We start from the raw sequence: 132,132 nt of genomic DNA, 5'->3' as shown, positions 1-132,132 counted from the left end.
AATTAAGAATAAATAAAATTAAAGTAAACTTATTTACAAAATTACTAATTTAAAATATTTTATATCTTTTGGAAAAAAAATTATATACAAGAATTTTAGTAGTTGAGTTTTTTTTTTAATTTTCTTTATCACAAATCAAAAGTTTTAAACTTAACTTACTTTTCACTTGTGAAACTATGTATAATTGATCATGAGAAAATATTGATCTCTCCCTAAGTACAACACATGATTATTAGCATATTAAATTATTAGGGTAGTCAACACCCTGTAAGACAAGATGCACAAATTAGAAATTAAAGTTACATTGCCAATAAATATATATATATATATATATATATATATATATATATATATGAATGGTCAAGCAAAGATTTCTGAATATTTGAACATCAAGTCCGGTAATACTCTCTTGAAACTGACATGATTAAATTCTATCTCTGCCTTGACTTTTTCCAATGTCAATCCAGAGTCATCACTTGGGTCTATTTGTGACTTTCAATCAAGAATAGCAAATACAGAAGCTTCAGCACATTTTGAATTAGCTGAATCAGGGACAAAGTGCCAGATTGAGAGATTCCCATAGCTGCTATGCTGAGAGCCAAAAAGACCATGAAATCAAATATCATTAATACAAGAAAAAAAGTGAAACCTTGTGCACAGGGCCACCTTATATATCTCAACGAATAATAGCTCAGCAATAACTATGACAATGAGAAAAAGATACAACGTTTAGTCCAGGAGTTGAAAAAGGATGAAGGGAAAAAGAAGTAGAAAAAGATCCTAGACTCAAATTCTTCCGATTGATATTTCTAATAAAACTAACAAATTAATATTTACCGATAAAAAAAATATGACAATAAGAAAGGAAAGTGGTGGAAATTTTAATTTGGAAGTTGAGTAACTTACACGGAAAACATCTGAAATTGTTTTGTTTTCCATGCATATATAAGAACTGCATAGCATGAGCATGAAGAATGATACACCATAACAACTAATTCCACCAATAATAATCCCATGCATAGATAATTTTATCACCTTCAGCACAGAAAGAAGCAAGTGTTCTTATACTCCCTACAGCTATCATTCGCCACTTGACTTGCTTCCTCATACTAGTTTCTGTCAGGTAATTTGCCTACAGGTGTGGATACATGCTCGATTCATGATAGACATATGCAATTCGTCAATTTTTATACAAGACTTACTTTAAAGTGAATCTAACATTTAGTATATGTGGGGTTTGTCTCCAATTACTAAATAAGACACATTTAGTGTGTGGTAGTGAATTCAATAGAGGTTTAGTAGGATCATCGAGTGCAAGATAAGAGATGAGAAAATTGATTTTAAAATAATATGATTTATGTTTTGATATTTTATTATAAAATTAAGTTATAGAACTAAAATTTAGTATAAATTTTCTTATAACATAAAAGTTATTTAAAGTTATTTCTACTCAAAATCAATATGTTATGTGAAATCAAACATATGAAAATTTATTGAAAATCAATTTAAACTCAGAATCAATTTTCCAACTTAAAACTAAATACACATTCAAAAAGAGTTATGTGGCAAATTGATCAAATTAGGTTTTTTTTACAAACTATTTTCTAATAAGGGTTGGTTTTGAAACAAATTCATGAGGGGTCTGTTTTGATAAACATTTCGTCATTATTATAAGCGAATCCATCCATGTGGCATCAAGAAGTGCATTTCGCCATTGCTATTGGCAAAACAGAGATAGCATGGCATGCATTTTGCCATTTAGGTTAGCTAAACAGGGACCATGGCATTTCGCCATTGCTGTTGGCGAGACCGGGACAGCAGTACCCTCGTCCACGTAGCACGGATATCGCCAATAGAGGCTATGAAACCAGCATGGATTTCGCCAATAGAGCCTGCAAAACCAGCATGGAATTGACCAGCTTTCATGTGAACCTTGCTGCATGCAGGCTGCAGGCTACGTTCATAACGTTTAGGATGTAGGCTTTGAGAGGTTCTGAAGCATGATGTGGGAGGGAAATTAATCCAAGCTCCGCCTCTCCCCCTTTATATAATACCCTTTCCTCCTTTATATAACACACTGCATTTCAAAATTATTCTATTTTTTCTGTTTTTGGCGAATTTTTGTAGTGGTGGTTCTGCTTGTGGTGGTGGCGGCAAAACGCTTCTACTAGGTAAAATATTAATATAGATATGTATGTGTATTATAAGAGTATTTGTATCACAGATGTGAATTTTTTTGTTGAATATTTGCAACAAGAAAATGAGAATATATATTTCAATTTTCGTTAAAAGATAATTAAAAAATATTTTTTTATTTTGTTCGATATGGGCATATTTAGGTTTTTTTCAGGCCTGGCTAGTGATAGAGTAGTTACATTATTATAACATGAATTATGTATGGCATGGTATATAATTATTTTTTGTTTCTTATTTGTTTGTCTTTTAGTATGATTGAAAGTTTAAAAAGATGGGTAACTTACTGTATTAGAATATTTAATAAAATTAGTTGATTTAATCAATAAAGTAAAAATGATAATATATTAATATATTTTTCTATAATTTTATTTCGTAGATAAAAATATTTTTTTAGGCAATTATAATTTAAAGTTGATTAGTTAATTTTTACTTTTTACTGTTTTTAAATTCTTATAATTTTTAAAGATAAAATATTTTATTATTTAAAATGGTGTACAACTATAAATCATATTCAAGTATTATAAACTATAAATTTTAAGAGGTAACGAAGAAAATTTATTTGAGTATTGAGGGTATTTTAAAAATAATAATAAATTGTAAGTTATAAATTAAAACATGAGAAATGCTTAGAACATTAAGTAACATCCGAAAAAAAAACATAATTTAGTAAGATATGTTTATTTATCAAGTACATCTATTTTGGACGGCTAAATCATAATTTAGTAAGATATGCTTAAAATATTTTTTATTTCTAGGAAAATGAAATTCTCGTGTTTGTAATGAATTTATATTGATTGATTTTATTTACATAAAATAAGGATGAGAGTATGATTTTTTTTATTCAATACTAAGAATATGAATTTGTTATAATATGATAGAAATTATATTTATTGTATAAAAATATTATAAAAATATGTTAATATTTATTGTATAAAAATATTATAATGTGATAGAAATTATATATAAATAAACTAAGAATATTTGGTATTATTTTATTATTAATATGTTAATACTATAAAAATATTTATGCTAAGTTATTAGTTTTTATATATATATATATATATATATATATATATATATATATATATATATATATATATTCTGTTATTTTTTTATTAATTTTGTGTATATATTGAATTTAGCTTTTATAATGTTTATTGTGTTATTATTTGTTTAGTTTCTTTGCATGTATTTTAATTTATTTTGTATAATATATTTATTGTATCGCTAATATTTTTTATATATATTTAATTTAATTTTTATAAATATACTTAATTTTATTATATTATGTACAAAAATTTTAGAAATATTTTTGTCACTTATTATATTATATTGTATTTTGCAGTATTAATGACATCTTCTTCATCATATTCATCAAATATAAAAATTAAATCTCGTCAAGTTGATGGAGATGTGTTATGGATGCAAGATAAACATGTTTAAGAACATATTTGGAATGGGGAAGAAGATAGAAAATTACACATTAGACGAGTTGTCCCCACATATCAAGGTCAAGAACAAATACCAAAAGAAATTATTCCTCAAATTCGAAAATTTGGTCTTTACTAGATTATGAAAATGAGATATTTTAAAAATAAATGTTGCATTAATTAGCGCCTTAATAGAAAGATGGAGGCCGAAAATACATACTTTTCACATGAGATGCGGAGAGTGCACTATTACTCTTCAAGATGTATCCGCTTTATCAGGTCTCCGTGTGGATGGGTCACCATTAATTGGTCCAACAAACCTTAATTAGGCTGATTTATGTGGAGAATTGTCAGGGGTCAGACCGAAAGAAGGTGAACTTCAAGGTAGCTGGCTCAACATTTTTCATACGTAAATAACCATGACGGCAACTTATAACAAGTAGAAAGGCTTACACTTGCATGGATCCTAAGATTCATTGGAGGTGTCTTATTTATTAACAAAGGCAGTAGCAAAGTTTCGCTAAGGTACTTGTGATTTTTACGGGACTTTAGAGAGTGCAGCACGTATTCATGGGGAGCTGCCGTACTTACTTATTTATACAGAGAAATGTGCAACGTCACCGATTATAAAATACCAATCAGAGGTAGTGCATCTTAATACAAATGTGGACATGGGAGCGATGTATAACTTTGGCTCCAAAGAGGACTCCTCCGCTAATAGAAAATAAACCAGTTGGACACAGGTTAGTCGTTTATCCTTTCAATATTTTATTTCAAATTAAGTAATAACGTAAGTTATATTAATTTATAATTTTTTTTAGGTGACTGCGACGAGAAAATCAATATATCGGCAATGATGATTTGAGACTTTTTCATCACAAATTAGATATTATGAAACGACATGAGGTAATAACATTTAAATGTATTGATTAAATAATAAATAATATGTCATATTTCACTTACAATAAACAACAACAACAACAACGCCTTATCCCACTAGGTGGGGTCGGCTACATGGATCAACTTCCGCCGTAATGTTCTATCAAGTACCATACTTCTATCCAAATCATTAAGTTCGAGATCCTTTTTTATAACCTCTCTTATAGTCTTTTTGGGTCTTCCTCTGTCTCGAATTGTTTGCCTTCTCTCCATCTGGTCTACTCTCCTCACCACAGAGTCTACCGGTCTTCTCTCTACATGCCCAAACCACCTAAGTCTATTTTCCACCATCTTCTCTACAATAGGCGCTACTCCAACCCTCTCTCTAATAGCTTCGTTTCTAATTTTATCCTGTCGAGTCTTACCACACATCCACCACAACATCCTCATCTCCGCTACACCTACTTTATTCTCATGTTGGCTCTTGACCGCCCAACATTCTGTTCCGTACAAAATCGCCGGTCTTACCGCAGTCCGATAAAACTTTCCCTTTAGCTTGATCGGTACCTTTGCATCACATAACACCCCCGATGCTTTTCTCCATTTCATCCATCCTGCTTGAATGCGATGATTCACATCCCCTTCAATTTCTCCATCATCCTGTATTACAGACCCAAGATATTTAAACCGTGTGACTTGAGGGATAATATGGTCTCCTATTTTCACCTCTGAGTTAGAAACCCTCCTTCTTTTGTTGAACTTACATTCCATATACTCCGATTTGCTTCTGCTTAGGCGAAAGCCATGTGTTTCTAGAGCTCGTCTCCAAGTTTCCAACCTCTCATTCAACTCCTCCCTCGACTCTCCAAGGAGGACTATGTCATCTGCAAAAAGCATGCATCTCGGCGCTATCTCTTGGATTTGTTCCGTGAGGACATCCAGAATTAAGGTAAAAAGGTAGGGGCTAAGGGTTGACCCTTGATGCAAACCAATTGTGATGGGAAAATCGTCTGACTCTCCACCCTGTGTCCTAACACTAGTCGATACCCTATCATACATATCTTGGATAGCTCGAATATATGCAACCCTAACCCCTTTCTTCTCTAGAGCTTTCCACAAAATCTCTCTAGGCACTCTATCATACGCTTTCTCCAAATCAATAAAAATCAAGTGCGAGTCTTGTTGGTCCATGCGATATTGCTCCATCACCCACCGTAATAAATAAATCGCTTCCATGGTCAACCTTCCCGGCATGAAACCAAATTGATTCTCAGTAACTTGAGTCTCCTTTCTTAATCTCCGTTCGATCACTCTTTCCCATAATTTCATGGTATGACTCATGAGCTTGATTCCCTTATAATTTGCACAATTTTGTATATCCCCCTTGTTCTTATAGATTGGCACTAACGTGCTTCTCCTCCATTCCTCCGGCATGCGTTTTGACCTCATAATTTCATTAAAGAGTTTGGTGAGCCACTCAAGACCTCTATCTCCAAGAGTTTTCCACACTTCAATAGGTATGTTGTCTGGCCCCACCGCCTTACCGTTACTCATTCTTTTCAACGCTTCCTTTACTTCCTGTTTCTGAACCCGATGATAGTACTTATAGTTCCGGTCCTCTTCTCTTGTGTCTAGACTGCTAGAGTCATATCCATATCCATCATTAAATAAGTTGTGGAAATACGCCTTCCACCTTTCCTTGATATCTTTTTCATGCACTAAGACTTTGCCTTCTTCATCCTTAACACACTTTACTTGATCCAGATCTCTAGTCTTCCTCTCTCTACCCTTAGCAAGCCTATATATAGATCTTTCTCCGTCCCTGGTTCCTAGAGCTTGGTATAGTCCGTCAAAAGCTTGGGCTCTTGCCTCACTCACCGCCTTTTTGGTTTCATTTCTAGCTATCTTATACTTATCCCAAGTTTCAGAATTTCTACACCTAGACCACTCCTTGAAACACTCCTTTTTTACTCTAACTTTGCTCTGAACACTTTCATTCCACCACCACGATTCTTTACCCCTAGGTCCAAAACCTCTAGATTCACCCAACGTCTCTTTAGCCACTTTAATAATCTCTTGGGACATCTTGTTCCACAGATCATTTGCACTTCCTTGTGATTGTCCACACCATCCCTCCCATATCTTTTGTTGGAAGATTCCTTGTTTCTCACCCTTCAAGTGCCACCATTTGATCCTTGGTGCTACCATAGGACTTCTTCTCTTTGCCCTATCTCTAATTCTTACATCCATAACCAAAACTCTATGTTGGGTAGTCAAGCTCTCTCCCGGGATAACTTTACAGTTCAAGCAATACTTCCTATCAGACTTCCTGATAAGGAAGAAATCTATCTGAGAACATGTCCCTCCACTTTTGTAAGTGATAAGATGTTCCTCTCTTTTCTTAAACCATGTATTGGCTATAGAAAGATCCAAAGCCTCTGAAAATTCCAATATGGATTTACCCTCCCCATTCATCTTCCCTAGGCCAAAACCCCCATGCACCCCCTCAAAATCTCTAGCCACGCTACCTACATGTCCATTGAGATCCCCTCCTAGGAAAACTTTCTCTCCTTGGGGTATATCCTGAAGTACCCCTTCTAGATCCTCTCAAAATTTTACCTTAAAGTGTTCTGCTAACCCAACCTGAGGTGCGTACCCACTAATAACATTAAAGGTGTCCTGTCCCACAACCAATTTTAAGGCTATGATACGATCTCCTACTCTTCTTACATCCACGACATCCTTCTTCCACTCCTTGTCCACAATAATCCCTACCCCATTTCTTGATCTGATTTTTCCCGTATACCACAGCTTAAATCCCGAGTTGTCTAATTCTTTCGCTTTTTCACCTGTCCACTTAGTTTCTTGTAGGCACATAAAATTGATCTTCCTCCTCACCATAACATCCACTATTTCCATAGATTTTCCAGTAATTGGAATTATATGCAGTTTAGGTGGGAATCTTACACAGCAAATGTTATGTCAGTGTTGCCTCCAATTTGTTTAGTTGGAAATGTAGCGTGGTGCGTGGTGGTGCCACTAATTTGTTTCCAAGTTATTGAGTGATACCAACCTGATAGAGTGTTGAGACAATTTGGAATGCAACAACCAATTCTGCAATGTCCTTCGCAATCCTTTAATATTCATGTCATAACATTGAAAGGAAAACATGATGAAAATTGGGGGCAACTGTTAGCTCCATTGATCAATCAATGAAACAATCGGATTGATTTTAGGGTCGACGTTTATCCTTGACAAGAAGGCATATTGAGTTTTAACTCCGACTATATGGTGTGGTATAGGCGAAAAATAAAGATGTTAGTCCATTGGTATTTTTATTTTTTTGGAATATTAACGTTCAAATTATTTATGAAATATTAGTATTTTAATATTTTCTAACAATAATTACAGGCTGAAATTGCAGAGATATTATAGTACATGGTGTCTCCACAAGGGAGAAACACATGGACAGTGGATGATCTAGTGTCGAATGTGGAGAAAATAAACATTTTATCTGAAGAGCAAGAGAGAATCACTAAACCTGTGTTACATGGTCCAGCAATAGAACATGAGTTTGCATCGTAAGACTTTAATATTCTCCAATCAAGTGTTGAAACTCAAGGCATAGCCAGACGAAGGGAGGTTGTTGAAGCATAATCATATTTGTACCCACAGATGATAGAGCGTGCCCATGGAATGTATTATACACCACTAACATTTTCTTTGTACCCAACACAGATGTATCAGTATCCATTCGAATGTCATCAAAGTGATACTTCTGCAACCGAACATTCATTAGGTGGTGTTGCGGAGACATATCACAATTTTTTATGGCCTACAATGACTCATTCACAGCAACCTGATACACAAATTCCAACACCTAATGTCCCATTAGGTACTTAATGGAATGTACTCGGAGCAATACCTGATGTGAATAAATTATTAGGTGTTGATTTATGTCACCAATTTTCTACTGAGGTTGACCAAGTTGAAGAAGGGAAAAATTATGCCAGAAGAAATCCTGATAAACAAGCACGAAGATGGGAATACTCATGCATCACATCTTCACGTCATCGTGGACATTGAAGATTACTATTCAAATTGCTATTTAAATTGCTTATTGTATGTTTTGAATTTAAATTGTAGACTTGTACTATCATTTCATTGATGAATATTTAGTAATGGATAGCTACCATTTAATTGGAGTAGACAAACAAAATACATAAATCAATTAATTTAACAACTTCAACATTCAGATTACATTGGACATCGACGCCTGTTGTGTCCTTCTCTTTCACATCTACTACATTTGTATCGGTGTTGAGATGGTTCAAGTCAATCCATCTTATTCCTTATCCTTGTTGATTTTGGCCAACATTTCGCACGAATTGTAGTTGGATCAGGTATAAGTGTCCATGAGTCATCAAAAGGAGGAATTGTCGCTTCATTCCCAAGGGGCCACCATTGTGCGGAGTACGCTTTTAAGATGTACTTATTTGTGTAAACAACATCTACATATTGGAAGTAGTTGATCCTGACGTAACCACAAGCAGTAATAATGTGTGAACATGGATAGTGAAGTGCAGAATATTTTCCACATTGACAATAATGGTCATTCAAGTTAACTGCCCACTTTTATCCGTCATGTTGCGTTATAGAATTGAAGGTCTCCTCTTCTTCAAATCTTATGGAGTGGATATCATAGATGCGGACGATGTGCGAACAAGCTTGTTCTTCATTTTTTTCGAAGTTCTTTAACAACCCTAGAACAATATAGTTGTCTTGCATTTAATTGTCTTTGCGCTTTGCGACCACGATCAACAAAGTACTTTCGGCACCTACTATATGTTGATTTCACCAAAGATGTTATCGGTATGTTGCGACAATCCTTTAATACCTTATTTACACATTCTGAGAGGTTGGTTGTCATGTGACCATATCAATGTCCTTCTTTATCATAAGTCATGGTCCATTTTTCCTTTGAAATACGATCAATCCATGTTGCTATGGCTGGACTCAATTGACGAAATTTTTCTAAATTTTGATCAAATGTATGCTTGCAAGGAGTGTAGCCTGCATAAAATTAGTTAGCAACAACAATTTTAAGTATTTCTGATACTTAAATTAACATCATATTATAAATTAAATCTTACCCAATTTCTTCAACATTTCTTTTTGTTTGACATTGTTGAATATGCGATTGAAATTGTTTGCTATGTGTCGACGCAGTAAACATGATAAGCATGGGGAGGTTGCCAACCAAGTGTTTCGTTAGCAACAACAGACTTTATACTCGCATGATGATCAGATATAAGACAAATATCATTTTTATATGTCATGTGTTCACGCAAATGTGCCAAAAACCATGACCACGCTGTTAACGTTTCACCTTCGACTACGGCGAATGCTAGAGGAAGAACACCACCATTTCCATCTTGTGATGTGACCATTAACAGGGTCCCACAGTATTTCCCGTATAAATGTGTGTCGTCAACTTGTATGATTGGCTTACAATAATTAAAAGTCTCTTTACATTGACCGGAAGTTCAAAATACTCTATGAAATTGATGGTGTTCACGACTCACCTTATTCCCAACAATAAAATCATCATGCAGTATTTGAAAATATGATCCAGGAGAATTATTTTGCATGTGTTTTAGCCACGATGAAAGTTTGGCATATGACTCTTCCCAATCGCCATATTCAATTGAAATAGCTTTCTGCTTCGTCATCCATGCTTTTTTGTACGAAACCTTATAGCCAAATGCATTGTTTATCCTTTCTTGAATCAATGAAACTTTTATTGATGGATCTTCTCTAACCATGTCTATTAATAAAATAAAAAAATTAAATAACAAAAAATGCAAAACTACGATAATATGAACATTAAAAACATACCTACTACACAAGTGGCAATTAAATATGAATCAAACTTGTCATGATCTTGTGTCACACTCATATTCAGACATGTGTGTGCTCCACCCCATTGTGTCACTTTCCATGAATCAGTTTTTTAGATAAAATTGCCCTCATATAAAAAGGGCAAGGACACTCTATACTTTTATTCGGGCAATAAACGATATATTTCTAAGATTTGGTTTCAAGAACTTTAAAACTTTGATATATCTTCATAACATATTGTTTCACTGCATTTTTTACCGCATCTTTACTATCAAAATCCATACCAACGTATAATTCTTGTCCAACATTAAAACTCGATAGCATCTCCAAACCGCAAACGTCCTCCTTATCAGGATAACTCCAGTTGATATTATTATAATGTAAAGCATCATTCCAAAATGGATTCTGAATTCCTTCTACACCTAGTAGTTAAAAAAATAAAATTCAACTCAATATGACAAAAATATTTATTTACCATTAAACAAAATTGTTATAAAATAATTAACGTATTCAACTATTTTTTTATTTAATTAAATATATTTTCTCTTGGTTGAACAATTGTAAGTGGTTCAATCATGTGGGTGAGTTTATCATCTGTATCATATATATCATCAACACTATCATCTTCATCTAAAGACTCTTCAACGTATGAATTAGACACAAGATAATCATCATCTTCTTCATCTTCATCATCAGCTAAATTGCTTACATTTCATGGCGGTTCTGACTCATTATTAGATAAATTATTTCCACATGATCTAACAAAATTTGCAGAATGAAACGTAGAACCACCAGCAACATCCTTTTCTATGTACAATTTTATAACTAACACTTGTTCTTGTTGGTGAAAACTTTCGATCATAATTTCAACATCTTTGTCATCACAAATTTGCAACGCAACATATCTTCTTGAAACTAAAAATCTACAAGTTATACAAGAAATAATTTTATTATTTTCTAACTTTATCTTATCTCCAATTTTTTTTCAAAGCATTATAACTTACTCCACGTTCAATATGAACCGATTTTTTACTGCCTTCAAATATTACAACATCATTATCTTCATATACCCTTCAATTGAAATAGAAGACTATTATAACCGAATTCATCATATACCAAAATATACTTACAAAAAAATATTATAAATAATTAATCATAACAACAAAAACTTCAAAATATAAAAAACTAATTATAAAAAATACTACTGTAGTTAAACTTCAAATTAAAACTTGGTTCTAAAAAAAACATTACTTCAAACAAAATCTGTGAATTGATGCGAGGATTCAAAGGGAGACATACGATCTAAAATGAGAGACACATATAGAGAAAGAAAACTTAACTGAAAGTGGTGTGTCTCTTCTGGACTTCTTTTGGAGTGCGAAGCAATTTTCGGTAGAGCCAGCTAACATATTTTTTTTACTATATACCCAACCATTTTGTCGTTAAGGATGGCGGAATTTGTTTTAATTATAAGTATTTCGCCAATACGGATGGCGAAATACAATGAACCCAAAAAAAGTTGAGCACGTGTGAAAGCTGTGCATGTTGCACGTCACTAGGCATGGCAACGGGGCGGGTCAGGGTCGGGTTTTGTTTACCCCACCCCCGCCCCTGACTCCCCATTTCCCTCCCCGCCCCCGCCCCCGAAATCGACGGGGGTGTATATTTACATCCCATCCCCGTCCCCGACGGGGATCGAGTTTTCCCCGCCCCGTCCCGTCCCCGACATTTTTATAAAATTTAATTAAAAAATATAATTTTTCATAAAATAAAAAATATAATTTTAAATAAAACATAAAATTCAATTCAATATTAACATAAAATTTAATCTAATAGTTTCATATTTCAATGTGTTATATATATTAATAATTAGCGGGGCGGGTTCGGGTACGGGTTCGGGGCGGGTATTGAGAATCTCATCCCCGACCCCGACCCCGGTCAACTCGGATTTTCCCCGTCAAAATCGGGGCGGGTCCGAGGCAGGCCCCATGGGTTCAGGCCCCGTTGTCATGCCTACACGTCATGTCAAAGCTGCAAGCCCTTTTTTCGCCAACAGCAGTGGCGAAATGCAATGCTCCCTGTTTTGCCCACAGCAATGGCGAAATGCATGTCATGTTGTCCCTGTTTCACCAACCTAAATGGCGAAATGCACTTCTTGATGCCACGTGGATGATTCGCTGGATTTGCTTATAGTGATGGTAAAATGCTTATCAAAATGGACCCCCTCAAGAATTTGTTTCAAAACCAACCTTTATTAAGAAATAGTTTGTAAAAGAAATCCAGTTTGATTAATTTGCCGAGTTATGTTATTATGGAGAGAGAATGGAATATAGTTCTAATTACACGCTATCAATATAAGTAGAAGTTCCAATCAATATTAAAAAAAGTATACTTTATGACGTGCATTTAAAGTTGGTTATCACAAAATCGTTATTAGTTGAAAGATGATGATAATTTTATAAATATTATGAACATTTCAAAAAGAATGTTTAAAAAATAGTCCTTAAATAATATAAAATGAAGATAATTTTGGTGAAATTGTTTTTGTTTTACCCTATTTAAAAGACGGTTGCGCGAACCATCTTTGAATTTGAATAATTTTAAAGGTCGATCCTCTCCTTTCACTCGCATCACGCTGTCCTCTTCCCGATGTCGCGTGTCTCTCCTCTTCCCAATGCCTTCTCTCCACTTCCCAAGGCTCTGGAGATGGACGAGGAAAGTGTACCTCCCACCGCCCTACACGAGGTGTCTCTCCCAATCCATCTATGAAACACACCGTTTAAATAAAGGAAAGAGAAAGAAAATAATAATATAATAAAACCCATTTCTGAAAAACTTCTTTTCTTTTTCTTCTTGCAGCAACCACACCTCTCTAACCCTATCCCTTCTACCCCAAAAATTTAATCTTTTGATTTTTCACTCATCTCCTCCCATGGTTCCGAAATTTGCAAGCTTTTTACATCTTTGGGTGTTTCCAAGCACGAGAAGGTGACGGGAAAAAGGGGAAAATACTATGCGTTTTCTAGGTTTTTTTGTTTGATCTCTTTAAGGTTTTGTGGAAAATATAGCGGTTGACCCTCCTAACATCGGTAGAAGTCAGTGATTGCGTTATTTAGGCGAGTAGCTAATATACTTAGCGAGTTTCTTAAAGTTCATTTATGGAGAAGCAGGTATACTTTCGAACATATATGTTTTTGGTAAGCTTTGAAATTTATTTTGAGATCTTGATAATTTATAAGGATGAATGTTGAACTGTTTGTTTAACTTTATTTATGTTGAGTTCATGAATGATATATGTCGTTTGCTACAACGAAGAGATAATGTAGCCTATGAGTTGATCCCTCATAGTATAATGATAAATGTCATTTGCTACAACGAAGAGATAATGTAGTCTATGGGATAATTTCTCATAGTATAATGATAAATGTCATTTGCTACAACGAAGAGATAATGTAGTCTATGAGATAATTTCTCATAGTATAATGATAAATGACGAAGAGATAATGTAGCCTATGGGATAATTTCTCATAGTATAATGATAAATGTCGTTTGCTACAACGAAGAGATAATGTAGTCTATGGGATAATTTCTCAGAGTATAATGATATTTCCGTTTGTTACAACGAAGAGATAATATAGTCTATGAGTTAAATTCTCATAGTATATTTATATGTTCTGTTCGCTACAACGAAGAGATAATGCAGCCTACGAGCTAAATGCTGTAGTTATATAATTACCGTTCACCACAACAAAGAGATAATGTGGTCTATGTGCACATAGTAGAATAAATGCTTGATTATTTAAAGTAATTATGTTGAATACTAGATTATGAGAAGTTCTGAAATGTATATTCTTTGCGTAAAGCAAGCCTATTTTTGTTCATTGCTTTCAAGAATGTTATTTTTATATCTTTTGGGAAATGGAAAGATTCATGTTAAATGGTGTTCTCTTTCATGTCTGCTTAGTATATTATGCTCTCACTAAGTCCTTGTGACTTACCCCTTATTTTACTTCTTTTCTCAGATACCCAGTAGTGGAGTAACCGATTTCCTGAGATTCGCTGACACACCCAGGAACTTGATCATCTTTCTGGTAGGTCCCTATTGTGTCGGATGGATATTTTGGTTGTAACTCCAGTATAATGCAGCTATAGGGACCAGGATAGTACTAGATTTAGAGGGGACTCCTTTATTTTGGAAATGTAAATGACTCTCCTTTATAGATATGAGGATGATGCACTTGAGATGTTTTGAGACACTTGATGATTAGTGGTTATAATCCACTTTGTTATTAAATGGATGAGATGAGATACCAGTACATGAAATTGTCTCTATATATATATATATATATATATATATATATATATATATATATATATATATATATATATATATATATATACATATTGTGTTTTTTTTATAGGTTATGTTCTATAGGATAGGCTGGCCAGACTAAGGAAGACATAGTCTGTGCGCCGGTCATGGCCAAGAGTGGGTCGTGACAATCTATATCGTCCACCTCCTCTCCGTCGAACACCCTGTAATGGTCGTCGTGGGAAGCCAGGCCTTCATCAAGCACCATGCCCACATTCATCCGCCGGAAGATCTCGGACTCAGCGAGCTTCTCGGCATCGTCATGGCCGTCGATCTCCTCGTCTGGGGCAAAGGCCAGGTTGAGCGAGCGGCGGGGGCAGAAGTTTCGGGCCTTGAGGCAGCGGAGGGCCCACTTGGAGTGCTCTGATGGGACCACGTTGGTGTGGGAGTAGAGGAAGATGGAGGCGAGGTTCCCATTTCAAAAGGACAAGAATAGTGGGCGCAGAGGTGTTCATTGTTGGGTCTATTATGGAAGGGCAAGAAGGTGAGACTTCTCCATCTCATCATCTGGATAAGAATATGGTGAACGAAGATGAAATACTAGAGAATGCCGACAGCAATGTGCCTCCGCTGCAAATTCACTCAAGTTTGAGCTCGTTACGGCTGTTTCGAAGCACTGATAGAAGAGAACTAGTAGAATCAATATAGGAGGATAATTGGGAAGAAACCAAAACAGAATTTGAGGATGAAGAAGCAAAAGCAGAAGTTGCTGCAATTGCTGGGGAAAACAAAAGTTGATAGAACCAGTTGACGAAAATTCCTCTGCTATGAGTTTGTACAGAAAAGAAAATACAGCTATGCCTGTGGCGGTTGGTAGAAGTGGGAAAACATTGGAGGGTATAGGTAAAGAGCTGGATGATCATTTCCTGAAAGCATCTGGATGTATAAAGGAAATTGTTGTTCTTATAGATATCAGTGGAGGAGATACACTTCTACGGCAGAATTCTGGGCATCTTGATAGTAAGGCTTCATACTGTGTACACTTGATTATGTGTTGTTATTGCCTTATTGGTTGGCCCTTACCTTTTGGCTCCTGTCTTTTCGTTTTGGTACTTTGTGGTTTGATTTGATATTCATATTTTTAATAATGCATCTTATAATACTTTGGAAGTTCTTAGATTACTAGAACAATTGATAAGGGTGCAGTTTTTATAAATAGTAACTTAGAAGGTTATCACATTTTAAGTGATTGCAGAATATGTGGGTCAACTTGTGTGTCAGTTGACTTAACATGTCCCATAACCACTGTTGCCTGTGAATAATTGATTGACTAACATGGAAACTATGCTTACTTTTTTTCTTGATTTTTCTGAATTACATCCATCAAATAACTATCAAACTTCCACATTTTGATTTTCATGATATACCATGTTTTGTGGCTGGTTTATTGTACTTAACATTTGTTTTAGACATCATTCATTCCCTATGTGGTGTCGGTGGTGACATATTTTTTACTGTGGCTATGTTATTTGTAGAGAAGAGAGGCGATTCTGCAAAGGTCTTCAGTGTACTATCATGGAGTAGGTATTCAAAATCACCCCCATCCACCAAAGATGGTGCTGAATTTTCTGGTCGTAGGGAACCATGCAAGCCTAGAGCTCATTGTGCCACACTTAAAAAATTATATGCGGCAGAGAAGAAACTTTTCAAGGCATTAAAGGTAAGCTAATAAATCTAGCTATCTGACTTTATAGACATGAAATTAGAATTTTAGTGTGGCCCATGTATTATGAGTCTGTATAAGGGACAGACAGCCAATTAATGCAAAAGTATATATACTGAAAGAAAGATCAGGAATAGAACTAAAAGGTATATACAGGGGAAGGTATTAATGGAAGGTATTGAGTATTGCTAGTTAGGATGAGGGAATTAATTAGAGTCAGTCTTTAGTTAGAATTAGTCATACTGACATCCATGGATTCTTTTGTGGCTTAGTAATCAAGAGGAAGGATATAAATGCAGAAAATGAAACTATAGTCTTTGCCTATAGTTAAACTGCCATATATTGCACCAAATTATAAAATTTATTTCAAATTTATCTTGATCATTATATTTTTTTTTCTTTTATCTGAAAGGAAATCTTTGATTTTGGATTTCAAATCTTTTTGCCTGAATGTCCTTCATTTCTCATTGTTCAAATGTCATATAATGTAGGAGGAGGAGGGAGTTGTTGCATTGGAGTTCGACAGGAAGTCCATGTTATTGCGTAAACAAGAGGATGAGAATCTTTACATGGCCAAGATTGACAAAATGCGATCAAGTGTTGATAAGTTGGAGTCCGATTTAATAAGCCTAAGGCAATGCATCAGTGACACAACTTCATCAATTTTGGAAATGATACATGAGGAGCTTTTACCCCAGCTGGTTGCATTAACTGTAGGGTATATTTCTCAGAATTGAATGAAATAGACATTTTCCAACTTAATGATTGTGCTAATATCAATCTAAGTTTCACAATAATGTTTTCTCTTATCTTAGTAAGATGTTTGAAGAAATATATTCCCTCTGTCTCATTTATTTTGTCACTTTTTGAATATTTTTGTCTCAAATTATTTGTCACTTTAGAATACCAAACACTTAAGTGGTGCATTGCATGCATAATACCACCAACTTTGATTTTGTGTCTGATAGGGTTATATTCTGTTTTTGTTATATTTTTTTGGAGTGAATTGGTTTTAATGTGTGTTGTATGCCTTTTCGTTCCTAATTTTTTCAAATGGGGCCTCTATTATATCAAAAACAATGGTGGAGGAGGAAGAGAATTTAATTGAAGCTAGGATGAAGGAAGAGGAGGTGCAGTGTGAGGAGGCACCTGACCTTAATGGCACACAGTTTAACAAATTGGATGAGCTTTTGACTCAAACCAAACTGTACTGAGTTTCTGCTGGAGAAAATGGACGACATCACACTTGTAATTTATAACCCTCTTTTGCTTCTTTTTTTTCTGTGATAACTTTTTATGCGTGTTGATTTGTTGTTCTAGGATAGCTGTGGGGTTAACTTGAGCATGCATAGATGAATGAGAGTGGTGAGTGAGTCCCTTTATTATAAAGTATTTAGTTTCTAAGTTTGGTTAACTCTAACATGAAAGGTCTAATTTGTCAGACATATGATAAAGTGGGGATTAAATTATAAACATGTACAGTTTTAGATACTAAAGCAAGTTGCCACTATGGAAACGAAATTACATGTTTACTCTTTTTTGTATGACCAAAAGCTATGTCTTAACTCATAATTAAGAGATTAATAGTTTTATCTTTTCTGATAAAGATCTTTTCATATAAAGACAAAGAATCGAGCTTTTAACAAATTCAATCATCTACTAATTATATCAAATTTTGTTAATAAATTTGTAATTAGCTTGACAATCAATTATTAGTATATATATTTAATATTTTCTTTGGCAAAACAGTACTAACAGCGAGGTTTGTACTTATCTAAAGTCTAACTCTTCCCCACTAGACCACTAGTAGAATTCTAATTAAAGTTATTCTCCTACCATTGTGATTTATAAGTCAAACTGATCATAAATTGTATTAAAGCCCGGAAAACATGGAAGCGCTAAACCACAGGAATTTGAATCTAAGACAAGGGAGTAGATTACAGATCATACTTAATTGGCCTAAACATTTATTTATGGTCGAACAGTAACATATTAATGAGTGAAATGAAAAGTGAAAATTCATATCCTCCTCCCCCATTTGTCACTTTCCTGGTTTCACTTACTCTGTCTCAGTCACTCACTCACTCACTCTGTCATGTCGCCGTCGCGGCCAGGCCTCCGTCACGGCCATATTTTAGCATCCTCTGTTGAGCCCACATACAGGTATCCATTGTTCTAACTCTTTTTCTCTTTTTCTGTCTTTTGTTTTGAGGAGAGACGAAAGAAGGGGGAAAAACAAACTAAAATGGCGCTGCCAGGAATCGCATCCGACGGTGGCGAACAGTTGCCGTAGAGAAAATTGACTGAATCTAATGCAGAGGGTCATGTTATTGCTTATTAAGATGATACCGTACTTGTTTTATGATAGTAATGGCAGGTTTTTGTGTTCTGTCTACAGTAGTTTATTTGAATCATGTTCCTTAAAATGAAAATTGGGGGCAAGGTAGTTGTTGTTCAGTGCTACAGTTAAGACTGGAGTGCATCAAGTCTTGCAGAGTATTAGAGCTGTGTGCTTTTATTTTAAAATAATTTCATATTATTGATATTTACTAATTACCAGTATCTAACAGTGGAAATATTTGTTAGATTGTAAGAACATATATGGTGTTTGCTGCTGTACTAAGAACATGGTGTTGTACCTTTGTTACTGCTTTCATGACCCCACACACACGTGTGGATAAGTTTAATGGAGGAAAATTCATTATTTTTATTTTAATCTCTTACTAGTTTGTTTGAGATGTGAAACTGGATTAAAATTGTCTATAAAATGACTACAAGATTATCGTATGGGTATCACTTTATAAACTTAGAGAGCATAAGCCACTGTGCTATATTTTCGATATAGAAGACCGATGAATTTGCAACATTAAATAAGTTGTCCTTCAATTCCTACCTCTTCAATTGTGAAACATTATATTAATATCAATATCAACAAGACAATGACTAATCAGATGACTAAGACAATGATCTGTATAGACACTCTCTTGATCGTGAAATATTGATTACTTGTTGAATTCTGTGAATTGCATGAAAGTATGATACTTCAAATTCGGGAGTATAAGAGTTTTATAAAACTCTCTTGATGGAAAAAAATATCAATAAAAAATCTCGCTGAATTGAATTGAGTCCATAAATATAAGAAATAGCGTGAATTCGAATCAATATTTTGATTATTAATTTAGCAACACAAGATTACTATTGATATATTACACATTGTTCTTTCTTTTAGATTTATTTTTAATTTAACTGAATGATTTATTTTACTATTTATTTAGGATTTATGAATTTATGTATTTCATTAATTGCATGTATGTGTGATTTAAAATTTTGATGTTAAATAATATAAACGCAAAAAATAATTTTTAAATTATCGATGTAAAATAATAAAAATGAAATAAATAATTCTTCATAAAATAAAATTACATATGGATAGTAAAAATTTCTCGGTTAAAATTTCCTACAATTATTTTTTGACAGACTTTTTGTCAAAAATTTTAAATTATCGACGAATTTTTGGAATTACCGATGAATTTCAGCCATAAAAAATACCCTCTTTTTTTTGTAGCGACCAATCAAGGGCCCTCTTTTTTTTTGAAGCGACGAATCAAGGGAATCAATAGACATCATTTATATACTATCATGTGGGAAAATGAGTAATAAGATCAGCTTGGTGATAAAAGGAATAGGAAGGAAGTAAAAGATAGTAGGTTTAACTCTCTCCGCTAACAATTAACAACTAACTTTTATAAATTAAAAAAATGTTATTTGGGAAGTATTACCCTAATTAAAATGGAGCCATATAGCCATATTTTTTTTATGTTGAAAATGTAGCCATATAAATAAGCCTAACAAATACTTATTAGACTCTTCCAAATAATAACTTGGTGTCGAAATCATTACAGATGATCACAATGAAAATTGAAATTTTACTCACGTATATCCTTCAAAGATTTCAAATTTCCAATTGAATATCCTATTAATTGAACTTCGCAATTGGGTCCTACTTGTGCACTTTTTCTTCTGTATGGGTCCATATTGTGGCCATGACTGCAAGCCTACAATATCTTTGATACTATAAGTATTTATGACTCATATATGAGGCGACTATCAATCTTTTTTTCAGTATTTTTAGTATATTTTAATCAATTAATCAATAAGTATTTAACATATTTTTAAGAACAGGTGTTAAACAATATTACAAGATTATAATTTAATTTTAATATGAGAAAACACTGGAAACATTTTTTTATTGCAAAAGTCTTTAAGAGTAAAACACAATTTTTATAATTATTTGAAAAATAAAAAGTGAAAACAGAAAATGTTTTCTTAAATTAAATTGATCCTAAAAAATTTGTTAAAATAATTTAAATGAATAAAAATTGTTTCATTTTTTTTACATCGTTATTTTTTTCGCCGAATTCAATAATAATTAAATCTATATTATTTGATAAGGTCATGATAATAAGGCTTGAATGTATGTCTCATTATGTACTATGTAGTCCTTAATGGATCTACCTAATGTGTTTTCCTTTTCTGGTTACAATACCATATAATGAGTCTAATAATATACATTAAAGTAAAAAAAGAAAGTTGATATATTATAAATGTAAAAAAATTATATTGTTGATTAATTATAAATTATGATAAATATAACATCATAAAAATTAATAATCTTACTGTATGACCATATACAATTCGATAATATCTAATATTAAAAACTTTTACAATACTCTCAATATAGTATAAGTAAATATTAAAAATATAATATATAATAAATAATTAATTAAGAGATTAATTTGAGTATTTTATTAACGTAAATATTTTTATATTATTTACATTCAAAATTATTCTAAATAATTTAAAATAATTATTATAAAAATCAATAACTATAGTAATTTATAATTAGCCTATAGTGTAAGAATTTTAATATGATATTGATATTGAGTATTGGCTTTTGTTAATGACTAATTAACATTGAGAAACTTGTCAATTATTTTTAGTATCATCTTTTTTTTTAATTATTTTTTCTTCAATTCAATTCTAAGATTTTGCTTTAGAAGATTAAGATTAGTTTCACTCATACATATTAATTCGAGAATTTAATGTTTATACATTATTAAAAAATATATACTATTAATTAATAAAAATCATTATTTATATAACTTTTAATATTATACTTATTATAAAAATTCGCAAACTTAACATTATACTTATAATTAAATGAGAATGTGTTAAAAACAACATTTTCCACTATAACTCTATAATAAGTGCACACTCTATTGAGCCTAATGCCAATGTAAGAAATCTTTAGCATATATGTCCATAGCTTTAAAAAAACTAATAGTGGGTGAATTGTTTAAGGCAGAACACCCAGCCAACAAATAGTGGTTAGACAACACAACAGCACAATCAAATAATTAATTAAGCGAATGCAATAAACTAATAGTGGAGTACTAAATTATGTTTATATGCTTTGGGCTCCATAATGGGTCCTACTACTCATCATATCCACTTTTTTCTCCCAACATAGGCGCATCTCTCGCCGGTGGTTGCAAAACCCTACAACTAGCGAGCGTAGCTATTAGTAATATATGGTGGCCTTCGCTTATTTGCGTGGTTGGTGCTTTTAGGTTTTATAAACAAATGACAAGTAGCAAGAAAACCGAGTTAAAGGGCTTTGATATTGTGTGATTATATTTATATATACGTGAAGTTGAAGTTTGATCCCAAGATCAAGTACGTAGCTCCAAAACACTTAATGTGACTTGAGGCTTTTTGTTTGGATAATTGAGACTCTGGTCTCTGATCACGAGGAATCATATATACTTTAAATGTAATCATCAGTTCATACTCTTATTAATTTATTAACAAGAAAAGAAATTGTCATTTAGCTAAATAGAGTGCATACAAATTTAAAATATTCAACATGCGTTTATTCAATTGATGACAAGGACAATCACTTTCATTGTGAGACATTTTATTCACGTTATCAACAACAATGTACTCATATATATATATATATATATATATATATATATATATATATATATATATATAACGTGAGCCATTCTAACTTCAAAGGTAGTAAACTTTATTTTACTTCTCTAAAAAAAACTTTATTTTACTCAAAACATTTTTCAAATCCTTCCTCTGTCTTATATTATGCTTTAAAGACAATAATTTTTTTGAAAAAAATTGTTATTTACACAAATTATTATGATAAAATGGGACAATTTGTTTAAAAAAACATTTTTTATTTGTATTAGTAATTATAAAAATCTCATCTTATTTTTATTTTATTTCCTTTTTCCAAAAGTTTATTCATAAAATAGTGTAAAACAACTTTTTATTACTTTATTTTTCATTGTTTATACAAACTTCCAAAAAAAATAGAAAATAGAAAATCGTTTCTCAAACGAAATGGCTCTTAGTTACCTTTTTTAAACTCTCTTTATTAAAAAAGTTAGAATGCAATTATAAATTCATTTAATTATACAAGTGTTTAGATAACATCCTAATAAATGAAGATGTTATTGAAAAAACTTAAAACTTTCTTAACCAACCAATATACATATTTTATAAGACAAATTAAAAGCTTCAAAAGTTATATATGATATGAGACTGAAGAAATTTGGTCAAAAAAAATGAGACTGAAGAAATACTAAGGAAACTTTGGAAACATTTAATTCGATTATTTGGTGTTTCAAACTAAAATTGAGATTTCTCTGGAAAAGAAACTAAAACTGAGATCATATCACGAATCAAAATCTTTTAGCATATTAATTATGTCAACAAGTGTAAACTCTCTCTCTCTAGTTGTTTTTCTTTGAATTTTTAGTTTAGTTTTTTTAACAGGAATTTTTAGTATAGTTGTTGATAGAAAATTTAAATATAATTTAACTTAACTTTTTTATTTTGTATTATATAAAAAAACAGATTTTCAAACATAATTCACGTGTCTTATTTTAAATTTATCTAAAAGCCCGTATATTATATGAATCTGAATAAATACTTATACCAACAAAAATCTCATAATACGGCCATAGCATAATTCTATAGAAAGTCTCTCTCTCCCTATCCTTACTTTTATTTTTCTCTACTTATTATAAATACATTTTTTTTTCTTTTAAAACATTAATATGGACCAAAAAGAATCATAATATTTAGTTTTGTATCCACGATCGCATTCAATAATAATCGAATATATTTCGAACGAATATAGAAGAATTTATTGAATCAATCAATCAAATATTTGTGCAAATTGCTATTTTATATACACTTAATCTATTATATATATAGAGCATATCAGACAAGAGTAATGTTTTATTAACAGAGATGAAAAGATTAAATAATATCTATTAGATCAAAACAAAAGGTTCACAGATTTAATTGTTAATTGAAACTACATTTACATTTCTAAAAGTGAGAGAGTCAATATTAAATGCAGTATTATTCTCACTCTTAAAAATACACATAAAATTTTAGTTAACAATTAAATTTAAACCTTTTATTTTGATCTAAAAATTATTTAATCTTTCTATCATTCATAATAAAACACTTCATTTACCTATATACCTCTATATATATTATATATATTTGTCACAATGATTATGCGGTTAATTTACTACTGTATCGCTAAAATGATATATTTTGATTATTGTCTATGCAGGTGATTCCCACAAATGAAAAAAAGTAACATTATTGATTTACATTTCCAAGAAAGTGGGTGCGATCAGAACAATTTTATATATTCAAATATACTTGCCATTTGCTTTTGTTGAAAGAAAGGGACGGTGATGAAGATAGTTTCTTTATATAGAAAATTATCTACCCATTGGCCATGTTCCTCCTGTCTCTAAAAGACAATCCCATCATGTGATAGTGGGAAATTTTCTATGAACTTAGGAACTCTCCACACTGGCCAATTTATAAAGTCTATGGCCAAACAAAAACAAACAATGCAGTGGTTAGAACAGATTAGAAGTAATGCAAATCAAACATACATCACGTTGCCAATGAAGTCAATGCATTGCTCACATTGACGAAACAAACCTACTGTTTATGGTAATTGATTAGATAATCTAATTGTCAATTTCTATTAGTTTTATGCTGATTGGTGTTTGTTTCGGATTGGATGACCACTTTAATTTCCTATTTAGTTTAATGCCAAAATGAACAATTGTACTCGGTTTGCAAAATTGCAAGTACATTGAGTCAAGTACATTACATTAGACATGATTTCCCGCGAAGACCCCATTGTCTCTAAACACGCTTATATATTTTGGAATAAATCTTTGAATTAAAAGATTATATCTACTAGCCACTTTAATTTCCAACATTTGAAAGAAAAAAATTATTAATATTCAATTTATAAAATAGTATCTATTATAGTTTTTTAAGTATAAAATGGTAACAATAAATAACATAAAAGTATAAATACTATTAATTTTCCATTTATGAAAACATATATTGAGGTGATTCACTCTAGATACCATGCTATTAATCATATATTTTTTTGGTGGAATACTAATCAAGCATATTATCTTAGGATACCCTTCATTTCAAATTATATTTCACTTTAATAAACATGACTCGTTTTTAAAATATTTAACACTTTAAAAAATTAAAAATATATTAGTTTATCAAAAATATTATTATTTATTTCATCTCATATAAATGTTTAATTAATTTACAACTAAATTTTCACACTTTTTAAATTAGTATAGACCACAAATATATCTTTTAATAGAGATTTTCTTACTAGAACCAAATAGGATCACTCTGGACAGTGAAATTTTCTTTTTGATATTTAATATAATTATATACTCAAAATTACTAATTAAGTTAAAATAATTTTATATTGATTGTATATCTTAATTCTTTTAATAAGCCCCTAAAAAAAACTCTTTTAATAAGGATACTTCAGTTTTAAAAAAAAACTATTTTATCATGATAATTAGTCTCATTAGTATTTTTCTAAAAATATGTATTAGATAATTTGAAACGATGAAATATATATTTTAAGCATTCAATTACATGCAGTAAAAACACACACACAAGTATATGCGTTAAGATATTATTTTTGCTACAAGCACGATAAATTTCTTGACTCGTTCAAGTGCATCTGTATGACGGAACTATATGCTTTAATCAATTTTTAAATTATCTTTAAATTTATTAACTTTATATTTAGTAGGTGTATTTATATTAAAATATGTAATAAATATAATTTTATATTCATAAAAATAACTTTAGATTAGAAAGTGAAAAATTTTATGATAAAAATACATTAATGGTCAGTTATTTAAAATGTGACTTTTAATCATTTTTTGAATAAGTGGGCTTTTAATCATTGGAGATAGATAATTAATTAAAATTACAATTCTTTATGTAGTACATATGTACGAACTATTTATATATTATTAATGTAAAGTCTATATATAAAATTTAAATTTGACTTATGCTATAATTATTTAACTAAATAAATGATTCCGGTAAGCATTTAAAAATTAATAAACCCAAATAATTTATAAATGGCTGAAGTTATTTAATTCCTGGTCCTCAACTCAAATATATAGAGGATAAGAAAAACTTGGTTGATTCATATTGGGTCACATCAGCGATTTAGTTAGTTTTTTGTTGCAAAATATTGTTCAATTGATTCATCATGGGTCACACCAACAATTTGGTTGAAATTTTGATTGCAAAATATTGGCCAATTTTCACTTTGCACGTAAAAGTATGTCACGGCTGCTTAGCATATTCCAAGCATTTGGACACAAGTCTTTGGTCACATGCATGCTATCATATTATTTTTTTCATAAGGCACGTGGTTGATCAATATTTCTTTTGGCATGTATGATTTCGAGTGTATCCATTTTAGTTTTGGATTTCATTTTAGGTTGGCATGATCGGTATGACGTATATAACATTCATAATTTATACATCAATAACGTACTGATTTTTATTTTTTTTATAGATAATCTCCACAAACTTGTAAATATAAATCAAGAGGCTTTGCCATACTTTTTCAAATTAATGTTCACATCTCAGCATAATCCATTTGTTAATGTTCAAATTTGTAGGTTAATTTATTTGAAATAATATTATTACAGACTAGGACAATCCCAAACCATATATATAATGACTCTCCCGGACTCAAACACTCAGATTGAGGTCAACATCAATAATAAGAAAATTGACCTACACTTATGAAAAATATGAAACATATGTTGACTAAGAGTAAAATTATTCTACTGCTACATAGAGGTTATGTTTGGTAAAAAAATTAAAGAGGTTATAAGTTTTTTTTCCACTAATTTACAATTTTTTATATTAAAATAAACTTGTTTGATATATAAATTTATTTTAATAATTTATTTTTCATTAAGTAATTTATTTTGATAAGTTAGTTAAAGTAATTTATGGAAAATAAGCTAGCTTAATTATAATCTATTAACTTCTTTTTCTTAATTTTATTCTTACTATTTTATTTAAAATTATATTTTATTATTTATTTAATTTAAAAAATCTGATATCCTTTTTGTTCATTGTCTGAAATTTGAACAAGATGAACAATACATGCCTTATTTTAAGCTAAGTAAAATTATAAAGAAAAAATACTTTTTTATTTTTTGTTTTTAGATCATATTATTAATAAAGTATTTAAAATGTTAAAAAAATATTTTAAACAATATAATTCTAATTAATTTAATTTAATTTTGATTTTCCTAAAATAAATAAATAAAATTAATTTTATCATTTTTTATAATACAAAATTAAAAATATTATCATCCTATTTTTAAGATGATAAGTTATTAAAAATCAAATTCAAATAATAAAAATATTAAATATGTGTTTTTATGTTATTTGACATTTATCAATTAATTTAGTGGTTTTATCAAATACTTTTAATTAAATCAATTAGATTTTAATTTTTTAACTCCTACCTTATAATTAATAAGTTTCCTGATAGTTTATTAATTTTTATCAAACATAATTTAAAATTACTATTGACTTACATGTCAAAATGTCTTTTGTAATTATATGTTCTCACTCATTTTGTCATATCATCTCATTTATATTAAAGCACTAGTTAACTTTAGAAAAACTTTTCCTTCCAAAAGAAAAAGTTTAAAAAAACTTTTAAAAACTCCAAGAATATCGATTATTTATACACATCAATAGTTTACTTCAGACATAGTCTTCACATATATATTTCACAGTAAATTTAAAGACGCTTGAAAGCCGTCCTAAAAAATTATAAAAAACTATCTTTAAAAATAATTTTTGTAGTAATGTATCCATTTCATAAAAATAAATTATATTCTTATAATTCCTTCTTACATGCATGTATACTTCATGATATCAAAACATAAATAAAAAAAATGGAAAAACCAATTCTAAAGAAAACTACTTATATCATTTTATATTCATGAAAACTTGCAAATATAATGAATATAAAATAACTAAGAGATATTGAGGAGGACAATGAAGAGCTTTTATAACACATGTATGAAAGGGAAAATGAATAAATAAAAGAAAAAAAAAACACAAAATATGTCAAAATAGGAATAAAGACCTTTATTTTACAAACATACCATTGGCATTTATTATGTTCTCTTCTTATCACTTCTTATTAGATTTTTAATTTTATTTTCCTCACACTTTCTATCTGTGTATTAAATAATATGGAGTGATCCACACAACATTTTTCTATTCTATAATAAATTACGATGTTCGGATCAGGGTTTCTAATTTTAACAGTCAAACTTAACCCAAAGATACTACAACAATGCAACAAACTGTACATAAAGGGAAAGAAAATCTAAGCACGAGCAAGTATAGTTGTTTAACCAAAAACCATTTAGATTAAGTGGATGGGTTCACGCAAACCAAGTGAATAAAGGACTCGAAAGAACAAAATCAATAAAAATTTAAAGTCAAAAATAGTAACCGAAGTAGCCTTTACAGCACATACGCACACCATACATTGATCCAATCCAACCATCAATATCACAGTCGTAGACTCATAGTCATAGCTTCCCAAAAGTGATTAGACTCGTCACATGCCGTTATTAGTGTACCAAAAATAATGTTGAATAACAGTTAACTGAAATTATATAATAATAATAATAATAAATGAATCACTTATAATTTTATATATTTTATTAATATTTTTATTTATTTTATACATTTTTTATTATATTGTAAATTTTATCATGATAATATTTGATAAGATGTTTTAATTAATTTTTAATTTTTTTAGAAGTTGAAAAATTGTGTCTTTTTTAAGGTAACATTTTTAACATCCTAACTTTTAGCTTCTGATTTATTTATTTATTTTTATTATTGATATATTTATTTATTTATTTTGTTATTATTTTAAATAAATTATAATTTTATTATTTTTCTGTTATTTTATCTATTTTAACTATTTCAATAATTAATTTTATCAAATAATACTAATTTAATAAATTAATTTTTTAATTTTTAACTACAAAATAATTTTGTCAAACATAACTTATCTTTATATATGTTTTTTCTTTTTCTTTTTTCTCTTCCGTGGATAACATATTGGATATATATGGGACAACGAGAGTCATACCACAACAATATTAGTTTCTGATATAGTGAAATGGTGTAATTTGTGGTTAACCCAGGAAAAAAAAACCGTACATGACATTATCGTCATTGCATAATACACAAGTGAGTATATCCCTTGTTTTTATTCTTATTTTTTTGTACAGAATATCCCTTGACTCGAGCTGCGTAACTATTATTTATTAAAATGTTATCACAACATAATATTTTATACATGTTTTTAATAACTCTGCTTATTTTTTTGGGTACAGAATATGTCCCTTGACTCGAGCTGCGCGACTATTTTCTGTTTTTTTTTTTTTTTTTATTTCTCTTTTACTTTCTACAGAAGGACTCTTTTTAGGAAACAGAAGGAAAATATTAATTGAGACCATTTAATAGAACTTTCTAGTTTATCAATAATTATGAAAATGTTATTTTCCTTTTAAATATGTATAAAAAGCATGATAAAATAGTAAAAATATGATATTTATAATCATGTGACATATAACTTTCTATAATTATTAATTTAAACCATACACAACTTTGTTTCACATGTTTATATCATTTAAATATAAATAGGTAAAACCTGTAATTAAATCAAGTTAAACCATTAAAGGATAGGTTTAATTTCAGAAAATTTTGACTATTTAAGTATGATTCATTTATTTAAACAAAATAAATTTAAATGGCTCGATTATTTTTATATTAAATTTCACTTTAAAACACTTATAAAAATTATTAATATAATTTCAGTAAAAAAGTTATTAATGTAATATTTTCATTTTTATTAATCATATTAATAAACATCACTTAAGAATAAACATTAAAATTAATTTTGATTATAAAAAACGGTAGAATATTAATAAACAATACTTAATCTTTTTAAATTATTCTTAGAATAACTTCATCCTTCCTCCTATCAAAAGTATAACCCTTAAAAATTAAAGCTAATAAAAATAAATATGAGACAAAATAACTAAAACCACATTAACTTTAGCACTTTATGTATTACACACATATAAAAACTATTAATAAGTTATTAATGTAATTTTAGTTTGACTTAATATCTTATTTAATAAGTATGATTTAAATTGATTTTTTATTTAATCGAATAAAAAACTGAACTATACATTTAATGAGTTAAATTAGAATAATTTATGTTACTCAATTTTGTGAATCCATAAATAATTGTGTATGGGTTGTTGTACTTAAGCTTTTAAAATAATTATTGCTTTATATATTTATTATTTTAAAAATAAAAATAATATCGTAAAAATATAATAAGGATTTATAATACAATTACAGCAATTAATCTTTTCACTATAAAATCTAAGGATAATTATAGGGGAAGTAAGGTCATGTAGTACTCTTTGTCCTTAAAAAAAGAAAAAAGAAAACCTCAGCTTCTTACTGCAATACCTTGCGCGCAGGTTCGCACTTGGTGGCTCTAGTTTATGTGTCGCGAACCCATTGGCCAGGGATTTACGTGTCACGACATGACGAAGGGTGCGCTCTACATCTCGAAGCGTACGTTAGCACTGACTCGACACTTTTTGGATTCCCCATCCCTTTGCAGCATTCCATGAACTAGCATGGCAACCCTTTCTTTTCTTCTGCATAAAATACATTACAACGTCGTCACAACATACCTTGCACCAAATCTCTTCATTCTCTCTCTCTCTCTCTCTCTCTAACACTTTCCACCGCCTCCGAAACTAAATTAGCTTCTTCTTAAGCTTATTATTAAAATAACACTTCCACAAACTCACGCTGCCTCCACGGTCCCTCCAGGGGTCAAAATCGATCGTCATCGAGTTTGGACCAACGTTCATTCAATCTGCAACTCTCGGTAGTACTACAGTGCTATATAGAAGAAACGAAACGAAACTCTATGGTGCTTAATAGTGTTGTTTGAGTTTTTAGGTTGAGAAAGAAAGAAAGACACGGCGACGAAGACGGAGAACAGTGGTGGTTCTTCTTCGCACGTGCGAGCGTGCTTCACCATCGTCTGTGCCTGCAGGTGTAGGTTCGTGTGGGTTGGTGGTTGAAAAAAAAGAGGTGGTTAAGATCACGGTTTTTGAGTGAAGGAACAGTGAGATTTTTTGTTTTTTATTTTTTTGAAAAATGCCTCACAGAGCAACTTACTTTTTCCCGAGGCAGTTTCCGGAAAGAGGATTGGATGAATCTTCGAAGCAGAGATTACATCACGAGAAGAGGAAAATCGTCAACTCCATCAAATCACCGGATACTACGACTTTTGCCGCCTTCGAAAGCGACGCGCCGAAAAAGCAAACAGCACCACCACAGAGTCAGAGTCAGAGTCAGAGTCACACACATGATGAGAAAAACGACGTTGTTTTCTCGTCCACTAAGCAAAACGCCGTCTCCGATTTATTCACCGACGGCGACAAGTTCCGAACCCAGCAGAAGCAAATCGCCGCCTTCTGCGACTGGTTGATCGATAAAAAGAAGGATGGCAACCGTCCTAGTCGTCACCATTTCAAACCTTATCCGAAGGAGGAGGAGGATGAACGTGAGCCTCTTCTTCCGCCGGCGGCGGCGCAGGCTGTGAAGGATGCCGTCGACCAGAGCTTCGACCGGCAGGTTTCGCTGCCGCGGCTGTCCAGCGGGAGCAGCCACGCCGGAAGCTTGTTCACGCTGGACGGCACCGCCACATTCTCCAGCGACGTCACCAAAGACGAAACGTCGTCGTTTTGTCAAGTCTTCGCCGAAGAAGACGCAACGAAGAAACAGCAAGAAGAGGAAGAAAAAGAAAAACGCAACACAGCGCAGAAGTACAAAGAAGGCTACTACCTGCAACTCGCGTTTACGAAGAGGCTATCTTGCTTGGCAAGTCTCGGGTCCGAACCGGTTCTCGCTCTCGACGCTGGCACCGAAACCTGGGACGCTGAATCCGTTTCGTATCGTCTATGGGTAATAGTAACAACTTAACAGAGCAAAACGATACTTGCTATATCTGTAGTTTATCGATTAGTAATTTTGTGCTTGGCTTTTTTTTTTTTTCTTTCAGGTGAGTGGGTGCTTATCGTACACGGATAAGATATCGGATGGTTTTTACAACATATTGGGGATGAATCCTTACCTGTGGGTGATGTGCAACGATGTGGAGGAAGAAGGGAAGCGGTTACCGACTCTGATGGCGCTTAAGGCGGTTGAACCCAGCGACACTTCCATAGAGGTGGTTCTTTTCGATCGGCACGAAGATTATCGGCTTAAGGAGCTTCAGGATAAAGCTCAAGAGTTGTATTCTGCTTCGGAGAACGCGTTGGTGCTAGTGGAGAAGCTCGGAAAACTCGTTGCCATATGCATGGGGTAAGATACTAAGATAAGAATATGATACTTCATGCTGGTCACTTTGTTTATTACGTCCTTCTTTGGATATTATTGTTTGTTTATTTTATCTAGTTCATTTGGTGTTGAGTTTTGTGTGTTTGTGTGTGAAGGGGTACATTCCCGGTGGAGCAAGGAGATCTACACAAGAGGTGGAAGTTGGTGAGTAAGAGATTGAGGAACTTTCACCAATGTGTTGTGCTTCCTGTTGGTAGCTTATCTAGTGGACTCTGTAGGCATCGCGCGATTCTCTTCAAGGTGAAGAACATGTTTCTTACTTCCTTAGTTATTTGTATATCTAATGTATGCGTTAAGAGGAGACGGTGTGTTAGTGTTGCTGATCTATTATTGGTTTTCGTAATCTCAGATTAGTTATTTACTTATTTGAAGTAATTTGATTTTATTTTGGTTTTGCGGATGCAGAGATTGGCGGATTACATAGGTTTGCCATGTCGAATTGCTCGAGGTTGTCGGTACTGTGCTTCAGATCATAGATCGTCTTGCCTTGTCAAGATTAAAGATGACAGACAGCTCTCAAGGTTAGCTCAATGGTCGTGTTTTGCTTTGTTGTTCTGAGTTTTGATACTTATGCTAAACAAAATATGTCTCTGCCCACTATACTTAAACGATAATCATAGTGGATAGCTTCTTATACAAATTTATGGATTGTTGAGTTGTATGAATTGTATCGTTGCACCTTTTGGTTTAGATTGCCCGTGCTAGAATTTTGGCATGCTACTGATGATTTATTGAGATTGTAGAGCATTCAATTAATTATTATAGTCTTCAGATCAGCTTATCAAGAACCTGAAATTTGTTTCATGTTTCCTCAGATTCCTTGATATATGCTAATTATATTTTAACAGGGAATATGTAGTTGACCTGGTTGGGGAACCTGGAAATATCCATGGGCCGGATTCATCTATTAATGGAGCATATGTGTCTTCAATACCTTCTCCTTTTCAAATTTCTCATTTGAAAGAATGCCAATCGCCATATGTGGATGTTGCAGCATGTTCTCAATCTCTTGGTAACACTTATTTAGGTGTGTTGTGCTTTATATATACCTGGAAATTTGGTCTTCCTATTGTATTGAACTATTCCTATTTCAAGTTCAGAATCTATGTAGCATTGAATCTTGACATATTCATGGTCACCCAGTTGCATATCATTTGAATCTTATTTATAATGGAGCTAAAATAATTTCACCAGGTGGGTACCTTTGGTATGAATTATACTCCATAAAATTTGTCCATTGATTTTGCAAATGATGCAGATGCACACATACATCATGCGTGCTTGTATTAATTGAACCATGAGCTATTTACATCATCAATCAAGTTTGAACCACGTGTTTCATTTTTCATTCCCTAAAAAATTTCAGTATGCCTAGTTCAAGGACTTCAATCTTTACTTTGTACTTTTCCTCTTGTCCAAGTCGTAATTTTTTTTAACAGATGCCTTGGAAATTTCCCTCCCTATCTTGTCGAACATGGTTGACTCTGAAAATTAAGATTGACACCTGCTGAGGACAGAAAATCCCTTGCATGCATAGTGCTGTAACAAATCTTAAGTTGCAGAGATCATTCCTATTCTGAAGTTTGACTTGTTGCTACTCAATCTGTTACAGGCAGTGTAAGGGAAGATCAACAAGCTGAAGAAATTGATCTGCAGAAAAATAATAATGGCTCTATTTATCCTGCAATAGATCAAACTCATGGAGGTGCAGAACCACCTCTAATTCCTTTTGGCTTGAAAGGGAATGACAAGGAATGTGCGATCCTAGGTTTATTAAATTTTCCTCCAGTATATGAAGGTGTTTCTAAGGATCTTCACCCAGCCACTAAAGCGTCATTACATGAATACCCCAGGCTCAGTAAAGATTCAGTTGTAGTACTAGAAGCTTCCAACAAAGAGATAGAGATCATTGTAAAAGGAAGTTCTGGGGTAAAAAGTAACTATAGGCAATCCACACTGAGCTCATCCAGTCAATCAAAACAGGAACAAGAGCAAGTAAAAATTAAAGTTGAAAATCAGGGTGCTAGTAATATTCCAAGATACTTGAATCTTGAACCATCACTTGCAATGGATTGGCTTGAGATACCATGGGATGATTTACGAATCAAAGAGCGTGTTGGTGCTGGTAAATTCTCTGCTTCTTCTGTTTCCTTTTTAAAGAACATGACTGATATGGTGATTCCAAATCTTAATACTCTTCTCTATGTGTAGGATCCTTTGGGACAGTGTATCGTGCTGAATGGCATGGATCAGTAAGTTTTGAATTAGTACTTGTTTGCTGCATTCTATGCACATACAAGTTCATGAATATTGCTTTGTATTGTCTTTCACTGTTCCTAGTTTCTTAAGTCTGAATCTAATTGACTATGATTGGTTGAATGAATGACATTTAGCTGCCAAGATGACTTTATCATATTGAACCATGGACATATCTTGTATTGTCTCCTTGAATAAATATTTTTAATACAGACTATTATTTTTCTATTCTAATATTCACTCATCATTATGGTGCATTTTACTGTTGTTTTAACTTGCAGGATGTTGCTATCAAGGTTTTAACAGTTCAGGATTTCCAAGATGATCAATTGAAAGAGTTTCTAAGAGAGGTTAGTCTTCTGAAAATGGATTAAACAAATGTAATGTGATCCCTATATATTGCAATTCTTTAGGATCTGTATTATTTTGATTTATTGGTGTCTGTGGTTCAGAGCTTAAAATTATATCCTTTTATGCGTCCTTAGTTTGAGTATAATAATGTTGGGATTTCATTTTACAGAACTCACTTCTGTTCCCTTCTCTAAAGGGGTAAATGAAGCATGTTAAAATTCAAGTCGTTATTTTCATTGCTGTAGGTTGCAATAATGAAACGAGTACGTCATCCAAATGTGGTGTTGTTCATGGGTGCAGTTACTAAACGTCCCCATCTATCTATAGTAACAGAATATTTGCCTAGGTAAGCCATCCAACTATTTTTGTTGTTAACTATATTATTGAATTTTCTTTCATAAAGGTTTGAGTGTCTCACTGATGTTTCCTGGTGCATTTATGACAGGGGCAGTTTATTTCGCCTAATACATAAGCCAGCATCTGGTGAGATTCTAGATCCAAGGAGAAGATTACGGATGGCTTTAGATGTGGTTTGTGCCAGATATTATTACTTTTGTCTAATCAATAAATTAATTTGTAGATTATATATGATATATGATTTGTGTAATTGTAGGCTAAAGGGATCAATTATCTCCACTGTCTAAAGCCTCCAATTGTGCACTGGGATCTCAAAACCCCAAATCTGTTGGTGGACAGAAATTGGACTGTAAAGGTATAATGGAACTGAACGAGCACTAGAGTTTCTCATTGAATTTTTTAAAATATTGTGCTCAGTATATGATATATTTTTGTCATTTCTTGCTCAGGTCTGTGATTTTGGATTGTCCAGATTTAAGGCAAACACTTTCTTATCATCAAAATCCGTTGCTGGAACAGTAAGTTTCTCGTTCTCAGATTATGTGCATAAGCATGATGATAAGAAAAAAAAATTATGCACATTAGGATTGAAAATTATTGAGTAGCAATTTCAGGTTTGAAGTAAGGAGAGTTCATAACTAATGTTGCTCTACATGAGTGCTCCTTGATTCAAATAGACAACAGTGCTCTACATGAGTGCTCCTTGAGTCGGTGCTAAGATCAATGATAAAATAATGATTTAGATAGATGATTGATACCAGTAGGGTTGGATGTATGACTGAAAATTGTTTGATGACAGTTTGGGGTGGGAAGGATGTGCTTTTTCAGGAGTGTTTTAAGGGAGCAATTTGTGTCCAGTAAATCATCTGCCTTAGTAGGTTTTGCATCTTGGTGTACATAAAGGAAAATGTCTTTCAACAAAAGTGGTCATTCTATTAATATTTTGCAGGTTGAACTTTCACTTCACGGTGCCACATCTTCAATAAGTGTGTAACTCTCTTAATTTTATTTTCAGCCTGAGTGGATGGCTCCAGAAATTCTTCGAGGAGAACCTTCAAATGAGAAGTCTGATGTTTACAGTTTTGGGATTATCCTGTGGGAACTTGTGACTCTGCAACAACCATGGAATGGACTTAATCATGCCCAGGTAAATATGTTGGGCATTTAGGGTCTGAACTACTGATGCTTGAAGTTTGATCATTTTTGCTTAATCTTTCCATTTATATATATATATGGTAACAAGGAGGATCACTACAAGAGATTACAAATTTTAAACTAAAAAGAAACTATAAAACTGAAAGAGGCATAAATGCGAACTTGCATATTTCAAATAGCAGGTTGGCAAAATGAAACCAGCAAAGTTTATTGATGAAATTTGTAAACTCATCTTTATGTGTACATTCAGGTGGTTGGAGCTGTCGCTTTCCAGAACAGGAGACTTGCTATCCCTCCAAACATCTCCCCAGCATTGGCCTCCCTCATGGAATCTTGTTGGGCCGAGTAAGTGTTATTTATGTCATGTTTTCTGGTAATGCACAATATGCAACAATTGTACTGTTCCTGGCAAAAAGGCAATAATTTAGGCCTCCATATGTATAAATCTTGATATTTCTAGTGAATAAATGTGGCCGGATCAATTAGAATTTCTGAACAACCCATGCCTTATTTACATGACGATTGTTAGGCTTTCATGTGTTTTATATTTAAGTAGTTGATTGACCGAATTCCATTTTGGAATTGTTGATTATTGGATAGTATAATTGAAGCCAAAAATTAAAGAAGCGGGCTAACTTCCAGTCTGTTATGCTTCGTTGCAACTCATTAAGAGTTTAAGATCTTCTGATGTGTCTTTACTCTTACCAAATTCCACCTTCTATGTAAAGAACTTCTACTTTTAGGGAAAAAATGATTATAATTGGTGTTTTATTGCCTTGTTAACTGCATCCATTTTGTACCATTTTATTTCTTTCTAACACTTGCTAATTTTTTTCTGCAGTAACCCTGCTGATCGTCCATCTTTTGGTAGCATAGTTGAATCGTTAAAGAAGCTACTGAAGTCACCAGCAGATGCAATAAAAATGGGTGGGGCAGTAACATAAGGAGTATTCTGCCCGTGGCTGGGGCTTTTGGTTGCAGAAATTTATTCAATTAACCTGACCCTCGTTGGTCATATCATATACTCCTATTTGATGATGGCATGAAGCCCTTTGGACTTTGGTTGTTGCAATTGTATATCGATCGGTTGATTCATGCTAACCCATTTCGTAAGGGCACTTAAAGCATTCTAAGTTCTCTAGCTAGCTGGCCCTTTGGACTCTTCTGCTAAAATGATGACCTCAAGCTCTTTTATCTATAGCTTTGAGATCAATAAAAAAAAATTCTGACTTGCTCCCCCCAAGCTATAAATTATTTGGAGCTTGCTATTGTTTTTCAGATGGTATATATGTAATAAATTATTTGACAATATGTATCTCATATCTCGTCTAGAACCCTGTTCTTAAGTTTCTGATTGTGGTGCAAATTACCCACTCCATTCTAAGAAGGCAATTGTGTGTGTCGTTATGGAAATTTCATTACTGTTTTTTACGTACCCCAGCGCCTGAAATGTCTTTGATTTTATAAAATTAGTTTTAGTTAGGAAAATTGAAACGAAGTGATGTATGCTTAAATTTTTTGTATCTAGAGACTAGAGAAGTATTTTATTTCATTTTAAAGTTTGAAATGAAGTAACGTTTTTTATTTACGTCACTTGAACCTTATTATTTTCAATTGGTATTTGACCGATTATTTTCCTTCAAATTCTTTCAGATGTTTGTTAGGTTTTTGATGAAGAACTTTCTTATTTGACCTTACAGATAAACTTTGCGAGAAGTCGATATTAAGAGTTTTTTTTTTTTACTTCATATAGTTAGATATAACTTGAATTAGTTAATATAAAAAATAATAGTAAGACGATAAATAATGTAAGTTTGTATAGCCAATCATGTCTACCTAATATTCTAAAAAAATTAATTGTTATATAACCCTATTAAAAACTATATTTATGATGATTTTTAATTAATTAATAATAGATCAACTAACAAAATTATTTTTAGTTTAATTTACATGAGAGTGTATTTATGGTCTATTCAAAATAAAATTAAAATTTTATTATGCTTAAAATAACACATAATTTAGCATAAGATTTCATGAGAAAATGTAGATGATCCTATATTAAATCAAATTTATTTCAATCAGAGTTATTCTTATTATAACACTTTTTTTATTGAGTAAAATAATAGGAAATGCATGTTGAAAGAGAGATGTTAATACATAAAAGAAAAGGTAAATGTTAAATTTTTTTTTATCAATTATCTTGTTAAAAAGTACTACATTAATTGGTATTTTTTTTAATTTTTTCTTCTAACTTAAATGGATCCTCACACAAAGTAGTAAATGCAATTTGAAGTAGTTTTTTTTAATGTGTCCTTGAATTCAATCAATTGTTAATTATAGGTCAAATTAAATGTGTGTTTGGAATTACTTTTGTGGTCAAACATTGAAAATTCAATTGACCGTGATGTTTGACTTCTTTGCTAGAGCGATTCACTTCACCATAATCGATTTTGAAGCAAAGTAGGATCGGGGTAGCTTCCACGTACATGTAAAATTGATTTTTGCTTATGGGTCTTTGATTTCTTTTATTTTCCCTTCACCCAAATCTAATCTCTATCACCCAACAAGTTTTACATCTAGGTCTTTGATTTTCTTCAAATTAAACTATCCACCCACCAATTAATGTTTATGGGCATTTGATGTTATGTGTTTATGTTTTGCCGTCATTGTACACCTGTTTATCTGATGGACATTCAATTTTCTAATTTAGTTGCTTTTGTTTTGAATAGTGTTGGGCAAACTTGTTGTATTTAATGTTGATAATTTCTTTTGTAATATGGATTGCAATCACATCTTAACTAGTGCAACCTTTTTTTCTTTACATTTGGGAGAGAAAAAGGACTTCGCTATTTTGTTCCAGGTGATTTGAATCAAACTAGATTATTTTTGCTGTAATTAATGGGTTATCAACTACCATTTGCTTAGACTCTATTTAATTTGCCTATGTTCATTTATCTCACAAAAGAATGTCATCCTCTTTTGTCTCTCTGGTAGGTCTTTGCTACTTTCAATTTTATTTTCTTGTGTTTTTATAATTTGTGTCTCATTTTAATGCATAACTTTCAAAAACTTGGTGCAGAGGCTGATGAATGAGTTTATTGAAGGAGATTGTTGAAGTTAAGAAAAAAAAGATGATATAAAAACTATTACAATGTGAGTTTCTTTTGACAAATATATATTGTTTATGTTTTGTGTTTTGACAAGTGTTCAACCCTTTATCTGATAGTATACACTAATTTGCAAAAGAATTATAATCATTACTTAAACCTTTGAGCCATTACCAAGCATCAATTTTAGCTTTATACAAAATATGAGATTGTTCTAGTTTGGTCTTGCATCTCTATCTGTTTTTTCTTTCTTTCACAAAATCTCCAAACAAGTTTTGTATTACCACTAACTAAATATGAGATTATTAAGTGGTAATATGTGGATCCATTTATCCGCCTATTACATTATTTGATATACGGAAGAAAGAATGTAAATAACTTGCTTTTTAATTTGAATAGGACAAACTGAACATAGCATTACCGATAAAAATTATAGATATCATTCCACTTTTGGGAGATAACAACAACAATAAAGGATATGGCACATTTGATGAGAGATATAATAACTTCTAGGAACCCAAACAAATTTAAGGTTTAGATTTTGATCTTATGTTCCTTATTCGGGTACTATTTCAAGGTTCTTAAACTCCACACAAAATCAATTTTGAGTGTTAGCTAGATTTTAATACTCTTTTTTTGTGTCTTTACTCAATTCATCTAAACAAACATGGTAGAAGGAGACCTAGACATTTTACAATCATCTAGTTTTAGATGATATCTTTCCAACCTAATTGGTCCCATAATTTTTAAAATCTCATAGAATATGTTATGAATACTTTCGTAAAGCATGTCAAAACTGTCAAGGCGTTGGACAAATTTGTGTATAAACAATGTTTGCATTAATTTGAGTTAGGTAATGTTTGAACCGTGACTTGAGAGCGTTCCCCTTGTTATTATACACCTTAGAGGTACATAAAATCAACCTTCCCCAAGTCTCTAACCTTTTCTAACACCTTCTAAGCTTAGGAAAAATTAGGAGTCCTAAACTACACCAGGAAAGTATGTTGAATCCTATCTAAAAAAAATGTATTGTATTAAAATTAGAACTAGTAGTGACTTGGATTGAATCAGATTAAACACTTTGGTGGTCCTCTTTATATTTCAAATGCTTTTGGTCCCATAATATTTAAAGACCCGTATAATATTTGACAAATATAATGCCAGAACATGTCAAAGCTGTGAAGTTGTAAAATTCTCTGCATAATGTTGCGGTTTAGGTGTTCCTTTGATCATTTAAAGTCCTTGTACCTAGTTAGGAATTATTCTCTTGTTCCCTTGTACATTATATGAGTGTAAGATTGACCTTGTTTATGTCCCTAACCATAGTTAAGAGGAGGAAAAGTAAGAAACATGAAACTAATTATCAAAAATTGTTTATTTGGTCTAAAATTATGAGTGCTGAGAAAGAAAAAGATTCTTGAGACATTAGATCAATTGAAAGCTTTATTATAGCATGCTTGGAACAAGTGTCCAAAGGAGTATGAGTCGGTACTAGTTTTTCCAAGAATTGATGGACTGGAATTGCATCCAAATTTAAGGAGTTGACTGGAAAGAGTTATTACAAAATAAAGTTTAAGAATAAGTTTGATAATCTCATAAGAGAATGACAAGTTTGGTATAGACTATTTGGTAAAGAAATCGGTCTAAGATGGGACAATGCCAAAAGTAGTGCTGATGCAAGTGATGAGTGGTGGGAGAAAAAACAATTGGTATGTGTTATATAAATGTGTATTGTAATAAGTCTAAGATTTTTGTAAAGTATATTTATTTCATTATAAATTCTAAATGTGCAGGAAAATCCTTTATATTGAAAATTTAAGAACAAAGGACTTTCATTTACTCACAAGTTGACTGAACTTTTTGAGAATGTAGTTGCTAATAGAGAGTTCCAATGGGCACCCTTATCTAGGATTTTTCCAGCTGGTGTTGAGGTTGACATGAATGATGTGTATCGCTCAAGTCTTGATGGCATTGGTGTAGATGTAGAGGAAAGTTCAAGGGAGAGTGAAGATACAAGTGTCAATGCAACAAATACAAGTGTTAGTGCAACTGATGCTTTTGGGAAAATTAATTTGAATGATTCACAAGGAATTGTCAACCAAGAAATTGGTTGCCAAAAGAGTACAGAAAAGAGAAAGAGAATCAATCACCCTGAAAAGTTAAACAAGAAGAAGGCAACTACCTCTTAAAGAATTGTTGATGTTGTTAATGTCATTGTAGATGCATCTAAGTCCTGCAATGAAGTTGTGGCAAGTGCATCTATTCAAGAAGTGATGAATGAGCTTAAGGCACTACCTGAATTACAAAATGATTGTGTATTTCATATACAATGTTGCAACTTGATGTTGTTCAAGCCAGCAAAAAAAATGTTCATTGCCATGCGAGGTTTAGATGAGCAAAGGATGCATTGGCTTAAGGATGCATTTAAAACCCCTTTACTATTCAAGGTTACTAACTAGATGCGTGTATTAGGGATGCAATTAAAAAACCACTTACTATTATGTAGTAGTGCTTAGATGGTTGCTTGTGATTCTATGAGTCATGTTTTGTTGAACTCATATTATGTTTTGCTGTCAAATTTGCTCATGTTTCTTATTTGGCTTGTGACGAACCATACTATGTTTGATAATGAACTTATGTTTTATCATGTGTATCTTGATATATTATGTATTTTGTAATACAATTTCTATACAGGTCAAAATGAATGACTTACTTGAACAATTTGAATCAAATAACAATGAAGATGATGAACTTATGGAGCATGCATCTTATGTGGGTGTGCTTGTTGACGAATATGCAATAAAACATCTATGCAAAAAGCCATGTAGAACTTGTGAACAAACATGTCATATATGGGTGCAAAAAGTATTGCAAGATCATTCTATTCGTTGTTATGAAATGTTTCATATGGAAAAACATATTTTTTAACCAGCTTTACTCTGAATTGGTTGATCATGGTTTAAAACCCACTAACTACATAGGAGTTGAAGAAATGGTTGCATTGTTTTTAAACATGGTTGGCCATGCGAGAGGAAATAGGAATCTTTAAGAGAGATTTCAACACTCTAGAAAGATTGTGTAAGTAGACATCTCCATAATTAATTGCTCTCCTAAAGTTTAAGGAATATATTAGGCCATTGAATCCTTTGTTTCATGATAGTAATGCCAAAATAGAACATGATTCAGGATATCAATCATTTTTTAAGATTGTAAGAAATTTTAAATTTAAATTATTACATCCTATAATAAATTATTTGGATAAATAAGTTAAATTATACGATTTATAAAGTGAGATTCACTCTCCAAATTTTCTTAGTTAAACATTTTTTTAATATTCTCTTTTTTCTCTTTCAAAATACATTTCATAATTTATACTTTACCTTATAAGTTATAACTAATCAAAAGATATTAAACATCATATTATGTTCCTCTAACCAAAATCATCTTATCTTTATTTATATATGATCTTCAAGTATCTATCATTTTAAATCCATTTTATTTTATCTCTATATTCAAATCATTTTTAATATTTTATAAATAATACAAATAATTAGAAATAATCATATATCATAATTTAAATACTTCATTATAAATCTTTATCATGTCTACAAATATTTATTTATTATAAATTTTAATTATAACATACTAATTTATATTTATTAAAAGAACGTGGGCAACAAGAAGAATTCTGAAAATTCTCTCATCCCCGCTTCTGAACCTAGCCTTCCTTCCTCTGTCTCGAGCTCTCATCCTCCACGGCCCCGTGTTAATGCTTTAATCTGTAACTCTCTTTCCATTCAGAGGTTACTATTATTGTACGTTTTTCTTTCTCACACTCTTTTTTATTTTTCTTTAACCTAAAACTCACTCTTTCCCCGGTTTCTTCAGAACTCCATTCTCGGCTTTCTTCGAAGCGTTGAGCTAAGGGACTTGAGGACTGAAGACAGAATCACTGTGAGTTTCCTTTTTGACGTTTGTTTGTTTGTTACATCAAAATTTTCGCCACCACGCAGTGTTATTTTTTTTTGAGTTTGTATGTGACTTTAGGTTAGGAAGGAAAAAAAAAAGGGATTGGAAACTTGACCTTGGATTGCAATGTTACTTAGTATTTGTTCTGTTCAACAATTTCGCATCGTTGTATGTACTTAAAATTTGATAGAATTTAAAGCATTTTAATTGGAAAAGATTGTTTCTAAGGGAATGGGGTTGAATCATTTGCCCTAAGCCCCTAAGTTAATTTGAATTCAGTTGGGGATTTAAGTCACTAAACTGTGTTGTAGGAGATATGTTAGTTGCCTGAACTTCTGTTCATGGCTTTTTTGAAAACCTATTCAGTTCACATTGTTTCTATTGGTCCAAGTTTCCCATATAGACTACACTCTGTATGATTGAATTAATTATTATTTTGTGAGAATCTTACTTTGTACTCTGTTAGATCTCTATGAAGTTGAATATTGCGTTAATTACCTACTCTGACATGAATTTTTCCAATTACTCACGTTCTGGACTCTGATCCAGACATGCACTTCATCTATCTGACTGTTGTTAACACTTGGATGTTTCTCCAGTCCTCACTCTCTCTCTTTCTCTCTGTCCATCAACTCCATGACTCTTTCAGGATACCATATCCATCATCAACTTCGTCACTCTTGGTAAAAGCCATCTTGCACCTCTTTCTTTCTCTCATCAACACGGCTTCCATGTTCTTCTACCTCTAACTTCACATTAGGTCTGTTCTGTTTCTGTGGGTTTGTGAATCTTTGTGTCGTTATGTTTGATGAAATGCCACAACCATCACAAACTATAGAATTCCTCTGAACTGTAATGTAGAAAGCTGTTTTGATTTTTAGAATTTCAAAGATCGAGCTTTCTACAACTAGTTCTTCGCTTACATGGAATGAAACCATATACATGTTCAATGTTCATAGAAAACTCACCATTGCCACGATTACCTACGCTGTTGTCTTTTAAATGCCATTTTCCTATTCAGTTGGTGCCTAGCTTATATATACAGTTCAAGTGACAATTTATCACTTCTTTAACAATGGTGAAATTGCTTCTTCATTCTCTCTTGTTTGGTTGCAATGTTTCTGGCACCAAAGTAGCTGTTATGTGGATGCACTTGTTGCATGTCTAAGTAATAAGAGAAACTTTAGTATTAATGCCTTTGAGCTGGTTATTAGAGAACCTAAGACCAATAACTTCAAATAACCCCTCTAGAAAATTGGGCTCACTTGGTGGTATGTTAAAATACACATCTGTTGAAACTTATTCAGTCCTTCAAGCAAGCTGCCTTCAACACTGGTTTAAAAACTGGCAAGCACTTAGGAGAAACAAATTGACAGCTAGCACTTTTGCTGCTGCTATTGGGTTTTGGCATCGGCAAAGGGTCCAGCTGTGGTTAGAGAAGATTGGTGCTATTGAACCTTTCTCTGGAAACCTTGCCACCTGTTGGAGCAATATCAAAGAGGAGGATGCACTTGAAAGATACAAACTGATAACTGGAAATACCGTGCGTTTTCCTGAATTTCAGGTCTATGATGCACACCCAGAAGACAGCTGGCTAGCTGCTTCACCTGATGGCGTTATTGACAGTATGGTGCATGAGTTGCCTTCTTGTGGAGTACTGGAGATAAAGTGTCCATATTTTGATGGGGACATAAGTAAAGCTTTTCCTTGGTTTCGAATTCCAATTCACTATATTCCTCAAACTCAGGGTTTAATGGAGATTCTAGGAAGGGATTGGATGGATTTTTATGTTTGGACTCCTAATGTTAGTAGTCTATTCAGGATATACCGCGATGCCGAGTATTGGGATTTAATGAAAATAGCACTATCTGATTTCTGGTGGAAGCATGTCTATCCAGCGAGAGAGTTGTATAGTAGTAATGTTATAACACATCCCCTATTTCAATTAAGATCAATGAGGCCTGCTCCTAGACATGAATTATGTAGAGATATTGTTTATAAAAGCAAACACATTGCTGCTAATTCTAAGTTGTTGATGCGGGAGATACATGGGAAACTGTTAAATTGATGTCTCCAGCTGTTAGAGAAGATTCATTACAGTAGAACCAAACTCTATATCATAGATTACATGATATTTGAGTGGTGAGTGTGAATCAATATAGTTCATGAATAAATTTATTTTGCTGAAGAATGACATTATGAATCTGTTGTGTTGATTTGCAGATTTAAGGAGTTGATTGTTAGATGTGATTATTTGAAGTTGGAGATTGGAGACTGGAGTGAGACAGGCTTAAAAGGTTATAGAACTATGCAAAATTGAGAAATCTGATATTGAGTAAGAGGAGAGTTTGGCAACAAGTATACCTGTAATTCTCTTCAACCTTTTTTTTTTATTGTTCTTACAAGACATCTTCTTGTATTCTATGAGATCAGTTGGATCTCTTTTCTATTAATAATAAAATCATTTGATACTTGGAGTTAAATGTTCATAATAGGATTTTACATGCCATAAAATCCAGTTTGAGGTTGCAGGACTCTTTCCTTTTCTCTTCCTCTCTTTGATTTTCCCTGATATTAAGACTCTCTCTTCTCATAGTCAGTGTGACCCAGTTCTTTAGGTTCTGGCAAGGTGATTTCTTAGTTCTACTGAACTTGAATTGAAGCTTTGATTGTAATTTTAATCTTGATTGGTTGTTAATTTGGTTTTTCTTATTGCAATTTGCACTATCTATGAATGTTTGGAAGGTTCAAGTTTGTAGTTTTTGCTGGTAGTCTTGAATGTGTTTGTTAAGCTATCATGTTATTTCATATCCAGTGTTTGGAGTGAAAAGGTTCAAATTTTGTCAGGTGTTGTCTTTGGCATTTTCTGAAATAAGTAAAGGGCGCATTAAATAATAATCTGGGAATTAGAATATTACTATTTATCTACAAAATTAGCAGTTTTTCGTAAGTTTCTTGTTAAATTAAATAAATGAAAAATTAAAAGGGCATGAGCTCTGAGAAGCTATTTGTTTTGCTTTGCTATTTTCATGCTGTTTGAGCGCAGTTTTAAGTTCATGCATTTGTGACAGATTTGTGGTGGGTATTATCCATAGTGACTTGTGGCTGTAATTGCTCTTTGGATTCTCAGGTTATGGAGGATTCAGAGCAAAGGAAGAAAAGGCTGAAACAAATGCGTGTGCAAGCTGACCAAGCTGAAGTTTCTGGTGGCAGGGAAGGTTCTGTGGTGCCCGGTTTTCTCTCAAATCCCCTGATTGAAGCTCCTTCAACTATGCCATCACGGGATACATCATATGCTGCTCCAAGGTTTGACTATTATACTGATCCAATGAGTGCCTTCTCATCTAAAAGGAACAATGCCAGTACCCAGGCTGCACCGGATAATTTCCCTCCTTCAAAATTTGGTGGTCCTCCTATGGCACAATATTCATCACCACATCCAGGTACTGATATCTCTATCCGTTACTTTTTACCTGATGTTGGTATCCTTTAATTTGAGATTTGTAACTAACTATCCAATCAGAATCTTGTAGATTCATGTAACATTAAGATAGTAAACCTGACTTATGCTGAATATTTCTTATACTACATCCATGCATGCAGACTAAGGACTTCACAATCCCTCAACACCCCTTCCCCTCTGACACCTTTTTAGCAAGTGGACTGATATTTTTTCAATTCAAATATTTAGTTTACATTGAATAAGTTCTCAGAAGATTATTTACATCAATTGACTATGATCTACTCTTTTAAATTTTGACTAGATTAAGAAGGAAGTCTAGTATTCCAAAGATTATGTTAACCATATCAATTTAGCCTAAAGGACTTGGTTGAATCCCAATCTTTCAAGTACTAAAACTTCATGCTACTCCTTAATGTATGAGAAGTTTCTCTGGTTGATTTTTATTACAATAATGGTTGAATAAAGGTAGGCAGCATTGCTTTTTATGAGTAATTGTACTTTATGTCTTTAGTATTAATTACCTGGAATTTCTCTCATGTACTCGGATCACTATCTAGATTTACCTTTACCTTTTCCTCTGACAATTCTCATTCATTGACTGAAAATAACAGAATCAAAAAATCCACAGATGACTCCACATCCCATTCAAGCATCGCCAGCAGCATATAGAAACCCAGTTTGGAGTGGACCTGGTGGTCCTGCTCACTATAACTTTCCGTTACATCCATCAAGTGGTGGTACTTATCCAAGTCCTAGATTTGAACCATCGGGTGGTCCATTATATAACACTGCCCAGGGCATAGCTCACCAGCCCAGTTACAGTCCTAATCCTCCTTATCCAGGATACGTGAACAGTCCTAGGCCCAGTTACAGTCCTAATCCCTCTCCAGGATACAGTAACTGCCCTATGCCCAGTTACAGTCCCAATCCTTCTCCAGGATACAGGAACAGTCCTAGCCCTGGTCAAGGGCGAGGCAGGGGTTTCTGGCGCAACACGGGAAGCCCTGTTTCAGGATGGGGTAGTGGACAAGGACCGAATTTTCATGGTCATCGGTCCAACGAAAACACAGTTCATGGTCCAGACCGATTTTACAAGAGGTCCATGGTTGAAGATCCATGGGAGCATTTAGAACCTATTATATGGAAGGCAAATGATGGATATTTAAACACTTCACGTGTACCTCTGAATTCACAACCCTGGATTTCAAAAGCATCAAGTACAAAAGGGGAGGGATCATCTGCTGCTTCTGTCAAGTCCAGTTCCGAACCAAGCCTTGCTGAGTACTTGGCTTCTGCATTCAATGAAGCTGCCAATGATGCAGAAAATGTATGATGATGACAGCTGATCGTTTCATGAAGGGCCCTTCATGATGTTACAGAGGGAAACGAATTTCCAACCAGTGAAAAAAAACTGAATAAATTACAAGTCATTTCATAGATGAATGCCAAGGGGGTCAGCTGTTTGGTGTTACTGTTTGTATTGATACACCAAACATCATGAGAAAATTTTAGGGATGTGTTCGGGTTACTTGGCACGGTTTGATCAGTTGACATCTAATTAATTTTGTACTATCTGAAATACACTGTAAATGTACTAGTGCAGATAAAAAGTCCTTGCATAATTTGACTTAAAGTAGAAACTGCAAAAACTACAATCACATGTTGAGCACAGGTATGGGGTGAAATCACTCACAGTTAGCATTTAATTGGCCGCTAGGGTATTATTGAAGTGCTTTTCAAATTACACTATGACTATAACATCGCATTTGCACGTTTGACATTTTAAACCACTGTTAATCTTTTGTATTAATATTACAAAGTAATATTATTTAGGCAAGCCAGAGACATATAGACGAATAGAATCATAGAAGTTATTTTGGAAAGCCCAGGCTGCCATGGGATTAGATAACAGCGGTTTTCAATAATGAAAACAGAGGCTTTTCGTGCGATAGCGTTTTTTTAGACTTTAAAACTCATTTTTCTTAGTGTAAAACCATTTGGGAGGTTTTTTGGGGGGTAAAACATTCTACAAAATGTTGTCTCCGTTTTGCTTCTAAGTTGACGTTGATTATGTAGGTGAGCTTGATTTATTATTTAGGAAAAAAGTGTTTTAGTATTTATATTTTCAGTCAATCATAGTCAATGTCTATATTTTCATGATGAATTTGATCTTCAAATTTTATAGAACTTGCAAAAAAGGTTATATTAGATAAAAGCACGTAACTTTAGTTCTTTTTTTCCTAAAAATTATTTAAAATGAGAACCAAATTGATCAATATAAAAATACGTAGACCTGGACTACGTTTGATAATATAGACTAAAAATAAATTTTCCCTATGATTTATCATGATTCCTTAATTTTGTTTATTTTAAGTATTTGTGTAACAAATGATTTAATTTGTATGATAATATTTGAAATAACAGTCATCTCACTTTTGGCTATCCCGGGGTAGTGTTTTTACATTTTAGAATTGGCTTTAATGTTTTTGTTTCCTGCAAGAGTGAGTGTTTTTTAATTTATGGTCCTTCTAAAATGATTTTTCTAATTTTAATATTTGTAAATTAGTGTTTTTTTAATTTTGATTCTTATAAGTTTTTTTTTCTTTAGTCTTTGTAAGTCTATATTTTTTTTTAATTTTAGTTATTTTAAGATTCTAATTTATTTATTTATAGTTCCCATAAGTTTGTGCTAACAAAGACCAAAGTTAAAAAAACACAAATTTATAAGAACTAAAATTAAAAAAAAAAAAAAGAACTTACAAAAAAAAAGGAAAAAATGCCAACAAGAAAAAAAAAATTTAAACCTTTAGAATTAGAATATGATAACCAATAGAATATGAAGAGAAATTTAAGCTAGAGTGCTTTGGTGAGGGATATATGATAAATAAGAATTAATCATTATGCACCACTATCCAGCAATTAGTCTGCACAATACGTAATCGAAACTTAAATGGTATAGAGACCTTGAACAACTTCCTCCATGAAGAACAAATGAACACTTGAAAAACCTGATATCTCTGGACAGTACCTATAACTCCCACAAAGCATTACAAACTTTCTATCCAAGCTTCCAGTGCCATATAGAGTTGGTGGACTCTGACCAAAACAAATTTTTAATGTAGAACATATTCATCCTCACTAAGATTTTGGCTCGCAACATATCTCGTCGCTGAAAGTGTGTATGAGCTGGTCTGCTAAGCTTGCTGGGTCATCAATCAATGCATCAACAAAAGCACTAACCACCCTTCTCTCCTGCTGAGTAGCCTTGAGGCTGAACCAAGTGAGAAACCTTACTCTGAAGATTTCATCTATATGCCCTTGATGCTCTAACCATTTGACTACCCTGACGGAATACTCGTAATCGTTCTCCTTCGAGAACTTCCTAGAATTCAAGCCAGGAATTTGCCTCATTTCATAGGATTTAGAAGGTGTTGAAGGTGAAACTGCAGCAAGATTTTTATATGAAAAAGGCTCTACTGGTTGAGGCTTGGAGAGGAACTCTTCAAACCTGCTCCTGATGTTCAAAATGATGTGTTTCTTCCCGGGATGTTCTCCGGATGATAACTTCATTTCGGAGTTGGCAGATTCTGTGGGATGAATTTCAGCAGTTATTCGGTTCTGTGCACACATGTTCACTCCTGTACCTGAGGGTCTTTGAGGGGACCATCTAAATCTATTCCCACCACAATTAATAACTTTTGAAGGATTAGTTGGTTCACAAGGTGTCACCCATGTAGCTTCTGCAGCACCCAAAATCCCTGTGCTGCTGAACAGAGAAGCCTTGCAAAAGTATTCAGTTGAAGGATGGAGGTTTTCTAACTTGAATCTTTTCTCAGGCCTCAAGACAATGAAGGTGGGTTGTTCAGGGTAGTCCATTGTTGATAGTCGGTGCCAAAGCCTGCAGCCTAGAAAGTTCTGCAAAAGTTTGTCTTTGTACTCTAGCACAATAACCACTGATGTAGGAAGACACTCTTCAAAACGAATTGAGCAAGCTGCCAAAACAAGTTACAAGAAAAGCCTAATCAGTGTGGGTAAATAGAAAAACATAATTAATTTAAAACTGTAAAGGAAAAAATACAATAAAATCAGTGTTTTCGGTTGATGATACTCCCCCCACCCCCTTAGAAATTCAAGCAGAGGAAGGATTGTGGAGCATATGAAAATAAGGACAAAAACTGTTTATAATAGTTTGTCAGAATAGTACTTCTTTTCATTATATCCCTTTTTTTTACGGAAAAATAAGGTGAAAGGGAAATAAATATCAGCCAAAACAGCACTGTTTAATGGTTTGATTAATTTACTTTAATGTCTTAAAGATACAAACATAAAACTATAGAAACATTGCAATCTCATATTCATCTCAATAATTATGCTTAACATGGGACGCAACTTGGAATGTGTAAACCATTTAATCTACATATCTGTTATATGCACAAGTTGAAGAAAAAGTAAAATTATTTAGTTCCAAACTATATTCCTCCAAATTTCATTTCTGCCATTTTTGAAGTAACTTTATTAAGCCTTTGTTGAGTCACATACTACTTAAAAATTAAAATGCTATTCTAGAACCAAAATTTTGAGACTAACCTAGCACTCCATCTAGACTCAAATATAAGCAAAAAAAATCATGTATAGTGGTATGAAATATAAACAAATCTTAACTAATTCCACCCTATATACTGAAACCATTCCCAAAATACCCTTTATTTAATTCAGATTCTATTTTCAGTGACCTTTTTTATTCTCGTGATATCAACTACATTGCCTTCAAAATGGAGAAGAACATACCCATTTGAAACAAGCTTCCATAAAATTTAAGTTCCATCAATTAGCATGAGGGGTAGTTTATGGATCGAAGTTCATTTTTAAACGATATTCAGAAAATTAAATTAAGTTAATTAGCATTCTTGATCAACATAAATTAATTTTTTTGCTTATATTTGAGTTCAAAGGGAGCATTTATTAGCTATAACATTGGATAAAAGACATCAGGGCTGCTTGCACTTAGACAACTTCTGTACTAAAGTGTATTTAGCACGAAAATCCAGATAATTTCTGGTTCTGCCTTGCATTTAGAAAGTTCAATCAGCTGACCTCTAAAATAAATAATAGGAAGCTTACTTGGTGCATCTTTGTTTTCCAAACAAATAGAGAAAAGGACAGAAAACTTTGAATCAAAACATTCAAGTGCAGTAGTGCACAATCTCTGAACCTCAGCACCACATGAAAGCCTGCTCACAATTCCACGCGTCATACTAGCATATAGTGATCCCACTTCATTCTCCAGTAATTTGAGAGCAGTTTCTACAATTTTCTGCACTTCCTTGTAGACTTCTGTTCCTAAAAGAATTCTGTGGGCCAGGGATAATCGCAAAGAGAGTATATCCGTTCTTCTTGCTTCTTTGGCAACCAACAATTGCTTTCGCCATGTCCTGTAATATCCAAACATCCATTCAAATAGTCAAAACATGAGGCACCTTAAACTGCAGCAGAAAATCATTATGACTCTTATAATAACACTTATTTTGTGCATAAGTTTTCCCAATAACATGTGAACAGATGACAAATAATTAATGGGAATTATGTGTGAGAGTTATACACATGAATGTATGAGTGTACGAATGTATGTAACTATCTATGCACATTTTACTTTAGCAAGCATGCATAAGCATATAACCTACTTACTTCATTAGTTCATTAACTTTTCCACAGGAAACACAACAGAAGGTTCCATCCAACTTAACACCACCACAACTACCCTTCAAAATGCCAGACATTTGATTACTCAAAGCACATTGCAAATGACAGGACATTCCACATGACTCCTCATTGGGAAGATCAGAGCTGCAGGTCAACCACAAACTAGGATCCTTGTTATCATCATAATGATGACATATACAACAAGAACATCTCTTGCAAAAAGAATCTTCTGGATTCAATTTAGCTTTGCAAGCAACATTTTGACACAAAAAGGTTTTCACTGTTTCTTTACTGTTCCCTAGAGGAGCATGATGTAAATCCTGAGTCGCAGGTTTCTTTTTCCTTTTAGTTCCAATGCAACTTTTGGCAGGAGATTGAGGAGGTGTATTTCCATTGATGTGCAAGTTGGAGTTCTTAGAAATTATCTTCAGAAGATGTTCTATCATTTGACTCTTGGTATATCCTGTGTACTTCCTCTCTTTGCCTAATTCAGCACAGATTATTTCTAGAAGTTCCCTACGTGTAAATGACTGAAGCATACTTGAGGCATCTTTTGACTGTCGAGCAATCTCATGGACTAGTCTTTGCTTGTCTGGCAAACTCAGCATATCACATTTTGAAGGGTCAAGAAGAAAACCTGTAAATGAACAGCATTCTTAGGTTGAACTTCAATGCCTCTCTAAACTGCAAATAAATGAAATTCAACACTATATGGAAATATTTTAACAAATTTACAATGTTTAGACTGTCCTCTTGCGAATTAAACACAGTATTTATCACCTGCCAAGAATATCTAGCACATTTACTAAAAGAAAAGATGACAATGAAATTTTTGAGTGTTTGTCACTATTTGCAGAAGGTGCAAACCAGAAAATAAATTAACTATTATACTTTTGTTAACATATAGTTTGTCAAAATAATGTAACTAAGAATAACCGGTTAAAATTTCGAGACCTCACATCCTGAATATTAAAAAACTGAATTCTCATTCGCATTAACCTTTAATACAATTTCATCCACTTCAATTCCAGTGCACATTTGCATTATTAATATGAATTACAGTACATCCAGCTAAACACACTTTATTTATCTTTCCCAATTCCTAATTTTTCATGAAATGAGCAGGGCACCAACATGGTGGCAGGCATAAAAAACACACATTTTTCCTTTGAAAGTGAAGAATCTAATCCTCACAGAAAGGGACAAAAGAATAACAACAGCCAAAGATCAATATATTTTCTACTTTTTTCCAAAAAAAGAAACGCACGTTGTAGAGCAATGATTGAAATTACTCTCGACAACCCTACATAAACCGCATTAACAATTTCACGATTATAATTACAAGTTCCAAAATTGTCAAGTAATATCAGTGAAAGTTGGAGCTAGCAACAAAACTATTCAGTGGAGAAATTTGTGATTCATACATCAAAGGGATTCACTAGAGGCACAATATGAGACATGCATACATACATAATATATTACAAATATCTCAAAACCTAATGAGAAAATTTGGATGATGCTCACGGTAATGATTGCAAAACCACCTAGCAGGTTTCAGGGTTTTATTCACATATGTTAAACCTTAATTTCTTCATATTGGGGTAGTAAATATCCAAACCACATAACCCAGAACCACCATTAGGGGTTAGCAAAATACTTTTTTATTTTTGGAAAACAAAATGAGGAAAGTAGAATTTTTTTTTTTTATATGACTAGTCAAGTGTAGCATGAAACAAAAAAGCACATCTTCGTTATAAATTTCCTATTTTTCCAACAAATATGTGTTTTGTGTGATGGAAACAAACAGGTAGGTGAAAAACACAAAGCACCAAAGCAATGCCATAACAATAAAGCAAATGACAAAAAAAGATAAACTTTAATAACCTACATTGTGAACCCACGATTTAATAAAGGGGGATAAGAGAGAAAACAAAGCCAAAAAACGTTCAAGTTCGTTGTTTTTTCCTTTTACATGCTAAAAAAACGTAAATCCCCAGATAGTGAAACACCAAGAGAGAGAGAGAGAGAGAGAGAGAGAGAGAGAGAGAGAGAGAAGTGACCTGAGTAGGTGGAGTTGGTTCCCAGAAAAGCACAACCCTTGTTCTCTTCTTCGCTCATGATTCTCACACACAAGAATTTTCAGTTTTATCTCAGACTCTGTAGCAGCATTGCTGATCTATTGCTATTGCCATTGCTGAGAGAGAGGGGGGCAAGAGAGAGAAAGAGTGGCATGTAATTGAGCATTGAATGCTAGGATACAAAATTTATGCTGTGACGAGTGATTTGGTATAACGTAATTCCCGAAAACTGAAAAGGAAAACTCTGAACAAGAGTGCCAAAAAACCAAACAATAAAGCGTTTTGGGTAACAATATTTTATAGTATTATTTTTAAGGTAATTTTTTGTAGTTACAAGATACTTGATTATGCAAGATTGGCTGTTTATACCAAAGTTATGAGTGATATGCTTGAGGTATGGACTTAGTGATTCACTTGACTGCTAATTGATCCGGTTTGATAGTTTATTATAAAATTTAAAATTATATATATTTATTATATATAAATATATAACTAACATTATTTGATTAAGAAAAATTTATTTATATTTCAAAATCTAAAATAACAAATGAAGTATTAAAATTGATAACACCAGTTCAAACATAACAATTCAATAACATAATTACACAAGTCCTAGATTTTTTTGGAGCATTTTATTTTTATTTTTTTTTATGCAAAGCAGGTTTTTAAAATCAAGCTGGATCATCAGGTTTACCTCAAGTTGATCGAATCTGGTTGGATCATCCTGAGCGAGATGCATGGCCGGTCCAATAATCAAAACGACTCAATTATGTCATCGGATTCCGATTGGACCGATCCATCGGTTGGGTCAAATTGAGTTGTTGAACTATGATTTATACTTTAGTTTAGTTTTTAAAAATTGATATTATTTATAATGATTTTTAATGAAATTAGATTATAATATATTTTAAGAACATTTTTAGTTTATGTTTTTAGTCATCTTAATCTAATTCTTTTTTTTGGGGGGGAATCTTAACCTAATTTAGTGTCATTTATTCTATTAAAATATATTTTAAAATAATTATGTATTAACAAGGTCTAACATAAAGTGTGATAAGATACTTCAATTAATTTTTAATTTTTTTTAACATAAAATATGTTTGATAAGATATTTTAATTAATTTTTAATTTTTTTTATTAGCTGAAAAATTTGTTTGATTTGATTGATTGATAAACAATTTTTTTTAATAGTTTTAAAGTTTTCTTATCCGTTACTTAAAGTAACATTTTTAAAATGTTAGTCTCTAACTTTTTATATTTATTTTCTTTTTAATCTTTTCTATTTAAGATAAATTTATCTTTTATATAATTTTACATTTTTCAGCTATTTCAATTGATAATTTTATTAAATACTTATAAATTATAATTTAATAAGATAAATTTTCAGCTTTTAGCTACTAACTATTTTTTCAACTTTGAATCCATTTTACCCAAACATAGTCATAGTTGGTTTCACAACAAAAAAAAAAGTTCAACATAATTGATTGATTGGTAGTTGATTTTTTTTAAAGTAGTGACAAAAATTTAATTTATTGATCATGAGAATGTAATAGACCTTGTTAAAAAAGATAATACCTATTTTAGGTATCTCTAGTGGCCATAATGTTTGTTTGGAGGAGTTTTAAAAACAATATTTATGGGTATGCTCATTCCTAAAAAAGTAGCCAGAGTATGATTTGCTTCATTTTTATTTCTATGGTGAGGGATGAATAAGTTGTATCTCATGGAAATCTGAGAAGTTATTTTTAAATTCAGTTATAAGTTAAAAAATTTATTTTAACTTATTTTTTATTTTAATTAATTTAAAATTCAAAAATATTCCTAAGAATGTTAAAATCTAACCAAACAGATTTTGAAATGGAATAACATTCACACTAACAATATTCCTGAAAAATATCTAAAAATATGATTCTCAGGAATATAGTAGAAGTATTCAAATCTAAAGTGATAAAAAATAAATAAATAAAAATCGCTTGAAAAAACAACTTTTATAAAATTATGTATATGAAACTTATATAATCTATGTCACTTTCTGTTTTTAGATGGCCTTTTCATAATATGTTTGATTTAAAATGAATGAAAATTGACTTATTTTTATTATTGAATGTTTAGCTCATTACAAAATTTATAGATTTTTATTAGAATTTTTTTATATAATTTGATTTAAACGATGAAAATAAAATATATAAAATTTTAATAAAAAAATATTAGTAAAAACTACAAAATTAATCCAAAACAAATAATAAAAAATTAATTTGGTTTGAATTCAAACCAAACCGGATATAATTTTTATATTTGGTGATGAGATGACTTTTTAATAAAAATTACCTCATAAGAATAAGCCTTGGTAAAATTACCTCTACCATCATGGACTAACCCTACACAACGCTCCATCACAGTTAAGCTTGAAAAGACCGTTGATGGAGGACACGTCCAATACCCACTTCTCTACCCTCTTCCTATATCATCAAATTGCAGCAGCATGAATTCACCTTCTTTGGCTCTTTGTAGATCGTGAATCAAAGCATTTATGTTATTAACCATGACGGAGGACATGATCCATTTTTGCCCGAAAATAAATTCATTCATTCTCCACCATATACGATCCAAAGCAATTCCAAACATCTGGGACCAATTTGGAGTTCTCACATTAGTGGTTCCTCTCAAATTATCCAGCAGCCACGTATAAAAGTCTTTGAAAAAAAAGGAGGAAGGAATGATTCCTTGCCAAAGCTCTCTCCAAACTTCATGAGCCCAACGACATTCTCAAAAAACGGCTAATGGGTCTGTTCAAAGAGAAATAAATACTTATATACACTTCCAAAGTTGAGAACTTGCCATTAGTAGTTGTACCCCATTCCACAAAATCATCATGCTTTGATCCGTTTTGAGAAGCCAAGCTTTGAATCTTTTGAATAATATTGAAGGCTTAATTATATAATTGATCTTTTAATTATATTTTGAAATATTTAATTTGGTTCCTTAATTATTAAAAGATTCAATTTGATTCGTGAATTGTTTAAAACATTTCAATTGGATTCCTCAATTATTTGAAAGTCCAATTAAATCCTTTAATTATTTAAAACATTACAATTAAGTCCTTTTCTATAATAAAATATAGATTAAAATATAATTTCCATCCTCTTATTCTCTCATCCACGATTTTAGTTATTCTATTATTTAATTGAGATATTTCATCTTCACTTTTAAAAAATTTACAACTTTAGTTTTCAATTTTTTAGTTGAAATATTTTATCTCCTACTTTTAAAAAATATATAATTTTAGTTCTTGTGGTTAATTTCAAATGCTAATTTATGTATTTGTAAATGTTGATTGACACATATGTATTTATTATCCAAATGATATTTTTTATAAAATTATTTAATTGTTAACAAGTTTAATTTATTTAAAAAAAGTACATAATCAAGTCTCAAATTGATAAAGGGAACTAAAATCGAAATTTTTTAAAAGTAAGGGACAAAAAGTCTCAATTAGAAATAAAAGAATTAAAATCATAAATTTTTTAAAAGTGAGGAACAAAATGTTTCAATTAAAAAATAGGACGACTAAAATCATAGATTTGAAAAAATAGGAGGGGATAAAATTTGCATTTTAGCTTAAAATATATAAATTTTGATTAATTTTTTAATGATTAAGGAACCTAATTGAATTTTATAATAATTAAGGAATTTAATTGAATTTTTTTTAAAATAATTAAAGGATCCGATTAAATAATTGAATTTTTTAAAAAAATAGTTAATTTTTTTAAAATAACTAAAATACTTTATAAAATATTTTAATAAGTGAGGGATTCAATTCAAATTAAGGGTAATTATATAATTAAGCCTAATATTGAAAGGCAACAAAAGAGTTAAACGCTCCATACCCCATTCTCCACTTTGAATCTTTATATAGGGTCCAGCATGCGGCAGTCTGCACGTGATAGCTTTTTAAAGGAACATGTTCGACCTTGTATAAGGCATTCCCTTGAGGTTTTAAGCATTCCAAGATGTTTCATATCAACTTTGAAGTGTGTGTAAGCTGAGAAGAACTCTCATGGATTTCACCCTTTTCTTCACCATTTTCCTTCATTCTTCTTGCTATGTGTAGCTAATTTCACCCTTGTGCTAGGGGTTGGATTCAATGTTCCTTAAACTCTTGTATTCCTTTTGATATGTTAATATAATTTTCAGTTCTCAATCTCTTATCCTATTCTTGTTCCTTAATTATCTTTTATTTGTGCCTTGATCAACCACTCAATAGTTGGTTCTCTTAAATTGAGAAATGTATTAAAACCTAGATCTAGAATAGGATTGATAAGAGTTTAACACTAGGGATGGTGCTGTAGGCCTTAGTCATCTTTCAACCCATGTGCTTAATGCAAATATAATTAATAATTTGCTAAGGGATTAGGGATTTTATATGTGGCTTGATCAACCACTCAATAGTTGGTTCTCTTGAATTGGGAAATGTATTAAAACCTAGACCTAGAGTAGGATTGTTAAGAGTTTAACACTAGGGATGGTGCTGTAGGCCCTAGTCATCTTTCAACCCATGTGCTTAATGCAAATATAATTAATAATTTGCTAAGGGATTAGGGATTAATGGTGATATTTACCCTTTAACTAATAAGGGATTAGGATTTTAAGGACATTTATGGTTGATGATTGATTGTTGAATTGAGATTATTTTAAGTATCATTTATACAAGTAAGGGTAAAAGACATAAAATCCAACACAACGCTACCTTTGATTACCACAAAACCCATTTAGTATATTATAAGTGTTTGATAAAATTTCAAAAAGAGTTCCTTTAGTCATTTACATTTCAATAGTTGTTAGTTTTGAATCATGAAGGTATTCTTAGAAATATATAATAAATTCTTATAATGTATAATGTACACAATTTTGTTTGATATTAAATCTTTTGATAGATACTACGCGATTTGATACACCTAATCGATCTTATTTATAATCCCTCTAGAAGGTTGAAAGGGATCCAAAGCCTCTCCATTCCATAGGATAAACATTTGGGAAGAGGAAATGCAACATCTTATTCTATAACAAATGCAATTGGCAAAAAATATGTTGAAAACCATATAAAAAAAATCAATGGATACAATTTTTTTAATTAACAATAATTGTAATTATTTGGTTTAAGATTTACTCACAATTAAAACTTCTCATCCTTTCCGAACGGTTTATATTTTGCTGGTTGTCCCTCATTTATATATTCTAACATGGAATTACTTTGGTGGGTGCTTGTCACCTGTTAGATTTTAACTTAAAACCAATTGATATCATGTTAGATTTTAACTTAAAACCAATTGACACTAAGTGACGTTGTCCAACCGATATATAAGCTACACTCTAAAGAACGAGACATCCGATGTGAAACTTGCATATTTTCCAATATAAATATTCAAGATATTTAATGATTTACATTTTCAAATAAAAACTTCGTACCCTATTGCCCTAGAGACGGCTGTTTCCGGATTCGAACCCATGACCAACAAGTTACCAAGGCTAAACTTTACCGCTGCACCAGGGCTCGTCCTCGATTTACATTTTCAAATACTTACAAAAATTTAAAGCCAAAACTGTCAATCATATTAAATGTTATTCTTCAACATTTTAATAATTTACTTAAAATCTCATTAAATGAATGACATTATGAACCATTAAAATAAATTTATTTAACGTATTGACCAGAAGAAAAATGGTCTGTTTATTGAGTTTCGATTTTGACTTGACTGGATACGTTTTTTTGGTGTACTCAATAATGTTAATGTACACTTTTATTTTTCAAATACACAAAATTCAGAGCATATAATTTTTTTTTGTGGCTTTCGAGCATATAATATATACTTGGATATATAATGAGTTTGATATAATATGTTCATCTCACAAAAAAAAAAATGACCAAAATTCAAAACTAAAATCCTCATAAAAGCCTTTCGCTTCCATCAACATTTCCTCTTAGGAATTTTTTATTTGTTGCTTTGATTGTAGGTAATTCTAAGAAACAAATTAGTTTCATACATATATCTAAATTGTTTTCCAACATTTAATTTGCATGGAAATAAAGTTTTTATATTATTTCTTGGTTTATTTACATCCAACTTAATTTAATATTGAAATTTTACAAACATGGATTTTTATCTATGATATTTTCAATTTTTTTTCCTAATTGTAGGACCAACGACCTGACAATATAATCCAGACTATACATTCGTAACAAAATGCATAAATCCGACAAATTGCAAGCTGTTGTTGTAAGTAATTAATTAATATTGTACCCATCGTTATTTTATAAAACTACAATAAAATGGGTGCTTGAAAAATGATTTTATTGTAATTCGAGCTAGGACATTAATTACGTACTGGACATGTTTTTATTCTCCTCCAATTAATTGCTAGACGCATGCACCAAAGAATGAGAATTTTCATGTTTGGTTTGGTTAAAAAGAAAAATGGATAAGTTATATAAGCAATTTAAAAAAAATGGTGGAACTTCTCATATTTTAGCTCATTCAATTCCGACAAGGAAAGATGAGTATAATATACTCCCATCATATAAGTAAAAAAATTTATACACAATTTAGTAATGGCCGTTCTTGTCATTAGAATTTTACATCTCTTTTTTCCATTGGTCACTTTCAATATTTTGCTACTAATTTTTATCAACTCCTACATACCCACAACAAACTTTTCACTCAAATTCAACACAAATTTAAGTTCCCTAAACAATAATGGTTTTGAATAGTTTTCTGTTTAGATTATAATAAACGGATTAGAACACTTCAATAATCCATTTTTGTTCTATTAGAAATTTATTTAAAAAACCCAATTCATACCTAACCCATTGAATGAAAGGAAATGAGCTTATTCATAAATTAATCGGATCAAATATATGCAGTTCAACCCATTTATTTATAAAACTTAATTTTTAACTAAAATTCAACTCATTTAGTTCATCAATCAAATTTAACAAGTTGATTATCGAATTCAGTTTCAAATTATTTCGAGTAAATTTAGTTCATTGTCACCTCTAATCACATCCTTTAATTCTACTATTATATCACGACAACAATTATATGCAGACATATAAGCATATCCATATAGATATTTCAACTATTTATATTAGGTTTAATGCTAGAATAATCTGATTTTTTAAAAACTGTAATTAGGTCTTTAAATTAAAAAAATGTAATTAGGATATTAATGATTTTTTACATTCTTTAATTAATTTCTGGAATTAGTTATGACTTGAAACGGCAAAAAAAATAAAATAGTTTGTGACATTGTTACTAATTCGAGGACCCAAACTGTAATATAGATGTTTTTATACTACACGACACCACATCCAAATTGATTTATTGCAGGAAAATACATTCATTTACATTTATTTTCCTTTATCACAATGGCACAAAACTCCCTATAAAGAGAACATTGAATAACTTTTATTTGTAAAGTTAAACAAGTTGCATCGCATATTAATGCCAGGCCTCCTTGATTAGCTACGAATCCATTTACAATATCATTTTTTTTCCTAAACAAACAATAGATACAGGAACAATAATAAGAACTAAGAAAATGACAAAAAAATTGAAGGATAACTCAATTGCAAGATTTAAACAAAAATTGATAAAACTATTTGGTTTTGATTTTTGTTGGTGTACATTTACTATTTTATTAGTACGGCTTTGTACAATATTCAAATTTTGGAATGAGTCAACCACTTTTTTCCTTACTTTTAAAAGAAAAAAAAAATTACACTCACAAACATGAAGATTTTAAAAAGGCTAATGCTTATTTAGAAATAATTTAATTTTAAGAAATACTTTTAGAGAAAAAAATTAATTATCAATTCTTATAACTCAAAATAAACCAATTTAAATATTTAAAAAAATCAATCAAAGTAAGCCGTGAGGGTGAAAGGGCAACTAATTAGTTATTGCATTATATATTAGGCCAATCTTAACCAAAAGGTCCAAAAGTGAACGAGGAGTGTTGGCTTGTTAAAGACGAAAACAAAGTCTGTTTGAAACTCGAATATGCAATTTTCTGGTCTGTTAATAAATTTATTAGCTAGTCCTAAGTACTAACTCCGAACTACCAGAATTAACTTAATACTAATATTAATATGCTTGTACTGCTGATCGTTCTCGCGAAAAGGTCACTTGAATCGGAAAATAATTAACGAAAAAAAATAGTTTTTTGTTGAATTAAAACGTATGAAAAAAAATTGTACTATATCTTAACAATTCTTAAAACTAAAACGATCCTAAATTTTAAACTGAAATTTTATTATTGGAAGTTCTTAGGGCATCTATACCCGTACTTGATAATCAGGTTGCAGCTTCAATGATTTTATCCATTTGATTTATTAGAAATATGTTAACTTTTTTAACATAATAATTAAAAAATATTTTAAATTCACTTTTATATAATAACAATGATATTAGAATAAGATGAGCACATAATTTCTTTATTTAGGTTAGGTGGGGAGAGGAAATTAACAAGCTCGTCAACTAATTAAGGAGGTAATTTAATTTGCGTACGCATGTGGCTCTTATGAGCTTAGCTTATATCCCTTTCATGTAATTAGTACTGGTTGTAAGTCAAACCTTTCACTGGGGCAGCCTAATAGGACAGCTCTAAATGCTTGAAAAGTGACATATACGAGACATATTATAAGAATTTTCCAAGATGAGCAGGTTCAAATTTTAATTTATTTACATTAACAATACGCATTCAACTATTTTGATAAAAAAAATTATATTTTAGTTAAACAAAATCATTAGTAGAGTTATTTTTAAAATATATTAATTTTATTTTTAAAATTTTTGAAATAAAATTTTTCTCACCTCTGTTTTTTGTTCTGTACATATGTGAAATATTCTCAAACATTGAATATGTGAGTATCTCTTTAAGAAAAAATTCAACCTTAATTTGTTATATTGTAAAGAAGTAGTCCCACTCAAATCCTAAGAGAGATGCTATTTATTATTAAAGAAGAAAAATCACAATGAATTGCACAAATGTAAAGATGGACGATGGTCATATTTTAAAATATATATTTCAAAAGATTTAAAAAATATGTAATAGGGAAATTCACAGAAATTACTTGTGGTGCATTTATGACGAAATCTATTTTGGTAACAAATAGGATTTTCCAAATCCTAATATCTCACCCCTGTCGTGCAATCCCTCTATACTTACGACACATGATTTCTTGAGGATATGATATTATTTGCTTGATACAAGACGTATAAATAGCATCTCTAGAGGATTTCTCTTTTCAGTCAAAATGGTTGTTCTGTACATGATTTCTCCTCGTTCACAGTGATTTCTTAAGCCACATGCAGGACTCTAACAGCCTCTATACTTTGGTAAAGATAAACTTGACAATGAAGTCAAAATGGTTGTTTTCTTCACCTTTTTTGAAACCCTAGCCCCTCCCAGTAATTGATTTATCTTTCCTTCATCAAAACCAATTTGTTGTGTTTTTAATGAAAATGATATGTAAATTTAAGGGGATATTTTAGTCTTTGAATATAGAATTGTTACAGTGATTTAACGTTGTTTATTAAAGGGGGTTAAAGTACTAACAAAAATAAAGGTGAATCAAGCATAATACAAGTTAAACAAAAAGAGTTTAAGTGTAATTTATTCTCTCTTGTTTTGTTTTTCATATGTCTCTTTCTTCAGAGACAATCATAACTGAGACATATTTAAATACTAAATATGAATATTTTTTTCATTAAACATTAGTTCATTATATTTTATATATATATATATATATATATATATATTATAAGAGACTAATATAACCCCTAGACAAATTCTGGTTGGCCTAATTATATGTTCTCTCTTTACACACACAAGATTCAATAACTCGTCAAGATGAAGTAAACATGACCAGAGGTAAATACCACCACATGATGTGTCTCTCTCCCATTGGCCTTTCAGAAAGAAGGAAACATTATCCTTCCAAGTAGTTCCAACCAGTTTATAGTGACATACATAGGAGTAAATTGAATACACAATCTCGATCAGTTTCTGTCTCCTTCTTTTTTCTTGGTGTCTGATAATTGGTTCCGTTCACTAATTGCCCAATATCATTACTCTAACACTCAAAAGTTTAATAACACTCAAAAGTTTAATAACACTACGTAACGAAGAAAGAAACATTACCCTTCTAAACCAGTAGTACTATATATTGAGTGTGTCCACACACAATATTGCATACACAAGAATCTCACCCCCACAGTTTCTGGCACCAACATGGATCAAGAGACCGAACCACAACCTCTGACCTCAAAGATCTCAACAGTTGTACCAGCAACCCCGCGAGGCGACGAGGACGGCGCGTACCACCTCAGCAACATGGACCTGCTCATGAAGCTGCACTACATCAGAGCCGTTTATTTCTTCATCAACGACGCAGCGCAAGGGCTCTCGATTTATGACCTCAAGAAACCCATGTTCCCGCTCCTCGACCAGGTCGTGCAACTCTCGGGTCGGATCCGGGTTTCTGAATCGGGTCGGCCCTTCTTGAAGTGCAACGATGCTGGTGTTCGCATCGCTGAGTACCACCACGACCACACCCTTGGGGAGTGGTTTCAGAAAAATGGGTGCTCCCTTCAAGGTCTCGTCCATGATCATGTTCTTGGCCCTGACCTTGGCTTCTCTCCTTTGGTTTTTGTCAAGGTACCTTTTTGCGTTTTCTTATATGCTTTTCAGGTGAATTACCTAGTTCGTTCATGATGAAAGTATTATCCATTATTATTTATTTTATTGGTATAAATCGTCAAGAGAAAAAATTATAATTGTTATGTTAGTCCTTTAAATAATTATTATTTTTTTAAAAATATCTTTACAATGATAATTCGTCAATTATGTTAGTCAATGAAATTTAACTCAATCAAGTAAATTATTATAAATGTATGATATTATTTTTCGTTTCTATGGATAAAAAACTTTAACTTATAACATGATTTAAGAAATAATATTAAAATATATTTAAATAACAGTACATAATTAACATCACAGACTTAGATGAAAGTCATGAAACGATAGATTGTTCAAGAGATTCATAAGATTTTTTTAACTAGCTTAATAATTCATGTTATATATGGGTGTTAATTTATAAGTGTGGAATAAAAGGATGATTTATTCATTTTTTTTTACATTCTTCTTTTAATTAAAATTGAAGATTTATCTTTATAATTTGCATGACAAACGTTTACTTAAAGGTTAATATAAATTATTTGAGGCAAAACTCTAATTATTATAAAAAGCAATTTAAAAGGCTTTTTTAAAACTGTATTTATTTATTTATTTTTCTTTACTTATCTTCTTCAGTTGTTGTTTCAATTTATTGATCACGGTTGTGAATGTCTTTTGAAACCCTTTTTTGTGTAAGTGACTTTTGTTTTCACGGGTTAATTTTTCATCTTTGGTGGAGTTTTATATAAGGTGCCTAACTAAATGCCCCTGCTAAGACGCCTACCACTAAAGTCCGTTTTTTCCTTAAATTTGGGCATGTGTTTAGTTGGGTGTGTGATACAAGTGTCTATTATTGCTTTGCGATTTCGATGGACCTGGTTTGCATTTCATCATTTTCATGTCCTAGCTAGCTCTAAAGACTACGGTCATTAAATGATGGCAAAAGAGGACGAAGCTAAAAAATTCCTAAACCTAGTGGAACTTTGGTCGGTTAATTAATGAATTCTATATTGCTATGAATCTCATTACAGATATGAAATCCCTGAATGTCCCATAACATATTTATTGTTATGCCATGCAACTCAGAAATTTTATATCTTTCATGAAATTCATGATCATATATAAAATACATCAAAGAACTAGTTTCAATTTGGTTCCTATTATATATGATTGCTTATTTAGGAAAATCCCAGACCAATTAATGATGTTAAATAATAAATATTATGAGAATATGAGAAAAATAATTTTAAATTGTTCAAAAATGTTGAAATTTTTAATTATTTTCTTATATTCTCATAATATTATGATTTTGAGTATATATTATGATGATGTATATGAATGTCATCAACGCCTATACTATACTTGCATAACACTTCGCGAATTGGTTGACATGAGTCGCATGACTTATACGGAAAAAGAAAAGTAGCAAGCTATTATATAATGTGGCAACTTATGTCAGAAATCATTCGCATTGCTGAATGTTAGACGGGGAGCTTATAAAGCTGCCTTTTTTTTTAGGCATATAAAGCTGCATATATATATATTAAAGGGTGACATATAAATGTTAGACACTTAGACGTACTTTCATTTATTATTATTTTTCCTTTTTATTTGATGGTGTCGGTACTTACCTATGGGTACTTTGTGCTTTGGGTCGCACATGTAGACATACTTTTTTTTTTTTTTGAAACAGCATGAAGATTGTAGAGATACTTTTTATTTTTATTTTTCAAGTATCATTTATCATCATCTCTCATCTATTGTAAAAAGTGATACAGAGAAGAGAGATAAAAAAATATAATGAGCTGTTAACAAAATATTATAATAAAAAGTGGCTCGTGTCGTGTATCATTATTTATTATTTTTAAAATAGTAAATATATATTTATTTTTTCTTTCATCTGTTTAATTTTCATTTTATTTTTTATTCAATATTTAGATCCACCGTTTATCTATCATCATAAATACTTCACAGACTGGATGTGTACATTTCTAATCTCCTCAAATAATACTAGTACAAGCTAACTACCGGTTATAACTAGCTAGTGATTTGAGTATGTATTTACTTAAAATTAAATACGCTTATTAATTAAAAAACTTTTCCAATACAAATGATCACGAAACTAAATTATTAAATGAAATGCAATGATGGTTTCGGGTTTCCTTTGCCACAATTGCTTTGGCTCTTATCCCAAAGGTTTCATCTGTCGTAATCTTCGTGCATGAGTGACCGTGCATAGGCACATGCATTCATTAATCTTCCAGACAAAAATTGGAGCATACCATTGAGTGCACACACCAGGAAAAGGAAAGATAGATAGAAAGAAAAGAAAGAAATATGAGTATTCAATATGATTAATTGATAATATGGTACAAGAAGGAAAAAAAAAAACAAAAAAAACATACGAATTAAGAGTTTGAACTAAAAAATCATTTTCTAGGTCAAGACTAAAACTTGAAGCAGCCATACGCTTTTTTTTTTCTGTGTGGAAATATGGAAGAATTAATGTGTCAAGAAAATGATGAAAATCTAAACCACATATTTTATATTTCCTATGGAGAAAAATTGTGGCTAGCATTTCAGTCTAAATAACATTCATTGGTTTATTATTGCATCGATCCTCTTGGTATATAAAAACTAGTTATTTATCTAGTGTTATTGCCATGATGTTTTGTATGCAGTTCACTTGGTTCAAATGTGGAGGGCTCTCTCTAGGACTCAGCTGGTCCCATGTTCTAGGAGACGCTTTTTCAGCCTTCAGCTTCATCACCAAGTGGAGTCAAATACTGGCGGGTCACGCGCCGCCAAAAATCCTTCCAATGTCACCAACTCTCAAAGAAATCCAAACCCCACACAATAATAATTCGGTTAATGCGAATAATGGGAATCACTTTTCTGTCAAAACAGCCACAACCATAGAAGAACTTTGGCTCGCTACAAACGGCATAAAAATGGTTACTCACACTTTCCACGTCACTGCCAAACAACTTAACCGTTTGGTGTCATCCACGTTCTTTTCATGTGACCAAAACAAAGCCACCAAAACCTCGTATTTCGAGATTCTTTCGGCGTTGGTGTGGAAACACATTGCTGGCATGAGGGAAGACACCGAGCCAAAGGTTGTAACAATTTGCACACGTGGCATGGCTAATATCGAATTCCCCACCAATGGTTTGGTGTTGAGCGTTGTTGAAGCCAACGTGGCAGTTGGACAATCTGACGTGTCCGATTTGGCGAAGCTGATTGGCGAGGAAAAAAGGGTTGAGAATGTTGTTGTGGAAAAGTTAGTGGAAGAGAGCCAAGGGAAAGGGGATTTTGTGGTTTATGGGGCGAATTTGACGTTTGTGGATTTGGAAGAAGGTGACATGTACGAGGTTGTGCTGAATGGACACAAACCGGTCGTGACGAATTGCAGCATCCATGGAGTGGGTGATCAAGGTGTTGTTTTGGTGCTTCCGGGACTTGAAGATGAAGAAAATGGGAGGAATATTGGAAGAATGGTGACTGTTTCTTTGCCTGAAAAAGAAGTTGACCAGCTCAAAGAGAAGCTGAGAGGAGAATGGGGTCCTGAGTCACTTCCATTCTGATAGTCCAAAGCGTATCAACTCACTGTTTTCATAAGTGCAATTACGAGAAAATTAATAGCTAGTTAAGATTGTGAGGCATGCAAAATGATAATAACATTATTGATAAAATGTTATAAGTTGATTTTGTAAAGTGTACTTTTATCCCTTTAAATAAATTTTATGGAGTGCATGTTTGATTTGATGTTAGAGAATTGATTTTAAATAATTTTTATATGTTTGATTTTACAGAAATAGAATTGATTATAGATAAAGTAATTTTGAGTTATTTTAGTGTTAAATTATACAAAATTTTATTGTTAATTTGATTTTATAATAAAATATCTAAATATAAATTATATTATTTTGAAATTAATTTTATTTAAAATCAATTTTACACCATTCCATCCCAACACATGCTTAATGTAATTGTTTTAGAAGCTTTGTAATGATTGACATGAAGCAATATTCTTAGAAAGGTAAATGGTGTTGGAGATGTTCTAGCAAATCATTAGTTTATATACGTCAACTAAGGGACGGATCTAGAGATTGATACCAGGGAGCTTAGTTTTATTTCTCTCCCTTTATAATTATTTAAATACTTATAAATAATTATTAATTAAATAATTTATTTTATTAAAAATATTTATTATTTTATTGGTATTTAATGTCATAATGTTTTTATGTTTTATCAGAATTTTTAAAAAATAATATCAAATTCTAAAATAGTTACAATTATTGTTTTAATTAAAGATTAAAATATTTAAATTTGAAATAATAATAATAATAATTAAATTTATAATTAATTCTTCTAAAACATGAATTGCATAAATAAGTGAATAAACACTCAATTATATTATAATTATATATTTTTTAAAAATAAAAAATAGGTTTGTTCTTAAAATCAAAATAGCTACCACTAAAAGTCATTTTTTAGCTGGCCCAATTTTTCTACTATTACAAAAAAGGTTCTGTGACTTTCCAAAACGGTTTTGAAATCGTTTTATTCTACGTCGATTCTTTTAGAGGCCATTTTAAAATGTGTTTTTTTTTTAAATTTTTTTTAAAAAAAATTAAGGATTTAAAACGATTTTTCCAAAAAACTTCTTAAAAAATATACTTTTTAAAACAGTTTTTGCAGATGTTTTTTTTTTAAAATTATTTTGTTGTACATCCAAATCTAAAATCAAATTATACCATGTTTTAAACTCTTACATAATTTCAATCCAGTAATGTATAATTATTTAAAAATACAAGGACCAAACCATAATAGAAAAAAATTAAAGTAACAAAAAATATATTAGAATTATATATATATATATATATATATAGTTTCATTACACCAATCCAAATATAATGTCTTTGGGAATCTTTTCAAATCCAAATGACGTAGCTGATATCTAGTTTACTAGAAGAGTTTATAAAAGAAGAAAAAAAAAACAATTATTTTCCCATAATTAATCTTTTCCAATCATGCATGCACCATCCCATATGGCAAGCCACGTACTCAGCCAAGATCAGGCACAATAAAAATACTAAACTCATCATCATCATCTTGGTCATTTAGGACTTCAATCCTAGGCTTTTTGTGGGAAATGTAGGATTTGGAGGTTCTGTTTGAAGCAACACTACTATTGTTATGAGTAACTAGAAGTTGAGGTACTTCAGCTGCAGCCAAGGCTTCCTGAGCAAATTGTTCACCGAAAATACCCACATCTGTAAGCCACTCTAGCTCTGCAAACTGCGGAGCTTCCTTCTGAACACAGAAATAAAGAGTTACAAATATTACAAGGCAAGAGACACATCATAATAAAGTAACTAGTTAACAATTCATAAAGGCCACGATCAAAATTTCCGTATCATTAACCCTTCAACAAAATAATGTGCACATGTATATTTCAAATTATCAAAAATCAAATAAAACTGAAATCAAGTCTCGGGGTTTATTACGAAGTTATTTATTCACCTACTGCTGCTTAACTATTTTGTAAACATAAATAGCCTTTACTTACCTTTGTGGTTCTTTCATAGGAAATTGAATGCTTGATTATGTATAGGCAGTGTGCTAAAATAAATAACAAGGCACAAGACAATCATTTATACAGAATCAATTCAAGAAAAGTTCTTCAATGTAATTTTTGTCCTTATCAATCTCTTGACCAACAAAGAATCAATGAAAAACTAATTGGATTGATTTAAAAAAACAATAACTTAGCTAACCAATTTTCTTGAGGCTGAGGTCTTTTGGATAAATCAATTTTTTCACATTTTCCAGCCACATTAAACCCAATCATAATGTTCACATGCATGTACCATGATGAGTGGCTACAACCATGCTATCGTTCTATATAGAAGTTCAAAGATGTATATAGACAACACATGAAACATGTAATGCTACTAAAGTCTTTCAGTTATAACACTCTAATTACTTAGTTTAGTTACTTCATCACGTATATGTATTATGTAACTCTAATCATTATTATGAAATAAAGTTGTCTTACTTTCTTAGGTGATTCAAAGCCTGTTAGTTCCAATAAGTCATCAACAGCCTATTAGGAGCCTCCAAACAGAAGAGTGCTCAGTCTTCAACACAAAATATGAATGTTGGTTTGTCTTATTGGTATATGAAGGAGGAAAGAACAAAATGAGCAATAATTATACGAAACTTATTACAATTAATATCCATCAGACAATGTTTCCCCCATTTTAGTGAAGGTATTAACTCATACAATATACAAGAAATATCCTAATCCAGATCTCATCAGTTAAACTAGTTCAAGATCCCAATGTCAAGGGTATAATTCAGTCTACAAGTGTCTACGTAATACATTTCACAAGGATGTAGAAAATAGCAAGCAACATTCTCACCATGCACCAACAGAAAGTCTATTTAACTATTAATGTCTTTAAGAAACAAAAAAGAATTCTACTCTTGATGCTTAAATAGATTCAATTGGCAAACAAAAGAGAGAGACTCACTTCATTGGTGGTGCTTGTGCTTCAAATAACGTAGTTATTGGTAGTCACACACAAAGTTTTAGTAAAATGGTGTAATATCATTAACATATCTTTTAGTAACAACTAACAAGCTCAACATAAAAGTAGCACATGAATTAACTCGGAGATGATTTTATATCATAAAACTAGAAGATACACAAATATAATTGAGGTGCTTAATTACTTGGCAAATGCCACATCTGGGAAGCTTGCTTCATAGACATTGAAGAAGAAGCCTTTGGTGCTTGTTTGCAAGCTTGTTTGCAGCATGAACTTCAACGTCACATTTGGCACTCAAAGCAGCCTCATCTGCACAACAAATCATTGTTGTCGGAGCTCTTTCACATAGTTAACATTTGAAGTAGTACTATACTACACAGTTGGTATTTAATGTGGGAAGAAACTGTTGAAGACAAAAAAGGAAGTGACTAGATGAGGATTGAGAGCAGGTGAGGATGCGAAGATAAGGAATTGGATGTTGCATATCAGTTTCTGTAAGAACAATAAAAACAACACGGATTAGTGGGGTTAATTTGTCAAACATGTGTGTGGCTGTGGAGGCATCAACAAGTACAAACCATGTTTAAGTGGCCACTATATTTTCCAGATATTTTTCTATCACTATATGAGAACTGCCTTATATGTATATTTTAAAACCGGATACAACTAATTATTTTGAATAATTGTGAATTTGGATTAATCTCAATTACTATCAATTTATTAGAATGTGTGTTTGCCAATTTTCCAACATTGAAATAAAGAGATACTTAAATGTTCAACTATCCTTGCATTTGATATTTTGCTAGTCAACAAGTTGGCATATCCAATGCTTTCTATGAACTTGTACTAGAGCCAAGGAAATTATAGAACTTAACATAATACAAAATACTGTCCCTATAAATGAAAGAGCTAGAGGACAGACCAACAGACAACAACATCACAAGCTTACAGTACCTTCTTAGCAACAGTGTCATTGCCTTTCTCCCCCTTAAATATTTTATCCATCAATTTGTAGAGAAAATGTCCAAAGGGTCCAGAGTAGGCGAAACCATAGAGCTGCAAACCAATTTGATTTCAAAACTGCTCAGTACTCAAAAAATTTCACTACAAACTTCAATTCTGCTTCATCTTTTGAGAAAAGGTGAAACAGTTAGCACAATATGTTGATTTTGTTTCGATCATTGGTTGAGAGTTATGAAATGGTTAATGGTAAAGACCATACTCTAGTTACCTTCATGGAAAATTCTGATTTTTAGAAAATTCGATCCAGTAGTGTTCATAAGAAGGCAACATCACTTTGGATTAAATAAAAAAATAGTGGTGGGACTTTAGTTATAAAAATATAAAAAATGTTGGAAGAATTGGAAGGGATGCTTCTGCAATGAGCCAGGGTAAATAATTTTCCCTATTAATTTTTTATAAAGAAGAATGTTATATATATATATATATTGGTATAAGAAACATAGACAAATAGATCAAAAGCCCAGTCAGAGGTCGTCTCAATAGAAGTTATACTCTGTATAAATACCAGCATAAATATAGGATAACCATATCGCCCACATACTAAAAGCATAAAAAAGGCCATCCAAAACTATGTCCACTTTGTACTATATTACTAAGTATAGTGGTAAGCGTAGATCTGTCTCTGCGTTAGCTAGCCTTTTTCACAGAGGGCTATCCCAAGAGTATAATCCAAGGACTGGTTCTTTTCAAAAATGAGAGGATGATAGAGGGTTATTCAAAGAATATAAGGACCTAGAAACACTTCATGAGTGAAGGATTCAATGTCAAGGTCCAAAGTCAAGCTTCTACAAGAAGAAATGACCAAGAGGATCAAGGATAGACTACTCATCAAAGACAAAGAAGAAGAAAATCATAAGAGACTAAATTGGAGCACGTTGAAAATTGCTGAATAGCTCACTTAGCCGCACTAACTCGCTAAGCGCAATTCCAGCAATTAGACTTAGCGCGAATGTCTCGCTTAGTGCAAACCTTCAATGAGAATTTACGAAAACTCTTGTTTATTTGTCTAATGGGCTTGAGCTTGATGTAAATAGGTTTGAACGTTTAAGGGATTATTAGAGACTTAGTTATCTTCTTAAGCCTTTGCATAATTGAAATTAAGCTTGTGCTTAGAGAGAGTCTAGCCTCTTTTTTATTTTTAACTGAAAACCAAATTGATTCTTATCAAGGAAATTATTCCTTTATGACAAATCTTCCTTCGACTTATCAATTCTCCGCAGATCGTGGCATCGTTCCGTTCATCTTCTTTATCTTTTTTGTTTTTATGATCTTGTGTTCTTTGAAGGTGAACAATGGTATTCTTGAATTTGCATCTGGAATGATATGGGCCAAGCATTCATGACTTGGATTGCATCAGTTTCCCTTATCAAAAGCAATGATGCATGCTATGAATTCCATTTCTGTAAAAGGAAAATGTTTAATGATAAAGGAAATTATATTTGTTTCTATATCTGTTTATTAGAAAATTAAAAGTTTTGTAAAAAAAATTAAAAATTAAATTGTCATTTAATATTTCAATGGTTTTTTAATCAATAATTATAACTGTTTTGTAATTAGCAATTCAACCTTGCTTGCCTAGAAAAGTTAAATCCGCCATGTATGGGTGTTTAGGCTATCTCCAAAGTCCAACCTAACTTTCTTTTTTTAGTTTTTACATATTTTAAATAGATTTTTCCCTAATAATAATTTGTTCTTACCACTTTTTCCTCCAATCTATTATTTCTCCTTTTACTTTTTACATGACTTAAATGAGTTTCAATATTACACTTGGCTTATTTTTTGGACGAGTACTTTTTATTATATAAATATTATTGGTTTAAATGAGTACTTTTATTATATAAACATTATTATTGTTAAAAGTGGTTTGTTAAATTTATTGACAATATAACAACAAAATTTGACATAATTGATAAATAATATTATTTTTTAAATATATGATCATGAATTTGATTCCTTGATCGTTCATATAAAAAACCATTTATTGAAAGAAAATTAATCTTTTAAATAAATTTTATCTTAAGAAATTAGTATTTAATTTTCAACTAAAGGTATCTACTTTAAAAAACAAACAAACTCAAACAATGTTAAGCATTGACACTTAAATATTAATACTTTATTAGGATTGACAAACGGCACGAACAATTGTGGGCTTTGCTATTTTATTAGGATTTTATGTCAAATATTAATACTTTATATTTATATATCCAACAACCCTTTGAATATTGTAGGCCAATGTGACCACCAAATACGCCATACTAGTATGCTTGTCGTTAGTTAATTAAAGGTGATAACAATACTAACTTAACCAATCATTTTTCAATTTTAGGGACTGTTTTAGAATTTTAATATTTTTAAGGACTAAATTAATAGCTCTCGGTAATTTAGTCCTATTTTTTTAAAGGATAATTTAGTCCTATATTAAAATATTTTGTTTACAAATTTAAGACAAAGATAAAGAAGACTTTTTAAATTGCAAGGTTAACAAATTTTAACTTGAAAAAATCATATTCAACCTTTAGTCATTCATAATTCGCTTGAATTAATATGTGAGATATAAAGTGTATTGTGTTGTTTTTCTATTCTCGAATCTCCTCATCAACTCTCTCTCTAGGACAGAAATTATATTAAATCATTTTTATATTTAAAATTTTAAATTAAATGATAATATAGTTGAGATTATTTTTAATTAATTAACCATCTAAAGAACACAAGTTATTTTCAGGTAATCTAATTTAATTAATTAAACATGATCAATGAGTTGTTATAAGAATAAATGACAAATTGAGTAATTGAATAAAATAATGAAAAAATTCAAAAAATTGTCTAACCAACATGTGACAATGATGGGACAATTTTAATGAGATTTAATTATATTTTTATTCTTATTTTTTTAATTTTTTTTTACAAATTTACAGCTAACAAATTAAATTATCTTCAACTTTTAAAAAATATATGAATTTTCTTTTATCAATTTACTCATAACATAATTATACTTTTTACTTTCAATTATTATTTTTTTGACAAGTTTTACATTCAATTTTTTTATTTTTTTTCAAAATTTATCCCTAACTTTCATGTTTATTAATGAATAAACGGCATAAGATAAAATTCACAATTTTTTAAAAAATTATAGATATAATACATTAAAAGTAAAATTTATATAAAAAAGAATAAAAAGTACAATTAATTCTTTTAATAATAGTATTGCTAACAGAATCAATACAAAAACGAATGTGGTCAATTCACGACAGCAAGTCTATTAGTAAGCTCTTTTAATAATCTTTCTTTCTACCTAAAAATAATCTTCAACGGCACTACATTTTGATGAAATAGAGACAACTTAAAAAAAAAAAACAACTTTGAGCCAAATTTGTATTGAGTTTTCTTAATCAATATTTTTAGGATATTGATCATGAAATAAAAAGAAAAAATATTTACTCTAAAAATCATAAATAATTAAAAATCTAATTTTAGGTATTTTAACAAAAACTTTTTTAATCAGTATGATTCTCTGCAAAAGCACTTGTAAGCATTTGTATTTACTCAAAGTGTAGCACGTCACATGTCATCGACGCGAATGCGCTTGCCTTGGAACTGCAAAAGCAACCAAACCAAACAAGGAGGCCACGCCATCGTCAATCAATTTTTTTATTTAAAAAAATACTACCTCGTGGGTCCACTCCAGGCAAAACGCCACCGTTTCACTCCACAAGTCCACACCATCACCTTCCTCACTCTCTGTGTTGCGTTCAACCACCACCACTCCTCTATCTTCTCCCTTGAACTCTCTCTCTCGCACACCGAAACCGAAAGCGATATATATACAGAGAGAGAGAGAGAGTAAGATGAGTGCACTGCACGCGAGGTGGAGAGAAAGAAACTAACTCACCGAACAGTGAAACTTAGGCATTCTGAATTTGAGCTTCGCTTAGTAGTTCCGAGTGTTTGTTTGACTTCGATGGCTTCGAATTCCGAGCTGGTGCGAACCGTTGTTGAGTCGGCGCTGGGCGTTTCGGTTTCCGATTCGGTGCTGGTGATCGGGCTTCTCGTGTTCGTGTGGAGGAAATCTTCGGATCAGAGCAAGGACCGAAGCCGCTCGCGGTGCCGAAGCTTCTGGTGAAGGAAGAAGAAGAAGAAGAAGAAGAAGACGCTGGTTCGGGGAAGACCAGGGTTGCCATTTTCTTCGGAATTCAAACCGGTACCGCTGAGGGCTTTGCCAAGGTGCGTGCGTGTATGGATATTTATTACTTTTTTGCCACTTTTTTTTTTAGGTGATTTTAGGTTGCTGCTTTTCAATTTCGTTGAATTGGGAGTTAGAAGTTGGGTTGGATGGATAAAGGAGGAGGGAAGGGAGGAAAGGTCGTCGGTTCGATCCCCTCTCCTAATAAAACAACTAACATTTCTAACAACTAACATTTCTAACATTTGACTTTCAAAAAAAATAAAAATCGTTGAATTGATTATTATAGATATAAAGTGTTAATAGTTATTCCTGGGAATGTTTTTGAGGGAATATTTGTTTGTTTGCTTTTCAAGTGTCAAACTAAAGTGATTCGGATAGTGGACCGGGGATGCTTAAGATAATGATTCTTTAGAACTCCTTTTTCCTACCCCGGAGAATGTGCTATTGTTTTCACGTCTTGGTAACAAATGATTTTATGCCTTTTATTTGTAAACAAGGATAGTGTATAGTTTGGGAGTTTGGGCTAGAGCTGCTAGTATTAAATGAGTTGGACTGATGCAGGTTAAAAAATTAGTCTAGGAGTGCTTGATTAGGTTTTGGTACTTGGAATATTGGTATTTTGACAGACATGTCTTTGGAGGTAATGGATACTTTGATTTGGAGAAGGATTAATAATACGTATCTTTAATAAACTGAATGAGTTGGAGAAAAGTTTAAGGAAAGGAACTAGACACAACAGGGTCTAAACTTTGGTACACTGGAATAGTTAGAGGAAGGATTCAGTGAGTATTATTGTGGACAAGAATTTGAAAGAAAATGTGGTGAATGTAAAAGTATTAGAGACGAGATTTTTTAACTTCAAAATTAATGGTTCAGTGGGAGACTATCAATATTATCAATGCTTATGCACTGCTAGTAGAACTGCGAGACACTTTTGAAAAGAAAAGTTTTTGGAAGATTTTGAAGGGGTTGGTTCAAGGTTTTGCACAAGAAGAAAAGATTCTCACAGGCAGAGATTTAAATGGACATGTTGGTAGTGAAGTAAGGCAATTTACAAGAACTCATGGTGGTTTTGGCTTTAGAGAGCTAAATGAGAAAGGATAATCTGTTCTTGATTTCGCAATGGTATATGATTTCAATATTATAAACACTTGTTTTCAGAAGTGACAGAAACATCTAATTGCTTATAAGAGTAATACCTCAAGGTCACAAATTGATTTCTTTTTTATAAGGAGTTCCGATAAAAGAGTTTGGAAGAAATGCAATGTAATTCCACGAGAAAGTTTTATTACACACAACAGAGTCTTGATCCTTAATGTTCCTTTTAAAAAGTTGTAAACACTAAACAATAAATCTGAAAAGTTACAAATCCAAGAATCAAGTGGTGACAACTCAAGCATTATCAATCCCAGATTATGGTGCAGAACAGCCAACCTCAAAACCTCTATTATAGCAGAATAATGGATAGTGGGGTGAAACAGAAATGAAAGTTAGAAATAAGAGAAAGAAAACTTTGCATGAAGGGACAATCCAAAGCTTTTAAGGAGTTTTACTGAGATCTTGGGGGCTAAGAATGGAGAATGGAAGATATATAAGCTTGCCAAAAATATGGAAAGGAAATCATGAGATTTTGGACTAAGTAATATATATCAAGGATGAAGAAGGAAAAGTTTTGGTTATAGACCAAGATATCAAAGATAGGTGGAGAACTTTTTTTATAAGCCTTTTTAATGATGGGTAAGGATCATCCTGTAATATAGAAGGATTAGAAATCCAAGAAGATGAACTCAATTTGACCTACCATCACAAAATTTGAGTTGTAGGTAAAAGAAGCTCTTAAGAGGATGAATAATGGTAAAATTGTTAATCCTAATGGTATTTCTGTGAAAGTTTGGAAAATGTAACTCCTCACATTACAAGTCGATTTTGTGGGTTAGAGTTAGGCCCTAATTTCAAATTCTAAGAGCACCACAAGAAAAAGGATGCTGGTTGTGTCAATTTGGAAATGACTCCCTGCAATTACATGTTCATAATTGACTGATTATGGCATTTTCTAATTTTAGCTAGAAAATCATTATGACATAATACATTTTTGTAATGATGAAGCTAATGCCACTATTTCCAAAAGGCTTGAATTAAAGGGGGATTTTGTTGTTTTCCTAAGAGCACTATGCATTTATACCTGCAGTCAAGCATGTATATGCTTTATAATCACAACTTTTATTTGCTCTTTATATTTTTATTATAGGCTTTGGTAGAGGAGATCAAGGCTAGGTATGAAAAAACAGCTGTCAAAGTTGTTGACCTGGTAAGTTGGCCTGGGATGAAATTTTGGCAATCCCTCTGTTATGGTTGTAGTGGGGAAAATGTGGTACTTTTTAAAATGTTTTTGTTAAGGGGACTTTCAGAAAGTCTTCCAAACTAGTGACTCGTGGAATTATTCTATAGAAACTCCAAAAGGTAAAATGTAGCTAACTGGATGTGGCTTAAGTATTTGATGTATATAAATTGATCTAGGATGACTATACAATGGATGATGATCAATATGAAGAGAAGCTGAAGAAAGAGTCAGTTGCATTTTTCATGTTGGCCACATAAGAATTATGCACATAAAAAATGGTCGGAAACTTGAAGTTCATCATCATTATTATTATTATTTTGAAATCTATGTTGTATTTGATGCATGGGTGATGCTAGGTGCACCCAGCATTATTGCTGATGCACCCTGCATTTTAAGTGAATGGGCAAAAATGTCCTTCTCATGTTGATCCGTATGACTCATATGGATCAACTTGATCCGTATGACTCATATGGATCAACTTGATCTGTATGACTCATACGGATCAACTTGATTCGTATGTTTCATACAGATCAACTTGATCCGTATGATCTATACGGATCAACTTGATCCGTACAGATCATACGGATCAACTTGATCCGTACAGATCATACGGATCAACTTGATCTGTACTTATAACTTACACATACGGATCAACTCATGCACACCCAGCAAAATGCAGTAAAATGGCATACCTTAAATGCCGACGACGACGAAACAACCACCGCAACAATCACCACCGACCCATAACACTTTCATCTCGACCCAAGCAGCAACTCTCTCAACAATGAAAAATCAACACGAACCAACAACAGAGGGAGAAAGCGAAGAAAAAAACAATGGAGGCGTAAGAGAAAAAATAACACTGCAACCAACTTCAAAAGGAAGAAGACACCAGGGGCATTTAGGGAATTAAAAACAATTGCTGGGTGCACAAGCAATAATGCTGGTGCACCTAGCATCACCCTTGATGCATTTGGACCTGACATGGTAGATATGGAGATGGAAAGCCAACTGACAATGCTGCAAGATTTCACAAATGGTTTACTGAGGTTTGTAGTATTACATCCCTTTTCTAAGAAAATCCAAGATTTGATGTCTCTCTCTCTCTCAGCTATACTTAAAAGGATTCAAAGTTTTGGGGACATAATTTTAGGTTAAAGACGACAGGGGTACCTGGCTTCAACAGCTCACATATGGTGTTTTTGGCTTAGGTAACCAGCAGTATGATCATTTTAATAAGGTAAAATTCAGATGATTTTAATTTTGTTTATTTGACAAAAACAGTTCATCATCTGATCATCTTTTCTTCTGAAACAGATAGGTAAAATAGTTAATGAAGAACTTAGTGAACAAGGTCTGTTATCTCATCAACTGTATTTTCTTGTGACCTCATAAAATCAAATTGGTATATATGCTCCTTTTTGATTGCATGATTCTGCTGGCATTATTACCTGGGAAAAGCTAAGGAGCTTGATATGTTTATTCATCAATATCATTTGTGGTGAAGATGTTTGTTTTCCTCCCCAAAATCCATTTATTTTCTTGTGTGATTTTGTTTTGTTAGCTTAGCATGGGCTGGTGCTTTAGTATGTTATATCCAAAGTTTTTAGTATGGCAGTATGCCATATTTGATACTAGAAATCTATTGGATGGAAAACTGTTCTGATACTTGCAGAAAATACTATAACATATTTGTTGGAAAATTTTGTTATGTATATTGGCTTCAAAATTCAGATATACCAAGCCCACTTACTAGACTTCACTTATATTTTGTTGGTGGAATTTAATTATATACAAGTATAGTGTATTTTTAACAATATAGGAAGAACTTGTATTGCTAAAGTATAGATTTAAATTTTTTGCGAATTTATGTTTAAAATTCAAGTTATATTTATGGGAAGTGAAAACATGAATCTAAGTTTTTAGTTTTAAACAAGGCTTAAATGATGTTAAAGTAGTTTTCAACTTTGCATAGATATCTTATATGCAGGCTTGTGTTTGGCACAGGTGCTAAGCGTCTTGTTCCATTGGGGCTAGGTGATGATGATCAATCCATTGAGGATGATTTTGTTGCATGGTAAGTATAATCCTGTTATTTATAAGATTCACTGGGGAATATATAAAAATTGTATGAAATGTGGTGTGTGGCTATTGCTTTTCTCCATTTAGAATGTTTCTGGATTTGCTTTTCCTTTGCAGGAAGGAATCTCTATTGCTTTTCTCTATGTTTCTGATTTTGTTGCTTGGTAAGTATAATCCTATTATTCATAAGATTCACTGGGGAATATATAAAAATTGTATGAAATGTGGTGTGTGGCTATTGCTTTTCTCCATTTAGATGTTTCTGAATTTGCTTTTCCTTTGCAGGAAGGAATCTCTATGGCCTGAGTTGGATCAGTTGCTCCGAGATGAGGATGATGTAAATACTGTATCTACTGTTTATAAGGCTGCTATTCCTGAATATCGAGTGGTTATTCATGATTCCACTGTCACATCTTGCAATGATAATCAATTAAATGTAGCAAATGGTAATGCTGTGTTTGATATTCACCATCCTTGCAGGTATTTGAAGTTGTGCATGTTGATTTATGGCTGTTGTTATTTTTTTACTAAACTTGAAAGCTTGATACCATGAAACTGTTGTATCTTTCTTGAAGGGTTAATGTTGCTGTTCAAAGAGAACTTCACAAATTTGAGTCTGATCGTTCTTGCATACATTTGGAGTTTGACATATCCGGGACTGGCATAATGTAAGTTGGACTATGTGTTTCTTTGCAAAGAATAAACTCATTTTTTTGGTAAGCAAGAAAACAATAACAGGACCAGGCCACAAGATAAAAAAGAAAGAACGATAGCCATGGGCAATTACTATTATATTATATCTTTTATGATTTTTAAATAAACTCTTGCAATTTTTTTTTGTTTGAGAACTTATGTATTTATTTTAAAGATATGATAGGATTATTGTGGTGACAATTTACTGATTTAGTTCTTTTTGGATATGATGTGGTTGTACTTGTAAGTATTATAATTTCTATGGGTTTTAAAATGTTATTCTAGTATTATTTTGCCTGAGAATAGAGAGGGTTGTGATCCTGATTTAGGGTGATATTTCATTGATTTGTTGTATAGTTTCCTTAGATAGCTTGATGCTAATTCCTAATTTTTAGAGATTGATTCAGACGCATTGTATATAAATATGTTGTACAAATCATTCATAATGCATATAAGAAAGTATTCTCTGTCAGTTTCAACTTTCAACTGTTAACCATTAAGTAATCAGGTGGATGGTTTTGTTTGATCTTTCTCAGATATGAAACTGCTGACAATGTGGGTGTTTTTGCTGAAAACGATGATGAAGCTGTTGAAGAAGCTGGAAAGTTGCTGGGTCAGGATTTGGATTTGGTGTTTTCCCTTCTCACTGATAATGAGGATGGTACTCCTCTTGGAGGTTCTCTGCCTCCTCCTTTTCTTGGCCCTTGCACACTGGGCTTTGTTTTGGCACATTATGCAGATCTCTTGAACCCTCCACGCAAGGTTTTTATGACCTTCACTGACTGTGTTTTCCATTTCTTTTATTTTTTCTCTTATTATGTAGTATATAATTGCTTTTACTTATTATAAGTATAACAATATGTTTCAAAAGATTTTTCTTTTAAGAAAATAAAGGAAGAAATAGTTAGCTGTGCTTCTCTTTCAGGCTGCTTTAGTGGCTCTGGCTGCACATACTTCAGAACCAAGTGAAGCAGATAGATTAACGTTCCTTTCATCTCCTCAGGGGAAGGTTGAAAATTTTGCTAGAGTTATACTGTTTCTGTTTTCAAGTTGAGACTTTTCTATATTTTCCTCTGTTAATAATAGTTTTGAAAATTTTTGTTTTCCAGGATGAGTACTCCAAATGGCTGCTGGGAAGTCAGAGAAGTCTCCTTGAGGTAATGGCTGAGTTCCCCTCAGCAAAACCACCGCTTGGTGTGTTTTTTGCTGCAGTAGCCCCTCACTTACAACCTTGTTATTATTCTATTTCATCCTCGCCTAGGTGATTATCTTATACTATCTAAAATATATGAACAAAGTTTTAAGAGAGAAGTGGCCATAAAATAATGTTGTTTAGTTTTTATATTCTAGGTTTTCCTCGCAAAGGGTACATGTAACTTGTGCCTTGGTATGTGGTCCAACTCCTACAGGAAGAATTCACAAAGGAGTATGTTCAACCTGGATGAAGGTATCAACTTTTGATGGATTCACTTTGTGCTATCAAATTCTTGTTTCAATGTCTTGGACTCTTTTTTCATAATCTTTGTATGAATTTCCCCAATCAAGCTTTATTATATCTGACCTGAATCTCTCAAATTATCAGAATGCCATTCCCTTAGAGAAAAGCTGTGACTGTAGTTGGGCTCCTATTTTTATCAGAACATCAAACTTCAAGTTACCAGCTGATCATTCCGTTGCTATTATTATGGTTGGTCCTGGTACAGGCTTGGCACCTTTCAGGGGATTTTTACAGGTACGTTAACATTTTACAGATGTTTTGTAGTTTTTAAATATTTATGAAAATCAGGTTGCTAGCTTTTGCATAATATTAAATGAAGAGGGAAAATTTTGGGGTGGAGGTGTAGAATAGAAAGTGAAGGATAGAAAGGAAACATTGGAACCAAAAAGAAAAGTACGTAAAATCAAGCACAATATTGAGCTAAGATATGAAATATCTAATTCTGATTCCATGAGAATCAGAAGCTCCAATTCAAGTCCCAGTTTGTTGGAAAAATCTGGTTTACCTAAATGATTAAATGGTTGTTTGGGAATATAGTTTGTTTTGTTTTGTAGGAAGTAATCATTTTTTTTTCAATTTTTTTAAAAAAAATTGGCAAAAGTAAGAGATGATTTCTTTTAAATAAATTGAATCAATACACACTAATTTCTAGATTTCCAAAATGTTCCTGAATAACATTGATACTGTTGAATACATGAACTTAATTTATGGTAAGACTCTGCTTTTTAATTGTTGCATTATCTTTTATTTACCCAGGAAAGATTGGTCCTCAAAGAGGATGGCGTTCAACTTGGTCCTGCATTACTCTTCTTTGGATGTAGGAATCGACAAATGGTAAAATAATTGCTTGGTGGGCTTTCAATCCTGATGGAGTTTTAGAATGATCCAGGATTTTCCTGTGTATAGGATTTTATTTATGAGGATGAGCTAAAGAATTTTGTGGAACAAGGTGCTTTGTCAGAGTTGATAGTCGCATTCTCGAGAGAGGGACCTGAAAAGGAGTATGTTCAACACAAGATGATGGATAAAGTAAGCGTCATTATCAACCTAGTTGGCAACAGATGCACTATGGATAAATTTTTTGATTGCATTAGTTCTGTGTGCAGGCAGCAAATCTGTGGAATTTGATTTCTCAGGGGGGTTATCTTTATGTTTGTGTGATCCTAAGGGCATGGCCAGAGATGTTCATCGGACTCTTCTTACCATTGTCCAGCAGCAGGTACTGATGCCTAATTGTCTTTTTTCATCCCTCCCTTTCCCCAACCTTGGAAGTGTCCATTTCGGTTATTCCTCATCATTTTTTACACACACACACATATATATATATATATAGAGAGAGAGAGAGAGAAGGAATCAAGGTACTCCAAGAGTAACTTTAAAAGAATTACCCTCCATCCTCACCATTGATTTTCTTTTAATCTAATGGTTCTAATGAGTAACTCACCTTTAACCATTAGATTAAAAAAGAAATAAATGGTGGAGATGATGAATCCTGGAGTAACTTGATCTCTTCCCATATAGATATAGGGGTTTGCTAACATACTCCAATCAAAAAACAAGTGAGTGTATGTTAGTAAATCCCATATTGTTTTGAAAATAAATAATGACTCCATCACCTTATGTCCATTTTTCTTTGCAGTGTCTTTTTATAGACCTAGGGGGCTTTAAAAGTTATCTGGAAAAGATGATTATTTTTTCTAAACTTTATTTTATCCTTATTGATAATTGATAATTAAGAGTTGCCATGAATGTGAGTTGATTGTGGAACATTTTTCCCTATCTCTCACTTCATTCTGATTTAGCCTTAACTTCAGTTTTCAGAAGCTGAGTAGGTTAGGGGTTGACCTGGACTACCTCCGTAGTTACTGACCCTGTTTTGTACCCATCTGCTGATTTTACTGGACTTGCTTATGCTCTGTGTACATTAATCTTTTATTTAGTTTACTCAATTGACTTCTTTGAATTATCTATAATTTTAAAACTTTTGCAAAGCATCAAATTTATAATACCGTCCTTTCTTCTGACGCTTTAGTCAATACACTATATGTGGATTTTAGGAAGAGTTTATAGGAACTTATTTGATGAAGTTTATCAAAATAAGTTTTTAATTTATTCCAATAAGTTTCATGGTTAAAGTTGACAAGCTTTTTATTGAATAAACACTTAATTTTTGCCTGATTGCATCTTATGTTAATCAAAACTATGTCTACAACCATGTTTCTGGGTTTAATTTCAGGAAAATGTGGACCCTTCAAATGCAGAGGCTATAGTAAAAAAATTCCAGATGGATGGACGTTATCTTAGAGATGTCTGGTAAATTTTCTGATTATTCATCTGTCTGGGTTTTGGCACCCTTGCTATTTGGTGTGTTAAGTTCAAGATTGGTTGAAGGATATTTGATACCCTGCTATCATGGAGTTTTGGGACACCAATGATGGAAGGCTGAAATTTCTTTGAGAAAACAAATCGTTTTTGTGGACATTTGTGTGGTTTTCTTATATTTTTCTCTTAATATTCTCTCTTATCATGATATTTGAACTAGGATTATTTTTAGAGAGACTGATAGATAGCTTCGTAGATGATTTATAGCACGTATAGGTCGCACTTGGTTATTTCCAATGGCCATGTATCAAGTTGTAGGAATTGGTAATGAATAAGCACTCAATTGATGAAATAATTCTTCTAGTTGATGAAAATTGTTTATAGTGCTATCATAGCTTCATTTTATAATTTGATATTCTTAATAGCTTTAGGCTTACTCTTGCAGTAACTGTGTGGAACACAAAATTCTACACTTAAAATGTAAAGTCTCAACAACATTGATCTTACAATTGTGAACGATGGTTGTGCTAAGGGCTAAGAAAAGTTGGAACGAATACTCTTACGTGAATTTTCAGTCATATGTTGTATCTATCTCTATTTTTGTAAATATTAAATAGGGAGGTTTTATCAAAATTGTGATTGTTGAGGATGAGAGAGACATTTTTTCTCATGTCACTTGAGAGTTGAGAGAATCCATTTATTAGAAAAGGGGTTAATCTATTTTAGATAAAGCACATCAACAAGTCTTTGAGGAAAACACTCCTATAAGACCCCATAGATAGATTCAATCAACACTTTTCTTTTTTTGAGAAAATTCAAATTTACGCTATTGCTCTATGTAATAGATATGCATGATTGAAAAGGAAATTTACTAGTTAACTATCAGTTTAAAATTCTCTGTATCCAAAAATTTTGTGAGATTTCAATATTAATAAAAGGTTATATCTTTTCATTAAATTTCCCTAACACAATAGCACTAGAGTTTCCCACTCATTCAACCTTGTCTCCAATTGTCTTAGTCTTGTTTGGTGGTAGTGACTCTGAAGGAGACTTGTCACTTCCTCTTTCAATCATCATAGTGCTATTAAACCTAGCTCGAACCAGTACGTAAGACCAGTTCAATTGTGAAAGTTTTTTCATACACACTTTTTTTAATGTCATTTTTCATAAGTAGTTTTTCAACAAGGCTCTTGAATAAATCACAAAAAAAAAAAAACAAAACTTTAGACCATGGAATTCAAATTACCACCAAACCAAGTTATTTTGCTATAGAATTGACAATATATATATATATATATAAAGTAATAATATTATATATCAATTTGAGTGGTTCAATTAATAGATCACAGGTCTAACCATTAATCTAGTACTCTTATTGAGACAATGACCTATTCAATTATGATAACCCTACTAGTCATTCCTTTCTTCATTGTTATCTCTATTGTTGTCCCCACTTTCAACACACCATTGTACAAGGCGACCATCACAATCCCATTCTCAAGGAGAGGAGACCTCAACAACCCAATATACCACACCCGTAGCATTCACAAAAATCGAGACGTGAAACTTGATCGATATTGAAGCATATCGAATAACATCAATCCATATACAAGAAATTTTGTTTTCAACAAGGTTGTGTATTTTAGAACCGAATCTGCCTAAATCCAATTGTTTGTCCGTCCCTACCTCAAACTATACAAGATCATGATAAATTTATTCTAGGATAATGATAGGTTTTACATATGTTGTTTAGACAATATTAATTTTAAAATATGAAACTTTAATTGTGTATTGAATAAGTGTTTATTATATAAGTACTTTATGTATATAACTTATTTTTATAATTGAAGAATAAATGAAGTTATTTTTTATATAAATTATAAGCTGTTTGCACAAACTATCTTGAAAAACTTATTAAACTAATATAAAAATAACTTATAAATATATCATAAATTATGCTAAATACTTGATCTAAGTATAGCAACATTATTACTTTTTGGTGTGGTTTAAGGTTTAGATGATACTCACTATAGGGATATAACAACATTATTTATTAAAGGCACTAGTTCAATTGAAAAATGGTATAATGACATGATTTTTTTGTCAATTATGATAAAAAAAATTATTGATTAATTATGAACATATGAATATCTTAATATTATAAATATTCATCACATTTTTATTTTTCATCTTTTTTTTAATGGTGTGTCATATCACTTGTTATTAGACATGGCAATGGGGCGGGAACGAGTATTGTCTTTCTAATCCCCGATCCGACTCCTCAACATGTTCTCATACTCCCTGATCTCGTCTCGTATCCAATTCAAATTAGAAAAATAATTTTTTTTAAAGAAAATATTAAAAATTTGATTTTAGAAAAAATAAATTGATTATTAAACATTTATTTTTAACTACTTTTATATCAATAAATTTATTATAGTGCATGTGTCTATAAAAATCGTTAAGAAAAGAATATTAAATTATGTAAAAATTCTAAAATAAAATTAACTAGTAATAAAAATTCTAGGCCTTTTGATTAAATTATGCAAAAATTCTAAAAATTTTAAGTGGCGGGCGGATCCGGGTTCGGGTCGGGACGGATGTAGTAATCTCATACCCATATCCGTACCCGACTTTTGGTTATTGAAAAAAACCTGAACCCGAACTCATACTCAATCAACTTGAGTATTACCCGTCAAAGTTGGAACGGATTCGAACGGATATCCACAGGTATGCATGTACGGATATTCTTGCCATGTCTACTTGTTATATTTATATATATCACTTCTCTATCTCATATTTCTTTTACTAGTGTAAATAGATACATGGGTATCAATAGAATATTATTCATTAACTATTTGTGATTTGTTTGCTTTAAAATGAGATGTACTTTACAAGGTAAAAAGTATAAAGCTGTAAGCATTGACATTGAATTTTATTACATATTTGTACATATTTTATTAATAATTTTATAGTTGTCTATTATTTTAACTTAAAAAATTGATTAATAAATATTTTATACCTAATTAAATACTTTTAATTTATAAAAACATCAAATGATTTCTATATTTCTATTATAAGAATACTCTTTATTAATAATTTATATTTTTTAGTCCCTTTAAATTTTTTTTATTTTAGTGCTATAAAATTTGTCTTACTTTCTATAATTTGTTATTATATGAAGTAATTTAAAAATACTTCACTTTCGACCTTAAAGATGATTATAGTTAATATTTAATAACAGTTAGTTATAAAAGGTAAAAAATACACCTTTTGAAAATAAAAGTAGAGGATTTTTAAATTAGAAAGCTGAGAATAAGACAAAAAAAATAGAATAATCAAAATGAATGTTGTGATTATTGACCTGAATGACTACTCAAGAACACCGATGATAATGTTGATGCTGATCTGAGCTGGTCGATTAACAAATAAAATTCCAATACACAATCAGATTGAGAAGAATATTAAAATTATATTTTATCAACAAATTAATAGCATCTATATCAATTAAACAATAATAGATTAAAAAATAGATAAATATCAAAGGCAAGAATAAGATAACAAAAATATAGAATGATATCTTTTTTCGATTAAAGAACACGACTATTCTATCTTTCATTGAGAGATTAATTTTACTTATAATACTTATTCAAATTTTTTTTATAAATAATAAAAATCAAATCCTGTTACTAAGTAAATCATTAATTCCAACTCAGCTATACTAACCGAGTCATCCATCATTGCCTCAACCAAATGATATAAAAATGGTAGTTTTTACTTTTCACATTCTTCTGAATCTCTTGAAGGATAAATTGGTAATCTCGTAATTTCCCCCTCCCCACGCAACGAACGCATCTGTACGTTCCCGTACACCTCCGATTTCCACTATATATAAATAAGGGGTCACGTTTTTTTATCCAACAACACAGCACAAATTTCGTTGCAGAGGGAGAAATATTAGAGAGAGAGAGAGAGAGAGAGTGAGTGGGACTGTTCTCTTCTGCAAATTCCGAACGACGACGAGAGAGATGAAAAAGACAAGTAATGTTTTCTTCAGTGAGGATGAAGCTGCTGTTCTATTGCAAAGGTCTCTTTCCTTTTCCTTCCTTCGTTCTTTTTCATTCTTCAAAACAAAATCTTCATCCACGATTTTGCTGCGCTTGTAGTGTTGTTTAATTTTCTTCTAAGCAGTGGTAGTTTGTGCGATACGTTATGATGTAGGTACAACGCACAAACAATTTTGACGTTGCTTCAGGAATTGGCCAATTATCCAGACTCGAAGTTCGACTGGGATGATTTGGTGGCCAAAACCTCAACTGGAATTTCCAATGCCAGAGAGTATCAGATGCTGTGGCGTCATCTAGCGTATGGTCACTCCTTTGATGAAAATTCGGACCTCGATAATCAACCTCTGGTTTGTATACATAAGACGCTTTTTGATCGTTCGCATTATTATAATGTCCATATTGTGCTTTTTGTTATATTTATATTTATATTGGATTTGGAATTCTGATCAAATTTCTTACTGTTCTGCGTTGTTCTTAAATCTATGTTTTGAATTTATGTTTTTAATGTTCAGATTAGTAGAATTTAACTGAGTTTTTCGAATTCCAAGTTAATTATATGCACCTGCTGCCTATCCTTTTTGTTATTACTCCTATTTTTTGGGGATATATAGAAACTCTTCGTTTTATGAAAAAATAATTTTTTATCACTTCTTTACCAATGTGCATTTTATGAAATTTATGTAAATTTACTGCAATGATTTCATCGAAGAAATAATTTGTTGCTAGGGTTCTTTATTATATGAAAAGATAGAGTACCAGGTGCTATATTGTATGTATTTACTCCTCTATGCTACGGTTTGATCAGTAAGCACTGCCGTTGTACGAAAGAGTATAATAGTTAAATAATTTTTGGAGGTTAAAAGTATAAATTTATGAGTTGTTATAAATACTTATTCTCTTCCTTTACTTTTTCTTTTTCCTTTAACATCTCTTGCTTCACTTTTTTTTGTCTTTTTTTAAATCTTTCTTTACCTTTATTCTTTTCTTAAAAGGAAAAATATATTTGGGTATCTCAAGGGTATAGACACTTTCAATGAGATAGGAAAAGAAGGAAAAAAAAAGATAAGTGATTAATAAGATTATGATATGATGTGATGTGAGAGTAAGAAAAAGATAAATAAAAATAAAATATAATAGTGGAATATTTATAAATTTTGGGTATCCAAATATCATCATATTTTCTAAATATATGAAAATTAATCTTTGAATGCCTAATATGTTAAATATTATTATCGTTCCAAATGTATGTGGATATGGTACATACATTGCTTTGCCCATTTGTATTCATGTCAGTAAGCTTTTGTGCACACTTGCCTTTTGCTATAAAAGTTGAGTCCTTTTTATGAACAGAAAGTGAGTGTCTACCTTTCCTCTGTTAGCAAGTCAATTGATAAGATTCAAAGGCATGCAATGGCGGTGGCAGAGTTTTATTTTCATAAATATTTTAATTATATCTCAATTATATCTTCTTATTCTTCACCCTTTTGGCCCGAGGGGACTATACCTAATTAAGAGCCCTACCACATTAGACCCAGGCTTATTAAAAAGTGAGTGTCTCGATCTCCACCATTCAACTACCTACAATGCTTTAATAGACCTAAAATCATTTTACCCAGTGTGGATGTGTTGTAGGCTTGTAGCCTTCTATTCAATTCTTTGTGCTTTTGAAATCTCAAATTTATTAGTTATACTACCATTAAAAGCCATATTCAGGCCATTATAGTTATACTATACTGATTGAAATTGTATTCATAAAAGCTACTTTTTTTGGGGTACATACCTAAAAACTACTTTGATTTCTTTGAAAAAAGTATATTCCATGTTAATAAAAGTTTAATGTTCTTGTAACAAAGATAACAGTGTTGTATCAAGTACGTAACTGGAGAATATAGTTGAGTTCGTCATGAACATGAATATTCATCACATGCAGATTAATGAAAATTGTAAGCAACCATTTACACCAGCATTTTAATCTTCAATATGCTCCTCAAATCAGTTTTGCGCTATTTTTGTCTTACTGTTTTTTTTTTTGTTTGATTTGTTACTCTTAATTAAGTTATTAAATTTGTACAGCACTTTCTTACATTCATATATATTTGAAATCTTAATCACAGGATGATGATAGTGACTTAGAATGTGAACGAGAAGCATTGCCTCGCCCAAACAAGGAAATTGCAGCAGAAGCTTCAGCATGTGTGCAGGTGTATAATAATTTACATAATTATTAAATTTTATCCAGATATGCTAAGCCTTAATTTGGTTCCTGTCTTACTTAATTATATTTACCACTTTCTTAAAGATGATAATTTAACTTGAAAGAGGAATCTAGGGTATTTAGTTGCTCCGTCATTTCATGTTTCTTGTAATAAATTTCTTCCTCCATAACTTGTGAAGATGAACCAATTGGGCTTGAGTTCGAGTTTACACTTACATTAGAATTTGATTCCCAAACACATTATTTGAGAAAGGCTTGTGGTCTTAGGCTGGATTCGTGCTTATGTGTATGTGCATTTTAAGGTTGTTTCCCAATTGGATTTGGAAAAGAATAGCATTATTCTTTGGTTTAGGCTTCTGTCATTTATTTTGAAGTACAGAAGATTTAACTATTTAAATTAATAATAATTATTATAAGATATTGAAAAAAATTAATTTAATGAGTTGAACCATTGAATTAAACTGCAGGAGAGGAAGTACATATTATTATTATTTCCTTGTAGCTTTTTCTTAATTTGTATCACCCATTATTCCCTTGAACAATTTTAAATTATAAACTTGCTGATGACTGCTAATTCTTGTTCTTCAGTTCTGACAAGTGTGTTTGTGTAAACAAAATCTTCATTAGGTAATGATGACATCTTTTAAGCTGAATGAGTCCACCCCTACAAGCTCAGTGATTCAGGCTCCATTGACAATAAATGTTCCAGTCTTTCGTTCATCTAGAATTGCTAATATGGAAAGTTCACAGTCATCTAGTTCGGGGATGCAAGAGACAAACATTGTTTTTCCAGTTACCGTTAAGAGACAAGCACTGCCAAATGTACCCTCAACGAGAGCTGTGGAAACCAGAGGATCAGGTAGTGGCTACACATCCATGAAAAAGAAAAGAGAACCATGGTCTGAGGAAGAGGACTTGCAACTAAGAGCTGCTGTTCGGAGGTGGGGTGAAGGTAATTGGGCAACCATGGCTAAAAGTGATGACTTTCCTATTCAGAGAAGTACCACGCAGTTGTCCAAGGTATTTTTACAACCCTAAATATTTGGGCTTGTATGGCCATTATTCGTTATAATATTTGATTTTTTTTTTAACTCCGCGTATGCATTTCATTGGTGGTGCATGGTTGACGACATATTAATGAAATGCCAATTTTTACTAAAAGGAGTACTAATAGTAATACATCTTTTAACACGCTACTTTTTAATAAACTTTTTTATTGATTAAAAAATTTATTAAAAATTAAAAAATCATAAGTGAAATTCATTTAAGAGTGAGAAACTCTCTAATTTTGTATTTTCAACAAATTTTAATTAATAATAAAAAATATATTAAAAAGAACATATTAGATAATATTGAGACCAAGAACACTTGTTAGTCCTAGAATATCTAATAATGTTTTGTTAGATAAAGTTGCTAGAATTTGTCTCACAATTGAAAAATTGTTGTTATATAGTGGTAATTGAAAGGGAGTAAAGGGCATTCTATTCTAGGTGGATAAATTTAAACCAATAAATAACTAATAAATATAGAATATCAAAATCTATTCCTGGATTGGGCCTGTCAGTTTTGCTTGCATTTATTATTGGAAGCACCATTGGTCTGGCTTGACCTTTGGCATCTGTAGGCATATTGATCAATTTGACTTGGATTGTGTTGTTGAGAGGGGCAGCTTTAGCTTGTTTATGTAGCCTACTGAAATTGGATCTGTTGACAACTTATCAATTTTGATAGACATTATTTGTTAGGTGTCACTAACACGTGCCTCTAAAAGGAATAAAATAAAATTATTGGTGGCAAAGAGTTTTATTGTGACCATGTCTTCCCCTCCGAATTTTCATGTTTCGTTGGGATGTGAGGAATGATAGGATTGTATACACATGTAATTTATTATGTTTGTCAGGTTAAGATGCTGGTGAATCATCCACTTTTCCCAAACCTGAATTTTTTGGGAAAATATTGTCATAGGGATGTCTAATGCGATGACTTGAGTCTTAATAAAAATGAGTTTGGATTCAGGGGACAATCCTTGAAGATACTTTTCTTTCCCTAATTATCTTGTGAATTTGATGCAATTTAGTAATTGTATAACATTTTTTTTATTTACTTTTCATTCTACACATCGTCATGGATTATTCAAATATTTGCAGAGGTGGAGCACATTGCGAAAGAAAGAGTGATGACACCAATTGATATACCATCTCGCTCACGATATCCACTACTGAACAGTTGATCACTCATTGTATATATCCACTCGATAAACAATTCATAATGTTAAATTCTTCTTCAATGAATCCGGTGGGTTTGTCTTCTGTCCTATGCTAATTTTACACACTAGGGAAGTATATATATCATACCACCCGGTCTCAACGTTCAATATTGCTACTATTATCTTTCGTTTAGGTGACTTGATCTCTCTTTAAGCAGGTGACAGGTGAAAATGCGTTGCATGAAACATTATAATCCTTAGATTAAAGCAAGACAACTTGTCAATTCAAATGAAGTAAAATAGCTCTTCAATTTGAATGAATCAATATGATGTCCCTTCATTTAAAATAAAACAAATAACTCTTCAGTTTAAATGAGATAACAACTTATGATGTTCTGCAAATTGTCATTTTTTTCTCTTTTAATAGTAGACGAGCCCAAAGACCCAAGAAAAGTAAAAACTGACTAAATAACCGAGGTAAACTAATCCCAGCTTCATTAGGCATAAGCACAACTGCACAAGAACTAAGGAAGGAATAGCAGACAAGCAGAATTCTCCATTAACTTCTCTGACTAAATATCACGTGTCACTAATATGGAGTTCAATAAAAAGGAGTACTAGCAACATTCTTTAGTCTCTAATAATGTTCTTTATGTTAAAATTTATTGAAAATTATAAAATCATAGAAATGAGATGAACAAAAGGTTGTTTTTTTAATAAATTTCATTCAATAATAAAGATTGTATTCAATGTTAACATTCTTGTTGAACAAAAGCCCCATTGCTATCCTTCCAAAGTAACTATCCTTTCAAAATAAAATCATAGAAGTGAGACGAATAAAAAATTGTTTTTTTAATAAATTCCAATCAATAATAAAGAGTGTGTTAGAAATAGTATATTACTAACATTCTTTTTGAACAAAAGCCCCATTGCTATTCTTCCAAAGTAACTACGCAAAACTCAAATAATATTTTCCATTTCAAGTTAAAAGGAACTTTCTGAGTTGAAGAGATGTTAAAGCTAATAATCTAAATCTAAACCCAAGCTAAACAATTTACAATATAAGCTTATTTGCTATCAGCAATCAACCCAACTTAACCATACAAGCTTGATTTAGGTTTCTCAAATTATGAAGCCTAAGCCAGCCTCTGACTTTGGAGAGTACTTTCTCCTACAGCATTACATCCCCAATAAAATCCCTACAATTCTTCTCAATTTCATAAAAAATGACGGAGACCGAAATGACAAATGTTTGCAGGGTGCAAATAGGAAGGCTCATTATGAAAGCTAGAGACAAAGTAACTCTTCCAGCAATGGAAAGGCTCCTTGTCAATGATAAAAGAGTATTTCTCCCTAGCTGATCTAGCATGCTACAAGGGAACTCCAAGTTATTTGTCATGGAAATGCCCATAGTATTATCGATTGCTTCAGCTATTAAAGCATTGACAATCTTAGAAAAATCAACTCCTGTTTTTTTATCAAAACTCATTTGCAAAGATATGGCTAGAAAACAATTTTATATCAAAAAATGCACGCATATTATAAAATCATTTGCTTTTGGAATGTGTATACACACGGACTCATGCATTATAAGAAAGGATTGTATGTCAATCTTGCAAATAGAAGCAGAACCAATCTTGAAATGAAAAACAGCTCGATAACATACACAGGTTGTATATATTGTCACAATCATACTGCTACATAATTTAGAGTTCAATCCAAGTACTTAATAGGGTAGTGGAAGTTGATCTATATTGGGGCTGGTGCTTCATCATTGACACTGTATTGTCTTTGCAATGCTGGATTTACACATGCAAATAGTGAAGGATGATGCTTTTGCTTCTTTAACTTGACTCCAAACAAGAAAGACCTCAAGGGTATTCGAGCACGACTAGTGGAGTGATTCATCTCACCATTATTCTTAGGAACACCACTGTTAACACCAATAGCTTCATCTAGCTCATCAAGTGTCTTCTCAACATCAGTTTTCATTCCCTTCACAAGTGTAAGGCCTGCTTGCAGTTCACTTGCAACCTTGCTGTTCTCTTGCTTCATGTTGAGAATCTCACCCTGAAACTTTGCAACTTGGTACTTACTAATTAGCTCTGCAGTGTCAGCGCCGGATTCCGTGTTCCCTGCTCTTGCTATCTCATCTTGGATGTTGCTCAAAGACGCGTACCTTCCTTGCAGTTCATCATGCAACACTGCATTGTGTTCCACCCACAGCGATAACTCGGTTCTTATCTCTCTCAGGTGTCTGAATATTGGCCTGAGCTGAGATTGAATAGGCTGTTGTTTAGAATGTGAATACCCTTCAGACTTCTTGTTTTTATCCCTTATTGTTTTCAGCTCAGCTTTTAAGTCCTGAATAGAGTTTTGGAATTTTTGAATCTGATGTACTGAAGTGCTAAACCTCAACCAGAACTCTAGGTTCTCTTCCAGCAAGTTGTCAATGTCTGAGCGAAACTTCTGTTCCAAGTTAGAAAGGTCTTGGCACTTATCTTGGTGTGCCATGAGCTTCTCTAGTGTCATTCTCACAGATGAGAAGGCATTTTTTCCTGTGCTTTCAGTTTCAACTTGTTCTGCCAAAGGGGATGCGGCTGCATTTGCATCTAAATTTGAAGGCGAATTTTCGGAGTCCAACACATTAGCACCTTGACCTGCTTTTCGAAGAAGTGCTTCCTGTGGTGTATATTTGTATTCTGTGGTGATGGTGTAGGGACTTTCATCAGGATTTGCATCTGGATTGTCCAGCTTCTGATGTAAAACCTGTATCTCTTTATCCTTTGTGGAAAGAGCGTTCTTCATTTCCCTTAGCTGCAGGGGAAATTCTACATTAGTAGGACTGGAATGTACACTATTTGTAAGGAGAAATTCTAAAGCATTGTTTTGGCAACAGTTTTAAAATATTCAATTTTTATTTCGTGACTTAATAATCTCAATTAAAATAAATGGAGCTTTTCTTTCTTACTCTATGAATACTCATGCAAGTGGATGTTTGTTTATACTTAAAAATAAAATAAAAAATGTGAATACCATATTGCTAATAATAAAATCATGCTAAAATATTTAATATGTTCTATTCTTGTTTTGAAATTTCATCTTGCTTCCTTATGTATAGTTGTAAAAAATAAGTTATTATGTATAATTATGACAATTTCTAAATCTATATCAGATTTGTTAAAATAATTATACAATTAAGTAAATTTCATCATTTGCTTACCTGAAGAGTCAACTCAAAAATGCTGTCACGGTTTTTCTTTTCCACATCATTGAGCTTCAGCCTGACATCCTTATAGTTCACTAAAACTGATGTGTACTCCTCCAACAGAATCTTTTCTCTGTCATCTAATCCACTTATAAACATCTGCCTCCAGTTAGGTTGATCTTCCTCACTAATGTCCAGATCCTGTGATTCAGTGTCAAGATTGCTCACTGTATCAGATAAATCATCCTTATCCTGTTGTACCAGCTTCTGAATCCTTTCATTCATAAAAGACCCATCATTCAAATTGGACTTGTTAGTATCAACATTTTCACCATCGTCTTCCTTTATTGTCTTGACATCTGTGTTATCAACAGACAAGTTATCATGATGTTTTTCAGATTTTTTCCCTGATTTATCATCAGAAGCAGTTCTCTTCTTCTTGTAAAGTACCAAGTTCTCCTCCTCCTCATCTGGCTTCATGTTATTCAATTTTCCAGAAAGGTGCTCAAGGTTACAGCTAGCTTCAGTAAAGTGTGTTTGGAGGGTGTTGTCTTGAGTTCTGACACTTTGGTTGAGCATTTTAACTCTCCGCAACTCTTCTTCCAATTCCATTAGCTTCTTGTTGGTAACTTCTGAGCCTTCTATGAGCATTTCCCTGTCTTCTTCCAACTTCTTTATATTTGTGTGAAGTCCATCTGTTTCTGATTTTAGTCTCTTTACCATTCCAGTCTGAGATGAAACCGCAGTTTCCAAGGTACAAACCTTATTTACAAGCTCATCAATGCACTCAGCCATTTCAGTCACGGTGAGGGAATTACTTGAATCTTCCTCCAACTTTTGTTTGATCTTCTCTCTCAACATCCCCACGTCATGCTCCTCTTGCTCCATGTCTTCATCTATGCATTTTTTATCTGTTCCTACATTCTCAGACTTGTCCACATCATCTTGGTTTTGTTGATTCATATATTTAGAAATGAATTGGTCTCTAAGGGTCTCAAACTTCTCATGAGCTTTCTTAACCCTTTGATACTCCTCTTTAGCATCATTAGATGATTGTGCCTGTATCTCTTTCAACTTGTTCAGGGTCTCTTGGCATGATTTTAGAGCTGTGGCCGCCATCAAAGCTCTAGCATCATTGTCTTCTATCACTGTGCCAACACCAAACTCATCTTGCAAGCTGCAAACTCTTTTCTGTGTTACTGTGATCTGGTCTTCAATTTCCCAGTACTTTTCATAGGAGCGTTCATACGAACTCCTCTCAAACTCTTTCTTGGTTTGGAGCGACAATATTTCCTTCTGAAGCTTGTCAATATCAGCCAAGGCTTCAACCTTGGTCAGACCTGAGCTTGAAATTGTTGGAACATATTTTGTTGAGCTAGAAATCCTCTTAAGTGGACCCTTTCTGGAGAGCAACATGAATGGACTTCTAAAGTCCATCTTTGGGGTCTTGGGAACTCTAGGAATGGATGGTTTATTATGTGGTTGATTGTTGGAGTCTGGTGATGATAAATTAGTTCCTGTGTCACTTTCTTCTTCATCATCTTCTTCAATATGACATGGAACTTGGTCTGGGAAGACACTGGCTATAGTGCGGTTCGCGCTTTGGAGTTCCTTTGATAAATGATCATATTTTTCTGCTAAGGCTCTATAAGCTCGAAAGGCTTCTTCCACAAAATCCACCAGCTCTGGTCTCTTCTTGTAATACATTTCTGCCCTCTTAGCAAATGAGTCTCCCTCATCACACAGGATGTTGAGGGTCTCAGCCACCTTCTCCTCCATATCTGTTATCATTTGTTTGCCTCATCATTAACAGTGAATTAATTTTATTCGAAAGGTTAAAGTTTAATAATGCAGATGAGAACTTCAGTTCTTAGAAACACGGATAAGGGTTATGCAGCCATGAAGCTCATAGAACTACACCATTATCCTATGTCATTCCTAATGTCATTAATCTATTTTCCTTTCCTTTATCTATAACCATCAATTAATCCTACACCGTGTCATGTTATGCATATATCATGAACCACTCAGAAAATGATGCATAAAAAAAAGGAAATTACTATACATTGAAAGAGAAACATCATTTTTATGCATGTGGGTTGCCAGCCATCTTAATCTTAATCCACTAATTTTCAAAACTAGTTTGGGGAATCAAGAGAAAATGAGAGTGTTGGTCATTCTAAATTTGCCTGAAATTGATAATTTGATACCTCCTAGGTCTTATGTTGATGAACATAATGTCCAACAAGATATAGTATATGTTACTAGTGACATTGGAAAAAAAATCAATCCAGATTGATGGTATAAGAACAATTATATATATATATTAACAAACGTACCTTGGAGGCTTTGATCCAGCCATTTTGACTGTTTTGTCCTGATGTGGCTGGCCCACCACCATGAATATGCATTGCTTGCTGCCCTTTGCAACATTTTGTCTTAGGTAGCAATCATACACATTCATCCCATGGAAGTAAAACCTTGATGATGAAGATGTGACACAGAGAAATAATGGCCCACAAAATTTCTGATCAGAGAAAAAAGCTTAGGTTTTCATAATAATGGTGATTAATGAAATTATAGGGAAAAGAAAAAACATAGGTTGGTGAAAATGTCCTCTTAAGGGGTACACATGGAGAGGAGCATACTTCGCCTCATGCATACGTGTAAGGTTTTGGCTCCTTTGAAGAGCTCCAACTTTGGAGGGCTTATTTAGATAAATTTTCTCACTTTTGGTTGGAGTTGACGTTGGCAACCTAAGAAAAGGAATTTGGCAAACTTTGGAGGTACATGTTAATATGGAATAAAAAATGAGAACTCAAAACTTTTCAGTTTCTTATGACAAGAACACAAATACTTGTTTGTTTGTTTTTTCTGTAAGTTTTGGGAAAGTTTTCAGTTGTTATTGTAACAACAAGCAAATTAGTTCCAACTTTCAAACCAAAATTGGGACAAATAATTCGACATCAATGCTATAGGTTACAACTTACAAGCAAATTAGTGTATTATTTCCTAACAGAGTCAATAGACCAATTTCTGGATAAGTTATGGACAGGGACAAAATTAGTCATAAACAAAGAGGTAGACCCCCTCCCCCTAAGGAAAAAAACCTCTTAATATTTACACTCTCTTTGTTTCGTGAGAAAGAGGAAAGAACAAAAAGGATAAAGATGATTACACTGTTTTTTAAATAAATAAAAAAATCTTCTCTTTTGTTGACAAGAAAAAAAAAAAAAAGATTGCAATCTGCCCAAATTGGATGGAAGAGGAGAAGAAAAGAAGCTTAAAATTATGAGGTAGAATTAATGGGCATAACAGATACGTTTTCAACATTAAAGTAATTAAATAATAAAATTATGATTGAATTATTAAGTTAACGAAATTCACTTTTCTTTCCTTTCTCTTTCTTCTCTACTAAATAACATAAAAAAAATCTTCTTTTCTATTTTTTTTCTTTCATTTTCTTCTTCAAACTAATCAGTGTTACATTTAAAATATTGGCCCAAACAATTAAGCTCCTACATTGTGCGACAGCCCACCATCAATTATTATATTATATATACTTTTAACTCTTTTTTTTCTACGAGAAATAAATATCTTCCTTTATTTTGGGCCTCTAACTTTCACTTTTATGCTTTCGATAAAGAGAAAAATAGGAGAGAAAGAAATACGATAAAAAAACAAGGAGAAGAGATAATAAGACAAATTACTTTATCAATCAAATAATACCAAGGTTTAACCTTGGCATTCCACCTTTAGCAACGTGAGTTGTATTTCTCAATATTCTGTTGATGAATTAACTTGTCCACCTTACTTTGGGTGAGTTGAAAGTGGATCAGAGTGATTTGACTTGTTTTGTCACCTTTAGAGATGAAGTCATAGAGAATCAAACTAATGTATAATATTAAAATTTAGAAACACATTTTTAATGGGATCAATTTTAAGCATTTTATTATATTGACACTATTTTTGCCATGTCACACTAAAATCACTAAATTACATATCAGTTTTTAGTGCTACATGAGTTTTTAAAAAAAAAATTAAAAAAATGGGGTCGCACGTGATATGTAATGTGGGAGAAGTTTGAGTACCAAATTCAGGATATATTAATTATAAAATAAATAAATAACTTAAATAAAGAGTTAAACTTATATAATAATTAATTATATAAACATATTAACTATAAAATAAATTAATAAACTTAATTAAAAAATAAAATAGATAAATGTTATATACGACAAATCTAGCTGAAAAGTTAACTGCTAACTAAAATTTTTTAAGCTAACTTATTAAATCATAAGTATTCGTTAAGATTAACTATTGAAGCGGTTGAAAAATATAAAATGACATAAATAAATTATTTAAAAATAAAAAATAATTGAATAAATATTTTAAGAATAAAATAAAATAAAATATTAAAAAAAACTAAAAGCTAGTGTTTTAAAAATTGCTACTTCAATTAGCATTTCAAAAAACTCTAGAAACTATTTAAAGAAGGTTCTTTACTGAACGGTCAAATCAATTTTTTAGTTAATAAAAAAATTAAAAACTAATTGAAATGATTTGTCGAAGATAATCCAAATCATTTTTCAAAATCTAATAAGCTTGTGTTTGAAAGGATGTTATTGAGCTCTCAATTTGACTTAAGTTTGATATAAACCTTTATTTTAGACTCAAACTTAACTTAATTCAATCTCGTGAATAGTTCCTTATTAACTCAACTCGATTTAAAATTGTAATTATTTTATATACATTTATTTATTCATTTATTTTGTATAATAAAATTAATATGAAAGTATGTAAAATAATTAAATTTGTTATAATTCTATCAATTTAATAATATAAATATAATATTAAATTAATTAAAAATAAATATAAGAATTATATATATATATATATATATATATATATATATATTGAATTGGTTTATGAACTAATCAAATCAAGTTATACATAAGTCAAGTTTAACTCATTTATTTAATGAATTTAACTTTTAACTAGAGTTTAGTTCATTCGATTTATAAACCAATTTCAATGAATTAATTATCGAATTGAGTCTCAAACTATTTTCAAATTGGTTCATATCATTGTTAGCCCTAATCTCATGCATGATGTATACCTTTTAAAGGTTGATTTTTTTTTAGAGACCACTTATATCTTTCATATGAGACAATCCTACTCAAGGTGAATAGGATCACTATGAGTGGTGAAACCTTTTCTTTAAATATTTAATTTATTTCATCATATCCAAAATTTGAATTCAAGTCCATTAATTAAGATATAACAATTTCACATCAGTTAATCTACGTGTCTTTTGTAATGTGAAATTGACTACATTTTTTAAATTTTGAATTTTTTATTTAAGTTAAATTATTAATTTATTTTATGATTTTTTAGATTAATTCATGTATTATATATTTAATATTTTATACAATTGATATGTCTATATAATTAATGTTTTATACAAGTTCATTTATTCATTTTATAATCAATAAAATATATAAATTAAAAATTTATTTATTAATTTTAATTAATACTTTATTTTAGTTTATTTATTTATTAAGAATTATTATTTTTTATTTTGTGTAGTTACATGAACTAATGACATCCACATGACACTGTTTTTAATATTAATGTGAATTAATATTAATTTATATTCAAAACGACTAGGAAATGGTATCGATACAAAAAGATATTACAAAATGGTATCAAGGCTGTAAAGTAGAACTACAAACAATATGAAAGAAAGTTCTATGATTACTCGTAACACTTTTATTTCTTTGCTACTTGTCCCACTAATGTGAATAATAGTTATGATATTTATTTATACATTTTTTGAAGCAATAGCCATGATATTTAAGAAACATTTTATTCTTTATTAGCAATAAGTAACAAATTTTAGGTTATTAAATTTTTTTGTTATACTTTTCTAGAAGTTCTAGTATTATTCTCACCGAAGTAAACTTATAAAAATAGATATAGACTTGAAAATAGTTTTAGTTTAGCCTTTTATTTTATTTTTTAAAAAGATTAATGTTAATCGTTAATTTTTTAGTTTTATTAATGAAAAAAATTTGAATCCACAGTCTCTTTCTTTCTTATATCACCTCTCCCCACCAAACCAACCAATAAAGAGTTTTTTTTATATAAGATTTAATTACTCATTTATTCTCTATATTTTTTTAATTTATTTTGTTTAATCTCTATAATTAATAAGTGAATTTTTTAGTTCATGAAATTAAAAAATTTGAATAACAAGAACCTTTTAAATAAATTTTATAAACTAAAAAATTCACAAATAAATTTAAAAACTATACAAACTAAATCGGTAATTACACCTTTATATATATACCCGCTTTTACAATTACTGAATTATTCCCCGTCATCCGAATTAGTCCCCATCATCTGCCAACATTATTATAATTATTTATTAACAAGTACATAATGGTTATGTCTCTGTTTAGTGTTTACCTTAGAATTAGTGAGGAAAATAAAAATTTATCGTTGGATCTCATAAGTTACGCAACAAAAAAAATTATTAAAAATGCGCATATATCACTATAGTACTCAATGTCATTCACTAATTAATTTTTAATTAAATGAAACCCTCTCAATCCTTCTTAAATAAAACCCTTATAATTCTTTTAAAATAGTAAAACGTTTACCACAATTGACATCTAGTCTTACTATTAAAGCGTGAATCTATAAAAGCACTAGGATGACAAACATAATTCATGGTTTGAATTATCCATCAAATTACCCTTCATTAAAATTAATTCACACAAGTATTCCAAATAAACGCTTACAAGAAACTCCAATAACCTTGAATCCCCAAAGGGAAATGCTATTATCTTTTAGAGAAACAGAGAAAAGACTAGAGGCTTTTGATTATTAACGGACCTATACAAAACAGTGCTAATTTAACTATACATCCAAGCAAACTACAAAAAACACACATATATACACATAAGTACACCCATGTTATACAAAATTTATATACAGTTATGTACAAATTTGAGTACATGATCAAGCATTCAAACAATTACCATATTTACATGAACGAATTGCAAGTTCCAAAAGTCACACTTCAATACAGCTCTCAAATTCAGTCACGATGTTTGGACTCTCGAATCAAAGGAAGAAGAGAGGACAACAGCATTTGCACATCATTCTCAGTGCCAAAGCATCACAACTGCTTTCATACTTGGCCCATATCTGCTCCTCATAGATTTGAATTAACCAAGACTCGACCTTAACCAATCATATTCTGACATCACATCAATGCCTCTTTCTTTTTTTTACAATATTTACATTATACAAATGGTTTATTAGCTAAGGACCACAAAAGAAGATTTTTCTAAGGAAGTGCAGGATCACAATGATGAATGGTTGTGCATCAGGTATTTCTAAGAGAAGAGAGCCAGTCTTCCACAAATTTTTTGCTCTCTGCAGACAAGGGCAGAAAAGACATAAATGTTACAACTCTAGCCCCACCATAAGAAAAAGCAAATCTGAATAAATGTCATAACCAGCCACAAATATATGCACAAAGTCCAAATTAACATTAACCTCACAGGTCACATCACAAGGTATCATACTAGATATAAATCCAAGTACACTCTTAATTATTGCTAATAGGTTTGTTGTTTCCAGCCAACAAAATGGTAAATCTTATTCTAAAGCAAAAAATAATTAATGAATCGCCCCCAAATCATGTTTGCCTCTTATGGTGCTTAAATAAAAATGCAGCAAGATTGTTGAATTCTCTGTTTATCTTTATCTTCTTTTATAACAAAATGAAGCAACTTCCTCTCAGAAAAATAAATTAGATATAACACTAAATGCAAAATGGCATACTTCAGTCTGGTTAGGTCTAAGCAAAAAATTATATCTAGCTAATCTCTTTTTTTAACTAATGCATTCATGTTGGACTTCAGCAGCTGGTGGAACCAATGCCTAAACTGTGTTTTGACAGAAATCAGTATCACATGCTCAAACCCAACAACAATTAAAGACAACCAAACCAACATTTTGAATAGCTTTTACATTTTCAACAATTCAACTAATGTTTATTGTTCAAACCCGAATCCATGCATTTTTCAAATGCTAAATAGCTAACTATCCATTATGCAAAACATAAAGAGAAAATCAAGTTTAAAACAGCGCAAATGTAAACTACAACATGTGTTAATAAAAAAAAAAAAAAACTCACCATCTGAATAACTGTCTGGAAAGTTCCCAACACCCCTCAGTAAATTGCCTTTTGGATCCTCCATTATTCTGCCATAGTCTCGGCCGTAACAGGGAACAATCACAGCAAAACTGTTATCTGTTTCATCATCACTTGGGAAACCAGGTCCGTGAGGCTCTAACCAGCCAATTGACCAGTCAGAATCATCAGATTCGGAACCAGAAACACATCCACCATCAGATGGAACCAGAACAACATCATATTCCCTATCCACCTTCCTCTCCCCCCTACTATGCCATTTGCGCTTCACCTTTCTAGATGAGGACCCCACATTCGCCTGAACCAAAGGAAACCTCAAAACATCCGATTCCCACAAATTTGAATCGGCGGAAGAATTTATAGAAGGCCCATTTGGGATTCTTGGCTCTTGATGCTTTCCACTCCACAACCACCAAGAGAGGTTGGTAAAAGCCACAGACATTTACACAATTTGTGTCAAGTCCTTGCAGCAAAACTCTCAGCAAATGAGCACAGCCTCAAGTTAGGGAAAGCCTATAAAGAACTCAGTTAGCACACCATTTGAAAAATAATGTTGACAACAGAAAATTAGGAAATCCAACGTTTTAAAGAAGAAACTCATCAAAAACAAGCTTATAGAAAAGCACACGAAAAACGAGTTGATGAAGCAATCAAATTCAGAAAATGTTAGGTGCTACTACTTGAATTTCAAGCACTAAAAGCTGGAAGAGTTGAATTTTGCAGCTGCGTTATTCACGTGTTTTCGACCTCAAAAAACAACGATTTACTAGTCATAAAAAAGGGCAATACAAATTATTAGCAAACATGTGTCCTAAAATTTGCTACTAGTTATAAGAAAGGGCAATAGCCACAATACATTTGTATATACACCAAAAAACAAAACCAAAAGACAAACAGTAATCCTAAGTACATTCAACAAAGACACCCATTTTCTCAGCAACCAGAATCAAGAGGAATAAACCCATCTTTGACACATAATTAAAACAATGCCAGATTCAAAACAGAAAAACATTAAAAAGCAAGAACAAAAAATAGCAAAACCTTAAAATAGGCAACACAGACAAATTTCCAACGCGGGCACCATCAAGGTCACCGAACCCATTTTTATCAGGAAAAATTTTCAATTACTCACCCCCCCCCCCCCCCCAAAAAAAAAAAAAAAAAAAGATTACACATTTATTCATTTAACATTTAAACGTTTCAATAAACACACAAAAAACATGTCTTTACTCCAAAATAAGATAAAACAAGGTGAAAAACATAAAACCCAGAAGCCGAAACGACAAAAGTACGAATTTTTTTACAAAGATTCAATCATTCAGAGAATCCACAAACCGCTATTTGAGGGAAAAAAGTGAGAAAAAAAAATGAACAGAGAAACGATATTAATCAATCAGTATTATACCTTAAAGGGGTTAAAACCTCAGAAAGTAAAGTCTCTATTATTCAAAGAATTGTTAATCGGAAACGAAGCTTTCATGAACAATTTTGAGCTTTCAAGGGAAAAAGGGTAGATAGATAGAAATAGAAGAAAAGCCAGAGTCACAATTTCTATACTTTCCAGATACCGTTGGATGATTCATAGTCAAACGTGGGGCGTCCTGAACCGTTTGATCTATCTGACATGTTCCAATAATAATTCACTTGGCATAAACAACACTTGCAAGTTAAAAAGCGCCACGTGGACGATGGAAGAGAACAACATAACAACTGAGAGGTTATGATTCAGTGCAGCCGGTTTCAGAAAAGTAACAGACTGTTGGGTACGTGTGGCCAGCAAAGCTAGTTCTGTCATGTTAATCAAATTTTAGGGAGGAAATCACTAAATTATACTAACAGAATAGATTAGTTCCTATAATTGTAACCAAAAATAAAAAATACTTCCTAAAATTAATAAAATGGTACTGTAAAAAAAAATCAATAAATTGGTAAAATGATTTTTGAAATTGGAAATTATTAATCAATTCAACATCTTGTATGCATCAAATTCATAATGATTAATAAAAAAATAATAATGATCTATGACTCTTAATTAAATGATTTGGATTCTTATCAATAAAAATATATTTTTTAATTAAATCTTATAAAAATATCTTGCCCTCAACAAAAAGTGTATGTATCAAATAATATAGAATGATTTTATTTCATTTATTTTTTTTAACTTAGTTTCACTTCATCGTCATCATTAGTCTCAACTTTAAATTATGAACATGTAATTGTATATTAAAAAAAAATTCATTGATAATAAAAATACACCTAATATTTATTTAAAAAGTTAGAGTTTAATAATCATTTACTTATAATATCAAATTATTTTGACAAATGCTAATTAGTGTGTCTTTACAATATTGGTTAAAAAACTAAAAAAAATTATACATAAAATTATGTTGGTTATGATTTATTTTTTTATGTTCTACTATAATGTTTATACTAAATATCTTATTATTTTATTTTTTTTAACCAATATTCGTAGGACACTGTAACAAGATCCAATTATTTTATACTATCAATCAATTATATATATATGTTTATGAATTTTAATTTTTCTTGGCAAAGGTCAATTTATTTATTATATATGATTATATGACAATTTTTTTATTGGATGAAAAGATAAATAATTTTTACATTATTATTATTGTATAGACTTTTTTTCTCAAAAAAATAGTAATCATTTAAAAATTATTAAAATTATAACAATCAATTAAATTGATATCTAGAATTAAAAAATGAAAAAGATAATTATAAACAATAAATCAGCTTAATTCTTGTATTATTAGCCAGTGCTCTAATCTAAAAATGCTAAAATTCCACATTAAATATCAGACTTTTTTTGGTGAGAGGAACATTAAATACATGACTTGACATCTAACTAGTCTAACTAGTACAAATTACAAAACTACAAATATTAGAATGAGGGAGCACATGGAGCGGAGGAGCAGGGGATCGAAACCCGACGGCGAGGAAACTGCGAAGGAAAAGGTGGCGGTCCAATCTCAAAAGTCGTAGATGTGGTGCTGTGCGTCGGCGCTGAGAAAGTAAATTTGGTTAACTCAAACCGGAATTGGTTTTGCATTTGCGTGGATGTGTGGTTCAAGGAACATTACTTGATTTACCCACATCATGATGATTATGCTTTAAAGCTTATGGTCTTGCATCTCTATTACTCTATGATTAAATTAATGAAAAGAAAAATTAAAGTTAAACGTAGTTCTATTCTATTTAAATGTTGACTTCTTAATAATTTAAATCAGTTTTATTTTAGCTTTGATTATTCGCATTCAGTATGGTCTTTTATTATGTTTTGTTATTGAGTCTTCGGAAAAGTAGTTTTAAACAAAATATGGATTCATGTTTTGTTTGTTTATATAATGAAGACAACGAAATTTGAAGTTAAAACATTATACAAACTTCATACATTCTTCCTTAGTTGACTGACTTAGTTGGTTAAATATAAGTATATGTTTACCCTTCTAAATTCATTTGCCCTTGAAATTATACATGTGAATTTTGACTATATCAGAGTACTTAATGATAAACGAAATCAGATGAAACTAGGAGAAAGTTGATATCATTATTTGAGTTTAGTTATAATAAGTTGATACTATCAAGATTCTTGCTGTTATAATAAGTTTTTCATTCTATTATATATATATATATATATAAGATTTCAGGTAAATTGATTCTCTTCTATTTGACCTCATACCTGAAACTAGGAGAAAGAAAAAGAAAGTAGTGAGATAATAAACAAATTTTGTTCAATTATGTTATACTTTTATGATTTCAAATACTTTAAACTCTATACCATATGTAGAAAAAGAAGAATTCAATGTTGCTTTACATTATTTACTAGTATTTGTTTTGTTGCTAGTTGCTAGTTGTTGGTGGAAAAAAAAATCAAAAGCAAAAGAAGAGAAGTGAGATTTGGTCATAGGGTAGCTAGCAGTAACGGTCCTTGGTCCTCCTTTTTGGTCCAAAATCTGTTCTTTCTGTGTTCTCTTGCTGCGTTGTAGGAGCCAATCAAGTGGCTATCAACAAGCCAAGTCCACATGCTGCCAAATCAAAACTCCAAAGCCAAAACCTATCCACAAAAAACACTTGAGGAGGCTGATTACTAATTCCTCAATTCTCACCCATATCCATTGTGTCAAAAAGCCTAATTTTTTTTAGTACTACACATTATATTTTTGTCTCTGACAAAAGGTCCACAACTTTTTTCTTCTAAAACTAAGGTATTCTGATATAGTTAAAAGTTACTATATTAATATTCATTATGTAGAGATTATTAAAATGAATATTATCTCTTTAAATAATTTTTTTGATCGTACTATCAAAAGAAATTCAATCATCTAAGACCTTGGTGGGCCCACCAATTTCTAACATTAGACACAATTATTATAAATTATTGTTTTTCCTGGAAGTTTATCAATTCCTTTCTCAACCATTCATTTATGAAGATGCATACACAGTTCCTTTTCCGTTTTAAGTTTGTCCAATGAAATGACTTTGTTGGTGTATTTAACATCATGGATCAACCAATTCACATGCGCCACGTGGTTTATGATTGGAACTAGAAATATCACCATCGGACTATTTTATTTATTTATTTGGATCCACGGCCAAACATAATCAGCAATGCTTATTTATTAGAAGATGCTTTATTCATCTAAGGGCAACAACTGTGGAACAACATCTTTCATGTGATGTTCACTTCCTCCCATAATCCAACAATAATAATGCAATACTCTCCTCTCATATTATATTAGTATCCGTTTACAAATTTTAATTTTCTTGATAAAAGTATTTTATCCAACTAGTTAAATAACTTTCAACTACTTTTTAATTCTTTAATAAGAATACTTTCATCAATAAAATAATTTTACCATAATAATTTTAAAAGTATTAAATATTAATTTCTTAAGAAATATGCATTGCCTTAAAAGGCAAATTAAATAAAACAAAAAAAGAAATATTATATTAAAAAAGAGGTAAAAGTATGCAGATGATAGAATACAGAAAAATTGTAGTATTCTCAAACAAAATAGTAGTTATACTTTCTTTATTATATGCATGTCAGTAATAAATGCAATTGCCATACTTAATTTGTGGGCCTTCTCTTTTATGTTTCCATTCAATTTTAGGATTTAAGTATTAAAAAACAAAACAAAAATAACAATTAATTTTTCTTTTGACATTTTCTTCTATTTTGAATAGAGCTGTCAAATGGATAAGATGAAATCATTTAATGACATAAATCTCTTTTATCATTTTTTTATTTATGAAAGTAAAATTTAATATTTTTTTATTCTATTATAATTATCGTGTAAGGAAAAAAATTGACATTTTAGTTTTTTAATGTAATATTAATTACTTTTTAAAATTATATCCCTTATATATTAATGATGAATTTCAAAATTTAGAAATAAATTAATGATGATGTAAGATTAATTTTGTAATATTAGCGTTCTCTATTATTTATTTATTATCTTATATTGATTTATGTAAAAAAATCTGAAATAATAATTATTTTGGGACGGAGAAAACACCTTGTTTAAGACAAGTTTGCGGAGGAAATACTTGTTCAAGTGCCAAGCTTGTACTTATATTTCAATATCATTGGTTACAATAAAAAATGAGCTCAATATCTCCATCAAAATTTAAAAATTACAAGACATATAAGAGAATTTTGATGTCTTGTAAATTTGCAAACTTGATTTTAGTCCTCTTTTATTCTTTTTTATTCTTTTAATTTCTTATAAATGTTTAAACTGTTTTTGAAACGATTTATACCACGACTTAATATATGTATCATACATTTAAATATATCATGCCATATACCGTCACACATACATGGCATACACTTAATATAAGTTTTATATATGTCCTTTTGGGGAACATTTGATTAAAAAAAATTATACATACATAATTTGGTTTCATTTAATAAGAAGAGAGAGAATAAATTCACACTTTAAAATTTTAAGTAATTTAAATGTGACCTAGTAAGAATGTAATTATGTATTGATTTTTAGATAAATATCCTCAATTTATCATGATAGTTATATAAAAGGATAAGACTTAGATATACATATCTTTTATGTTATTATTTAATTAATATTAAAGTTTTGTTTTAATATTCTATACTTATTTTTAATATTGACTTTTATTATAAATTGTCATGTTAAAATTCTAATTTGAATTACAAAAGAACATCAGCAAACTTATGGTATTATACCTAAATTTTGTGTTATATACAAATATAATTAGGATGAACATATATGTTAGATAAGGTGTAAAGGCATATATCACAAGAAGGAGGGTTGAATTGTGATTTTAAAACTTTTGAAGTTTTTTGAAAATATTTTTTTTTTCATCTAATAAAATTTCATAAATAATATATAACAGATCTTTAAAAACACTAGATGGAAAAATATTTTCGCAGAACACAATATATCTTTCAAAAACTAAAAGTAAATTCACACCATTGGTCATATAAGGCAAAAAGAAAGCAAATAAATATCATATGTGAAAATTTATATTGGTTTGTCTATACCACCTACATCCAATTCTTGACAAACCACCAAGTTTCATTAACTTTTCACAAGTTACAAGTATTAATTGTTTACTAGTTCTACAAATCAAGTTCCACATCAAGTTTGATGGCAACCCAGTATTCTTTATCGTATCATGTCACTACTAGCTCTAAAAAAATCAAAGGAGATTTGTTGTTTAAATTTGCTCATTGATTAAATCTATACGTCACATGTGAATAAACAGTAAGCACTTAGTCTTTTCTCTCAATATATTCTAAGTGTTTTAAGAGCTTTTGATCTTTACAATCAATACACAAAAAGTGTTTTTACATAAAGAATGAAAAAATATTTGTGCACAATGTTTATGTCTTCTTCTTTAAAGCTTCTAGTATTTATAGTCTTCATTTTGAAGTATTTGTTGTCTCACAACGGTTGGATTTTTCACTTGATCTTATCTAATGATAATGGTCGTTGGGGACATTTAATGCTTACATTAAATACATGTTCCTTCTTCGTAGTGAATTCACTCTTATTGGCTTTCATGTTTTGCACTTTATCATAAAGTCATTCCTTGTTCGTCATAGTAGGTGTGCATAGCCAGAACACGTCTTTTGATAAAGATTCATATTTTTAAATCTTGGATTTCATTTATTCTTCATAAGATTTCGACAGATACCCAGAGAATATTTTTACAAAACGGATCTTAGACATAGAATATTAAATGAATATCTTTAATGTCACTCTTAAATATTGTATAAGATGATAGCTTAAACTTGCTAACATTTGAACATTTTGACGCAAACTTGTATAACATAATCTGATAACGCATGAGACGTAGCTTTTAACATTTATATTTATTTGTATCTACTCAAAATTATTATGAGTCATAATTTGTCTTAAGATATAAATATTTTTTTCACTTAACAGGAGGTTTCCCTCCCATGTAAAATAATTTACCAATTTAATATTTGTACAATTTAGTCTTCAAAAGTCTAAAGTTGCTCACTTTTTAGCTCATTTGTTAACATTTATTAATAGAGGAACTGAAAAAAATATACTCAAAGATTAAAAACAAGTAATTTTAATATTTTTAAGACTAAATTGTACAAAGACATATATTTAAGAACCAAAGGTAAATAACTTCCACTTCAAGAGAATAATTGTGAGTTAACTCTGTTTTTTATTGTGAGTTTGGGTTCATGAAACCGGATAAATTCCTTTAAGATTAGGCTTGTGGTTGAACAGATAAAAAAAAACTGATAAGTAATGGGACTTTATTTTTTTGTGAAATTCCTGTGATAATTATTTAAATTATGAAATAGATGATGTTTATTGTTGATTTATTTGTAATATTATAATCCTTCTATATTATAATAAGTGTCATTTTAATTTTTTTATATAAACTAAGAAAAAAATAGTAAATAAACCAAACAGTGTGATAATTATACAAAATTAACCTTATTATCATGAATTTATTTATATTTTTTTTGTTGCTCATCAATAATATTATTAGGAGTATATATAAAAAATATTTAATATTATATTAAAAAAATAGTACTTATTTTGACATTTTTTTACACGATATTTATTACGGATTAGAGGAAGTATTTGTTTGTGTACATCTAATTTGTTTTTTTGTGTGAAAGTGACAATCATATTGTTTGTAGGGACAACATGGGAGCACAATGGATATCAACCACTCGAAAAAAGAAAACCTTCCACCTCAGCTGCTGCATAGGATATTGGGTAAATTGAGGATGGTGCAAGTGTGCTAAGCTACTCATAATGGGTAAATTGAAAAGGGTGCAAGTGTATTAAGTTAATTACTATCTTTGAGTTACAACTTTTTCAAAAAGGTGCTCTTTGCCTAGCCATCATCAACTCCAACATCTTAATAGCTATCCCCACACCTTTGACCCACAGAACATAACTTACCATATTAGAATCTCTGCCTCACCACCACGGATTAGTGTCCTTCGCACTTCCATCCTTCAGCATCCACCCATTGCGTCACAAAACCTTACCCTACCTTGCAAGGATACCAATTTTTTCTGAAATTATAAGATTGATTTAATGATTAAAGAAAAAAAAAGAGAGAAAGAAGTCATAAATTCAAAATTTTCCCACTAATAAAAATTAACAAACTAATATTTAATATTTATAATTTAATTTTTAGATTTTGGACGAAGAGACAGTGAGAGTTTTTTATTATAATTTAATGTATAATTATAATATTTTAACGTGTTGTTAACTTGTTATCGTTTTATTTAATGTGTCTTGACACATCACTTTTGTATCCACGTCCACAAAAGATTTACTCTCAAATGTGATCTACTGATCTTAACTTGAATGATTTCTATAACATGATGCCCAACAACTTTTAGGAAGGCATGATTTTATCAACCAATGAAATCAATCCTTAATGTATTAAGGAATATTAGTAACACTTTTTTTTGGCATTCTTTTGAAAATATTGATAGATAAAATTTATGTGGATCTTGTTAAATAACCTGGTCCAACTACTTTAAAAAAAAAACCGTCCAACAATATATTTAAAAAGAAAATTTACGATGACAGTCACAGACACAATGATTTTAGATTTCTTGTAGCAATAAAAACCTAATAAATTTTTTTATAAGAATAACAGCAAAATGTACTCATTTTATAGTAACTAAAAACATTTAAGATTAGAATTATCAATATTTCCTGAGATATTTTTATAAATTATATGCAACGTCATACTCACAGTGCCATACATATATAGAAATTAAACTCCACAGACTCATGCAAATGATAAAGATTAATGAGGGAAACAATTTTTCCCACTGAACAACTCAAAATGCCGATCATAGATACAACGTATGCCGAGATCAAGTGATTAACACCAGCACAGAATCCTTTGGATAAACCATATCTTACAAGCAAAAAAGGAAGCCAAATAATTTTTGTCTACTGAAGACAACCGTAGATTAATGATTGATACACAACTCTAGACACCAGATACACCAAGTGCCTCTTATATCTTCAACAGATACCCGATAAGAATATGGTAACAGCATGCGTCTTAAATCATGGTCTTTGCTTTTAAGAGGGTAAAAAGTAAGAAATGGACGCGAGATTAACGTCCATTGTTCTCTTTCTCAAGTGTTCTTTTTTGTTTCACCGGAGTTCTAGCTTCTATGACTTCAGACTCCTTATTGACAGGCTCATCTGGCTTACTAGCATTCATGTCCCCCAGAGGAAGGCCACCGCCATTTGGTGACTTTCGCATAGCTCGTGGTAATTTCATCCAACGATCTGTCTCAATTACACTTTTCTCTACTTTTGGAGCAAGCGGCGCATTTTCAGGTCTAGATGATTGAATTTTCTGTGGTATGTTCATAGATACATTCGCTTCACTAATGCTATTATTTTCTTTCTTGGGAACTTCAGAATTATCTGACTGTGAGAAAGGTGGAGTATCAGGAACAACAACGTTTGTGGTGAGCACTGGGACTGGGACTGTGGACTTATTTCTCTTCTTCGCCCATTTCCTTCTTTGATTAGCATTCTGAGCATTTGATTTAGCCTGCTAAAACAAACAGATCATCTTAGACCCAGCACAAGCACAAGACTAAACACAACATGGGAGTAAGTAATCTTAACTGCATCCAGTTCACATGTAATGATAAAAATAAATAAATGATTTAAGTACATGAAATTTTCCTAAATTTTTCCTATGCAGAGACAGAGAGAGGTTTGATTAGATCATTTATTTAGGGACTTCCCTTTTCAAAGAATGACTGACACGCACCAGTGTATTTCCAATATCTGAAAGAGGCTTTCTTGGCCCATGATCACTGTGCACCTCAGCAGGCCCCTCAACCAGTGCACCCTGAAGCAACTCAGCACCTTGAGCAACAAGAAGCCGATCTTTGTCTGCTTCGTCAATACTGGAATCATTACCAGCCCCTTCAACTTGTGCCTCATTTGAGACTGATGATCTGTTGGCACACTTGGATGCTAGGCAACCACAAGAACTCCCACAAGTGCCACCCAGAGTTCTGCATTTGCATTTATTTGTCTTGCATGACGAAGATTTACTACAAGAGCAGCAGATATCTGATGCAGTTTCCCCAGAAGCACCTCCAACTCCTTCTGTTGAATTATCTTTTACATCTTCTGAACTGATATTTGACTGATTGTTTTCCATGCTTACATGTCTGCTTCTAGATTTTCTTTTCCTAACGTGAATTTTTTCTGATGCTACCCATTCATCATCAGTTGCATCTGCAACATAATCATCTGTTTCTGTATCTGATACTGATAAATCCATATCCTCCAGTAAAATTGTAGATCGCCGATTTTCCTAAATGAAAACCAAATGATCATTAACTAGAGTACCAAAAAAAAGTAATTTGTCATGAGATAATAATCATTTGTAGGCATATTAAGAGATCTAGTGATATGCAAGAGAACTACCATCTTGCGCAAGTCATACTTATGTCCTCCATTTATGTCAGCATACACTGAATCACCCACAGATTCTGAATATCTCTTTGCACTCTGCCATAAGTTTATATAATATGGTTAAAAACAGAGAAAGAAAAGAAGTTACCAATTAATTGGATAATCAAAGTTGCAAAAACAAGGACCAATATTTCTTCAATTTTATAAACTGCAACTTAAATTTGGAAAGGAGAAAATTTTTAAGTTTCATTATATCAGTAAATTTTAAGTTATACACAAAATTTATTTCTCAAGATTAATCTGGATTAAGTGGAGCTCTCGATACTAACCAGCAATTTCAACTGATGAATAAGTTCAGACTTCTGCATTTCCAACTGTCGAAGTGAACAGCTCAACCTTACTACTTTTTCCTTTAGATCTCTTATTTCCATGTCCTTCTCTCTGCAGGTAACTTCTTTATCTCGCAATGAACACCTGAAATATAGAAAGGCATAGACAAAGATTCAGTCATTCATCACAACATGGACCATAAATTTTGTTTGCAGATAAAGCTACTCTACCTGGAGGAAGATGCCAGATTGAACAAATGATTCATCAAATTCTTGGCTTCAGGAAGGGAACGGACTTGGTTCCAACGTCCCTTGCCACTGAAAACCCGTTCCCGCTCTTCTGCCTCTGACAAATGAGATGCCATTGACAGCAATGTTGTAGAAGAAGTAGCAATCATTTTTTCAAGGGCAAATATCCTTGAATTTCTTGCACCCGGAGACATTGATGCAAGGCCAGCACTAGATTAGCAATCCAAGCAAGCAGATGTTGTCAATTATAGATTTCCAAATACAAGATTGTACAATAAATAAAATGGATGAGGTAAACTCTAATAAAATGGCTGAGGCAAGCAGATCTTTTTCACCTTGAATTGTTAAGCTTCATCATATCTGCTTCTTCCTTTAATCTTGCAATCTCGTTGGCCATTTTAGCCCTCCTGTAAAGTATAGTTTGTGAGGAAAACTCTAATATAAGAATGACATCTACTTGTGTATATTATCAAGACATTTAAGCCATGATAATCAGTAAACTGGTTCCAGTTTTCACATCTTTTTGAATTTGAATCATAGAGAAAACATAGGTGAGCAAACTTTGCATACAAAATGAAATAAATATAAATATATAAAATTGATTTCATCCAACAGTATCTCTCTAATCCATACTTCAATTTAGAAATGAAATTAACATAGAAGTAAGTTGCCTTTCAGAGGTCCAAGCCTTCAACATATTATTCAAACTAACGCTCATAGATTTTTTATCGGTAAAACAACCTACACAATCTAAAGTTTTCAGATGAAGAATCTAAATGTAAAAAGAGGAACATACTCTTCCATTTGACGCTCATGTGCTGAACGTACTTCATGCACTCGGACAGTGACCTCAAGTTCATGCTCAATTGCCTGCATCAAAGCCTTCAAAATAGAAACACACATGTCAAGCAGAAGCACTATTAAAACACAAAGACATCCTCCGCAAAATAGCATGATGGAATTATGATATATTACAAAGGGTAGAATATTTAGCAACATCGAGCATTAATCATTGCTAAGGAAACAATGAAGTCCTTGTGATTCACAGGCATAGAAACAGAAATACCTGAATTCCTGGACCATTCCCACCTGCAGCACCTGTGTATAAAGAAAGAATTGCCAGTTACTAATTAATAAGTTCACAAAATAGGGAAAATTGCATGGCACGGTAAATCTCTTAACCCGTACTTTCACGTGAAGTCTTTCTAGATTCCAAAAGTTCTTTCAGCCTTTTTGTAGCCAAGGTAGCTTCTTCTGTCTTCCTTTGCAATACCTGTAATGAAATCGTAAATAATGGGAAAAACCAGTACCAAATAAGACCCCAAAAGCAAGTTATTTTAACAGCTTATGCATCTCATAACCCGTACTTACCATCTTTTGCCTCTGATTCAACGCTAACAGCTTATGCATCTCATATTCATTCCTTCTTCCTTCTTTTTTAAGCTGAAAATTACACAAGATAAGTATTAGAAGATTCACTAGTAACTGATCAATTTTTCATGTTAGACACTACAGGTCATTCCTTATATGCAAGAGGTCAGCAAATAACCAAAGTGTACCTAACAAAACATAAAAGAGATAATATTATGAAATCATTATCGATTGGAAAAAAGAATGCCAAAGAATGATTTCCCTCCATACAATTACAGAAGAATGAAGTAATAAAATTAAAGGGATATTTAGTAAAAAGCTAAAGAAAATTATGCAATGCTGAATTTACCTGGAGAACTTCTTTCTCGCGTGAAGCTTTCCATAACCTGAATTGTTCTGATTCCTGTTTAATTTTATGTTGCAATTGAACCTGAAGAAGAAAAATTGTCAGTCATGACTCTAACGGGAAAGAAAAACAAAACACAGCTTTCTGCTTCAAACTGAGTATAAGAAGTTCCATTAGTAGGATCATTTCACCTTATGAGATTTAATTCTCTGGATCTCATCCTGTAGTCGTTTTGCAGCCTCATCACTTTTATGTTTTTGTCTCAACAGTTGAGCCTGAGATTCTTGTTTCTTCTTCAGCACAGAGACCTGGAAAGCAAATAATCAGTTTAGAACATTGAGTGGCCATTATTGAGAGTTAAGACATTCCAGATAATAAGTGCACCTGTGCTTCAAGAGCATTTAACTTTTGAAGATATTCCTCCTTTAACTTTTGAGCACCGTCATCAGAAGTGGATGAAATATTTGCAAGATTGTACTTAAGTTCCTCGATTTCTTTCTATAAAGAATAGGAACAGAGTTATAAAGGGAACAATTTAAATGCAATATAATTCAAGATAACACAAGATCAAATACCTGCAAAAATTTCTTCTCTTGTTCTAACTCAAGAACTTTCTTTTCATAATGATGCTTAAGAACTGAAGTATCAGCATTATTAAACATCTTCATTTCAGCCTTCAACAACCAAAAAAAAAGTATAAAAAGCATTCGACAGTAAAACATGCTTGAGAATCAATACTAAACATGGAATAAAATGCATATCCATCCAATATCTTGCAAATTTATCTAATTTGATAAAGATACTAGCAAATGACAACTTGATAAAATGCATATCCAATGTCTTCACGAGTTTGAAGCTATTACCTCCTTTTGTTCAAGTTTCTTATCCAATTCTTTGAGCTCCCTATCCAACTTTTCTTGAAGAGAAGAGTGTTCTATCTCCTTTGCATGATCTTCCATGTCATCTGCAAACAAGGTTGCACAATGTTAAAAAAATTATATTGATATTCAGGAAAAAAAATACCAATTTAAAGTGATAGCAAAAACGCAAATAAAAAATAAAAAAATTTGGGTATTAAGAAGCCTAAATGCTGCTGCTAAGTCTAGCTTTGAGAAATCAATTCATCGTCTAATAAATTTGATGCACTAGTCTCAACCATAACAAATTTGTCAAGAATAATATTGTTAACATCAGCCACAAGGTTATCAATCAAATGAATGATACACTGTACAACAATACATAATACATAAAAACTACTTCCAAAACTCTACCTGTTATGTCCACTGATTTGGCATCACAATCAGAAGAATATTCATTACCACTTGCAAATAACACATTCTTTGACCGGAATCCACTATCATCTGAATCAACCCAGTCAACATGTCTAGATTTTGCATTCAAATTTTTCAAACGCTGCAATTCACCTTCCAGATCTTGGATCTTTGACACATAAGATTTCACGAGGTCATAATCCTAAAAACAATTTCAGACCATGAGTTAGTGGTGGATTGCTTCATCAGAAAATTGTAGTTATGCATTAGCAATGACTTGATGAGTTCAAACCTGATTTGAATTTGAGTCAATTTCATCCCAAGATTTACCATTTCGAATTGATTCAATTTTCATGATCAGTTGATCCTTTTCAACCTAAATTCAACACCTTGAGTGAGACCAGCACAAATATTGGAAGCAACTAACATTTATTTTTTGGTAAAACACCCAATGTTCTATTAGAATTGAGAACATAAAGGATTGGAGAAAGACCTGAGCATCACAAGCACGTTGTGCTAAACTCTCACAAGTTACTCGGCGTTCTTGAAGCTCCCGCTGTAGCTCTTCATTGCTTGCTTCAAGTAAGGATATTTTGTGTTTAAGAATCTAAGGGGGAAAAAAGGACATTAGAAACCTATACCCAATAAATGAGGGATCAACTTCAGAAACTTCCAAAAATAATGACGTACCTGAAGTTCCTCAAATGCCCCACCAGCATCACCTCTGTATAATAGAAGCTCAGACTGCAATTGCTCAATCTGACTTCGCATTCTCTGCATCTGAGCTCCCACTGGATCACGATTGATCTTAAAAGAAGAAAATTTAAAACCATCAAATGCAAAAAACATGAACGATTGTCACACAATTTAAGAAAAAAAGCAACAAAGCAAAACAAAACATCGAGAACACTAATATAAAGCACTTACAACTGCTTTGTTCTGAATGTTACGAGCACGGTTAGCATACTTCAGAGTGTTCAATGTCTCTTCAGCATTGGTGTCAGCAGGACTAACACATGCTGCAGCATTACAAACAGATTAGACATGATACATGTGTATTAAAAAGTGTAATTTTTTAAAATCCACCTAGCAAGTTCAGTACCTATCATGACGGTTTTGCTGTTTCCTCCAAGAGAATCCTACGTATTCATTAACCAATTCCATGTCAAGATAAAATAATATGAATCCATGATGTAGATATTTCAAAAGTAAACACAACAATTAAAACTATTATCACATTTTCAGTGATAATGAATTTTGAAAACAAGTTTCAAGATAGGAGTTGCAATATAAATCCCACAAGACACTCAGTTCAGAAGCTCTGATGGTATTTCAAACAAACAATAATAGCCACACTTCCTTTCCGAACAATACTTTTAAAATAGAGTCAAAGAAGCTATCAGCTATGGAGTGAGATACAGAAAGAATCATACATATTTTATGCAGAGCTGTTCAAGATAAGTACAAGTATACTAGATGTAATGCTTTAACAAATACTGTGCAAACCTGTAGTAGCCTTGTTAATTTGCTATCGCGATATGGCACATGGCCACCTTCTTTTCGCTTTCTTTCATCTCCCAGTGCACTTATAACATTCCCAAGAGCTAATAAACCCTTATTGATATGAATGCCTTGACAATGGAAAAACAAACAGATCAATTAATAACTTAAAAAATTATATTTATAAAACTCAGCAAGCAGGGCAATGTAAGATTTTCAAAATTCTATTATGATTGTGAAAATATTATATATAATATATTAAAGAACAATTTTTTTGTATTTATTCTATTCCTTTTCTTATCAATAATATGTCCTATCACAAACAACAGGAATACCTTCTTTTAAACGCATGCCATCTGCACCGGTTCTTTTTGCACGCTCAGAACCAGCAAGGTCTACCAAATGTAGTTTTGCACACAAGACATCATCACCATTCTTTTGCTCCATAGTGATTGTGAATATAGCATGTGACCGACTAGGCAGAGCACACAAACCACACAGTCATCACACTTTAAAGCAATTTTCCAGTTCAGTAGGGGGAAAGATACATCATGTGTAAAGTTTAATTTTAATATGCATTATAATATATTAGAGTCAACATTATCAAACCAAACAATAAAAAATTACTCATTAAAAAAAATGACACTGCAAACTTGATTATAGCAATTTTACCTTGATTGACTGTTCATGTTTGTACTCCCTGTGGCACGTGAAAGTGAACCTCGAGAAAGATAAGATGACATTTCTTCTTTAGTCTTAACTTCAGCCTCAGTCACACCAGCCAGTGTTATTCCCCCATTCACTGTTTCTCTAATCTGTATGGGAACTCTGCTGGGCGCTGCAGGCTTCGCAGTAGAAGCCATATCTCCTCTGGCAGAATTGGGATCGAGCAAATCGAATACCTCTTCCTTGAATATCTGTCATCATAATATAGAAGTTCAATAATTCACCAAAAAAGAATATAGCAGTTCAAACTTCCATGTTTCAAAAGCTCAATTTCAATTACAGAGAGAATTCATCAAACATTATTGTTTACCTCGATAAAAGATACCCTAATCAAAAACTCTGAGGATTCCTTCATAGTCTGAACCCTCTTGAATATTGTCTCCATCACCTTGGGTATAATTCCACCGGCATTGTCCTCTCCCGTGTAATTGGTGCCCATGGTGTATGTCTTCCCAGATCCAGTCTGTGGACAAAAAACCCAGTTAATGCAGACAAAATACAACAAAACAAAGTTTCTGAAATACTAGTATATTTTTTCTAATCATTAAAGTCTAAACCATATGCGAAAACTATACCTGTCCATAAGCGAGAACAGTTGCATTATAGCCATGGAAAAGTGCATCTACGAGTGGAGCTACACAATCATCATATATTGCAGACGACGGAGATCCCGAGCTATAAACATAGTCATAAGTGAAAGCATGCGACCCAATTTGCACCTACACAGCATCCAACAACAATTATAAATCAATATCACATATTCAATATAAATTTCAACATGCACAAAATAAAAAAGAGCATAAATCAGATCAAATGCAACACGAACAGAGCATAGATTCAAACAGAAAACACACCTGAGGTTCACCGGGAACCACGGAGATGCAATCGGTGCATCCAAGCATAAGCTCCGACGTAATCAAAGGCCGAACGTTGACGGCAACTCGAACACACTGCGCCGAATCGGAATTTTCCATCTCCAACCAATCCGAATCAGCCTCGAGGCTGGAAACCCTAAAATCCAATCAAAACGCAGAAATTAAATCAAATGACGTCGTTTAGAGTTGCATTGCGCTCGAAACTCAATGTTTTTTTTTCAATCTCGCATAACAGCGAATGATTGAGAGAGAGAGAGAGAGAAAAAAAAAGCGTCGAGCGTTGAAGCTGGTGAAGTTTCGAAATGGAATTTGGAGTGTGAACTTGCTTACCTACTGCGAGAAAGAGGAACGAAGGGAGGGAACGACGGAGTAAGAGAGAAAAGAAAGAAGTGAAAGAGAAGACTGTGAGAGGAAAATAAGAAGAAGGAAGGGTTCTAAGTTTTGAACAGAGAAGAGAGGGTAGTAAGCAGCAATTTTGAATGTGGATGTGTTGGGTTAGATTAAAGTGGATTTGAGAAAACAGCGCTCAGGTCCGAAATTCAAATGGGAAATTTTGTCACGCGCGTGTCACGTGTCCCGACGAATCTCAATGAAAAACTCTAACGGCCACAATAGGGAAACCCCACCCAAAATTGGATAATTATTTAAAGCATACTCCATTAATGCCTTTTGCTCAAATGTGCTCAACCCACACAGCTTGTATAAATTTTTAGTTTAAGGATCATTTTTTTTTAATGCTAACGAATTTCTTTTATGCTGACGATCATTAATGTCTTTGGCTAAAGTACTTTGTTCTTTTTTCACCACAATGAATACAAAAAATAATTGGTTTTATTTATCTAAATTATTTCATGGCAAATGTTAAGAGAGTAAAAGAGAAAAATATTTTATTAAGAGGCAGAAAAAATGTGTTCACCTAGTATATATGGATGTGTTTGGTTAAGAGGAAAAAATAATATTAAAATAAGAAATTATGTGGACCTTATGTGAATCTAATATTTTCTATTGTACATTTTAATTTAAATACCTGCACATTCAATTCAAAGAGAAATTGTAGTAATTGCATATTTATATTGTGTAACTGTATATTATCAATTCAATATGACATCTCTTTTCAATATTCTTACTCTCAAATTTTTTTCTTATTTCTGCATTGGAATCTTTCTCTCAAAAGACAACGAAATAACTTTTTGTTTCAAATTTGTTCCTCTTTTTAATTATCAGGTACATGTCCATGTGTTTTTTTCTATATTTTCAATCCTTTCTATTTTGCTTAAAATTTAAATTATGTTTGCTTGGTCTAATGTAAACCTTTCACTTCAGAGTGGTTCTTCATCTTTCATCTTTCTATTTTCAACATTTTGCATGGTTTATTTAGATGGAAAATATTTCAACTAATTTCTTTGTATATTTTTCTTTTTACTTTGTGTTTTTAAGCGTTTTTCACACACTTATTTTGGCTTATTGGATTTGTTTTACTGATCATTTCAATAATAGGCATGTATGACAATTTTAGTAATGTGAGCGTGGGAGCGTGTGGTTAATTTTTTTTATCTCTTATTTTATTTTTTGTATGGTCCCATATTATATTGTTCCACATTAATTTGGTCTAATATCAACCTTTCACTTGAATATTTATTTTTTTTTCTCTTATTGGCATTGAAATTTGTGATCCTCTTTTCACTTCTTTTCTATTTCAAATTGGTTCTTCATCCTTCATTTTTCTCTTTTCAACACTTTGCATGGTTTATTCAGATGTAAAATGTTTCAACTAATTTTTTTTCTTTTTTATTTGTCTTTTTATGCATTTTCCATGCACTTTACTTTGACTTATTTGATTTGACCATTTCAATAATAGGCATGCGTGACAATTTTAGTAATGAGAGCATGCGGTTAATTAATTTTTTTTTTGTCTCTCTCATTTTTGTTACTTTTCAATTGTCCCATATTGTGTGAATGTTTTGTTTGAATTTTGATTTAGAGGTATATTGCTTGCACATGAATCATTTAAATCAAATTGAACAAAAGATATTGAGAGGCTTTTGGAGATATGAAGTTCAGCAAATCATCTTTTCACAAGTAACAAAAAAAAAAAAGTTGAACCAGAAAAGTTTAACTACTTAATCCATTTCTTGCTTTCACTTGCTTTATATGTTTTTTTCTTTCTTCATCTCATGAATTTTTTATTCCTCTTTGCAATATCACTTGCAATTTAGGTATATATAGTAATAAATGTATTTTAGTTTTATTACTAACTCATAAGAATAAATATAATTTCCACTTTGGAATCCATTAATTGAGTCTCATTAAAAGCATTATATATATGTTTATAAATAAATTTTAAATTATTTTTTTTAAAAAAATCAAATCCTAAAATCAAATATAAACGATTAAAAGAAAACTTAAATTTACATAAGTGAAGAAAAATATTCATTATTTTACATAAGGATTAACATAATAATTAAGGAATGAATAATGATTTGGCTAAAAATATATATTTTAGAAATTAATTTTACTTACAATTATAATAAATTATTTATATTGTATTATTATAATAATAAATTAAAGAAACTTAATTTAATCCAGACACATTAATTTATATGTCATTTTTGTGTAAGCTCGACTCAACTCGACAAGAAATGATTCAATTCAAAGCTCAACTCAAGTTTGATATGAACCTTTATTTTCAGCTTAAGCTCAATTTGATTTAGATTCGATGGACAACTCGATTCACATCTTTAGCTCAACTTGATTTAAAATTATAACTATTTACATGTTTTATTTATTTGTTTTATGCAAGAATAAAATAACATGGAATTAATCAAAAAAATAATTATATTAGTTTAATAATATGAAATATATTACTATATGTGTGTGTGTTAAATTTATAATATCATGCATACTTTTATTTATTTATTTCATAAGAAAATATATAAAATTAACAAAAATAATTATAGGAATTCAATAATATAAAATATTTAATATATGCATAGATTGATAGATAAATCTAGATATAATAAATAGATAAATTTGTATACCGAGATGGTTCATTAATAAATCAAATCAAGTTATATATAACTCAAGTTCAACTCATTTATTTAATGAGTTTAACTTTGAGCACAATAAGTTTAACGAATCAATTGTGGAGTCTAATTTCGAATTATATATATTCAAGTTGGTATGTGTGTTATTGTGTCATTGGGTCAGCGACTTGAGCTCATTTGACCAAGTTAAACGGGTTAGGATAAAAAAACTTGATTCTAATTAGTTCATTTTTTATAGTTTAATTTGATCTATTTTTTTGTCCATTGGGCCATACTTTTTTAACCACTCTAGTGCATACAGGACAACTAGATTAACATTAATGAGCATTGAATATATCTCGTTTAAAAGTGGTGATTGAAAAGATATGAGGAATATGTGGGAGAAGAAAGTTGTATCAATAATTAAAGTTGAAAGTCTAACACACTTGGTATATAATTAAACAGTTCTTTGAGCATACCAATAAGTATTTGATTTATTGGTCTTGCATATGAAGAAAATTTTGTTGGAAGAGACAAAACTCACTTAAATAATATCTACATCTCAAGACAATAATTTCATGACTTTACAATAAGATACCTGCCTTTCATAAAAAAAGAAAAAGTTGAGAAGTTAATTAAAGACAATTGTCTTTTTTTCTTACTAGCGTGCATACGCAAATTTCTTGTGAAGAGAAATGATTTTTTACCAACCTATTTTTTAAATATCTAATTAATTCTTATTATTTGTTTTAATTGCATTCATTATTTTGTCTCTCTTATTAGGTAATAGGTATCAAACTACAACTAGCACTTTGGAATTTGGATGCACAAATATCATTTCTGTTCCCGTGAATTCCTACAATATAGAATGACTAGAATCTCTCCCAACAAAGCCTCACCCTCTTGAAGTCCTCGTCCACGTCTTTTTTTAAAGGGCCTCGCCAGTGTGATTAAAATAATCTGTTCAAAACACCTATGCCTAGGCATCTCAACACAGTGTCATCACATTGCTAAAACAAGTAAACAAATAGCAACAAAACACATGCAGTCTCACTTCCCTAATTGCCACATATGACATACTACTACATGGGTGATGCAACTTCTTTCAACCCATTCCAAGCTCTCACATTCCTCATTCTCATAACCACCCCTTTCATCCTCGGTGACGACGGCACCGCCGCCACGTCATCATCCCCGGTTATCTCAACCGGTCCCTATTCCTATTCGGACCCCTTCAATCTAAGCATGGGCGTTATATTGGCCGTGTTAATCACCACGTTCTGTCTCACCTTCCTTTTCCTCATCTACATCAAGCACTGCTACGACACCAACACCAACACATTAAAGCTTACCACGAACTCCCGGCCTTCGCACGTGCGGAAGAACTCCGGCATTGACCGTGATGTTCTGGAATCTTTGCCGGTTTTTAGGTTTGGGTCGCTGAGGGGGCAAAAGAACGGTCTTGATTGCGCGGTCTGTGTCGCCAGGTTTGAGGATCCTGAGGTTTTGAGGCTGTTGCCCAAATGCAAGCACGCGTTCCACGTGGCTCGACGCATACTCCACGTGCCCGCTCTGCCGCTACAAGGTCGAGCCGGACGACGTCGTTGTTTTCGTGAAAGACGACGACGCCAGAGCGAAATCTCCAGAGGGAGAATTGGACGTCGATCGAAAGAGGCCAAAACGACGTCGTCACGGGAGCAACGGCCTCGACGACTTCGTTGGACGGTGCGGAACACTGTTTTTGCTCCAACATGTGCAGAACACAAAATTTTTAGTCTTAGGTTAGAAATTACAGATGTCGTTGTGTTCTTTAACATACAAGAATGAGGAGTGTTCAAGGTTTACTAGTGCTGTTCTGAAGCGATACTACACTATTAGGGTTTAGAAAATTTATTGAGAAGGAAGTAACTATACGTTTGCGACGTGAAGCTATAAGCTGCACAAAATTACTTTGTAGTGAATCAATTGGAGATGTCGAACCAAATACATAGTACACTATTAGTATTAGGGTTGATTTTTTATTGTTGATTAAACACAATATTTAGAGATTAAAGAGAATGTTATACACGATTGATGAGATTTTAGTTGCAGAGAAATAATGCTAGAGATCAATTGGAGAGGATACCATTTTTGGACCTGAAGGTAGTGCTCATTCTCTCTATCTTGCATTCTATTTTTTGTTGCATGGAGAGTTGGAGTAGCATTGTTTTCCCACTAGTCGTTCCAAAAAGATGACAAGAGTAGATGTTGATTAAATGAGCTAGGAGTTTTTAGTGGTTTCTACTTTCCATCCTTTTCAGAATTAAGCAATCCTTGAAATTATAAAGATATAATTTTAGTTGTTGAGATTATCAAAAGATGGTTATTTTAATTTTTAAAATTATAGAAGTAAGAAGTTATATACTAGCAATCACACGTAAAATTCGTAATTTCTTTGTTTAAAGTTATAAGAATTGAAGTCATCTTGGTTAACTCATTATATATATATATATATATATATATATATATATATATATATACACATATATATATTGTTCAATTCATTCTATCAATTAAACTTTTCATGGGATATCGTAATATACGAAACTTACATCATGATAACTTTTGTCCATTCTTTTATTTGAATTATTTTTTTATCATTACAAACGTAAGTTTTTTTTGTTACAATATACATATATATATATATATATATATATATATATTAAACTTCACTTGAAAGTTTTACAACTTACATCAAAACTTGTCCTCTATAATATTTGTTGATTTGAGAAAATAATATGAAATTTAGAACTTGACCGTTCATCAAAACTTAAATTTTATAATAACCATTGATTTAAATTAATTTGACATGATATTATATTATTAGAGGACTAAATAGTTCACACTAATGATCTTTTTATAAAATTTATGCACATATTTAAAATATCTATTTATATATTTTTATTATTATCTATCTTAACACAATTTAAAGAATTTTAAAATGATTATGATAATAGCATTAAATGCTATGTTTTTCGTATTATAATAAAAATAACAATATACTATTCGTTTTTAAAAAAAATTGAGAAAAAATAACATTGTTATAAATATGAATGTAATACGTGTTTTTATTTTTATATATAAGATATAAATAGGTGTATTGAAAAAGGAATCTGAAAACTAATAATTTTTGTTATTACTTTTTATTAAATAGATTAAGAGAAAAAAAAATTAGTCAAATAAAGTGTGCTTATGGATAACAATAAAGTGATAATTATATTCAAAAATATATTTTTAAATATTATTTTAAGAATTACTATTATTATTAGTTTTTATTACCAATAATTAGTTTTCAAACGAAAATATATTTAAATTTTTTATTTTCTAATAATCCTAAATATTTTATACATATAAAAATATACAAATATTATAATAATAACATTGAATAGTATCTTAATAATTATTCTCAGTTTCCTTAATTTTTTAAAAATATTTACTTTAAAATATATTTCATGGAAAATAATTTAAGGTGCTAATTATAAAAATGTATTTTATGAACTATTATAATTATAAATAAACAGTTTGTAGGTATTTAACTAATTTTTAAGTAATATGTAAAAATAAAAGTAATAAATAAATTGCCATTTATATAAGCTTCTCTCTTTTTCTACAATTTAAACTTCACTTAAGCTTTATCATTAAATAATAATAATAATAATAATAATAATAATAATAATAATAATAATAATCTCATTGTTGGAATAGAGAGTGTTCAATTAAGCTATAATTCTATAATGAGATAAAATCAATTAAAAAATTCAACAATATCAATTTAAAATAAAAAATTAGTTTTTATAATAAAAAAATTAAATACGCTTAATTACAAGCACACAAAATTCAATTAATGTAAATATATTAATATTCACAATAACATAATAATCATATATTTATATTGAGGAGTGATTCACTTTCTTCAAGAATAACTCTTTTAATGTTACTCATTCATTCTCACCATTCATTTTTTGATATCTAATGGTTAAGATTAGTTATTTATTACAATCATTAAACCTTTAAAGAAAAAATGCTGAGGATGAAAAATAACTTAACTTTTAGAATAAGTGGATCCCTCCTCATTTATATATTTTTTATTTTTAAATTTATACAATTCATACATGTATTACAACAATTTTCTTGCTTGGAGAAAGAACAAACCAACAAAATAAATTTCATTAGACCTAATTTTGTTCTTTCTAGTAGAAAAAACATCTTTAATGATGGTTCTTTAAGACATTCAACAACGATTTTAAACTGTTTTTGAAGCCTATGTCGTGAAAAATCAACATTTTTTACGATAATTCCTTAACCGTCTTAGAATGAGAAATTCGACATTGGTTTCGTGATGAAACTGTCTTTAAAAAATCACCCTTCTAAGACGGTTTTCAAACTGTCTTAGAAGCGTAACTTTCTAATACAATTTTTACGTGAAAATTGTCTTAGAATGTAATTTTTTTCAATTTTTTTTTCAAAATTTGAGGTTTCTAAGATGGTTTTCACACGATTTTTTAGTGAAAATCGTTTTAGAATATCTTTTTACAAAAACAAAATAAATTTAAAAAAATATTGAGGATTCTAAGACTATTTTCTGAAAAATCGTCTTAGAATATCTTTTAAAAAAATAAAAAATACCAACTCGTCAATTACATTATATACAAGTACACCCAACCTAAATTCTAATAGTCTTATTCCAAAAAGGATTAATCCTAGGAGTTTAGACATTAATAATTATAATAAAAACACAATAATTGTGGAAGGACCAAAAGGAGTGTGATTCTATATGTACTTGTATAATTGCAATGGGTAAACAAATCCAATAATGACTACTTGATTTGTGGCTTAATACACAAGTAGTAAATATTATAAGTATTTTAATGTATTCATGAAAATAGCTTGAATAAATCAATTTACATTTTATTCTCTTGAATTTTCTAAGTGATGCACTAAAAAATTATCAAGTACATGGATAAAAAGAAGCTTGGGAATTTAGAAAACTCAACATACTCCAGAGTTAACACCTATAAGAAAAAATAGTAAAAATTAAAATATATAGAATGAAGATGGCTTAATAATACATAATCAGAGCATCAATTATAGACTTCCAAGGGTTAGCAAGTAGATTTAAAATATTCAACTCTACAACATATTGTAGGTGTGAACTTTTACGAATTTACAAGACTTATTCATGAAAAATAAAATTATAATCCAATATAATGTAACATCCAAAACATTCTAAGAAA

At 31.5% G+C, this 132,132-nt stretch overlaps 11 protein-coding genes, 2 long non-coding RNA genes and 2 pseudogenes across 21 annotated transcripts; 10 read left to right on the top strand and 5 right to left on the bottom strand.

Annotated features, from left to right (window-relative positions):
• Positions 1–14,842: 14,842 nt before the first annotated feature.
• LOC114395568 lies at positions 14,843–17,259 on the top strand. The gene is made up of 3 exons (XM_028357385.1): positions 14,843–15,738; positions 16,254–16,438; positions 16,933–17,259. The coding sequence occupies exons 1-3, from the start codon at positions 15,546–15,548 to the stop codon at positions 17,176–17,178; spliced, it is 624 nt and encodes a 207-aa protein (XP_028213186.1). The 5' UTR covers positions 14,843–15,545; the 3' UTR covers positions 17,179–17,259.
• A 13,286-nt stretch (positions 17,260–30,545) lies between these two features.
• LOC114395551 (serine/threonine-protein kinase CTR1-like) lies at positions 30,546–37,927 on the top strand. 3 transcript variants are annotated; one of them, XR_003663061.1, is made up of 15 exons: positions 30,546–31,960; positions 32,058–32,359; positions 32,491–32,635; positions 32,801–32,916; positions 33,244–33,422; positions 34,008–34,520; positions 34,607–34,647; positions 34,933–35,001; positions 35,248–35,348; positions 35,448–35,532; positions 35,616–35,714; positions 35,809–35,877; positions 36,309–36,506; positions 36,765–36,859; positions 37,356–37,927. XR_003663061.1 is itself a non-coding variant. In XM_028357371.1 (15 exons), the coding sequence occupies exons 1-15, from the start codon at positions 31,151–31,153 to the stop codon at positions 37,456–37,458; spliced, it is 2,844 nt and encodes a 947-aa protein (XP_028213172.1). In that variant the 5' UTR covers positions 30,552–31,150; the 3' UTR covers positions 37,459–37,927. The 3 variants fall into 3 exon arrangements, 2 of the variants coding, with proteins under 2 accessions (XP_028213172.1, XP_028213164.1); XM_028357371.1 differs by having other exon boundaries at positions 30,552–31,960; positions 33,244–33,407; positions 36,375–36,506; XM_028357363.1 differs by having other exon boundaries at positions 30,554–31,960; positions 36,375–36,506.
• Positions 37,928–41,101: 3,174 nt separating this feature from the next.
• Positions 41,102–41,810, top strand: LOC114376438. Its single transcript, XM_028334559.1, has 3 exons — positions 41,102–41,109; positions 41,243–41,330; positions 41,442–41,810. Exons 1-3 carry the CDS (start codon positions 41,102–41,104, stop codon positions 41,808–41,810), a joined length of 465 nt encoding a protein of 154 aa, XP_028190360.1.
• A 1,489-nt stretch (positions 41,811–43,299) lies between these two features.
• Positions 43,300–48,755, top strand: LOC114395509 (protein SICKLE-like). Of its 7 annotated transcripts, none has more exons than XM_028357322.1 (5): positions 43,300–43,424; positions 43,510–43,575; positions 45,814–45,956; positions 46,721–47,033; positions 47,665–48,755. In XM_028357322.1, the coding sequence occupies exons 4-5, from the start codon at positions 46,724–46,726 to the stop codon at positions 48,384–48,386; spliced, it is 1,032 nt and encodes a 343-aa protein (XP_028213123.1). In that variant the 5' UTR covers positions 43,300–43,424; positions 43,510–43,575; positions 45,814–45,956; positions 46,721–46,723; the 3' UTR covers positions 48,387–48,755. The 7 variants fall into 7 exon arrangements, with proteins under 7 accessions (XP_028213123.1, XP_028213106.1, XP_028213130.1 ...); XM_028357305.1 differs by having other exon boundaries at positions 43,300–43,436; XM_028357338.1 differs by having other exon boundaries at positions 43,304–43,402.
• Positions 43,585–45,910, top strand: LOC114376431. The gene is made up of 2 exons (XM_028334548.1): positions 43,585–45,648; positions 45,814–45,910. The coding sequence occupies exons 1-2, from the start codon at positions 44,783–44,785 to the stop codon at positions 45,908–45,910; spliced, it is 963 nt and encodes a 320-aa protein (XP_028190349.1). The 5' UTR covers positions 43,585–44,782.
• Positions 48,756–49,915: 1,160 nt separating the features above from the next.
• LOC114395503 (VIN3-like protein 2) lies at positions 49,916–55,060 on the bottom strand. The gene is made up of 4 exons (XM_028357298.1): positions 54,814–55,060; positions 52,739–53,390; positions 52,175–52,485; positions 49,916–51,045 (listed from the first exon to the last, which is right to left on the bottom strand). The coding sequence occupies exons 1-4, from the start codon at positions 54,869–54,871 to the stop codon at positions 50,192–50,194; spliced, it is 1,875 nt and encodes a 624-aa protein (XP_028213099.1). The 5' UTR covers positions 54,872–55,060; the 3' UTR covers positions 49,916–50,191.
• A 9,504-nt stretch (positions 55,061–64,564) lies between these two features.
• Positions 64,565–69,338, top strand: LOC114395494 (protein ECERIFERUM 2-like). The gene is made up of 2 exons (XM_028357291.1): positions 64,565–65,547; positions 68,247–69,338. The coding sequence occupies exons 1-2, from the start codon at positions 65,122–65,124 to the stop codon at positions 69,150–69,152; spliced, it is 1,332 nt and encodes a 443-aa protein (XP_028213092.1). The 5' UTR covers positions 64,565–65,121; the 3' UTR covers positions 69,153–69,338.
• Positions 69,339–70,478: 1,140 nt separating this feature from the next.
• On the bottom strand, positions 70,479–73,362 carry LOC114376423 (annotated as a pseudogene).
• Positions 73,363–76,718: 3,356 nt separating this feature from the next.
• LOC114395485 lies at positions 76,719–86,656 on the top strand (annotated as a pseudogene).
• Positions 86,657–90,181: 3,525 nt separating this feature from the next.
• Positions 90,182–94,859, top strand: LOC114395478 (telomeric repeat-binding factor 1-like). Its single transcript, XM_028357271.1, has 5 exons — positions 90,182–90,354; positions 90,489–90,681; positions 92,449–92,535; positions 93,177–93,569; positions 94,697–94,859. Exons 1-5 carry the CDS (start codon positions 90,296–90,298, stop codon positions 94,724–94,726), a joined length of 762 nt encoding a protein of 253 aa, XP_028213072.1. The 5' UTR covers positions 90,182–90,295; the 3' UTR covers positions 94,727–94,859.
• A 1,402-nt stretch (positions 94,860–96,261) lies between these two features.
• LOC114395468 (protein NETWORKED 2A-like) lies at positions 96,262–100,420 on the bottom strand. The gene is made up of 3 exons (XM_028357260.1): positions 100,303–100,420; positions 97,979–99,744; positions 96,262–97,572 (listed from the first exon to the last, which is right to left on the bottom strand). The coding sequence occupies exons 1-3, from the start codon at positions 100,394–100,396 to the stop codon at positions 96,505–96,507; spliced, it is 2,928 nt and encodes a 975-aa protein (XP_028213061.1). The 5' UTR covers positions 100,397–100,420; the 3' UTR covers positions 96,262–96,504.
• Positions 100,421–104,729: 4,309 nt separating this feature from the next.
• On the bottom strand, positions 104,730–107,724 carry LOC114395458. Its single transcript, XM_028357249.1, has 3 exons — positions 107,599–107,724; positions 106,176–106,706; positions 104,730–105,409 (listed from the first exon to the last, which is right to left on the bottom strand). Exons 2-3 carry the CDS (start codon positions 106,633–106,635, stop codon positions 105,360–105,362), a joined length of 510 nt encoding a protein of 169 aa, XP_028213050.1. The 5' UTR covers positions 106,636–106,706; positions 107,599–107,724; the 3' UTR covers positions 104,730–105,359.
• A 7,759-nt stretch (positions 107,725–115,483) lies between these two features.
• LOC114395436 (kinesin-like protein KIN-4C) lies at positions 115,484–124,311 on the bottom strand. The gene is made up of 28 exons (XM_028357222.1): positions 124,167–124,311; positions 123,816–123,972; positions 123,537–123,680; positions 123,272–123,424; positions 122,908–123,152; positions 122,571–122,710; positions 122,242–122,366; positions 121,838–121,874; positions 121,663–121,754; positions 121,426–121,542; positions 121,229–121,342; positions 121,028–121,111; positions 120,736–120,937; positions 120,328–120,428; positions 120,040–120,138; positions 119,849–119,962; positions 119,656–119,772; positions 119,468–119,548; positions 119,119–119,190; positions 118,936–119,020; positions 118,814–118,845; positions 118,544–118,629; positions 118,083–118,154; positions 117,730–117,957; positions 117,499–117,643; positions 117,182–117,265; positions 116,514–117,068; positions 115,484–116,288 (listed from the first exon to the last, which is right to left on the bottom strand). Exons 2-28 carry the CDS (start codon positions 123,933–123,935, stop codon positions 115,839–115,841), a joined length of 3,894 nt encoding a protein of 1,297 aa, XP_028213023.1. The 5' UTR covers positions 123,936–123,972; positions 124,167–124,311; the 3' UTR covers positions 115,484–115,838.
• LOC114395446 lies at positions 115,927–116,585 on the top strand. The gene is made up of 3 exons (XR_003663020.1): positions 115,927–116,068; positions 116,153–116,350; positions 116,445–116,585. It is a non-coding gene; the product is annotated as an uncharacterized LOC114395446 (long non-coding RNA).
• Positions 117,263–118,213, top strand: LOC114395451. Its single transcript, XR_003663023.1, has 2 exons — positions 117,263–117,616; positions 117,715–118,213. It is a non-coding gene; the product is annotated as an uncharacterized LOC114395451 (long non-coding RNA).
• Positions 124,312–132,132: the final 7,821 nt, after the last annotated feature.

This window comes from Glycine soja, chromosome 2 (assembly GCF_004193775.1).
Source record: "Glycine soja cultivar W05 chromosome 2, ASM419377v2, whole genome shotgun sequence".
NCBI lineage: Eukaryota > Viridiplantae > Streptophyta > Magnoliopsida > Fabales > Fabaceae > Glycine > Glycine soja.
The sequence above is the reverse complement of the archived record's forward strand: the minus strand, read 5'-3'. Positions and strand labels throughout refer to the sequence as shown.

Excerpts from the sequence above, each read along its gene's own strand:
- LOC114395468 (XM_028357260.1), bottom strand. The coding sequence starts at position 100,396 with ATGTTGCAAAGGGCAGCAAGCAATGCATATTCATGGTGGTGGGCCAGC. Across the intron at positions 99,745-100,302 it reads GCTGGATCAAAGCCTCCAAG|ATATGGAGGAGAAGGTGGCT; the intron begins GTACGTTTGTTA and ends AAATGATAACAG. Across the intron at positions 97,573-97,978 it reads TTTTTGAGTTGACTCTTCAG|CTAAGGGAAATGAAGAACGC; the intron begins GTAAGCAAATGA and ends TTTCCCCTGCAG.
- LOC114376438 (XM_028334559.1), top strand. Across the intron at positions 41,331-41,441 it reads GGTGGGAGAAAAAACAATTG|AACAAAGGACTTTCATTTAC; the intron begins GTATGTGTTATA and ends TGAAAATTTAAG.
- LOC114395436 (XM_028357222.1), bottom strand. The coding sequence starts at position 123,935 with ATGGAAAATTCCGATTCGGCGCAGTGTGTTCGAGTTGCCGTCAACGTT. Across the intron at positions 122,367-122,570 it reads TGGCATGCGTTTAAAAGAAG|GCATTCATATCAATAAGGGT; the intron begins GTATTCCTGTTG and ends TCCATTGTCAAG. Across the intron at positions 120,938-121,027 it reads TTGACTCAAATTCAAATCAG|GATTATGACCTCGTGAAATC; the intron begins GTTTGAACTCAT and ends AATTGTTTTTAG.
- LOC114395568 (XM_028357385.1), top strand. The coding sequence starts at position 15,546 with ATGAGTTTGTACAGAAAAGAAAATACAGCTATGCCTGTGGCGGTTGGT. Across the intron at positions 15,739-16,253 it reads GAATTCTGGGCATCTTGATA|AGAAGAGAGGCGATTCTGCA; the intron begins GTAAGGCTTCAT and ends TGTTATTTGTAG. Across the intron at positions 16,439-16,932 it reads AACTTTTCAAGGCATTAAAG|GAGGAGGAGGGAGTTGTTGC; the intron begins GTAAGCTAATAA and ends CATATAATGTAG.
- LOC114376431 (XM_028334548.1), top strand. The coding sequence starts at position 44,783 with ATGCCTTTGAGCTGGTTATTAGAGAACCTAAGACCAATAACTTCAAAT. Across the intron at positions 45,649-45,813 it reads CGGGAGATACATGGGAAACT|ATTTAAGGAGTTGATTGTTA; the intron begins GTTAAATTGATG and ends GTTGATTTGCAG.
- LOC114395458 (XM_028357249.1), bottom strand. The coding sequence starts at position 106,635 with ATGTCTGTGGCTTTTACCAACCTCTCTTGGTGGTTGTGGAGTGGAAAG. Across the intron at positions 105,410-106,175 it reads TCCAGACAGTTATTCAGATG|AGAGCAAAAAATTTGTGGAA; the intron begins GTGAGTTTTTTT and ends CCTTGTCTGCAG.
- LOC114395551 (XM_028357363.1), top strand. The coding sequence starts at position 31,151 with ATGCCTCACAGAGCAACTTACTTTTTCCCGAGGCAGTTTCCGGAAAGA. Across the intron at positions 35,878-36,374 it reads CAAAATCCGTTGCTGGAACA|CCTGAGTGGATGGCTCCAGA; the intron begins GTAAGTTTCTCG and ends TTTTATTTTCAG. Across the intron at positions 36,860-37,355 it reads ATGGAATCTTGTTGGGCCGA|TAACCCTGCTGATCGTCCAT; the intron begins GTAAGTGTTATT and ends TTTTTTCTGCAG.
- LOC114395494 (XM_028357291.1), top strand. The coding sequence starts at position 65,122 with ATGGATCAAGAGACCGAACCACAACCTCTGACCTCAAAGATCTCAACA. Across the intron at positions 65,548-68,246 it reads CTCCTTTGGTTTTTGTCAAG|TTCACTTGGTTCAAATGTGG; the intron begins GTACCTTTTTGC and ends TTTTGTATGCAG.
- LOC114395503 (XM_028357298.1), bottom strand. The coding sequence starts at position 54,871 with ATGAGCGAAGAAGAGAACAAGGGTTGTGCTTTTCTGGGAACCAACTCC. Across the intron at positions 53,391-54,813 it reads AACCAACTCCACCTACTCAG|GTTTTCTTCTTGACCCTTCA; the intron begins GTCACTTCTCTC and ends GTTCATTTACAG. Across the intron at positions 52,486-52,738 it reads AAAGTTAATGAACTAATGAA|GACATGGCGAAAGCAATTGT; the intron begins GTAAGTAGGTTA and ends TGGATATTACAG.
- LOC114395509 (XM_028357329.1), top strand. The coding sequence starts at position 46,724 with ATGGAGGATTCAGAGCAAAGGAAGAAAAGGCTGAAACAAATGCGTGTG. Across the intron at positions 47,034-47,664 it reads ATATTCATCACCACATCCAG|AATCAAAAAATCCACAGATG; the intron begins GTACTGATATCT and ends TGAAAATAACAG.
- LOC114395478 (XM_028357271.1), top strand. The coding sequence starts at position 90,296 with ATGAAAAAGACAAGTAATGTTTTCTTCAGTGAGGATGAAGCTGCTGTT. Across the intron at positions 90,682-92,448 it reads ACCTCGATAATCAACCTCTG|GATGATGATAGTGACTTAGA; the intron begins GTTTGTATACAT and ends TCTTAATCACAG. Across the intron at positions 93,570-94,696 it reads GTACCACGCAGTTGTCCAAG|AGGTGGAGCACATTGCGAAA; the intron begins GTATTTTTACAA and ends AAATATTTGCAG.